Consider the following 123,204-nt stretch of genomic DNA (forward strand, 5'->3'; position numbering starts at 1 on the left):
TTTATTTCCAAGGGGTTTGCACAGAATTACTCACATTTATGCATTTCATATCTCATAAGCCTGGGTATGAATAATAATGGCAGACACCTGAGCAGCCTAATGTCAGGCAAATAAACTCTCCAATTGAAACCAACAGTTAGCTGTGGTTTTTGGCAAGGGGGCTTTTTGATGTGGAAGCAATGCTGTTCAGGTTAGATGTTTTAAAATGTTGATGGTGGTGTCTTTTGCTTGGCAACAGGCATAGTTGGCATGGCAGTTACAATACTGGGCATTACCAGACCTAGGACTCTAACCTCTCTTGGCACAGGCAAATAGAGGAGTATTAGTCCCTTGCTCTGTGCAAGGTATTTGGCAATTCTGGCGATGCCCAGAGAAGCTGTGGGTGCCGAACGCCATCCCTGGCAGTGCTCAAGGCCAGGTTGGACACAGGGGCTTGGAGCAAGCTGCTCCAGTGGAACGGGTCCCTGCCTGTGGCACGGGGTTGGGACTGGATGAAGTTGGTGGTGCCCTGGGCTTCTGGGCTGGGCACAAGCAATGCAAGGTACCTGGCTTGTTTTGGGGGCAGCTCTGGGACCCCAGGGGGGACGAAGGCTGCACAGTCATAGAATCGTTTAGGTTGGAAAAGCCCTTTAAGATCATTGAGTCTAATGATGCCCCCTTCGGGAGCCTTTGCCCCAGATTCACTTGCTTTCCTCTGAATGCCAGGGTTAGGAGGTGCCCAAGAGATGCTATCTTACGTTCCTACCAAGTGGTTTTATGGAAGATGTCTATCCGTAGATCTAAACCTAACCAGACGCTGCTCTATTATGACCCAGCTGCTGTTTCCTGCCAGATGATTTGTCCTGCGACAGCTACACGAGAGGCTAATGAAAAATGAGAAGAATGTGCTGGCCATCTCAGCAGCCATATTTCACAGTGTGGGTTTGAAACCGTTTGTTTTCTTAACTTCCTGAGGTCAACAGTTACGGGAGATGGATGTCACCACATGGGATCAGTGGGGAAACTAGCGATGGCCAGGCTTGAGGTTAGTGAGCAGTGTTAGGGGAAGGCAAAGAAATGGATATGAATAAGGCAATGGGTTTGCCTGGGACATGCTCAGGATCGCAGAAATCTCAGTTCAGGATGTTGATTGGGCGAATCCAGCAGGTCCTTCCGTTAACGTGTTACTTGTTCCAGAATTGAACAAACAATGCATGAATATTCAGAACTACCTTAGGCCTTGTTTTAATTGATCTGAAGGCTTTCTTGAGCACAGACAGACTCCCATCTCTGCCAGAGAGCTTTGGATCTCAACTTAGTGTGAAACCTTCTTATTGTTCCTCAGGTACTGGGAATGCACCCACTTAGGGTGCCAGCCGAGCTCTTGAGGACACGAATTATTAGGGAAGGTAGTCTGCAGAAGACAACAGGAGGAGGGAGGGGATTTAGTAAAATACTTCCATTTAAAATGCTTCAGCTAAAACATTTAAAATGCTTTATTTAAATAAAACACTTCCATTTAAAATGTTAGACTAATTCAAGCAGCAAAAGTGCTATATAAATGGTTTTAGCATTTATGCAATAGCCCCACACCCAGCTCTAAAATGCTTCCCAAAGAGCGATACACATCCTCATTTTACAGAGGAGGGAGCCTGCTGTAGTTTAGTTCTGCTTAAGAGCAGAGCTGAAGACCTGGAGCCAGCTGTTAGTGGGGCCGAAAGGGAGCGCTGGTCTGTGCTTCCTAGCTGGTGCCAAGCTCAGGGAGCAGTACATTACCCAGCGTGGGGCTTTGGAACCCCTGGGAATATAGAATCATTGAATGGTTTGGGTTGGAAGGGACCTAAAGCTCATCCAGTCCCAACCCCTGCCACGGGCAGGGACGCCTCACACTAGAGCAGCTTGCTCCAAGCCCCTGTGTCCAACCTGGCCTTGAGCACTGCGAGGGATGGGGCAGCCACAGCTTCCCTGGGCACCCTGTGCCAGCGCCTCAGCACCCTCACAGGGAAGAGCTTCTGCCTTAGATCTAACCTGAACTTGCCCTCTTTCAGTCAGAACCCATCACCCCTTGTCCTGTCGCTGCAGTCCCTCTCCAGCACCCTTCAGATACTGTAAGGCTGCTCTGAGGTCTCCGCACAGCTTCTCTTCTCCAGCTTTATAGAGCAGCTTTAGAGCCCGAATTGGCTTTGACATTATGGCTGCTGGATGGAAGTACCATCCAGCTGAATGTGCTGCTTCCCTGTGGTGCAGGACATCTGGACACAACGGGAGCGTGAGGATCTGTGCTGAGTTCGCAACAGCAGTGCCTTACCTGTATTAGATTCAGTGCCTGTGCAGTATTCCTGTTGCATGGGCCTGCTATCCTGTGGGATTTGTTACTCAGTACCCGCTGGCTCTCTTGGAAACGATGCAGGCTTGTCCCCGTAGGTAGGGAGTTGAGAATATACGGCCTGTGGCAATAACACAGAGCAAGGCGATGCTCCCTCCACTACTTCAGTTTCCTGGCTGTGTCATGCAGTGCGTTTGTGTGCTTCTTGGTGCTGCCTAGTGACGAAAAAGCAATGAACTGGAAGGAAAGGGTATGACAAAAATGAGTGGTATGGTATAACAGAGACTGGCTGCAGCGCGCGAGACGCCCGTACGGAGCAGTTATGCTTAAAAATGCTGACCAGATGGCATAGGACAATGCAAAGACTGTTTAGCCTTACCCTGAGGTATAGTGAAATATTGTCAGGTGTGGGAATGTAGTGGAGGTTTTCCAAAGAGGTCTTCTGGGACTGCTCCCACACCCCAGCGTGTTGGCAAGCGTTGGGAGACAAATTGGAACTAATGGCTGAGCAGGTGAGACCAACAGGGTCTGCACCCCTGTTGTTAAAATGAGCCTAATAATGCGGACTGGGACAGTGCTGTATATTCGATAGCTATTTTTGTTGCGCTTACAAGTGATTTATTTTATGTAGACGTTGGAGAAGATAAATTACGAGTAGCAGAGGCGATTAATGTGTTAGGCAGAAACACTGCAGCTCTTCTTTCAAATGGCAGTGTCCATGCAGAGGAAAATTTACAAGGAGCCGTGGAGCTCTGGCAGCCGCTTTAGAGTGCTTGAAATGAGGGCGTTTACTGGATTTCAACCGAACTTGAACAAAATACACTTAAATTAAGGGGAAAAAAAGCTAACCAGTCGACTGAGCTTTCAAAAACCTTTAGTATTGCAGCTGCTGAGTTGCACAAGTGTTAGAAAATTACCCTTATTTTTAATGTTAATTCCTATATCACATGAAAATGATTGAAGCACTACTTCTTTCTTGACTTCTGTCTGAAAGTCTGAGACAAAAGCTGTCAAAACGTTTGCATGTGGTTTCTGGGGAAAGAGCCCAAGAGTGTTTTCAGTTAAAAGAAAGCAAGCTCTGACTTCTCGCAACTGATATTTGGCTTGGGATGTGATGCTCTTGGAGAAGGATTCTCTGTTTTGCTTGTAAAAAGAAAGATTTTTGGAGCTTTTCTGTTAAACTTGAGGGTTCTCCTCTTCTCCACAAAAGCAGCGGGTGGCACTTGCAAGCAAACTGTATCTTCTAATTTGGCAGAGAATTCCCAATAAGAAAATCTATGGGAGAGCTGCTGTTTGTAGGGTGAAACTTGGCGAGAAAAGCTTTTGCCTGCAGAAATCAAGGCTTGCTTATTCCATTAGGGCCCTTTTCAGTCTGCAGTCAGGACATGAGATGTCTCCTGGATGCTCCCTAGAGATGGACAAAGTTCTCCCTTGAATTCCCTCTCATGAGAAATGCGTGCACGTGATTGATTGTGCAGGTTTCCATGCAATCAGCACTGAAAGCTGAGAGTGGGGTTCTTCTGGTGGTGGGGTTTTTCTGTTGTTCTCGCCCCAAACAACACCCCAAATAAATGATTTTTTGACCAAACCCCAGGAGAATCAAAGGCTGTTGTTTACTCATTTCACTTCGGCTGGAAGTTTTCAGGAGCTGTTTTGTTTCTGCCTGTCAGCATCCTGAAGCCTCTCCCTCTCTTCAGGAAGCATCCCAGGTCTCTTTTCTCTTTTTCAGGCTTGCTTCATGAGCCTGTGTTACTGTTTAGAGATACTAACATCCTCCACGGGAACATACGATTCCGATGACTTCTTCCTGTATTGTGTTTTTAAAGCCAGCATTTGCAAAGTCAGGCACTTTGGTTGTTAAGAGTTTTGATTCTACAGTTCTGGCCAAGAAAAACCCTTCCCTATGAATATTAGACGTTAAGACACCGGGACCAAGCTCAGTGACTGTTATCTGAAATTCCTTGGGTTTATGATCCTCCAGGAGAGCATCACTGGGGAGTGGGCTCTCGTGAAAGGCTTGCAGGAGCCGAGTCAAAGCACTGTAACCCCATTGTGTGCCCTTCTGGCATCTTCTTTCAGCCCGCAGCTCCCCTCTGGAGCTCAAGGAGGCTCCTCCAACCCAGGGTCCAGTACTCATAGGCCATAAAATATTCCTTCTTGATGTTCCTGAGGATAACTGTTGCTGCTTTGTTTCTAGCCTTTGAAACCTGCGTTTCCTGGTGCCTCTCCTCATGCGCACGCAAGGTGAGAACAGGCTGCCCAGGGAAGTGGTGGAATTGCCATCCCTGGAAGTGTTCACAAACCGTGTAGACTAGACCCTCAGTGCCATGGGTTAGTGGTGGCCTTGGCAATGCTGGGGAACACTTGGGTCTTAAAGGTCTTTTCCAGCCCAGCTGATTCTGTGACTGTAAGAGTCCAAACAGCCCTTAGGATTAGGGCAATCCGTTTCTTACCTTGTGGTCCCCTCCAAGAGCTGCCTCCCTCCAACATGATTTATTGCTGCTTCTCCTCCCGTTGTTCCAGCAGGTCAGGGCCACGCTGAGGCAGTGACAGTCTCCCTGCTGGAGGTGGCCCCGTTGAACACCGCTCTCCTCGGGGAGGTGGGTGGCCAGCGCCAGGGCTGCTGCGTGACAGGCAGATGAAGTCAGTGGGATGTCACTTTGCATCCTTCTTTGGTTTGGGGGTTTTCTTTCCTCCTTCCCCGGAGTTGCAGGCTTTCTGCTCGCAGTGTTTCTAAGCCAGGCTTCCGACAGCTTTTTGAGGGGGAAAAACTGCTGATGTTCTTCTTGGAGGGTAAAATAGTCGTTGGAGTTCTTTTCTTTCTGGAGGGCAGAAGTCCAGTGAAGTGGATAATGAGAATAAGCAGCCAAGCAATGTCAAAATGCAACATGAACGTTTAAGCGGAGCTTTGTCACTAAAGTACTTTGGAATAGTTTAAGAAATAATTCCCAGAAAGCCAAACCCGATTTACTTTGTTTTTCATGCAAGCAACAATAAAATAAGCAAAGCGCAGCGCATCCGGCAGAAGATGCGCCTGGGAAGAAACTCTGCAGTAAGGCTTCATCATTAACTCTTGGTTTCTCTGTGGCTACACACAGTGGCTCTTTGTATTCATACAGCCGAATCAAGCTTCGAATTAGAGATGATGAAATGCCTCTATATCTGATTCTTCCCTGTCTTACACCAGGGCGTGCAAATAGCCTGGCTGATGTTAGCAGGGCTACAGTCCAACCTTCAGGAATGAATTCTTCCTTGTGCTGTGCTTGTGCAGTTGCTGTGTTGCACAGCTGTCAATGGTTTTTTAAATTAAATCAGCAAATTAAGATAGCAATTGTTTCTCATAAAACAAACTATACTGTGTGCCCCAGACAGCACATATGCGGGAATTAATCTCAACCAGGCAGAGGCTTATTTAATTGATTAACTTTTAGATATGGTAAGTAACCACGCTGGAGTCAATGCAATAAATAAAGCCAAACATATGCTTCGTCTTTGCAGGGCTGGAGTCTTAAAGCTGAAAAGGTATAAAAGTGCTGCTTAGCTGGAAGCAATCAAATTTGTAACCTCTCGCTCTTTTACCACGTACGAGAGAAAAGACCTTGCATTATCAACAGCTTCATTGATCGTGGATTTAAATGGGGTTCCCAGAAAATAGGTCCCATTAGGGTAGACACTAGGGAAGACACTGCCACTTTTTCCAGCCTGTGTTACTCTGCTCCTTGTGAAGTCTGTGGGAGTTAAGGGTAGGGAGCGCGTTTTATCCTGAACTGATGCAGCATTCAGCCTCGGACTGCATTGTAAAAACTGTCCCTGACGCTTCAGCCTCAGGTCCTTGTAAATGCTTGTTTCACATTCACAATTTCTACCCGAAGCATTTGGCATAGACAGAGCTGAAAGTGAAGAAGTCATTTTGCAGTGGCTTGGATGTGGCTGGTGCCTGTGAGATGCCAGAGACAAGCAGAGGTGAGGCGGTAAGGCCAGTGCTTCTGTGAAACCCTTTCCAGCCAGATGGGGTGAGAGGCTGGCAATGTGTCATTACCTGGGTTGTAATCAGCTCTGGGACTCCTGCACGGCCTCTTTGTCACAGAGTGCTTGCATCATGATGTGGGGTTTCAAGGTCTTCCCCTTTGCCATGGTTTTCACTTGTGCACTGAAAATGGGAGGCTTCCCAGAGGGATGGCTCTGAAGCGCAGCAGGAGATGCCTACTGCCTTGTTTAGGTCAGTGTTTCAGAGCCACGCTGCTAAAGGTAATTTCAGTCCCATTTTAGACTACATCCATAGAAAAGGAGAAGTAAGTGAAAGCCCTGATTTTGCTATTTGTGGATTTACAGTGTGCTGCTTGTTTTGGATCGTCTCTGTTGACAGCTCGGACTTTCTCGTTGCATACCATGCTGCAGTCATGGTGACATCTTGTAGCGCAGCGCAAAACGCATTTATCTGGGGGGCAAAAGACAGACCTAGTGGTTTCTAAACCCTGTGCTGTTTCTTGTTTAGATTACATTGAACCTATGTCAGGAGTAACATTTCCCTGGTGCTTGTGGTGCTGGCAGCAGGGTGGTGAGGCTGCCGTGCCTCTGCTGTGCTTGGGGTACATGAGGGTTTTTGAGGAGCCCGTTGCATTCCTCCCAGTCCTCTCACTGGTGATGTCTGAGCTGGGGCTCTTGGGAGAACTAGATCTGGCTACCTCTACACTCCACGCTCAAGCGCATGCAATGCTTATTCCAGTACGTAAAGGAAAATCCAACTAATCCAGGCTTCTCTATTGCAAAATTTGTCACAGAGTCCGATTATTTACTTGTGCAGAACACGTGTCTGAAATCTGCTAAGCAAGAGCCGTCCAGCGTGTGCTTTCCTGTTTGAATGCTGAGCTTGTGCTCTGCTTTGAACAGCAGAGTTTGAAAAACTCAGAAAATGACCAGATGTATCAAATACTTTATTTATGCCTAAAATATGCTTGTGTGTGTGTACATATATATGTATATTTGTGTACATAGAATGGTTTTGATTGAAAAGGACCTTAAGCTCACCCAGCTCCAACCCCTTGCCACGGGCAGGGACACCTTCCACTGGAGCAGCTTGCTCCAAGCCCCATCCAACCTGGCCTTGAACACTGCCAAGGATGGGGCATTCACATTATACATATATACGTTTAGACAGGTTATATGTGATTGATGTGGGCCATGTTCCAAACTGGTGCAGTACTGGTCCTGTTTCAGTGAATGCTGTGCAATATATACCAAGGATCTGGCTTTTTTAATATTAAACTACCAAAATATACGTTTGACTTCACACCTTCAGCAGCCCCACTGCTGCTCACAGGACATGAAATAAAGTGCGTGCAGTGTTAGGCCTTAACTCCTAAAGTCAAAAGCTGGGAGCTTTCCCAGTTTTCATTAAAGATGATGTTCTGTTCTATAATGCAACTGCTCCAAAAGCAGAGAAAAAAAATGAAAGGAAATATTCCTCAAAATTAAAACCAAGATGATGTTCTTCTGCAGGCTTGAGTGTTTTGGGCTGATACATGTGCGTGTGCATATATATATATACATACACACACACGTCTAAAAACACACAGGCATCTAAATGCTAGTCCAAAGCACACATAGTGAAATGTCTGCCAGAAAGGGGTTCTGCTAATGTGTGAATTTGTGAACTGTTGTACAATTAGACTTTTTTAGCTGGTTTTGTATAAATATGTGGGTAGTTTACTCGGGGTACTGGAGGCTGTGGGAAAATCTCTCCCCGTATCATCACTGCCTTTATTCTGACTCGGTGATTAAGAGTTTCATATGGTCACATTTGGAGAATGGCTGGAAAGACGTAAGGAGCTGGTAGTGCAGAGAAAGCCCCTGGGGTGTCATTCTGTGCCTGCAGTGCTTTGGTGCTGTAGTAAGTAGCACAAGTTTGCTCTCTGACAGGCTGCAGCATAACCTGTCAAGCAGGGGGGGTTCCCAACCATATCCATATTTACATCTGAATCCTTCTAAGAAGATGATCTGTGCATGGGGAGAAGAAAGTGGTTAAGGGGAAGGCGGGAGAGCTTGTGACAAAGGAGCACTATCAGCCCCTGGGCAGACACTGCCGCTTTTGAGCGCAGGAATGTCAGGGAGCGGGATGGAGAGCTGCAGGCCACTGGAGAGGACCCAGTGTGGGCAGTAATCCTTCCAGTCACCTACAGCTGTGCTTCCCTTGGACCACAGGCTTTCCCTGTGATCAGGACAGGCACAAAATCAATTAAGCTGGAAGCACTTGAAACCACTGATAAAAATCAGCACTTGGGAAGGGTGGAATGAGGCAGCTGAGATGGTTCGTGACCTGTTTCGGGGGGTTTGTGGGGTACAGAATGAAACCTCCCTTGGGTTTTTCTTACTGGTAAAACTTGATTTGGAGACTGCGATCAGTGTGTCACACATCTGCCAAGGATTCTGATGCTCTTTGTAAGCTGCTTCCCTTACAATGATGAATCGCTGAGCTGTCACTCCAGGGAGGTTGGCCCCGCGCTCTTATGCAGCGCGGACAGACGAGGCATGGAATTTCATTCCTGCTTGCTTTGCCCTGCTGGCAAAAGCCCTCTGGTGCCAGGTCTCACGTTCCAGCTGTTGTGCATTTATCTTGCTATTGGACAAATGCTTTATCATCCCATAACTTTTTTTGGGGGGGGGAATGGGGCTTCACGGCAGACAATATTTGTGGGAAAATCAGCAGAGTCTGGCTGTGCCTTCTGATAGCCTATGGGATGAAGTGGTTTGTCTCCTTTCTGCTTACAAAAACTCACATGCAGACAGGCGTTTGCCTAAAGAGCACCAAACCCACTTTTCTCTGCGTCCCCATTAGACACAGCAACATTGCACACTCAGGGATACGAATGCTCCTCACCTGAGGATGCTTTTCTTTTTGCCATATGAATATGCTCCCCGCGCCGCTGCTGCTCACAACCCCACGTCTTCCCCTGTAATTGCCTTCTGACAGCTACCTGCGTTTCCTCATCCCTTTCCTCCTTTTCCAATGAAACCTAAAACCAGGTGAAACTCGCTCAGTGTCAGATTTCGCTTCCAAATTGAAATTCAAAGCTGAAAGAAGTCCCGGGTCTTCCGAGGTTCACCAGCCCAGGACTCAGACACATACCAATGTAAGCCAAGCTAAGGCTGAACGTGGAAATAACGTGAGCCGAAGTCTCCTCTCATTGCTTTTGTCCGCGCTTGCCTTTTAAAGCTGTAATTTACTTCGTACCTTTCTCCCTCCTGTTTGAGCGTCCTCTGTCCAACAGAACGCATGGATGATGTTATTGCATTAGGGACCTGGCATGTCTTAGATACAGGAAAAAAGCCCATTTTTTAATGGGTGGCGTAACGATACAGGCAAAAATATGTGACAGAAATTCACATGATTCATAACCGTGTCCAAGGCAAACCTCTTACTGAACCGAGAAGCTTTGCTCGGGTGAAAACAGACGGACCTGTCCACTTAGGCACAAAGCTTGCACACGGGGGTTATTTTTGGTCATTTTGAAGAATATATTATTTATTTCCCTCTGAAGGAATAGCAGTGGTAGCTTACTTTGGAGAATTCTGCTGAGCAGCTGGGCTGCGAGGAGATGAGATAAGCTGATCTAATTGCCAGACTTCTGATGCTTGTTCCTTGCTAGCCATTGCTTCATTCTATACTAAAGGCTCTGGCTTTCACCCCTAGTTCCACATGATCTATACTTTGTGTAGGGTCAGAGATGGTGAGTAAACAGTAACTATGGTAATCCTGACACTCCCCTGTTCCTATGCCAGCCTTTGGACCCGTCCACTTCCTAGGTGCACATTAGAGTTGCCTTAAGGCTGCTCTGACTTAGGCCTGCTGGAGTCCCATAGGAATACTGGCACAGGTGGGAAGAACTTGACTGTCGTTACTGCGCAGGTCCGATTTGTTGTTTCAGGGTAGTATTTATGCTGGCCGTATTCCACGTTTCTGTTGAAATCAAAGGTTTTCAAAAGCGGTAGTTTCAGAAAGAAGCCAAACGGCTAAAAACGGGAGCTACAGAACTTGCTAGAGCCCGGTCTATCGGAGGTATCCGATTCTGTACGTGAGCTGCATTAATTACGGCAATGGGAAAAGGGGGGAAAGCACACGTGTGATAAGGCACCGGCTGTGAACAATTCAGTGGGCTACAAAAATGCTCCTCCTGTTGCAACTGCTGGCAGAGTGACCTGGGGGTGAGGGAAGGTCCTGGCAGGGACTCCGACCAGGAATGCAAACACAGCCCGGCCACGGGTGCCTGTTTGATCACTAGGACTGTGACGTCTCCCCGTATGTCCTGTCACTGACAGCATGACTTTTCCAGCCAAAATGACTGTCCCACACTGCTCCAGCGAGAGCCGTTGTGAATGTTCAACGTTTGATCAGCCCCAGAAGGTCTCTTGTGGTGCCTGTGATGGAAGTATGCTAGCAGAGTTACTGCATCGAACCTGGGGAGGGTTTCTGATAGAGAGAAATGAGCTGTATTCTTGATTCCCATCACTGTTCATAGAGAAACTGAGGTTTCAGTCACAGCTGGAGCTCAGCTTCTTCCTTTCCCTGCCCTTTGGGAGGGTCATGGGCAAGCCCTGAGGAAATGTGCTGGCTTCTATGGCGCAGTTTAGCTGGATGAACCAAGAGGATGGGCACGGCGGGGGCAGAATGATAGGCTGTGTTTGTGGTTCTTGCTCCCCTCTGTGATGCTCCACTAGCCTCTTGACCAGTAACCAATTATAGCAGGTAACATAGGTAATAAATCCCCTAGAAAACAGTCCCCTTGAATTCAAGCTACTTCTGTGTCAGCAGACCGGTGTATTTGTGTACCGGTGATCTAAAGGTCTCCTTTTCAGACCTGGACCCAGATATGTCAGTGAGGTGTCCCTGCTGCACGTTTTTGTGCGTGGTGGGTTTTTCTTTTCCCGCACCTGCTATGACTGGTTAGGTTTCACTGATAAGCAAAAGCACAGCTTTTCTCTTCTGAACAGTTACTGAATTACATTTATTTTCTTGTGCTTTTTACTTGTCTCTCTGGAAAAGAACTCGGGTTCATAGGCTTAATGCCTGAGTGATCCACGGAGCCCCATTTCCTGCACTTTTCAGTGCTCCAGGTAACAAAAGTCGTTTCTCCCTGGTCTCTGAAGTGGAAAAGCTAACTGTTCCCTTCAGAAAGAAAGAAACCCCCTTTTGTTCCTACTTTATTACTTACGTCTAACAGCATTAGGAAGGGTTTGCCGTTGTATCTCTGTTCTTGCTGCTGCTACACTGGCTTCTTGCTACGCCCCTGAGCAGCATCGCTTTGGGCTGCCTGGCACATGGCAGGTTTCAGGCGGAATGCTCATTACTTCACTAAGACCGTGTGTCCTCAGCACCCCAGGTGACTCTCCCAGCTCAGGGAGGGTTACCCTGCCAACCTCAGCGGTGGGATTTACAAAGCAAAGGGCGGCGCAGCATCGTCTCTGCCTGTGCCCAGGGCGAGCGTTACCTCCAATTCACCGCTGTCTGGGGTTGCTTGTTATGGATTCCTGTGAATTGTCTTATTTGTCTGAGGGCTGCCCAGATGAACAGCAGACGCTTGAGAGCTCTAAATAGGAGGCAGCTAGAGAGTTCAGAGATTAATCTGTCCCTTCGGGGTGCTGAGCAGCCAGCAATCCAAACAGCTTGTTGTAAGAGGCTTAACAATGCAGAACAGCTGATTTCAGATTCATCCATTGAAAACATACATTCATGTTGCTGGATGTTGGAATAATGCTAAATCACTTTAATCTAAACCACATTTGAATACGACTCCCACAGTTTAAAGGGCACTGAATTAATCTTGTGAGGAACGGAGCTGCCTTGTAAAATGCATTTGTGTGATGTTGTAAGAAACTTATAAGCAACTTGACTGGGAAAGGGGGCAGCTCTTTGAACTTGTAAACCCGCACTGGTTAGCAGTGCATCGCTGTTTGAGCACGAGTCTAAACGCAGCAGAATCTGAACAAACTCTGCCTCTGCTTTCCCATGTTTTCAAGCGCTCATCGGTGGATATTTATGCTCCAAGCCTGCAGTGAGTGCGCTCGTCATTTTTCAGCTGTCTCCAATTGGCAGATCCATGAAAAATTTGGTGTGCTCCCACTCAATTCCAAAATGTAACTAACAGGCTGCTGGGTCGTTTTCTCTCAACATTAATCCATCATTATCACCTGAAGTGCATTACTTTGAAGACTGAAGAAGGTCCATATTTCAATTTAAATGATGCCTAACAGGTATAAGCTTGACGTTTTCAGTTCCCACTAAGGCTTAAAGAGCTGACAACATTTGATTTTGCTGAGAATATATCTTTTCCTCCTCAAGGATTTCTATACAAAGACCCAACAGTAGGCATGCCTTTATGCTAACCAGAGACAAGTCTCGTTAGTTATTCAGAAATGCCTCCATTGAGGAGGGCTTTAAATTATCGTTGTGTTAGAAAGAAGGTTTTTTTTCTCCTTTTTCCCGTTTTCTGTTAATTCATCGTGCTGTTTGTCGCGTTGTGGGTCTTTTCTTTCTGCTTGTAGTCAAAACCTTCGTGATCTTGGAAAAGAAGGATGATTTTGGTAGGTACCAGCTTTGTTTGGGAAGGAAATGCAGGAATCTGGTTTTGCAGCAGCCTCGGCCTGGGTCTGTCATCTAGCAGAGGTAAAGGGAGGCAGAAACCCCTTTTGGGTGAAAAGGCAGAAATGACCTCTGTGGAAATCCTTTTGGAGGTGTAACATGGGCTCTTCAGACTTGCAGTGGACCAAGTCCTATTCTGTATGGAGAGCAGGACTGCGCACAAGCAGAAGGATAGGGGTGTCGCTGGTACCCCATACCTAGAAGGAGTTTGGACGGGGATGCCACCGTACCAGAACACACTCAGTCCTCCCTTGCCTTTCCCCTAAGGCTCACGTGCACACAAACGCATGCCAGGCGTAATACAGTTGCCAAAGGTTGGGAATGTCAGGTTCAGTCAGGTCTCAAGAACCCACAGATGTTTCAAATCAAAATGTTACCTCAGTAGGAATAATGAGGTGTTTGAGAGAATATTTTGGTCTGTGCCATTTGAATGGGGAAAAATTATCTTTCCTCTGCTTCGGGCATCCTCTTCATCCGAGCACCTTCAGCTCAAGCCCCTGTCCGTAAGTTATCTGGAGGAGAAAGCTGGTGGTTTCTCTCATGGGCAACGATGGGTATAATTTACTACCTTAACCATGTCCAGATACACAGCAAGGTATTCTGAGTGGTCTGCTTCCAGTGCTTCAGGGTCATGGTACGTGCTCCACAGCACCAGGCAGCAAGTGCAGAGCTGCCCGCGGTAGGAGGAAATGTGAGGAAATGAACTCTCAGATGCACTTCATTTCACTTTGGGCCCAGCAAAAGCATGTCCGGCAGCAACCAGATGGACCCCAGTCTGGATCTGTCACGTAGGGAACGTGGTAGCTGCTTTCAGAGAGAGGAAGGAGCTGCTGCTGCTGTTAGAGCCCTGCTGCCTAAAAGGTCATGGGAGAAGATGGAAAGCATTCTGACACAGCTTCCTGGGAGAGCCCTTGGAGCCTGGGCCACAGCTCTTGCTGGATGTAATTCACTCTCTTTAGCTCTGAGGTTTGTCCTCCTCAGCCCACCATTCCTTAGAGAATCCATCTCATGCTGAGCACTTTTGCATAATGAATTATTAACCACACAGCGCTCACAAAAGTGCTTTGAAAGAATTTCCTTTTGTTTATTTTATGGGGGAAACACACAGCCCCCACCCTCCCCCTTTCCCCCTCAATTATAGTGTTTCCTTTACTAAAATATTTTGCATGAGATTGTTGTTTTATGGGAAATTACACAGCTCATTAACTTCTGGAATAATTGGTATCCAGCGGTGTAAGCAAATCGCAAGCTATAAATAAAAGGAATCTTAGGGTACAAAATCCTCCCTGAACCTGCCTCCCAAAACATTCAGGTTTCGGATGCATCTTGCCAGCTCAGCAAAACCTAATTTGCCTCCTTTGCTTGAAGTGGTTACCCATCAGAATGACCTATTCCTATGGGTAGCAGAATATGAAATGGTTTTAAGCAGACTGTGTTAATATGCTGTGGACATACTGACCTTTTAGAGATTATTCTCAAAAGGGACTAAGAAACACGCACACGACAGCATCATTTTTAAATACAAAGGCTGAGAAGAAACAGGTAATTGAGCAAGAACCTGGAGCTTTGTACAACCCTTTTGGAAGCTTAAAGAGATGCTTCTATGGATATTTTGATGTCTTCCACAAGCTGTAAAACATCACTAGGTTTTTTTCAGCCCATCTAGGTTTATACGGCATTCCTCAGTGTGGTACCTTACCCTTACTATCTCAAAATACCGCATCTGTTCAGGTATATCATCATTAGGTGATAGGTGGCCTATAGACATTAAAATCAGTGAGATGAACTTGTAGCTACATACAAAACAGTCTGATCACTGTGAGGTATCGTGGATTTATTTCCATTGCCTGTGCTGGGGGTGCACGTGAGTGAGAAAGCTGACAATAAATACTTAAGACCATTTAAATAGAAACGGAGGCAGGTAAATTTATATACATAGGGGGAGACACAAGTCTGGACACAGTTAGATGATGTCCTTCAAAACCCACACGCCAGGCTCTTGCGCATTGCCCGTTTCTGTCCATCATTCACAGCGGAGCAAAACGAAGGACTGTGAGTTATGGTGATGTCTAAACCAGCAGGCAGATGCAATCTACAGCAGTGCTGGGCGGGGAGCAGCATCTCTGACGGGGCTTGCATTGTGCTTGTATGCTCTGATACAAATAATATGGGAAAGTCTCTACTCCTTGGCCATATGATAAACATCATGCTCAGTTATGGAGCTTCAAGATTTGGATCTGTCGTTGAAACCTCTGAAACAACACATACGTGACCAGATCTGAACCATCTGAGCTGTTAGAAATACAGCTGTCCTGTAAAGGCCACTAACAGAGCCGGTGAGAGCAGCGTTTGCAGGCTCTCCAGAGGAAAAAGGTCGCGCTGAGCCAGAGTGGTTTTCAGTACTCCGTTCCCTTTGGTGGCATTGTTAGACATGGAGAATATTTAAACAGGGTTTATGGCAACTGGCACATCAGCTGCCTTGAAATGATACGTATAACAAGGGAACTGAGGAAAGCCTAAAAATCTAATCCCTAATCTAAAGCATCTGACATGTTTTCTGGACGGTAGTTTGCTATTTCCCAGATGTACGCTCACAGAGCTGGCTATGCAAACCAGAGCCACCCATCACACTGAAATGAGTTTAATTAGGAAAGTTTGGCTTTTCGAGTCAAGCTTTGCTTTCAGTTATTCCTGATTTCACATGCCTCAGCCTCTCCTTTTAAATGACCTTCTGCTGCACACCCATCATGCTAAAGCTTTTGGGACTGGGAATGCTGAAGAATACGAATGCGATTCCTAAAGATGGAGATGAAAACCTTCACCCCCACTATGTTTCTAAAGGAATGCATTCCTTAATTGTTGAAAAGCTTTGAATTTGCGTGTCTATTAAAACAGCTAGCATTAGTGAGTATGAACGTGGAGGTGTCTGAGTTGTCAGGTCCCAGGGACACCTCACAGCTACCACCACCCCAGTCCAGAGTGCAGCTTAGGCTGTTTCTGTAAGCCTTAGTATCTCCACGAAGCCATGCCTGTGCTGCTAAGAGGTTTGGGGTCACACTCCTGCCCCATGGGAACATGGTGCTACCAACTCGGGTCCCCATGGCTCCATGGTGGGGCTGATGGGGGGGACACCAGCCAGAGCCCCCCCAAGCAGCCAGAGGAAAGCCAACAGCGCAGGGCTTGGTCCATAGCCCCTTTCTCCACACAAAACAGGCACCCTCAGGCATGTCCTTACCAAGCAAGACACAGAGCAGGGCTCGTGCCTTGCTCCAATGTGGGAAAACATCTGTGTGTGTTAGGAAGCTTTGCTGCAGCCCAAAGGCTATCCATGGTTTTAACATTGGAAGCGGCATCTTGCTGGCTCACTAAATGCGTGGGTAGAAAAACCAGATAGTTCCAGGCTGATCACTTTAAGCTTGCCAGTTGCACAGTTTCTATTGATACAACACAGATTTAGCTGCAGCCATGCTCATCTGAGACCTTGAAAGGATTTGATTCATCCCCATAAAACCTTGAAGGCTGTTGTGTGCGGCTGAAACCTGTATTCCTGTGACAGAAAAGTGCCTTAATGGTACCTTCCTCCTGTAAAGAAATGATAAATGCATTAACAAATCCTTTAAACAAATGATAGATCACCAATACTCGCTTTTAAAACAGCTGTATCACTTCCACATCCACTCGTTTTGAATTGAAGGTGCTGCCATGGCAGGGCCACCCAGAGCAGGGCACACAGGAACGTGTCCAGGTGGGTTTGGGATGGCTCCAGAGAGGGAGACTCCACAACCCCCCCCCCCAGGCAGCCTGTGCCAGTGCTCTGCCCCCCTCACATAAAGAAGTTCTTCCTTGTGTTGAGCTGACACTTGTTGTGGTTCAGTTTATGGCCATTGCTCCTCGTCCTGTCACTGGGCACTGCTGGAAAGGGTCTGGCACCATCCTCTGGGCACCACCTTTGATATATTAGTATGCATTAATACATACATTATACATATATATATATATAATATATACATGCACACACACCAGCCAATATTATTATTAGGAAAAAAAATAGGCAAGTTCCCAGATTCTCTTCAAAGTGATGTTGTGAGTGAGCTTGTCTACATTTGTTTCAGGTGTGACCTGTCAGGAGCACACCTCTTCTCAGGTGACCCTCATCATCGCTCTCTGCCAGTAGCTTACTATCTTTAGTGCTGCAAAGGAAATAGGAAGCAGCTGGAATTAACAGGTCTGAATTTATACACCCACTGCAGAGACCTCCAGAAGCTGGGATTTATTAGAGCTCAAAGGTGGGTGGCCATGCTCTGGTTAGTTGCGGTAAGTGTTCGCAGCAATGCCTTACTTCTCCCTTTTCCTGACCTTGGGGAATTGAGCTGTTGAGAGTAAGACTTTATGTAGATTCCTTTTTGTCTTCTCAAGTTTCATAATGAAGGGTCTTCGTTATAACTAGCACCTTAGGAAAGCAGAGCCTTACACAAACTGGACGATGCTTTTGAACCTCTGTAGCTACCTTTGACCCTATGGTGGCCCTCACCAGTGGGGGGGAGGAGAACTAAGGAAGGAAATGATGTGAAGTTCTCTCAATAACTGATGTTCTTGCGGTTCAGTGTATGGCATTTCTTACACTGTAAGGGTAAGATGGCACATACAGAGTGCTGCAGGACACCACAGACTCCTGTAAATATACACAAACTTATTTCTGAGTGCCTGGGGGGATGTATTCACTGGTTGCTGATACAGGATGTGCAGGGTAGTGCACAACACCGTTGTAATGTTTCTGTGCTAAATTCCAGTTAGACCTCAGCATTCACATTTACTTCATTATTTCCGAGTCTTGCTCTGGCAGTAACCATTCTGCCTGCGATGTTTCACATTTGCTAAGGTATCTCTTCCTTTTCTTCTTTTTCTCCTGTTATTTGATAGCCAATTAAGCTTATTTTAACAGTGTGGTTTAGTTTTCATTTGGGGAAACTCTAACTGAAGTAGGATGGATGCAGGTTCCTGCTCTTCAAAGCAACCTAGGGCATCTTTTTCACACAGCACAGCTGTTTGAGGCAAAGTCATTGTTTCTGTAGTGAAAATATGGGGTTAATGGTGCAGCTGTCCCGCTAGGCTTCCAGGTAAGCGTATTTTTAACATTCACTCCAATAAATTCCTATGAATAGCTAAACAGCTCAAGGTGGCTTTAAAGCAGTGTGAAGAGTCATTTTTGCTGTGAAACTGCCTTCTGAATATGAATGTTTCCTTCGGGACTTCAAGTGGAAGCCTTCAGCCTGTTTTCCCCTCTGACTCCCTATGTACAAAGGCTGTTTTAATTCAACTTTAATGCTGTTTTCTGCCTTTGTTTAGTGCTAACTGCTGTAGTTTTACATGGTATGGTTTTACTGCTACTGTTGAGCTTCCTCTGAACGATTGAACACTGGACCAGTGCTTAGGCACCACTTTATGGGCAGTTGAACCATGTAGCACATCTCCACTAGCTGTGCATTACCACCAACCCTGGGATTCATTACATGGTTCAGCAGTACAGAAACCTATTGCACTGTGCCCCAGCAGAGTTCACCTCGGGCTGAATTCTGCCTCGTCCTTTACTCTTGGTATGGATGCAAAACACCCACCGTCTTGCAGGAGGCATGGTTACACAGGGCAGCTCATCCTTGTATGCTTGCAATAAACCCAGTTAGTCAAAAGTGCTGAACTGACACCAAACCACAGTCCTCCATCCACCCCGTGAAGGTGAAGATACACCCAAAGGTGTTTGATGGGCTGGTGTCGTTCCCATCCCAGACTGGTTTAGGACAGGAGGGGGAAAAAATAAAGGGGTGAAAAAATAAGGGAAAGAAAGAAAAAATAAGAAAAAAATCATGTTCTCTTGATCACTTGCCCCCACACGCGCTCCAGCGGAGCTTCCAGCAGTGACTGCTGACCTGGGAGATGGCATTTGTCATGTAGATAGCCATTAGAAACACAAGAACCGTCTGGTTCCTTTCTCCTTGCAGAGCAAACAGCTATCTGCCAAGGTGGGCTGAAGTTAGATGGAGTATTTCAAGATAAAAGGCTTGTTTTCTTTCTGCACCCAAAATAACTGCATCTGTGTATTTTCTTTCCCTGCTGTTGCTAAGTATAGCTTTAGGAGGGGTCCCCCTTTTAGTCCTCTTTTCCATCAGTTTGTCCTTTGTGCCTTCTCCTTCACATTTCCATTTAATTCCAGCTCAGTTCACTGTGCGCCTCTGAGTAAAACAATGAGATGGCTGTGTAGTCAAATCTACAAGATTAAGCTTGGTCTGCGGAGTGCATTTTAGAGGGCATTTAATGTATTTCTTGAAGAACGGCTGGGATTTGCAGAGCGAGCTGCCTCTAAAAGGAGGAGGGGGGGAGAAGAGGTGTAATTCTGAATGACAGCGATTTTACCCTGAATAAAGAGGAGTTTTCTCAACTGAGACAACTTTTCAGTCCAGGTCTTAAAGGTGGCTTTATGGATCCCCACCTGTGAAAACGCGGTCTAACACATCAGATTGAGTTAGTTTCTTCCAATGGGACACTTTGAAACGTGCAGAATCCCCTTTGGGTTGTTGAGGCTGAACCTGCTCGCCCTGAGGCTCCGTTGTACCCTGCTGTTGAGCACCTCTTCCCCTGCTAGGAAGTGCTCAACCGAGAGGGCTGTGAGACAGCAGCAACATCCCCAACCAACCCCGCTCCTTGGGGTGACTGCAAGCTGCGTGATGCCAGATTCCCAAGAAACTTGCAGAGAAGAGAATTCTTTCTGCAAGCAGAGGAACTCCAGTTTACGACTTGGAAATGCATGTATTGATGTCTGATTTCTCGCTGCTCAAACATACTTCAGGGCTTCGTTTAGCCTGGGCTCAACTGCAGGGTGTTTATATAGGCTACTGGCTGTTTACATTAGGTCAATACACAGGATGGGCTGTTTATACCAGACCAGCAACAAATTCCACAGCGCAGCCTGTGTCTACCACTGCTCCGTTTTGCTACTTGCAGAGCTGGAAAGGAATAAGGATTTGGCTCTGGAAATAAACAAGCAACAAACCCTCCTATGTTATGGAATATTCCTTCTTGCCTGAGAAGTGACCAGCACCGTGAGTTTTAATGGGCTGTTCAAACACCTACAGCATGGAGAATTAGCCCAACACACCATAAATGGCACACGATGGGGAAGAGCTGAGAAGACAGCCAACAGCCCGAGCTGATGTTTGTCTCCATCTGCAGGGGACACAGAAGACCCATTTGTAGGCACTTGTTTCCCTGCACACACAGGTTTGCAGCGTGCTTCGCTCACCCTATCACCGGTTCCAGCTCCACAAATGCCAAGACTCGACTCCTATGTTTAATCCAAGCGTTGCTCATGGAAGACTTCACGGGTTACTCTGACAGAGCCTCCTGCCCTGGATGGACAATGCTATTTGTGTCCTTCCCAGCACTGATAAACACTTGCAGCGCTACTGAAACGGTTCTTGGCCTCAGACCAGTGCGTTCCTTGTAGGGCTGCGGGAGATGCTGGGTTTCTGCCTGCTGCTTTCAGCAACCCCCCGCTGATCTGACCTGCCAGGGTCCATCCCTGTGGGATTCATCCCAAAACAAAGGATGCCTTGGGACCAGGCCCCTCCCTGACCACCATGCTGTTCCTCCCTTGTTCTGCGCTTTCCCAGGAGGAGTGCTGCCAGTTGGAGGGAGAATAAGAGAGAAAGCCTTATCCTGCTGGTCCCAGCAAGCCCATCAAGAAAGGTGCTACCTGTCCTGATGCTGCTGGGGACCTTAGCCTTGTGCTGGATGAGCATGGAGCCCAGGAGGTCGGAAATAGCTCGTTGTTTCTGGAAAATGCAAGTTTGATGCCCAACCCTTCCGATCCCTGCTTTTTTTTGCACACCTCAGCAGTTTTGTTTGCATCTGACGCTTAGCTCCCAATGCATTTTGACTTTCTCTCCATTCTGGGCCCGCAGCTGCCTGTGTGCTTTCCCTGGGGAGTGGTGCAGTGAGAAAGGACATAAGGTTGAGCAATACAAGTCCAAAAGGGGATTATTTCACCTACCGCTAGTCAGCTAAGCGAGCTGAAGCCAGTCAGCTCCGCACCCTTAACAAGTGTTGAAGAGAAGAGGCATCTCTTGAAGGTGGTTCTTTCACCTAGGCACAGAAATGGGGCAAAAAGCATCTGAGCAGTGTCTCATCCCATCTACAGACCACTGATTACAGAGGAGGCCTGGATGAGCAGCTTGCCTTAGATACCTGACTTGCCAGTGACTGAGGCAGAGGCAGAGGAATCCCCTGTTCCAGTCCTTTGTGAGTGCCTACGTGCACCGGTCTCACTGGGGCTACGAAGTAAGTCAGCAGCAAATCAGTTCTGTGAGGATCCGTGCAGTTTGCCTGTCTTCCTTACTCATAAACACCACCAACTACTTCACGTGCCGAATCCTGCCACCACGGGACTGTCACCTGGAGCATCCCCGGCCCAGCTCCCACGTCTGATAGATCTAATTCCCCTCTGTCTCCTGTCTGGTTGGTTTTTACTTTCAGCTGTGCTTTTCTATAGCTGTGTCGTGCAGGATCAAGCGTGAGTTATAATGTTAATAGTAGATTTTATTAATAAGTAAATCATTTCGGGAGGATGCGACCGGTTAGCAGAGCTTACTGCTTCCATCAGGAACAGTACGATATATAGTACGGATAGCTATATATATACACACTTTCCCTCAAGCCAAGAGGTGATTTAGTGAGCTGCCTCCTCGAAGGGTTGGCTTACACTAAATTCCAAACGGGGAATTATTGCCATCAGGGTGAATTTAATGCAATATCAAGGTTTTGACCAGGTTTTACGGCTCAAGTGCAACCTTTCTCCAACACCCTGTCGTTACAGCGCTGGGTCACAAGGCACTTCATTTGGCAGGGCTCTCAAGTGCAGTATTCCTTTCTTCTACCTGCTTTTCTCCCTAGCAGCCTGAAAAGTCACCCTCTTGTGTTGTTGTAAACCTTCCCATTAAATGGGAAAAGCAAATCGCTCATGGCATGGGCAATGCTGGATGCATTCCTGACAGCTGCACAAGAAGGAGCTGAAGCTCGCGAAGAAACAGAAGCTCTTGTGTGTCGGCAGCATTCACTAAACTGCCTCCCTTTAACAGCTAACTGACATGATTTCCCCACTTTCTGTTCCTTTGCAGATGCCTCTCCCTCGGCAGCCGGCCTCGTCCCAGCCCAGTCAGGAATACAAACCTCCGGATGCTCCCAGCTGGCTGGAGGGTCGGGAGGCTGAGGCTGGATAGCCAGAGGATGCAGCACCCTGCCGGGAGCAGCGGCCGCTCAGAGAAGCCTCTGTGAGTACAAAGATGCGGTGTGGTCTTCTTTAAAAAGCTTTTCTCTGCCTTTGGATCGTGGGCATGGATGCACTCCACGGGAGTCTGCTCCCGGCGCTGCTCCGCAGGCTCCCTTTGCTCCTGTTTCATGCTAAGGAGAACAAGCTGCAGGGTACGTGGCAGCTGTGTGGGTCAGCTCTGGGGAGGTGAAGAGCGTGCATCCAGGCACATCAGCACGTGCCGGAGGGATGAAGGTGGCTGTACCTCTCTTTCCCTCTCTGCTAAACCAGCCCTGCTCAGCCCAGGTATAGGCAGGCTTATACGTTGGGAAGGGAAAGGAGCCTCTGAGGATGATGAGGACAGACTTTTCAGCAGGGCCTGTCGCGATAGGACGAGGGGTGATGGCTTTGAATGAAAGGAAGAGAGGTTCAGGCCGGAAGAGTGGGAAAAATCCTTTGCCATGAGGGTTGTGAAACACTGGCACAGGCTGCCCAGAGAGGTGCTGGATGCCCCATCCCTGGAGGCGTTGCAGGCCAGGCTGGACGTGGCTCTGGGCAACCTGATCTAGGTGAAGATGTCCCTGCTCGTTGCAGGGGGTTGGCACTGGATGAGCTTTGAAGGTCCCTTCCAACCCAAAGCAGTCTGTGATTCTGTTCTGTGAGTCTGTGGTGTTGCTGTGCAGTTGCCAGCACTGCATTTGCCCCAGGGCTGCATCCTTTTCTGAGCCCCCCCCCGATCCCAGGAGGGAAGAAACGTGCCCTTTGCAACTTACCATACCTATAGCTGGTGTGGAGCAGCAGAGGCACGCCTGAAACCAGAAGAATAAAGATCCCACTCCAGTATTTAAGCCTCAAGTTGCAGCCCTGGTGCCTTTTGTTCATGGTATTTCAGGGGCTCTCTCCTGTGCTGGGCAGGATTGGGCCTGCCGCTCACACGCTGCCCTGCCAGATGGGTGTAAATCTGTAGTAACTCAGGGTTTGGAGCGCTGTCAGCTGAAGCAGAAGTTTGCCCTTAGTAAAAACACTGCTGTTTGACAGGGCTCTGTGCTTGTTTAACGTAACAACTGCGCCGGTTTTCTAACAACAACTTTAAATGCCATTCATCAATAAATCCATTGGGCTGCTTGGCTTGTATTACATGCCACTGATTAACTACCATTAAATTAGCAGTTAGTGTAATCAGATATAAACATGCCGTTGTGGCTAAGCTGTTAAGCATTTTTTTCCCCTTTTACAATTGAGTGTAACACATGTCGGCACGAGACGGGCTCAGTAATTTCACATTACTGCAGCTAAATTATGTTTGTGGGCTCCAGGAACGCTTCTGGTGCTACCAGGCTCGTAAACACCTACCTGGCAAGGAAAAGCTACAACTTCTGCCCCAGAGCGTTCGGGGTTTAACAGCATTCAGTGCAGTGGAGTTACTCCATAAATATGTGCGTGGGCTGCGGACAAGAGGTTGATAGGAGGAGCTGAGAATGGGATTTGCTATTTGCCACTGATTTTCACCCTGCCTCCCGTTATTGATTGGTGTAAATCAGCATCCAAGTCCGACAGGAAAGGTACCTACCTAGGTGTTGGCACTTCAGAAGGAGAGGGATGTGACTCTGTGTGGGTTTCAGCTTTGGGAACCCCGGGCTGTCGTAGTCGGAAGCGGATTTCGATTTCTCAAAAGGAGACATTTTGTAGCTACTGATCTATAGAGCAGAATCAACTGCGTTTATTTCATAGGCAGCTCTGCATCTTCTCCATTGCTAGGCATTTTTGTAACTCAGGAAGGCAGAATGGAAATACACAGCTGCAGGAGTACTCCTGAACCGCTTCCTTAGACAATACAGAACACAGTGAAATTGCTATCAGTGCCAATATTAAGTCACAAAAAGCTATCAACCAGCAGAACTCTTCCCATCATAGCCTTGTGTGCCTTCGCCTTGCAAGAAAACAGCAGGAGCTGGCAGCACACCCAGAAGATCAATCAATCAGAAACACAAGATGGGGGAAGAAATGAATAAGAATGCGAAAGCTTTGCGGATATAGAAGCTTCTTTGTTTAACAAGTGGTTTAGGAACTGGGGGAAGAGCTTTCTCTTTGGTCAAAACGTAGCTTTTTACTCAAAAGGTTCTTAATATACAGATTGTTTTTGAGCCTGTTTTATTCTTACGCTGTTTCTCTATTCGAAGTACACTAAAATGGCACTTAAGGATGTGGTTTAGTGGTGAACTTGACAGTGGTAGGTTTACAGTTGGACTCGATGATTTTAAAGGTCTTTTCCAACCTAAATGGTTCTATGATTGTAAGACGGATGAACTTCTCTTCAGACAAAATAAAAGCAAGCTGTGGAACAGAGCTTTTTCAGTGTTTAGGTGGTGGGGTTTGTTTGGGGGGTGGTTTTTTTGGTCTGTGTTAAAATAGATGGTGCTTTATCATTTAGACATCACTGTCTTGGCTTTTAGATGCTGATATGCTTTAGAGTATACTTGCACACGGTTAGAGGTGAACGTTTGCACCAATGCATACAGGTCTAAAGAGCTTGTGAGCTGGAAATTTCACTTCTAGATGTGCTGCTTGAAAAAGTCCGCCTCGTCTCTTTAAAGGAGCACTGAATTCAGGTTGCTGGGAGTGTTTTAATGGTAAGTTATTCTTCATTTTAGCTGTGCTGTGTGGACGTTGCGCTCCGCTAAGGCGCTGTCACTGGCCCTCGTGGAAGCCTGCGGTTTCTCCGGCTACGTTCAGGTGGCTTTCCCGAGTTGTCAGCCTTGAAAGGGGCAAGCGCGAGGGTTCGGTGTTGCCTTACGTTACAGCTGACAGCTTGGGAAACTTACAATACAAATTACTTGGGTTTCCAAAGCCTCGCATTAGGCCACCCTTCAAACGGGTTCTCCCTCGCTCTGCCTATGAGAAAGAGGAATTCCTATGGCTGCTCTCGATATTTTCTTCGGGGGTGTAAACCTGCAGAAACTGGATTAGTTTGTTGACTCCCTCAATTAACTTTAATCTAATATCCTGCCTGTTTAAATCAGTGTAAACATTGGTGTATAGGGTTAAGGGAAAGAGCTGAACTGAAAAAGATTTATTTAAGGATTAGTGTAGTAGCTAAATTAGAATTAAATCCAGGAAGTAAACATCCCAGCAATGCGAGTTGTGGGAAACAAGAGACCACAGCAAAGATCGGCGGTTTGAAACAATAATGTGCCACCATGGGAAGAGAAAGGAAGAAGGGGCGAAACAAGTAAATCAAGCATTACTGTACAAATAAGGCTCTAAGCCTATTACTGCCACACAGGTTGTGGGGAAACTCCTAATTAAATGCAATAGAGAGAGACTTTTATCCTTTTCATCTTACTGCTCTGTTTGCTCGGTTGCATTGTATTGCGGACTGGAATACCCACAGCAATTAGAATAAAAGGATAGATTTGTGGAAGAATCCCTGAAGGTACACAAATTAACAGATTTGCTGGCACCAGATGTGCTGCAGCATCTAGTTAGAGCCTTCAGATGGGAAAACAAGCAACAGAACCCAGCTTCACACTCCGTTAGGCAGCGCTGGGGACCAGATTTGCCCAGGACGTAAATGCATGAGCGGTTTCTCAGCCTTAGCAGCGGTTTTCCCTCTGTTCCCTGCAGCAGTTGATAGGGGCTGTGTCTGGGATCCTGCCCTCAGTGCCCCCTGCAAGACAGCGTGCGGCAGCCCAGCACTAGGTCAGTGATTCTGACCTGGCATTGGACTTCCAGTGCAGAGCCCTGCATTCCCTGACAGCTTTAGGGCAACGGCAGGCTCCCTGCCCTGGCCTGAGGACCAGCCAGAGGTTTGTCCACTTGCGTCCGTCTGCTGTATCAACGTTAAGGGTTAGAACCTCAGCACACTCCTAAACGCAGCATCTTGGAGTCCAGGAGCCCTTTGAGTGCCGAAGGCTGAAGGCAGATAACTGTGCTCTCAGGCTACGGCAAGCTGCCTTCCAGATTTCGAGTAACAGTACTAAGCCTGGCTCTTGGTATTCATTTAGTAACGCCTTGGGTAGAAACACGCCATTTACTGAATTATCACCCCCAGACCTGATTTTTTGATGGCAGTTTCCTTCCAGGTATCAATTGGATCGACTCCTCGTGAGTCGGTGACAAAAACCCGGACAAAAGTCTAGCCTGGGCTAATACGGCTCCAGGCCACTCTGGCTGATGAAGCTATAAATTAGATAAGGGCTTGTTCATACAGTAAATACGTTTTCAGCTGGTTTGCTTCCTGTACACCCTACAGCCTTAGCAAATGTCTGCTGATGTTTTACCATCAGTGCTTACTGGCAGAAAACTTTGCCCATCGCCACAGGAGCTGGGGCCTGGAGTTAAATGAGGCTTTTCCCATCAGGAGCCAATGCAGCAGCACTTTGCTGTGAGCACGTAAGAAGCCCTGTGAGGGCTTGGAGCCACAGGCACCCATCTGGGCAGAGCTGAGCGCCCACACAGGGTCATCTCCTCCAGCAGAACAAACACGTTGCTTCCCAGCCACGTTTGTACCCCTAAAAAGCTGAAATGATCCCGCCAGCTTGCTCCAAAGGAAAATGTCTGAATTCCAGCTCCCGTGAGCTGTTGTCTTGCAAAATCAGGCAGCTTAGTATTTGGTCTTTCTGACTAAAGCAGCAGTTAACAAGCTGGGCCTTGGCAGAAGGTTTTGGACTTAACCGTGATTGAAATACATCATGTGTGTGAATAGTATGGTTTGCATGAGCTGCCACCCTGCTTGGCAGAAGATGGAAAGAAATACTGGTCCAGGGGTCACTTGAACCCCTGCAGTGTGTCTTCTTCCCCTGCAGGGAGCAGGGAAGAGGGCAGCATCACTCTTCATGCATCATCTCCTTGCTGGACAGGGAGGATAGAATCATAGAACAGTTTGGGTTGGGAAGGGACCTTAAAGCTCATCCAGTTCCAGCCCCCCAGTCTGTGTAGGAAGGGCAAAATCTGTCCAGAGAGCAACTTAGTGAAGTGCCACAGCATATGAGTAATTTAACTCTGTTTAATTCGGTTACCTTGGAGTCCTAAAGAGTTACAAGAGGCCCCTTAGTTCCAAACGGGTTATAAAGAGTGCTGTTTCAAGGCTAAGTCCCACATACCTTTCTCTGAATATCAGATCTGAAGAGTTCCCAGCTGGAGTACTAACCCCGAGGTGTTCACCGGGCACGCTGGGCCACTCTGGCCTCAGTTGTTGGCATCCTGAGAGACCCCTCAAGCACATACATATGGGGAGTTTACGTTCTTTAAGCTAACAGAGCTTGCTGCCTCTACCAGTCAGTGTCTGCCATCTCACCACCTTTGCAGGAGCCTGGCAAGGGGCGGCTTTTGCTCTGCAGAAACACAGGAGCTTTAAGCTAAGCTGGCAACAGCAGCTGCGGTTTGTGTTTGCCTTGATGCAGGACCCGTGCAGCTCAGCGGGGCTGTTTCCATCGACATAAACTTTGATGTCACTTGGTTTGGTGCCGGTTGATTTTCAGAGCAGGTCTTTGGGCAGGGTCGGTAGGGAAAAAGCTGATTTACTTGTGCTGTCTTACTGCCCATGGCATTAAGCCTGCATGTATTAAAGAATCAAACCTGAGTAGCTGTTTCCTCCCCCTATTTAAATAAATTCAGCTGCTCAGCTTCTGATCCCCCCACCACCACCACCACCGAGCTCCACACTGGCCAGCCCTGTGTGTGGAAAAGTCAGCAAGCACGTTTCAGCCACTGTGGGGTATTAGCGGAGAAAGCCAAAGCTGGGTCGGTTCCCCTTGTTCCTCTTACCGGCTATAGGGTTTCACAGGCTGGGATATTAGTAAATATTTATGTTTAATTACTTTCACTTAAGAAAAGCAACCACAGCCAAGAAAACTACAGAGCACTTTAATGGGTTTTAACTTGCCACACTAAACCGCCCTCTTAAAAATAATGAATTATATGAAGTCATCCGGTCTCAGACTCTCTTAAAAGAGGTAATTTAATTCAAATACGGTTGCATATTACCAGCTTCGGTGTCTGAAAACATTGGTAGTGCCAGGGACTGCTCCATTGCCCCGAGTTATTCTGCAGCCTGACAGACAATAGCAAGCTAAGCTTAGAAAAGTGTGCTGTGATTCGGTGCCGCTGATAGATGAAGTTGCTGGGTCCGTTGCTTCAGGCAAGAAGCGCTGCGTGAGTGTGTTGGAGTCTCCTCTTCTGCAAGGGAGCCTGGGTTAAAACAAAGCCAGGACAGTAAACACAGCATTAGCTGCTCAGCAGCATTGGGTTCGGATCTCTTCCTCAAGAAAACGGCCTGCGAAAGAGCTGCTTCCCTCTGGGTCACAGCTACAGTGCTGCCCTTCTTACGCGCAGTGATTAGGTTCAGTTCTGTGTCCTTCGGTCCGTTGTTGCAGTGTAATATAAAGAGGCTTCTGTTCTCTGGCACTTCTCTTCTATGTAGAGCTCATATTCACGGGGAAAAGAAGGGGAACATTGGGTTATGTATGCAACTCTTTGACAGGTAAGTAACGGAAGGAACTGAAAAACAAATACCTGTGCTCTTCAGTTTAGGGATGCCCAACAGCTGAACTATGTGCAGGATTAGGAGCATCCATCAGGGTCATTTTTCCCTCGTGAGACGAATTGTGATCACGGGTTTGAGTTTGGCAGTTAAGACCCAGAAGGCCTTGCCACAAAGGCTGTAAAACTTTGTGAGGCTTTCGGTATCCTTTAAATGGTTGTCCCTTAAAGTAATTGCATACTCTAAAGCTCCTTATGGGGCTTAAGGGCTTTATTTGCCTAGGGCGATTGCACACCTTGTGGAAAGAGCTGTAATCCAAATCCCAAGCTCGGTTCTGCCAACTTTCCAGATGTTGATTGCTAAGTACATAGCCTGCATGTCTGTCTATCAACACGTTAGACAGAAGATGCATGGGGAGAGTTGCTATATTCTTGGTGGTTCTTCAAAGATACGCAAGTCACCTTTTGTGGCTTTGCTCACCTATGAAGAGCACGTCTGATGAATGCAGAACTGAGGAAGGATTTTTATATTAGGAAGTGCAGCAAGTGTAATAAAGAGTCCATGCATAAACACAACTCTGTCGTACTTCAGCTAGCTTTGAAGATACTACTTTGTCAGCTTTCGAATAGGACTGAGCCCAGTGGAACTGCCTTTGATTTCTAGAGCTGGTGGAGTCCCAGTGAAATCGCGGTATGAGGTTTCGTGGCTCTGTTTTCCAGTTGTCTCCTAGTTCAGGTAGAATGAAGTGCTTACCTGAGAACACATTCATTCCCCTTGATTCGTACTTCAGGCTTGAAGGCATCCCATGCATTTCAAGTCGACTGATCGAAAAGTAAACCTCTGATCCGTGCTTGTGTGGGTAACAGTATCAGCTTTTGGATCGTTCAGAATCCTGGCAGCTCACTTCACAGAATGGCAAAGGGTTTCTTCTCAGTAACAGACAATAACAGGGATAGGGACAGTCTGCTTCAAGGGGTCACACTGCGTCCGGCTGGATGGAACTGTAAGCTGGCAGGCTCTGCGACTACATGGCTGTACTCATTTGGCCTGACTGCAAGCTCTTCGCTTCCATTCACATCCAGCTAGCTCTGACTGCTAATTAATTATGTGCTTCAAGTTTTACTCTTACGATACAAAAGTCACCCCTGGGAGAGCACTGCTGAACGTGCTCGGTGCATGTACAACCCCTTCTTTAAAGCAAGCCACGTATAAAGTTGCTTAGGTGCTCTTCCAGAAGACTTCTGATAGGATTAAAAATGAACATGGAGCAATGGAAAAAAAATATTCATTAGAAGGGATTACATTTAAACCTTTCAAGATGACTGATATGTTTTCCCTTTTAACTCAGACTTGAGTGAGCTGTTGAATGGAGTTCAGAGATTATTTCTTGTCAGGACCCATAAAAAACTAAACTAAGGGATTTGAGCATGCTGAGCATGAAATTTTCATTGCTTTCTATGCCGCATTTTAACTACGCCTGAAAAGCGGCATTCATTTCCCAGAGTACTTAGCCATCTTCTCGGAGAGCCGGTTTCATTTCAGCTCACGGTCAGTAATCAGTCTGGAAATGAAACCATTAATTTTAATGCAGTAAGTGCATGTATACATTAAATTTTATGGCTCTGTTTGAATTTAAAAGGGCCATTTCAAGGCAGTGTAAAGTTGCAGGTGCCTGCGCTTTACTGTTCACCTCTTCAGAAGGGAGAACGCAGCGTTTCAAACTTCTAGTCCTGCCTATCACTGAAGTAAGTGTCAGTGCTGCGTGGCACTGAAATAAGCTCGAAAGCTTTCAGGAGGCTTTAGATCAAGCTTTTGGACCATACCATTTATGTGAGGATCCTCTCACCTAAAGAGGCATCACCTGTAAAGCACACAACAGAGTTGACAGGGTCTTGCCATTACAGTCGGTAACGGCACGGATTTCATGAGTCCTGAAACCTGCTGCCCAGGCTTGATAAATGCAAAGCTCTATTGAGCCAACTACAGATGCATTTAAAAAAAGCCCAATAATAAGAGCACAACTGAAGCCAAGAATATTTCCATTTGTTCAAAGGCTTCCAAACATTTTATATTCCATAAGATCGCAGGCAGAGTCAAGGCATTACATTTCAAGTCAAGGTCAGAATATTCAGCTGTGACTTTGACTGTATGGGTTGGAATCCAACACAGTATTTTCACATTACTTGAGTTTAGACTTTCTTTGTGTCTTTATGTTCCTCTTCAAAAGAAAGGAAATCCCTGATACCAAGACAAGTAAGCTGTGTTCTGAGCCAATAAATCCTCGGGGAATCTGAAGCAGGTAGATTGTAAGAGGCCCTTTCAGGAGTCTGAAAAGCAGTGGGTGACATTAGAAGGATCTTAACGAGAGTTGCAGGTGCTCAGCTTTTAGGACGAGGTCATTTCCCGTGTGCTGGCATGATGACAAAGATGGAAGATTGAACGGTTCTTCTAATTCACAGCTCAGTAATACGTGCTGCTTAACCGGAGACGGCTGAAAAGATGCCTTTGGAATGCGCTGGGTGCCCCAACGCATCCTAAACACTGCAGCCAAGTCTCAGCATCATTAAAATAGAAGATGCAAACAAGGATCGCACCGGTGGAGTGCCGAGATGTCGCTCAGCCTTCCAGGAAAGCACAATTTTGGCAACATGAGGCCTAAAACAACCTCTAAAATCACCTAAACGTCCCTGTTTCTCTCTTGATCACTGTTTGCCGTCACAGCTAGACGATTCGACATAAATTCCTTTCAATAAACACGCAAATGAGAGCAAGTATTTACATTTCAAATGGATCGCCGTTAAGGTTTCAAGCTGTCAATAGGACCGGCACAGGAAAATGTTATTATTAGACCTAAAAGTCTGCGAGGAAATGGGTGAGAAGAAAGGCTAGTATCAGGGGACCTGTCATCTGTTCCTAGCCAGCTTCTCATTCTGCTTAGCAAACGTGAGTGATTTTGAGTGTTGAATGAAGAACCTGCACCACGCATTTAAGCTACAGCTGGCTGGAACGCTAGATGCCTGAAGGCAACATTTTGGAGTTCAAAGGTAAACGTTTGGCTTTTTATAGGGAAAATTAGTTGTACAGTGCATTTGATTTAGTATACTGCTCCCCAGCCCAGCTTCTGATTGAAATGTATTAGAAAATAACCCCATTCCCACCGACAGCGTGCAGTTTCCTAGAGAGGCACACGCTTGCTAGTAAACATCAGTCCTCTGGGCCAGGTCCAGAAGACAGGGGTCAGAACGTCCGTAACTCCATATGTTTCAGGGCACCCTAAAGACTTCCTCTTACCTCCCCATGCGGATCGCTTACAGCCTGCTCCAACGAGGAGCTTCCCGTTAGGACTTTGACCGTGGCTCTAAACTGATAAACCTCTCCCTGGAAACTTCCCCTGGTGAACCTCGGCGTAATATTTTATTGTCTTCCAGCCTAAAGTGTATGCACAGGGGTCCTTTCTGGGAAATACAGGCAGTAAATAACACCGAGCAAGGAGGGATCGCTACACTGAGCCTGACTGGGGCGCGATGGTGGCATTCTGTACTTCTTGCTGCTGGATTGGAGGGGCACAGGGAGCTTTCTAAGGCCGCTGACCTGCAAAGCTGTCACGCAGCATTTGCACGTGATTTCAGGCGTTTCAGGATGGCCCGCTTAGGTTTTTATTTCTTGTCACTGTGGGGCTTTTTTTGTTGCTTGAGCAAGCTCTTTAAAAGCAAGGAAACCCCATGCTGCACACTGGGGTACTGGGAACCATGTGTTCCACGGTACAGAAAGATATGTTATGATTCTTATCTTCGTGAGACTGTGAGAAAATAGTCCTTTGTCCTCAAGCTCATTAAAAAGTTATTTAATAAAGAACTTGAAACCATTATCAATATTTACAAAAGGAATGCTTGAGAGCTGAGTTATGTGTTTGGAAATTCACCGAAGGCTCAGTGCATTGAAGCAGCAACAGACGTGATAGGAAGTCGAGCTGACATTTCCCAAATATAAAAACCAGATGATGGAAGGTTTAATTTCTATGACTCGGAGCAGTAGCTCGGAGCCTACTAACCTCTCGGGAATACTTTCAGCCCATCAGGGTGCTCAAAGAATATAAAATTCCCAGCATTTCTGGAAAGCCCATGGCACGGGGCTGGAACTGAATGGTCCAGCCTTATTCACAGCAAAGATAAGCAGGCAGTGCTGAAGCAGGTTAGGATCAGGACCAAAAGCACGAAGCATCATATTAGGCAGGGGTAACGGCATGAGCCCTGCCGAAGCGCAGCGATGCCCTATTGCCCGTGTAGTTAGTGCAGGTACATTTACATCTGGAGGGGCTGGAACTGGATGATCTTAAGGTCCTTTCCAACTCAAACCGTCCTGTGCGTCTATGAAACGTTCTTGTCTGGGGTCCAACTACACACCCAAGTATTCCATTAGCAAAAGCAGTTACGATGCGGATGTTCATCCACACGATGTGTGAAAATCCTGAGCCCTTTCTGACTGCAGATCCCAAAGTGCTTTTAAACACCTGTGGGTTTGGTTTTGTTTCTGCGCGGTGCAGTTGTTATTCTGTACGTGATGCAGTGTTGATGCTGTGCTTTTTCCCCACGAGCGTACTTCAGTGCTGTCAGAGCTTTATATTTCCTACACTATAGCAGCAGCTGATTTAAAGATATTCAGGCAAAAGACAAAAAAAAAGTGTCACCGTTTATTTTTCATTTTTAATCACACTCGAAGGACTTTGTATCTGTACTTTAGAGCCTTGGAAGTGGTGCAAGAGGAATGAAGAGATGGCAACAGGGTCACTGCATTCACCAGTACCGTGGCCGGAGGTGGGAGCCTAACCGCCAAGTACGTTAGTGTTCCCAGAATTTTCCAACTCGGTGAGCATTCAGTCAATATGCTGAGGCTGAGCTTTAAGCAGTAGTTGGATGAGGTCTAATCCATACATCTGGAAACAGCCTGTGTATCGCCGGGAATACATGCAGAGGGGGCCGCTCATGTGTCCCATGTGTTTGCTTTTATTTGATTTTGTATTTGGGTGGGAAAGGGAAAGAGGAAATTCCCTGACATTTTCACATGCCTTTTATTTTAAAGTGACTCTGAGAAACAAGTCAAACACTTTGTCTGTTCAAACATCTTTCCTGGGCACGGTCTTGGGCTCTCTCGTAGAAAGCACTGCATTCCCACTGCTGCAGTCAGCCTGCCAGCATCCTTGGGGGCAGATACCAAGGGCGCAGGAATAAGTTGCAGATCCAGGTCTTCCTCTCTGCCATGTCTTTGTGAACCGGTAGACAGCAAGAAACCGTCTTCTGAGTACAAAATACTCTGCTCCTGTCCCTTCCCATTGCTCTATGTTGCTGGAACAACTAAGATTGAGACAACCTCCTCCTCTGCCTCTCCACTCTGGCCCCTGTGTTTCTGTCCGGGTTTTAATGCAAAACTGTTTAAGCCCTCTAAAAAACCCTACTACTGCTGCGAAGGATTTTATGGCCTGGCAAAACATTCGCATCAGTATCTCCTGCAGTTGTATATATAAACCTCACAGCTCCTAAAGGCTTCAAGCCGATGGAAGCCCAGCAATGAACATAAAAACGCTGGCGGTGATTAATTGGGCCGGGATTAACAAAGTGCCAGCCTGTGCTAATTGCCCTGGGAGTCAGGAGGAAAGGAATCAGCGTTTCCTCTCAGGAGGAAGGGAGCAGCTCCTCCCAGGGAAACACCGGCGCTCTGCCTCGGCAGTTTGAAGTCAAACACATGACTTTTAGTCCTTCTTGATTCAATCCTGCAGCTGCCCAAAGCCACGTGCTGTCCCAGGCTCCGGCTTTCCCCAGCTCCTCAGGACAAGCTCCAAACCCTTTGCTTCGTGTGCCATTCATGGAGAAAAGGGGTGGTGCTCATGGTAAAACGCACCAGATGTCAAGCATCGATCCCAAGGCATTCAGTGACCCTCGCTGTGTATGACTGCATACTGTGCTCGTGCAGCATCATGCTTCTTGCAAATGTTACTGTGATGGTGCCTGAGCGTTTTTCTCCCCGTAATGACTCCATGAAGAGAGAATCATGCTCCTGATCCTTGCCCGAACGCCTTGTTACTCGTGCCGGGCGGTTAGACCAGCACTGCTGAAGCTGTTCCTTCCCTTCTGAGCAGGCCCTCGTTTGGTGTCAATTCATAAAGCTTCACAAATGAAGCCCACTCACCCCCCTGCGTTAGAGTATTAGGTGGTTGTTTATGAGGCTGGAGGGATGTTGTGTGCATTGAAGTACAAACTCGAGGACAAGGCAAGGTGGTGGGATTCTAGGACAAGAGGAAACGGCCTCCAGCTGCCCCGGGGCAGGCTTAGATGGAGCTGAGGAGCAATTCCTTGCCCAGAGGGTGCTCAGGCATTGGAAGAGGCTGCCCAGGGCAGGCCTGCAGTCACCGTCCCTGCAAGAGTTCACACAGCTTGGAGACGAGGCCTCAGTGCCATGGGGCAGTGGTGGCCTTGGCAGTGCTGGGGAACGGTTGGACTGGATGAGCTTAAAGGGCTTTTCCAGCCCGGTTGATTCCATGGTTCACTGAGAGTGGGAAGCCCTGGGCTGTCTCCTGGGTGCCGCAGGGCTGGAGACAGGTCCCTTCCCATGTGCATGTGGACTTCCCAGCTGGGGTGCGACTCCTTCCAGTTCCCTGTGGGGACAGAGCCCTCTGTGAGCAGTACCAGCATCCCACCTTCTACTCTGGGGTGCTGGCAATGGGCACACGGGGCTTTTCTAATGCAATATTAATCGTCAGATGAAAGAGGGGATTTAAAAACCATTTCTTTTGTAGCCGGTACTTCAAATGACTTTACAAGTCGTATCAAGAGGATTTTAAAAGATCTTTCCTTATGAGCTGCTTTCTTTTCCAGAATAGTATCCTTGGAAATGACCCACTGGGTAAAAAGGGAGCCAGTAACAAATCCCTGTGAAAAAAACAGCCGGTGTAATTGCCACGAATGGCCTTACCTCGAAAAGCCATCGCAGCCTGCCCTGTGTCGGGGTGGCACCACGGAGAAAGCAGAACAGTTGGAACAGAGGACCGGCAGCAGTGAGATGGCACAAAGATCCCATCCAGACTGCTGCTGAGTACATTTGTCCGTGTACCGGGCTCACGTGAAGAGCTTGCAGTGTGAATGCAGGCCTGCGCCAGGTCATGATGCTACAGTTCACATCAGCGTGGTCCAGCACGACACAGCCACCCTGCAAGAGTGAAATCGGTGGGAAGGAAAAGCCACAGAGTAAACAGCTCACTCAAATAACCCACCCAGAAGCTCAGTGCTAAGTTCAGGCGGCTGCCTGCTCCGCACTAGGTACGTGACTGCTGCTTTCCTATGGACACTTGCAGCCCAGCTGTGTTGGCAGGTTCTGGTTTAGTAGGTGGCAGGCAGCACCCAGGAGCTTACACTCTTAGACCAAGCGGGCTTGAGGCTTGTTGGCTGCCGCGTCACCCTCATCAGACCAAACCCCTCATTTCTGAACAGCCTGCGAGAGGCGATGTGGATGGAGCCTTTGGCGCGTCCCCAGGGAAGGGTCAGCCAGGGGAGCGCACGCTGCCTGCTCTAAGCAGCTACCGGAGGAGCTCCCGGGGTGACTGCTCGCAGGCTGGTCCAGCGCAGTCGCTCCTCCAGGCATAATGAACCAGGGGAGCCGGGCAGCAACTGGGAAGAGTGGAAAATCACTTGAGATGCTTGGAAGCGTCTGCCCCGTCCTCCGCTTACCTCTGTCCTCACCTCTGTCGAGACGTGGGGCAGGCCCACGTGCAGCGAGCGCTGCCGTAGGCTCGGAAGGCTCTTCCCAAGCTGCCCTCATCCTCCTGCGCATGGTCCTGCCGTTTTAGTGAGTTCTCCTGAAGTTGCTCCTGACCCAGGCTAAGTACTTTTCTATTGACATCAACTTTTGCCGCGTCACTATTCACCCCCAGGGTATTAAGACAGCATTAAACAGTATCGGTCTGAGTCCTGCTCTCTCGGGCACCTCATTATTAATCTCTTTCCCTACTAGAATTGCCCATTTATTCTGTACCCATTTACAACCAGATTTTAATCCATGACAGGACTTTGCCTCGCACTTTGTGGTTACCAAGTTTCCTTAATAGTCTCTTGTATGGGTGTTTATCAAAAGGCTTCTGAATGTCCAAATGAATTACCTCCTCTGGTTGTTCTTTGCCCGCTATTTTATTAACTCTTAAAAGCGTAAAAGGTCTGGCTGGTTAAGATTTATTCTTCCAGCGGCTACATTACTTTTTTTCCCCCTTTGCTTGAGACTTGGTATTTCCCTGCAGATTGTAAAATATTGAGAGCAGTGACCCTCTGAATCTTGGGGCTTGAAGCAGCACCAGATGTGTTGTCAATGTTTAATTAAAAAGAGAAGGGAATGGGATATATGGCTTTCTCAGGCGTTCCTGGTAATGAAGTTAGGCTAATCATGTAAAACATCCATGAGCTCCGCTGTCTGTGTTAATGTTTACAGGGTCTTTATCGCTGCAACACCAGATTGCCACATGCATTAGTGGAGTTACCCTCCTAACACCTCTCTGGTACAGGGAAGCTTTAATCGCAACTGCCTGAAGAGCCAGGGCCACGCTGACATCTGGCACGTGAAACCCGAACTGCTGCGCTTTGAGGATCCAGGTTAGGAGATAAAACACCTTCCCCTGCTTACAGATGCCGGACTCACGCAAAACACTGCAAGAATCATCACAGCTCACAAACGGAACCCCAAAGGCGCAGCGCCCCGGTGTCTCTTCCCAAGCTCGCTAAAACCCACAGTGCATTTTCCCCTTTGGCAAAGCACAGAGCACCTCAGGTAGAGGCCAGGCTTTTCCTTCCTCTGTGGAGCGCCTGTGCTCGCAGGTTTTTGCTGGCTCTGCTAGTGACCCTTTATTTTGGACTCTCACCACACATCCAGGGTTTCACAATGTACTTTTTTGCTCCAGCCAGGACTAATACAATTGGCTGCATCTCAGCTTTGCTTCCAAAAATACAAGGGAGTGGATTTCCGGAGAGAGAGGAAGAAACAACCTCAAATGAAGAGATTTTTGTTTAAAGTAGAAAGCACTACAAAGGTTTTGCCACCTAAGAAAACTTACAAAAGGATCCAGAATGGAAGGGCCCACATCCCTGAGGAAGGAGCAGCTTTCCACCCTGCCCTGAAAGCGGACAAGCCCTTGGCAAAGCAGGGAATGACGGGGAGGCTGGACGTGGAAGAAACCCTCAGTGAAAAGGCATGCAGGACGTGGACTTGCATTTTCAAGGGCCTTCTGGCCTCCCAGCTGAGGCTGGTTTTTCCAACTAAAGCTCTCCTTCCACACAAGCAGCCAGAAGTGGTGGCCAGGAATTCAACACGTTATGAAGTCCTCGCAAGAAAGAATTAACTCCTGAGTGTCAACGGGGAGCGATGTGAGTGCACAATGCTGCTTTGCCAGCAGAAGCTCTAAAGGATTCCAGCTCCCACAAACGTGATTCCGGTTTCGGTTTTCAAGCGAGATCTTGAAGATACCCACGCTTAAAAATGTGGGGTGGCTTTTTTTTTTTGGGGGGGGGGCGGGGCTGGAGTCAAAATGCCTTGAGACCAAGGGTGGGATTTGCTTGAAGATGCCTGTTTGTGGGTGTCAAACCAGGGATGGCTGAGCTTAGCTTGGGGAATGTCGACTCCATAGACCAGCAATGCCCGTGCTGCCGAGCTGAAGAGCAGAGAGGAACAGGGGCACGGGCCCTTGCGATTGCCTCTAGCTGGATCTGGGTGTAACTGCCAAAGCTCTCCTCCCCAGTGCCCGTTCCTGAACCGCAAACCTCCAGGACGGCCGTGTCTCCTGCAGCAACAAAACGATTTCCCTGAGGAGCAGTCAATACATTGCCACGATCTTAATCTTATTTAGCGCTGTAGCATGGTTTTAATTTTTCCCGTGTTTGATCCCTCAGCTTTAGGAATATTGATAGAAATAGGGACTGCGAAGATCAAATAAAGAGCAGCCCTGCTGCAGATGAGAAAAATACCCTTCAGGCCTCGCTCCCTGCGCCGTGATTCAGCTTTTCCAAGCGCTCAGCCGAGATAAAAGGCTCGCATGTGAGCACAAGCGTTAGCAAGGGCTGCGATGCTTCCAGCGCAGCGTTCTGCTGCGGGGCCAGATGCCGTCTCCTCCTCAACCTCCTTTACCGGTGCGGGGAGCGTGCTCACAAAAGGCTTTTTAAGCCCGTTTCCACGCCGGCACGGGCTGTTTGCTGTCGGCCGCAGCTCGCTGTTGACTTTAACCGGTAGCTCTGTTTGTGCACCCGTGTCGGTTTTGCTGGCAGCGCTGCTCGAGGAGGCTGGAGTACCCCCTCCCCTCCTTCTATCCCCGACCGTGCCCGGCCGAGCCGAGCCGAGCCGGGCCGGGCCGGGCCGGGCCGCCCCAATCAGGGGCAGACCCCGGGCACGGGGTAATTAGAAACATGGAAGGGGCTTTTCTGTCTCTTGCAATCTGTCTCTCGACATCAAAGCGCTCCGCGCAAGTCGTCCTGCAGAGGTCGGCTCCCATATCTAAATGAGTGATGTATTTCATGGTATCTGTCGGGAGGGATATAATGAAGGGAACCGGCTTTGCGATGGGGCATGATGTGAAAAGCAGGTGGCCCGCTTTAACGGCTTGCGGGAGCATCTGTTCTGCAGTCCGGTTGCGTTCCCGTAACCTGCGCAAACACGGCGGGCGGGCGCGCAGCTTCCGCAGCCCGAAGAGCCGGGTTTGGGGGAAGAGGCAGAGGGGGCTGCCCGCCTGCAATCACTGCCTCCTCACGGTGACAAGCAGCGCCCGACACCCCCATTTCGCTGCAGACCCTCTCCTGCCCGTCCTGCAAGAAGAGCTGGCGCTGCCTCCGCCCGGGGGAGATGTACCCCCACCTCCCCAACACAGCACCCCCGTCCATAGCGCCCATGGGTGCGGGTGCCATGCGAGGTGCCTGGCAGCGCAAGCTTCGCGCTCCCTCCGCGCTCTCTGCCGTGATTTCACCTGCGAGTTAAGGGGACGGGTGGCGTTAATACCGCAGGGTGTCTCCTGGGCAGCTTTGCCGGGGGGGACGGGACGGGACGGGACACGAGGGGCTCAGCCCCGGCGGAGGGCTGGTGCATTCACATCTGCCTGCCTCACCGCGGGAAGGCAGTGCGAGCCTCCCGCCGCCCGCGCAGATATATGGGGGGGGGGCTCCAAACAGGCAGGGCTGCAGGTACCCCAGTATCTTTGTAAACACATGTCATACCGTTATGATCCCACTCATTTGGGAAAACTATATATATAATAAAATCTATATTATATATAATAGGTAATAGATGATATATAATAGATAATAACCTGGCCTCGAACCCATCCTCCTCTACACCCGTGAAATCCTAGGGGTCGGTTCGAGAAGTCTGCGTCGGAGCTGCCCTGGCACAGCTGAAAAGCGGAACGTTCCTCCGCGAAGGACGGACAGAAACGTTGGGGGGGACGGGGGGGGACCACGGACACACACGACACCACCCCGAAGCCCCCCAAACCCCGCCGTCCCAACACACACGCACACACACAAAAGGGTGCAGCAGGTACAAAAGCCGCTCCCCGTCACCCGCAGCGTGCCCCGTCAGTTTGATGCGGTGCTCGGTGCCGCTCCGCCGTGCTGCTGCCCCCCCCCCCGTGTGCGGGGCCGTGCCGTGGGCCCTCGGGAGGCGGCGGCAGGAAGCGGAGGCTGCTGGCACACACGGTCCATGTCCACGTCCCCTCCAGGGGCCGCTCCGCTCCATGTCCCCTCGGCCGGGCCCTCCCTCCGAGCTCCGCAGTCTGTCGGGGCTCCGGGAAACGCGGGCGATCGCAGCACGAGGGGGGCCGAAAACGATTGATTTTTCCCTTTTTTATCCCTATACTTCCTCTCTTCAAAAAAAAAAAAAAAAAAAAGTCCTCTTTATTTTTCTCTCCCCCCATTTTTTTTTCTTCTCTTACCCTTCCCGCCCCCCCTTTGTCTGTCCGATGTGTATTCCCTCAGTGGCTCGTCCCTTCCCCTCATTGGAAACGCTTTCCCGCTCCATTGTGGTGATTGTTGCCTCGCCCGACTCTTCTCTTGCCGATGGCCCTTTCTCACTGGCAGTTCCGCGGGCTGATTGTGTTTGTTAATTAGTTGCTAACAGCATCGTAATGCGGCCTTGATGGATAACCATGTCATTAGCACTCACCCCTGCAATTCACATTTCCAACCGGGCAGGGGCTACCCCATGCCGAGGCCGTGATTTGTGGCTTCAGCCTCGTGTGGGTGACACGCACCCCGAGCCCCCCCCTTCCGCACAGCTCCGCATCCCGGCTCTCCTCCGCGCCCGCGTTGTGCCGCGGTTATTTTGGAGATGAGGGAGGAGGTGGGGAAAAAGGCAGCGCCCCCCCCCCCCCTTCCTTTGTGTGGCTCTGTGGGTACCGGTGTGTTTGTGTTCCCTAGGGCCAAAAGCACCCGGCGCGGACACGCGTGCGGACCGCACCCGCGCATCTCCCGCTCCGCTCGGCGGCAGCGCCGGGGGCCGACCCTCCGCTCCGCCCCGCCGGGGGGCTCGGCTGCGCCTGGGAGATGTAGTCCCGGCTCCAGGGCTCGCCGGCGGCCGGCGGCGGGGGACTACGTTTCCCAGGCCCCCCTGCTGCTCGCCCGGGCTGTCAATCAGTGCGCGTCGGCGGGGGCAGCGAGCCGGGGATCCCCCCCGCCCTCCTCCGCGTCCCGCTAATAATAAGTGCTTCAGAGGCTTAAAAGCAGCGAGGCAAGTGTCATGCGGAGCTGCGCTGCGGCTGAGCGCCCGGCTCCGCTCTGCCGCCGGGAGGAGGAGGAGAGCTAAAGGAGGAAGATAAAACCCCCTCGGAGCTGGTTCCCGGGGCAGGGGCGAGAGGAGAGGAGCCCGAAAGGCTGGAGAAGCCCGCGGCGATGAGGCGCAGGAAGACGGCGGTGGCGGCCGGCTGCTGCCTCGCCTTCCTCCTGGGCACCCTGCTCAACGTCCTCTTCGTCCCGGGCTCCGAGCACCCGCCGCCGCCCCGCGAAGGGGCACCCCCGTCCCCGCCCGGCGGCCCCCTCTACCCACCGGAGGAGGACGGCGGCGGTCGGGCCGCCCTGGAGCGGCAGATCCGGGAGCGCTACGAGGAGGTGCTGCGCTACCGGCAGCACCGGCCGCTGCGACCGCGGGAGCGGCGCCTGATGGACCTGGCTCCGCCGCGCACCTCGGCGGAGCAGCCGGGGCCGCGGGGCCGAGCGGCGGCGGCGGCGGGGCCCAGGGCGGGCGCCTCGGCCGAGCTGTCGCTGGAGCCGCCGCTGCTGGGCTGCCGCGACATCCGCAATGTCAGCGGCGTGCAGTACCTGGGCTCCGGGTACACCAAGGCGGTCTACAGGGCGGTGCTCAACCGCACGCTGGCCGTGGCGCTGAAGGCGGTGGATTTCGGCGGGCACGACATCGCCCGCTGCGTGCGGCAGTTCTCCGCCCTGGGGGACTGCTACCGCCTGGCCGCCTACAAGATCGTCAAGGAGATGATCCTGCTGCAGCGGCTGCGCCACGCCAACGTCCTGCAGGTACGCGGGGCTTGCGCCGGGCGGGTTGCGCCGGCTTTGCGCCGTGGTCCTCGCCCCGCCGCTGGAAACCTGCCGGAGGAGAGCGCGGAGACGGATGGGGGCTCCTCTGCGGGCCTCGCCTTTCCCCGGCGTGGGGCAGGCTGGAGGCGCGCCGATGGGCGCTTTCCGCCCCAAGCGGTGGGGCTCCCCCCCCCCCCCCCCCCCCCCCCCCCCCCCCCCGCCGCCCTGGAGGGGTGCGGGCTGCGGCTCTTCCCTCACCGGCATCGCCCGACCTCGCGGGTCGCCTTGCCTCGTAAACAGAATTAACACCGAGGTGGGGAGAAGGGGGCGAAGGAAGGGGGCCGAGGGAGGGACTCGGAGGCCCAGCAGCACCCCGCAGATGCGGGGGACTGGATGTGGCCGGTTTGGACGCGGGCTCCCCCGGAAGGAGGGAGGCGAGGGCTCCCGGCGGCTCCGCGCGGGGTGCCCGGAGCCCTGGCGCACGGATCGGGCCGTGGGGCAGCCGGGTGGTGGTGGCCGGGTTAGCCAGCGCAGCGCGGCACTTGCCGGCGAGGCTGCGTGGTGGGACCGTGACACATCAGCGGGAACCTCAGCGGGTCCATTTGGATGTAAATGCCGCTATGGAAATTCCCCTTGCGTTTCGCATAGCGTGAGCGTTGCAGTGGGATAAAAAATGAACGCTGGAGCAGACGGTCTCACAGTAGGTGCTTTTTGAACTGAACCGAGTGAAGGAGTTTTGTGTTTCTTAAGCAGCTGCAGCAGGAGCGAGTACCAGCTCCCCCACGAGAGCTTCAGATCCCACCGATCAAAGCTCTCGAGTTTCATATCGTGTTCAAAGAAGGTGTAGTTGTGATTTATCCGCGACGAGAAAATAGATGTTAACCTTCCTCCCTCCTTCCTTTCCTTCCCCTTCCTCCTGTCCGCCAGGTCCAGCTGTAACGCATACACCTAGGATAGCACACAATGCTCCCAGGAACTGTATTAGTTACTCCTGTGTTGCTGCCCTAGTCTGGTTTTGGGAGAGCCGGGCCGATGTCCACCCCGTTGAAAAAGAGATTACATTTAAATCAGAAACATGTTTTCAGCCTCGTCCCGCTTCCTTCTTTCGCCTGTCCGCGGTCAGCCCCGGGCATCACCCGCCTCATTCCTTAATGCGCTTCACTCCAGAGGCGAGGTCGCCGCTCCGTGGGTGAGGGCTGGAGCATCGGTAGGGCATTACCTTGAAAGGAGGCTGTGAAAACGGACCTGCCAGGCTTTATTCAAGCACGGTCGGGCGGCGGTGCCGGCAGGAATGGGGCTCTGGTGTCGTGCTGGAGGCGAGGCGTAAAACCGGTGCAGAAAATGGGCACCAGCGAGCAGCTTGGCTTTTATTATGTCTCCGTTAAAGCAGCAAAGGGGACAGGGTCTGTCGGCATCACGACTGCTTTTTAGCTTGTTTTCTAGGCTGGCCGGGGGCGTAGAAATCACTGTCCAGAGCTTGCTGCCGAGGCAATCGGAAAGCCAACATCTCCTCCCCTCTTCGGGCTTTTGACGGGCATTTTTGCAGGACCCATACTGCCAAGGGCACGACACAGCGAAGGCAGGGACCTCTTCTGCCTTTGCTTCTGACCTCTTTTTAGCTCCTTACCCCGCTCCCGGCATACCCAAATGCGAGTCGGCTGCTATAAATAGCTGGAGGGACACGGCACCCTCGTGCCACCGTGCTCGGGGCCGGGACGGGGAGAGCGGCCCGGGTACCCGCGGGCTGCCCTGTCCCCCTCCTGCCCATCCGTCCTGGGGCATCCCCGGCCACGGGCAGGGGCTATTCGGGGTGAGCGCCTCCATGAGATTCTGTTGCTGGAAATAAGAGTTCCGAGTAGGTTGAGCCCTGTGAACGGGGGTTTTCCTGTAAATCTCTGGCAGCTGACAGCCTGAAGTGTAGTTTGTAAGATAACAGGCTTGTGCTTTACTGTCTCAGCAGTTCCCATTCTGGCCTGTCTCTTGTCAAAATCAGCTTTTCTTTTTCCTTTTTTTTTTTTTTTTGTTAGTCATCCTTTTTAAAGACTCGATTATTGTACAATATAGGATGGGGGGGGGGGGGGGCGGGCTCTTTCCAGAAAGAACCACTGCCTTCAGACAACATGTTGACATATCCACCGTGCCCTCCGCCTGGGGAAGGAGCCAGATGTGTCGGCTCCGGCAGATGTGGCGAATCAAGGCAAAAGAAACATGGAAAGCCAGCAAGAGGGAGAATGGTTTTGCATCAGCCGATGCTGAGGCGAAGGCAGCTTGCATTTCCTAATTGCTTTCCTGTGCTCTGCCCGTCATTCTTACGGCCACCAAAGTGCCAGCGCTGGGCCACTGTGCCTTGTCCCCATGGTCTGGGGCAGGCCCAGGCCTGCTGCAGCTCACTGGGGGCTCTAAAGAGGCTCCCTGGTGTGACAGCGAAGGGCAGGTGCAGCCTGCAGTGGCGATGGATTTGCTTTGGAGTGGGGAAGAGAAGGGTAGTTCATTAAAGTTGATTTTATAATGAAGGGCACTAAGGAAGAGGGGAAACTGGGTCACTGATTCATTGTAAAAGAGGGTTTAGCAGCCTGCTAATTGCTTTGCAGTCGCTCTGTGCCAAATGAGGTGCTTGATCTCTTCCCTGGTCTCCGTGCTGAGGTTTCTTTTCTTGCAAGGTTCAAATGCTGCTGTCTGAATCCTGTCTCTCTGTGCGTTTGGGTGGGGAAGATGGTTTAGTGCGTACTTTAATTCCTCCCTGCCCGTGTTTGAGGAAGAGAAGGAAATCAACCCATTTGCAGTTAATTCCAAACCATGAGCACGATTGTAAAGACACAAAAGCGATGTTTGATTCACTCTAATAATGTAATTATAGCCCTGGAGTATCAGAACGAAGGGCGCTGCCTTTCCTTCTTCCTTTGCATTGCTGAAGAGAAGGCAGGGGAGGTCTGAAACTGCAGACGCTGGGAGAAGTGCAGGCTTCTTTCTGTGGCAGCCTCCTTCTTTATCAGCCCTTCTGTGAGCTCGCAGTGATTCATTTAAGAGGGAGCTTGCTCAAAAGCAAACAGCAGCTCAAGGGGAAGGGTTGGCTTTGTCTGAGGCTCATGGAAGAAGACACTAGCTGCTAACAGTACCCGTGCTTTGCAGACTGCCCAGGCCGTGTCCTTCCAGGCTCATTTAGCTTTAGCGTTGAGCTGAAGCACACAAATGAAACACTGAGGTGACATCTACATTTAAACAAGTCACCAAGTTACGATGCCAAAGCAGTTTCTAGACGAATTGGTTCGGTTTTAGTGTATTTGTTACCGATTTGTTTTAAATGGTCGTGATTACAGTGAGGATATTTATCGCTTGGAGAATTTACTGATTAGTGCATACATCATTTGCTGTTGGCCTGGGGTGTGCCAGCTGGTCTTGATACTTCCAAACGCGTTTTTCTTTTCTTTACATGTGATAATGAACGGGTTTTTACCCTGATGGTTTCCCTATACATATGCACAGCCAGCAGGGTAGGGCAGTTTCAGTTTTAATGTGAGGATTACAATAATAAAGCTTCGTGTAGGGTTTGCTTATTCCAGGTGGAAGGAGACAGGCTTTCCACGTCTGAAGAGAGTCAATATACAATCAAGTTCTAGCGCAAACGCACTTGCATAGGGAGTGTGTGAACTCTGGAAGGTCTGGTCCTTCACCATCCTTCTTGCATGAATCCACTGTCGCTGTCACAGAAAGCAGGGGGGCACAGGGAAGATCAAGCTGCAGCGGAAATAGCTACTCGGGGACCTCTTCCTTGTTGCCAGCAGATGGGCACTGAATCCCCTTTGTGGCGGCAGCGGTGCAGGATTCCCAGCACCAATCCTTGCTCTGCAGTTGGCTGGAGTTTAGCCATGACCACGCTGGGAATTTGCGGCCTGAGAAGTGATTGCTGGTACCAGCTGGTGTGTGACTACGTGGAGGGTTTGTCATTCTGTGTTTTGGATGGGGCAGCAGAGGTTCGCAGCTCTTGGGAGCAAACCTTTCAAAACCAAGTGAAGGCTGGGGTTGGCTGGGGGTCTGACCAAATGCAGCCATCAGTAGGGGACTGCTGCAAGTAGGAGGGTCGTTTTAGAGCCAGATTGTTTCCTCGGGTAGCTCAGTTGAGCTGGTTTTGGAACAGGTTGGCTGAAGATGAATGAGGCCACCGCACGGTTCAAGACCAGGCTAACACCGTCTCTTTAACTGGTGTTAGGATGAGAGGAGCGTCAAGAGGAGCCTGCCAAATCCTGCTGAGGTGACAGGAGAGGTTTGCGCCGCTTGCTGGCCACCTCCTTCCTCTGGAAAAGGCACGGAGTGATGGAGCTGCTTCTTTGTCCCAGCTTGACATTGCCGTAGGTGCACCTCGCAGGAGGTGAGGTGTCCGAGTCACCGGTCACCCTTCAGAATAGTTAGTGGTGGGTGATGTGGGGTGTCAGCCCTGGCCATTGGTGTGGATGGGGAGAAAGAAGCAGGCAGTGCCACCTACTGATGGCTCGGTGGAGACAGCTCGCTCTGCTAACAGATGTCCCCGTAGCCCCAAGGAGCTCGGGTGGAGTGGAGAAGGGCAGAGGGAGCAGACAGATGCGGTTTGGCGAGGAAAGAAGGATTACACAAAGTGCTTCTTTATTGCGAGACTGCTTCCCAAAAGGCCCAGATGTTATCCTGCACTTTTAAGAGTGAAGAAAGGATCTGTTAACAAGAGCTCCAGAGCTGCTGGAAGCACAGAGCTGATACAATTGCAAACCCGCTCTAACCGTTCATGTCACTGGAAGGCGAGCTCCGTGTCTTGATGCTGAAGTTGCCAAATAGCGTTTATTCCCATCCAATTGCATGGGATGGCAGAGGGTGTTCAGCTTGTTGGCAGGAACAGCTTTCCATAAGGCACGTGCCATCACGGAAGTTAAAAGGGCCACGTTGTCCCTCCTTTTGAAAGCGGCATTCATTAAACTAATCCCAGTCATTTGTTGAACGATTTCTGTGATTGCTTCTCAGTTTTACGTGCCATGTAAATCATTCCAGAAGACTCTGGTCTGAATTTCTGCCTCCTTTATGGGAGCTGATGACTTGCAACCTCATCCGGTTTCCTTCAGGGGAGCCCAGCGCTGCTCCTTCTGTGCAGCGGCCTGGGGAGATCACTGGTCACCACAGGATGCTGCAGGTATGGTCAGGTTCTTCCTGGCCGCTTGCCTTTTTGTTGCAGGAGTGGTAATGAGTGAACAAGGCTAATTCACCCTGGCTGTTCTGGCCTGGGTACTAGTTGTGACCAGGGCAGAACTGCAAGGGTTTAGAAGAACAAGAACCGCACATGGGTTTTAGAGCTCTTCCCTTCTCCACTCCCCCCTCAGCAAGCAAGGGGTAGCTATGTAACCTACTTCTCCCTGGTATTCAGCGAAAGGGTGTGTAGGAATGGTTCAGAGCTGCACCAGGGGAGGTTCAAACTGGACATTAGGAAGCGTTTCTTTACCATGAGGGTGGTCAAACGCTGGCACAAGCTTGCCAGAGAGGTGATTGGTGCCCCAAGCCCGTCAGTGTTTAAGAGGCATTTGGACAATGCCCTTAATAACAGGCTTTAACTTCTGGGCAGATCTGAAGTGGTCAGGCAGCTGGACCGGATAATTATTGTAGGCTACTTCCAATTGAAATGTCCTCTGTCCTGTCCTGCCCATGGCAGGAGGCTGGAACTGCACGATCTCAAGTTCCTTTCCAGTCCAAGCTGTTCTCTGAGCCTATCCCTGCAGCCAGCATGGTTCAGGTAGGTGCCTCCTGGCATCTGACTCCCACTGCAATCTTTCATTTCTATGGTGGCCATGAAAAGCTTGACAAGAACAAGTTCTCACAGGCGCTGTGCTAACACTAATATTGACTCTAGGCTCATTTTAAAGGAGGTGTTCTTTTTCGTCACACTCCGCTGAAGCACTCGGTTTAGGTAGTAGACGCCAAACATGGGTATTTATATTGTTTTAAGCCAAATTTGGAACAACACAGCTTGAAGAGAGGCCTTTTTTTTTCTTGGACCGTGTAACTGCAGATAGACTCCAAGCTTATTTTAAAGCTCCCTATGAGAACGTACAAAGTACAGATGCCCAAGCAAGAAGGATTGTACAAATGGCTCTAATGAATCCAAGTCGGGCTTTTCCAAACATGCAGTGCACAGAGGTTATTCGATAGTTGTGTAGTGCAAAATCATCTCCTAACGAAGGGTTAAGCTTGCGGTGCAGTGGAATTGAATGCAGTCGCTGTGGATGGAGGTCAGGGGAGCTGCTGCTCTGGCCATTGACAAGATAATGGACTGCTCTGCAGTGACATCGGCCGGTTTCCACCGAAATCAGGGTCGTATGAGTGATCTATTTGCCTTCACTGGAAGGCTTTACAAGAGTAGGCTGCTTGTGTGACTAAATATTTGCAGAGTCGGGCCTTGAGCTTGTGCAGCGCAGTGCAAATTCAAAGTGCTGTAAATGTTTTTAGGGGAAGAATTTTCCACTTCAGAGCGTGAGGAAAGCAGGGAGAGTAAGAAGGGGAGATAACGTTATTAAATCATGAGACTATAGCCCGCGTAATCCGTGTCAGGACGGCAGATATATATGGGTATGCATGCGCACGCCTATGTGTGTGATATATGGAGATACCCGTGGGGCTCTGTGGGTATGCTGGCAGATACGGTTGGATATACATTCGTGTGTGTTTCGAAATAATACATGCCCATTTTTCTATTAATGAGCTTCAGTGTTCAGTGACGGTGCCAGGGGTGAGATTCCTGCTCCGTCTGGGGTTTACTGCTAGTCGTAATAAGACGTTTATAAACACAAGCCTAAGCAGAGCTGTGGGTTTGGAGTTTAATATTTGAATTCCTTGCTGCTGGCTCTCGGTTCCAGCGTCCCACAGCAGAGGAAATCCTGCCCCACAGCTGTCAGCACAGGCAGTTTTGGTCCTGCTCTTCCAAGGTTCGGTGGGGTGCTGGGGGGGGTGCCCTGTACCAAAGTCTTCTTCCAGTGGAGTTTTGCATTTGGCAGGGTTTGGCTGCCATATTTCAGTGAGGAAAATCAATTCACTTCTCAGGCACTGTCTCTTTATATGCTGTAGCAGGAAGGTTGACATTGGATTGAGCTTTTAAGTTTGGGACTTCCAAGAAACTCGTCCTTATTCCATGTTAAAGGCTTGTAGATGCTTTTGGACCGAGTAGCTGTGGCAGTATGTAATAATACTGTAGTATGTATCTTAAAATATATATGTATGATGTATTCAAATATAGATGCAAACGTCATGCGTATATATTATATGTAGAAGCGCACACGTGCATACATATGTCGCATAGACAAATGTATATATGTATGTGCTTGTGGCTATATGTGTGTACATGTATATACCACGAGTAATGAAAGGAACTATTTAAAACCTGAGGGATGAATAGATTGTAGAGTAACATAAATGCCTTGAACCATATTGGATGGGGCTTGGGGCAACCTGCTCCGGTGGAAGTTGTCCGTGCTCGTGGCATGGGGTTGGAACTGGGTGAGCTTTAAGGTCCCTTCCGACCCAAACCAGTCTGGGATTCTGTGTACTGGTAAATCATAGCAGTATCACACAGTGCGGGGGGGGGGGGGTCCCAGCTCTTGCAGAGGCTGTCCCAGTGCTCCATGAATGAAAGGTGGATCCAAGGGTTGATTGCATAAAGAATACTATATTCACTTTGATAGCAGTAAAGTAGCCAGAGCTTCTAAAACGTGTGCTGTTCTGGTTTTGACATGTAGCAGCTCAAACAAATGGCTCATTAAAAGGCTACCAATGTCAGTGGGAGCTTTTTATTTCCCCTGATTGTAATGTAGTTAAGCCTGTCACTTGTTACAGCTGGAAGCAGTGTTCTCAAGGTTCCTATTCCTGGACTCATGGAAATCTCATGTCCATTAAAGAGAAAAAGGGGGAAATTTCCGGATTGTATGGTTGTGGAGAAAAATGTAAAGATTGGGAGCATTAAGGGCTGAAATCTAGCACAAAAGAGGAAAAGATTCTGAATGTATTGTAAGTCTTAGGGAGGTGGCACGATCCGTACCGGGGCAGCTGGTTTTACCCTTGCCAACTGAGCAACCTCTGTCAGTGACACCTAACACTCCGGTGGAGGTTCTGGCTTGCCGTTTGTTTTCCTGAGCATCCAGCTAGGGTGCCTGTGCTAATGCAGGAGCGCTCGTTGTTTGCACAGCTTTACCCCCGTTGATAGCGGCTTCATAAGCTCCTTTATTTTGTGCTTTTATTCAGTAAGCTTGTCAGCTTTTGTGTCAGGGCTGACCTCTGCTTTCGCCTTCCCTGGCTCCTCTGAAAGGGTCACCTCTGTCCCCATCATTTGTAGTAAAAGGGGATTGTGAAGAGAGGTGAACTGACCGGCCGTAGGGCCGTGGGCTCCTACAATGCAGTATAACTTTGCAGGGGCTGACCCTGTATGCCTGGCGTGCCCCAAAAATCATTGGAGTCAGTGTGAGTTTTGGCTGCATAAAGATTGATTCAGGACTGAGCCTCTGTGACTGAGAAAATCCAAACAGGGCGAGAAATGATTCAGTCACCAGGGTTTCCTCAAACCGAGTTGCGGCGCGCGATGCGAGAACAGGTCAGCATTTCCTATCTGGCATCTGGTCTTCTAAACAGACAGAGAAGTATCCGAGTGGTGAGAGTGTTTGCCTTCAGATTCTGTGCACAAATATATTGGGGTGGTGTTTAAATGCAGTGACTCGAGATAGCAAAAAGATGTGGGATTGTGTTTCTTTCCACTCATTTAATTGAAACCATGCTGAAAAGGCGGATGAAAACCATCGCTCTTGCATGTATCTAAAGCGCAGCTTTGTGACACTGAGAATGATGTCCAGCCTAATAGCATTTCAGATAGAGGAGGTATTTTGGCTCATCTCCTGCTTCCAGCTACATTCAGTTTCCCCGTGTGGTTATTTTTCTTGTTATTGTATGCATCCAGCTATCTGTTTCTTACTTCACCGTCTGGGAATACAAACCGTTTTGTCTCATTTCAGACCTTAAAATGGATTGGACAAAAAGCAAAAGGGGGGGGGGGAGGAGAAAGAAATATTTTGGCCAGAACCTCTGTACTTGTTTCTGTGTCTTAATAAGCCACTTCTTAAACGAAAGGCTGAAGAATTACTGCCTCGGAGTATTTTGTGTCTATATATATATATATTCTGTACTTTGAAACATCTGCATGCTGGGTGGTGGTTCATCAGGAGGGGATGAATGTAACCATTTTAGATGCTTAACTGGCTGTTGGGACTTGCCCAGTTTGTAATCATGGTAATTGCACATACAAATACGGCCATGTAATTACATGGGCATTTTTGCCTTTAGCTTCAGGAGTTTGTTTGGAAACGTATAAACGGGGCCCAATAAATCCTTTATGTCTCAGACTTCTGTGCTTTTATAACTCTATATAATTATGTAATAACGTTGCATCTGGAGAGGTTTCACTTCAGCAAAAGCAATAAAGAGCTCAGGTTAGATGATGTGTTTCTGAGCCAGCCCCACGCTAACTCGCTCAGCGCTGTGAGGCTGAGCTCCTGCAAGAACATCTTCTGCTGAGAAGAAAGAGCGATTTCATACAAAACCAAAACTGGATCAGGTCATTTAAGCCTCCACGAGGACTGAAGTGATTACATGGGCACTAACGTAGTATAATACACACCGAATACTCAGGTACTCGGGCACTGAAGGCTTTTGCTGAGGTACAAATTGGACACTCAAATGAAAGAATTACTTAAGAGCAAAGCTCCAGCTCTCTGAGAGCAAGCCTAACACATTATTGTTATTGGCATTCATGGACTGAGATAAAGTAGACCCAAACAGATACTGCAGTTCATTTCTGCCTATGTGTTTGTATGTGTAATTGTTTGTCTTAGGTTTTTCTGTTTGTGGAATGGTTTCCATGAGCGCTGGGAATGCCTAATGAAGACTGACACCTTTTTTGCACCCAGCGTTACTGTAAGCCAACAGTTAGGGTGATACTGCCATTTCCCAGTTTGGGTGCTTGCTAGTTTCCCTCATGGCATTTTTCCCAAGGGATAGCATTACTGAGCTAAAGAGAAGAGCTGAACTCTGCGGATGCTGCAGAAACAGATTTTGACACTCTAAAGGGGTGGCTTTCAATCTGCGGACCTTCAGCCTGCCTTCTTCATCTGCCCTCACGCAGGGGAAGACCTGAAATGCCTAGGAGGAACTGCAGAATCCAGCTTGTCTCTGAGGAAAGAGAAATGTTGTATTCAGCAGTGCCCTTTAATTCCGTGGTGGTGTTAGCTCAGAAGGCTCAGACAGACTCGTGATGATGTGATCCTCTCGGGTAGTTCTCAGCACACCAAGGCTTAACTCCTGCCAATAAGCAGCATAAAAATGGTGTCACAGATGATAAGGAGCAAAGCCAGGTCCGGTCTGAATGGCTCTAGTTTAAGAGGTAATTGCTGTTGCAATCTTTGTTGTGGTCGTGGCAGTAAAGAGAAAAGTCCCTTTTCCTATTTCCAATGTTCTTATCGGCACTTGTGCATCGATGCCAAGATCTTTTCAGCATGTTTTAAAAGAAGATCTTCTAGCTCTTGTTTCCGTTCGGGTTAACATCCGTGGTAAGCAGCTGCTTGGAAATACAGTGCTGGTTTTACACCAAAAAGGAAAACTGTTTACTTCTGTGACATTTTTTGGCACCCTTTTCCCCTTTGCGCGTAGACAGCGGCAGGCAGAGCTAGCGGGACTGTTCCTCATAAATCCCTGGATTTGCTGAGTTTAGCCTGGTCTTTGCTCTTCTGCCTGGCAGGGTCACAGGCAGTAAGAATGTGCTTGGTAATTGAATCTGCTCACAGTGCTTGTGCTCAGCCTCAGCCCGCTCTCGCAGCAATGGCACTCGGTACTGTGGCTCTCTGAACTGGGCTCAGTCCCTGTTCTGGTCTGCATGAGCCCGGCTTCTTCTGCTTCGTGTCCAAGCCCCCTCAGCCTGCAGGTGACCCCACCATCACCTTCCCCAAGCTTTTTAGAGCTAAGAGAGGTTTAAAAAGTCACATAACTCGGGGCACAGCAGCAGAGGAATAGCAGCAGGGCATTTGTCAATGCTGCCTTTTCATGCAGGCTCCTTTGCCGCATGGTTTATTCGACTGCGGGCAGAAATTACGCTTAATTTTACTTCATGTGCATGCTGTTCTGGCTGGAAAGTTGCAATCGGATCCTTACTGGGCTCATTTAACTGCCTCTCTGGCGGGGAGGCTGTAAAAGCCTGTCCCCAGCCCTGTCAGACCCTGTCGCGCTCCATATAAAGCAAGACATCTCTGCTCCACAGGCCTGAAATGTTCTTCTTGTGCAATTACTTGTGCAAGTCAAAATTAATCATTCAAATGTCCTTGGAAAGCAAACACAGGAAGGAGCTGGCACGTAGCTGAAATTGTCATTTCAATGCTTTTAGGTTGAAGAAGTTACTGGCAGATAATAGTTTGGGGCATTTGCCCATCTTTAATGATACTGCGCACAGAAGTCCATCAGATCTAGTGAGAAGCAATTTCTGGCTGGGAAAGGAAAAGTTTTGGCATTTCGGTTGTTTTTCGAGATACACACTGCTTACTTTGCACTTCATCCATGCAGAAACATGAAAGCATGGCAAGATATGTTACACTGATAGTGAATGGCTGTGGGTTTTTTTTTTTCAGCTCTATGGCTATTGCTACCAGGACAGCAATGACATCCCAGACACGCTGACGACCATCACTGAGCTGGGCTCGCCCTTAGAGATGATCCAGCTTTTACAGACATCCTGGGAAGACAGATTTCGAGTGAGTAACAACTGTTTTAGAAGGACTTTTAAGAGAGCGATGAATACAAAAGAACGTGGAGCATGAAGCAGGGGTTGTGTACTGTGCAGTGCAGCTCGCATTAGTGTTTGCTTTGCATACGATCACATGTCGGGTTAGAAACAGTGTTTAGCACTCCCTTTCTGCAGTGTTTAAGATACTCTGCTATTTTGTCTGTTGATGTTATCTAATTGTAGCCGGTTTTATGCTTTTTATGTGGTACTTACAAACATTTCTTACTTGTTAAAGCTCAGGGCTCAGGATTTCTGGCACTGAGCACCGTGCTCTGCAACTGGGATTGGGACAATAGAAGGATGTTATGTTTTCCCCCTGATCCTTATCATAGGCTGGTTGTATAATTGTTTTCTACTGCTTCCTGCTCCGTTCGTCTTTTACTGGGGAAGGGTGAAATATGCGGACACAGGTCTCAAACCCAGGCTGTCCACCGTGTTGGAGCATGAGGATCACACCTAATTTGTCCAAAATGAAGGCAGACTGCTGCAGTGCTTTGATCAAGACGGTGCTGTCTTGCTCAGTGTATATGGGGATGTGTTGTCAGCTGAGGTTAACTCCCTGAGACCTGAGATGCTGCAGGGCAGCAGCAGCCTTCGTCTAAACCACTTTGGATTACATGGCTACATCTGTACCAGAGAATTGAAAGCGTGCCTGACTGATCTCGGAGAGGAACTGGCAACGTGCAGCCCGTTCTGTACTATTCAGTTCTTGCACCCTTTGAATGCCCACTGGAAACAGCCCCTGGATGGTGTCTGGGGATGGTGCAGAGCAGCCTTGGTCCTGGTGCTAGCAAATGTGCATGTGGGATTAAGTTTCTCTGCTCAGGCATGTTCCATCCGTCTGTCTAATACAGGTGGAGCAAGTGTGTTCCCTGTGCTAAGCTTCTTCTCCTTTTCCCCAAAAGAAGTGTGGTCTTAATGAGCAGTAGAGGTACTTGTCACAGCTCCCGAAATACAGGACCTGCCTTTGGCTTGTCCAGGGAATGCGCACGGTGGACTGTGGCAGTGATTACACATGAAGTAAATGACCAAAAGAAATGTTAAATTACGGGTTGTAAGCGGGGGAGTTTCCTTTTAGCATGGATATTTCCGAGTGAGCCATTGCAGAGGGAGATGAAGGAGAATTTGGTGAAGGTGCTGAGCTGATTCACAGAGGTGGAGTTAAAATGAACTGCTGTAATGAAGTCTTAGATAATGGCATGCTCATTAGCTTGTCTAGGATGCAGCTAGTGCGGAGAAGGAAGAAGTAAAAGCCTGTTTTCTTGACACATGAGACCATGATCCAGAGCAAGGCCCTCATCTGTGTGCTTTAAAGCTTGCTCTAGAGGAGCATTTGCCATCCCAGCCTGGCAGCAGGTACACAGGGCAGCAGACCGCACACAGGTTGTCTCTGAGGGATAACTTCAGATGTGCTCAGCCTCTTATGAAGGACGCATTTCGGTGCTGCCCTTAGCCTGCCATTTATGCCCTGAGGTTGAATTTGGATTTGACTAACTCGGTGCCAGTGGCTTTAACAGTGTTTTCAAAGGGAAAACAAAGATTATATGTGAACAATAAAAAGCTTGCTAGGCTGAATAAGACCTGTTATTAATTTAGCACATCGAATAAAAATTCCAGTATTTAACCGTGTTCGTATTAGTGCTGCGTTTGCATTAATACGTTACGTAGTGGACTCTAAAGGAATGCACGAATTGAAACCAGCGCTGGGGAAAGAGGGCCGAGCTCAGTGTTCGTCCAGTTGGCTGTAAGAGTTATTCACATTTCTAACCTGCATTTAAAAAGCACAGCATCAGCGCAGAGCTCCCAGCCCAGCCTCAAAGAGGCACATGAGGGCCCGCCAAAGGGATGGGCACACCTGCTGTGGAGCTCCTCTTCTGGGGATCTGATTTCCCCTTCCATGGGAAAAGGCAAACCAGAGGGAACCAGTGGGGGAAAAAGGATAGGAGCCAGTGGGAGAAATGATAAAGCAGTCAAAAGGCAGGATCAGCACAGAGGCAATAGGGGCACCCGCTGGAGCTTCAGACATGGGTGCAGGGCAGTGCAGCCAAAACTTCCAGACCTGGAGCTTGTAAAGGAGCAGCATGAGGCTGTGCGGTGAAGGCCTGTGCGCAATGTGTTATTAAAAGTTAATGCTTTTATTTCTGTTAGAAGCAAGAATAGCAACAATGAGCCCTGCTTCAAGAAGAGTGTGGGAAAGCACTGCTAAAGAAGCTTATTTTCCTTTCAAGTCTCTAAGGGTTTTACAATCAACTGTGTTAATCCTGTGAAAAATACCTTAGTTGCAACATTCGGTTTGGAGGATAAGTTATAATGCCTATGTTAAGTCATGTATTCAGCCTAAGTGGTTTCAGTTATACACTTTGCACTGAGAAAACAACACGAGGTACCCGCATCTCTTGCGTTTCAGATCTGTCTCAGCTTAGTTCGGCTGCTGCATTATTTGGCTCACTCTCCCCTTGGCTCTGTGACGTTGCTGGATTTTCGGCCCCGGCAGTTTGTGATCGTGGATGGGGAGCTGAAGGTCACAGATCTGGACGATGCCAGCATCGAGGAGAGCTCTTGCACCAGTAACAGCGACTGCTTCATGGAATTCCCTGCAAGAAACTTCACCCTGCCCTGTTCAGTTGAGGGACGCTGCCAGAATATGAATGAAAAGAGGAATCTCTACAACGCCTACAGGTACGTGATCAGATAAGGTAGAGAATTAGGAGCAAGCCAGAAGTCCCCAGCGTCTTTTCCAGTTACTGGCACCAGTGAGCACATACGGTGTCAGAGCCGTGACCCAGGAGTAAGTGAAGCCATGAATAATTGTTTCATTTGTGAAAATACATTGCATTTATAACTTTGGGAATGCTTTGCATGCTTTGGGTGTGATTCACCGCTCGGTCTAAATTTGCCTTGGTTGAAACCCGTTGAATTCTTCCCACAAGTAGAGATTTTCATAGGAGTGATACAGAGGTGCCTGTGGAGATGGGGGCCCACTAGCCCTGTGCTGGGACGATTGGGGCATTTCTTAGGTGTGATTTAAGAAGGATCATCCCATGGTTTCTACCACCAGCTGAGCAAAGGGCTCAGTTAGAGCTCAGCTCTCATCCTGCGCTCCAGCTTGACCCGTGTGCCAGACCCTGCCGTGGTTTGGTGATAACAGGCCCTGACGTCAGTCGCTGATGATCTGGGGTGGAATCCCAAAGCTTTCAAAGCAAGGGGTTCTCCGTTTCACCCCACTCCCCTGCTCTCTGCATGGGCAGGCACTGGGGGGACTCGCTCCTGGTGCTGCTGTGTGTAAGTGATGGGACGCACGGGTGATGGCTCACACCGGGCCGTACTGAAGGTGTTCAGTTGACACATCCACCTTCTGCATTTGGCTTTAAAGGTTTCTGTGGGTTTCCCATGGAGTCCTTCTGGGTGATGGCTTTGTGCTTGTGGTCTCGGCTCTCCCCCACTGGCCATCGCTCCCCTTGGAGGGCTGTGTGGGATGCTGGGGGAGCAGTGTTTCCTGTTTCTGGGGAGCTGAGAGCTGATGCTCAGTGACATGCTCCTCCTGCTGGGGCAGGCGGCTGCCTTGTCCGATCCAGATAGGAGGATGAAGGATCTCAAAGCAATGCCATAATGGTGTGCTCATTTCTTAGACTTCCCTTTCAAGTATCACGCCATTCACTGCCTGCCAGACCACAGCGAGGAGAGGCTGCTGCAAAGAAGAGTCTTCTGCTTTGGTCCCAGGGCACTCACCAGCATGTGTGATGCATTAGCTGACCACACTGAAATGGGCCACACCACATGACAGCCATCTGCAGTTTGCAGCGCGGAGTTTAGCGTGTCCTGCAAAGTTTTCCGTTCCCATTTGCTTGGCTTAAAGACCTTGCTTGGCTTGCTAGCTTTTGGTTAAGACCAGTAAAACACACCAAATAAGAAACCTTTAATAGGCACCCGTCCATCCTTGTCTGAAGTGGGGATGCGCCTGCGATGCGGTGGGCTTGCAGCAGGTTGCTGGTCTCGCTGGATGTCTCTAGGTGGATGCGCTCTGGTGTTGCAGAGCTGGAGGTTGCCCTCAGTAAAGGGTTGCTAGTGCTGTTAGGTAGAAATCAAAAGCAGCAGTATGTCAAACAGTGCATAAAACCCCTGGTGATTTTAGAATACAGCGTGCCCTAGCCTTGAGAGCATAATGAAAGCTATCTAGCTGGGTTCTTTATGAGGTAAATGATTAAAGGAGAGAAACCATTTAGGAAGATAACTCTTATTATGCAAGAACTGGCTCTTCTTGACTCTCGAATGGTTACCCTCTGTCACAAACGTGTCTCCATGGGTTTTCCTGCAGATGTTTGGAGGAGCAGTTTTCAAAGCACTGGACAGCTTCAAAAGTAAGGGTAATTGATGTTTTGAACCGTCGGCTAATGGCTGAGGTGAATTCTCCAGCATTGACAATTCTTGACTAGAGATCAGCTAATTCTCAGAAAGACATAAAGAAAGGAGGGAAGAAGGCTGTAGGGACAAATGTAAAAGGGTCTGGGAAGCTGTGTTATGGAGATCACAAAAGATGCCACTGGCCCTGGAATCAATGGGTAACAAACGTTCCTGCAACTAGGTTGTGCAGGCACCAGTGTCTGTACATGCCAGAATTTCACATGTGGGTGTTTGCACCCCACTTGCAGCACCGTGTGCAGTGCTGATGTTCCCAGCATAAGGACATGGAGCTGCTGGAGCAAGTCCAGAGGAGGCCACGGGGATGATCAGGGGCTGCAGCACCTCCCGTATGAAGACAGGCTGAGAACACTGCGGCTGTTCAGCCTGGAGAAGAGAAGCTGCGTGGAGACCTCAGAGCAGCCTCCAGTGTCTGAAGGGGGGGGGCTGCAAGGATGCTGGAGAGGGTCTCTTCATCAGGGACTGCAGCGACAGGACAAGGGGTGATGGGTTCAAACTGAAACAGGGGGAGTTCAGGTTAGATCTAAGGCAGAAGCTCTTCCCTGTGAGGGTGCTGAGGCGCTGGCACAAGGTGCCCAGAGAAGCTGTGGCTGCCCCATTCCTGGCAGTGCTCAAGGCCAGGTTGGACACAGGGGCTTGGAGCAAGCTGCTCCAGTGGAAGGGGTCCCTGCCTGTGGCAGGGGGCTGGAACTGGGTAAGTTTTAAGGTCCCTTCCAACCCAAACCAGTCTGGGATTCTGTGATTCTATGTTATATTGCTCTTTAGATTTCTAGATGTATTTTTATTGGCTGTTTCATACTCTTTGTTAAGAAAACCTATCTAGGGATTAATCTCATATGGGAAAATGGTCAATATTGGTTTTGTAAGGGATGAGGAAGGCAGTTACAATCTTGAGGAAATATTCACTGTGTAAATAAAACATGTCAGCTCAGTAATACCTGTGTCTGTGAGCAGTTCTTGCTATCAGTTACTTAGTTTTTAATGTGTGCTTATGGAAGATGTCCTCTCATCTCCCTCCTGAGCATCAGTCCCTGGAGGTTTCTTTTTGACAGTGTGGCTTCTGTGTATGAAAACCCATTTACTTTACTTTGCCAAAGTAAAACCCCCACAAGGCTTCTTCTGGGTTTGAGAGCATCCTTTTAGTTTGTAAAAGTACAGATGGCTTTACAAATAGTCACAGTCCAATGGGCTTCACAGCAGTCTTCTGCGTTAATGGCACGGTTGCATGTAGTTATTAGGCAGCATGGTCTAGGTCTGTCAGGCAGCTGGGTGAATGCTCTCAGCTATGTATTTATTTGAGTATAGGATGTGATCGTATTCCTTGAACAGGCTTGTAAGCAATAGGAATTTTACCCCTTACGTTGTGCAGTAGTTACCAGACATTTATAATCTCTCGTTTTGGCTTTCTCAATATGAGTTACTTTTCCATTGCAGGTTCTTTTTCACCTATCTTCTTCCACACAGTGCTCCATCCTCACTGAAACCGTTACTGGATAAGATAGTCAATGCGACAGGTAATCACAGGTCATGGGGAGCATTTCCTTTTTCCGTGTGACTGTCATGTTTGCAGTGGGAAAGATGCTGCTGTTATTTTCACTGCAATAGAACCACATTGGTTTTCTACCCAGGAGAATATTTCCCCCATACAGAAAAGTGAGGAATGGCCCCATATACCAGAGGGATCCCGCTGGGAACTTTATCTCAGCTTTACAGAGGAATTTGCTTCCTGCTGGCACCGGGGTATGAGCTGCATCAGAACGCAGTTCCTTGTGGGATCTAAAGGAGCCCCTGTCTCCGCTAAGTGGAATTTCAGTGACAAAAGCAGGTTGCTTCCCCATTGCCAGTGGTGCCAGTGGTGCTTTTATATCTGAAAAGACAGAGGCAAGTGATATTACCATAGATCTTTACTAGGGTAATGCCTAAAGGACGAGAGTAGTTGCATGTGCCTGTAAATCTGATTTGAGGGTTTTCAATGCATTGTTTTATACCTTATGCTGTGTGTCTGGCTCATGCCAGGTTTGAAACCCTATTTGAGCTAAGACAGGGATTTCATGTCCGCATCACAACGCTGCCAAAGAGCAGGGGCACTGCTGGGCTCTGCTTCTGATGAGGGCTTTATTCGAATGCAGCCTTCTTGTGTCCTGTGCAGGCTCTTCTTGGTCTAACTCGTTTGTTTTCTGTGCTTTTTAAAGGAGAACTTCACTGGGGCATAGATGAGACGGCTGCTCAGCTAGAGAGAGTCTTGGAGCTGTACAAGAGTGGAGAGTACCTACAGAACACGACCCGCACACCGAAAGCTGGTAAAGTGGGCTTTCTCAGAACTTAAAGCCAGAGACTGTCTGTGTTTGAGGTTGGGAAGGGCAAATGTGCAGGAAATGGGGCTTGGTGGCCCTGGAAACCATGACCATGGTGATCTGCTGTCTGGTTTTTGCTTCCTGGGTGTCTTCTGAAGCTGCAAATGTCGGAGCTGCAGTCACCGTCCCTGCAAGTGTTCGCACACCTTGGCGATGAGCCTCAGTGCCGTGGGTTAGTGGTGGCCTTGGCAGTGCTGGGGCATGGTTGCACTTGATGATCTTGGAGGTCTTTTCAGACCTAAATGATTCCATGATTGCCTCCACATCGGGTTTGTGGAGAGCACTTTTGTCACATCCCTGTACTTCTCTGCTCCTGCGGATCAGAACCTGCCCAAACATGAGTTGGGGGGAATCTAACCAAGGTGCCATAACCCTCTGTGGATTTCCTGGGACTGACAGCAATGTCTTGCAAAGTAAGCAGCTGTAGATTGGAAAACTGGAATTTGTGCTCGCTAGCAATAGAATGAAAAAGAGAAACAAAGACGGGATGAAAACAAAGCTGCAGAGCAGTATCTTTCCCATAAAATCTCCCCAGCACCACAGGTATGTAAAATGCTCTTCAAGCCGCTGTGATGCGAAGGGATGCGTATTCTTCCCGGAAGGATAGCTTGGGGAATTACACACATCAAAGGCGATTATGTATGATGGAAACGACTCTTAAGTCTTAACAACTGAAAGCTGGTTTGCAAATGATTTTTGTGTATGCACAATATTCATGTCAAACTGTCAACGTAATTGACTGCGAGTTGATAGGAAAATTATGGCTCTGCTGGAAAAGCTCCGTCAGGAGGGAAAGATGGGTTCCAAATGAAGATGAATGTTGGCACAGGGGGTTTGAAAAGTTCAGTGAAGCATTTGCTCTGCGAAAGAGACACAGCAGCCAAATTCATTCCTGTCGTAGCGCTGTTAACCTCCAAGGGGCCGTGACACCAGGGATGAATTTGACCCACTTATCAGAATAATTCCGTATTTATTTTGTTGTAAAATTGGCAGGAAAATCGTTGCAGGTGTTCATTTAACTTTCTAATTTTCAGCTTTTCATCACAGTCTGTGCTGAGTGATGCCTGTCAACGCAGCAGAATGATTTTCAGCAGTACAATCAATAGTACAAACACTTCCTTTGTTGAAGAAGTGCCAGGAGGGCTGAAGTTTTTCTGTGGTGCCGGTTGATTCCAGATTGAGCTGCCCTATCAGGACAAGATGAACTTTTGAGTTTGAGAGGCTTGTTGTGTTTATAAAGAGTCACAGGGAGAGAAGCTCAGGACAGTGGTAGGAAATGGAACAGTGCAGGTTTCGATTAATACAAAGCAGGGCTCCATGTGTATTCGGCCACTGTAATAATTACACAGTTTTGTGATTGATAGCTTAATTCTGTAGAGCCCTGGATAATATAGCACAGAACCTGCTACCTGTGTTCATGGCTAGGAACACCCTTCTGTGCAAGGAGCCCTTTGTATCTGTAGGACACTGCTCAGGGTTTTAGGCACTCCACAGCGTGAGCAAAGACGTTGAGAGTCCATCCGTGGTTTGTGTAACGTATTTGGCCAGTCTGCATTAAAGACCACGAGCGTGGTATTAAATTCCTTGATAGGAAAATGTTCTCGACTAATGGCAAGCCTGAGGAATCAGATATCTTGGTGGAAATCACACTCAGATTGAGATGTTTGCAGACTTAGCTGCTGTGCCTTTAAGGTATGCAGGCCTGTTTCTCGTTTGTTCTAAGGAGACTTTAACCAAACAGAAAAGGGGTTGTAATTTATTTCTATTTTAAGGCTCCCCTTCCATGCCATCAAAGTATGAAGAAGTCATTTTGTGAGGGTGAAAATAGGCCTACCTACCCATTCGTATCCCTTTTATTCCAAACGTATTCCTTCCTAAACTGGTATTTGACTGGTAATACCACGCTAGAATTCGTTTTTAATGTTCTCAGTCCAGAGATGATGGGGTTATAAATTCTGAATTATAAATTATCCTGAGATAATTTATTCTGGAAAAAGAACTTCTGGAATAAGAAGTTCTCCTGTGGTACAGTGAAGTTGCGGGGACGGACGGACGGACGACAGTGCTGCTGGAAGGGACTGGTGCGCAAGTGATCAGTGTCTTCTGCTGCCAGGATGTTCCCAGCTGAGCTGGCATCCTGAGCACCAAACCCAGGGCTGAAACGGGTCCAGTGTTCTGTAGAACTCTTGGTAGGCAGTAGAGGAGAAGATGGGTGAAAAGGGACAACTGTGCTACTTTCCTCAGCTATCAGCTGGGATCCTGCTTTGGCCCTGTTAGAGGTCTAAGAGGACACTGTTCCTCTGAAAGCAAAGAAAAAGTGGTTTTAAAGTCGTGGGATTTTTTTTTTTTTTAACCTTTTCTGCCTTGTTCTACGTCAAAATGAAAGTTCAGGGAGGCTTTTCCAACCCTAGGGTGCTAGGCTAAGGTAAAACCAAAGAGGCCGGTTTGGTTTTTAAGCCACACTGGAGTTAATCAGAGCTTTGCATTCGTATGCTGGTGTGCCAAGGTCAGGCTGGCACAAGGTCAACTTGATTTTGCTCCAGATAGTGGAAATCTCACAAAGTGTCTGGCTCCCAGGATTTTTCAGTCTCTCAAACAGTAGAAATGACAAGAATGAACAGTGCCAGTCTCCTCCGGCATCTAAAGGGTTTTGACAGAATAAAGCCTTTCTGTTGTATAACCTCTTTTGAAATCCTAAAAGCGGAACTAAAGGAGAATTCAGATCCAAGATCTGCAAGGTTTTGTTTTGGTTTAGATTTTTGGGCGAAAACCCCACTGAAGGTTCATGTAGTGGTGCTTCAGAGCTTGGCTTAGGTCTGAATCTGTTGGTTTGGATAGAGCATCGTAAATTTGTGCTAGGAAAGAAGAGATCATGATCTTGGGCATGCGATCTAAGGCCGTAATGAAAACATTAACTGAGGAAACAAGTCTGTTATCTATGTGAACCTGTGTTTTTGAAAGGGAGACCTCGTCCTATGAGCACCATGAAGTGAGAAAGGTGATACTGATAATCGTGAAGGAAGTGACATGACGAATGTTCTTGTCAACCCTAGTGTTCCCGTAAAGAAAGTTTAACAAGATGACATAGTCATATTACAAAAGGTCTTGGATATTAAGCTTTCACTGTGCTTCAGTTGTAAAAGATTTTATAGTGCTGTAAATTATGTTATGCTCTGGACTTTGCTTTAGTATCTTAGAAACAGAGTAGAGGCGCGGGAAACATTCGATAGCTATGTATGTGTTCTGTAATCATAAATCATACTACTGTTAATGTTGAGATAGGAACATTACGGTGTTTAAAACAACACCATGAACAAATACTTTTATATTCCATTGACTGTTGGTCTCTCCTGCTGGAATCCAGAAGAATGTGGATTAAACCCATGTATTTCTTGTGACACGTGTTATCTTAAAAAGATTAAATCATTCCATTAATTCTTCAGATTAAGAAGACTATAAAAAAAGATCTGTTCATCTGTAAAGTCCTGCCCCAGTATCAACATTTTTATTACTTCAATTAAGTGACACTGATTTGTACCAACTGGCTGTCTGGCCCCTGAGCTAAGCCCCAGCCTTTCAGTTACCTCAGAATTTACTCAGAAATGCGTGAAATCAGCTAACACTAGTAAGTCGGATAGCTTTGTTATTCATTAAAGCTAATAGATGACCCATTATTAGGCCTGAGGGCGTGCAGGCCCAGAGAAAGGCATCATTAGCTGCTGCTGTTAGTTGAGAGTTTGTTCTCGATGCTAGACTAGCTGGAAGGCTGGACATAAAGCAAAGACCCGTTGTATTTTCCTTTGTCTTAAAACAATTTGGCAGGATTATGCTGTACGTAAATATTTACAGTACAACAGTGTTTTGAAGAAAATACTCTGCAAGGTCACTATAGCAACCTGCTTAGGAAATCCTAAATCATAGAATCATTTAGCTTGGAAAAGACTTCCAAGATCATCAAGTCCAACCGTTTCCCCCCCGGAATCTTCTGAATCTGAAGCAGTGGAGGCTTATGGAGCTGGTTTTCTTCCCTCTGGTGCTTTCCTTTCCAAGTATTCCATCTTCTAAAGGCAGGGAGCCCGAGCAGCTTTGTGAGTGTTATCACATTTACAGCGGGAAGAGCCATCCTGTGGGCCCTGTGGCTCACTTCAGGCTGCCTCATAGCAATCCACCCAAGAGTGATTGAAATGGGGATGAGGAGCGGTGGTGTTTGTGCTCGTGTGTGTGTGCAGGGTTGCTGCAATATTGTTTGAGGCAGTTGGTATATCCTGCTGCAGGCCACAGTGTGAAGGCTGAAAGTACGTGGCTGAAGGCTCAGCTGGGAACATAGTGCAGCCCGGTCCTTGCAAGCCCAGATTCCTGCTTTATCTGGCACTTGTGCATTTGGTGTTTCTTCTGCAGAGACATCACGGCCGCTTTGTGGCCAGCGGCGGGGGAAAGGTTGCAAGGACGGGCAGAAAGTCTCCCTCCATGCCCTGCCTCGTGCAGACATTCCTTTGCATCAGCAGGAACACAGGACCTTTGCACTCGTGCAGCGCTGGGAATATGGTGGGGCTGTGCAGTGACCCATGGTTGTTGCTCACACGTATCTCCACTGTCGTGCAAACCATTGCCCTGTTCGCTGGGCAACCTGTTCTGCTGTTGCTAAGCTTCTCCAGGTCCCGCTTTTGGCAGCGTGCAGCAAAACGCCTTCTGCTGATGGCATAGGTCCTCAGCTGCTTTGGAGAGCACTGAAGAAGTCACGAGTGTCTCTTACAAATCTCGTAGGCATGTCTCTAAGCTTAAATTCCCTGCGCAGGTGACTCTACACACCTTTTGGCTCGTCCATCACCACAGTATCGTTGTTTTGATGAGCAAGCGGGCCAGGTGCAGCTCACAGACACCCGTGGCACTGGTTTGAGCTGGTTGCCTTCAGGAGCTTGGTGTATGCTGCGGAGGTAGCTGGGGATGCAGAGCAGCCCTGCAGCCCAGGGAGCAGACCCGAGATGCGGCAGGGAAAACGCTCCAGCTGTGTCATGTTAACAGGAATAAAAGGCAAGGGAACATGTCGTTCTTGTCCTTATTTATTTGTGTTTCGGTGACAGCCTGCATACCGATTTAAATATGGCTCTACTGTAAGCACAATGGAAGCATATAAAAAGAGGCGAGCCTTCCTTCGCTTCCATCCTGCGTGCGGGAAACAGCCAGAGGATGGAAATCCTCACCAGAGGAGCAGGGCTATCTCCCAGTCTGACGGCAAACCCGCGTCCTGCCAGGCCTCCCCTGCCCTTCCAAGCGGTTGGGATTCGTCAGAAATGATTGAAAGCAGAGACACGTGGGATAGGCCTAGCATGTCCTTGTCTCAGCCATCCCAAGAAATAGCTTTCCGTCACACAACTGTGCTCATGGCTCTTTGAGGCTCGCTGTCTTTAAGTGTGAGGTATTGGAGCATGAGGGACGTTTCAGTCTAAAAAATGAAGCGTGCTGAAACCAGAAGTGTCTTATTGGCCATTTAGGCTCCCATTCTGTTTTCCGTAAGCTCCCTGGGAATCGGTGGGGACTGTAAAGCAAAACGCTGCTCCATACCGCTTCTTGCTGAGATTGGCAAGATCAGGCTCTTTCGACTTACTTGTAAGCAAAGCAATTAAAAGCAATTCCAGAGGCAGCTGCCAGTGTTCCTCTCGAGAGTGGAGGAAAGGAGGAGGGGGGAAAAGGAGCAATGTGATTTCTCTCTCAAGGATGAGCATTACTGCGCCTGTGTCATTGACCCGTGATGTATTGGCAGGTGATAACTAGAAAAAAAGACCTGGGCACATCTCCAATGAGTAGCTGTAGTCAGTAGTAAAACTGCAATCTGGCTGCTGTGGCTGGAATAAACGGTCATTAGGCCTGATTAAAGTCAGATTTAGGGGGATCCAAGCAAGCTAAAAGGGGGAAACCACAGGCAGTTTCACATAGTTTATTATATACTTGTGGAGTTATTTGTATGGCTCAGTCTAGCACAGTGAAAATGAGTGTGCAGAGGGATTGTAGTCAGCTTTGAGACAATGCAGGTGATTTTCGATGGAAGGCTTAGGCCAGGATAAAACAGCGTTTTCATTGACCAAAGCAAAACGTGTAAAATATACCAGAAGTCTGCAAAAAATATCCCAAACCCAAGCTTTGAGGATTGCCCGGATTCAGCACGATGTTTTAAAGCTTCGCGATGTTTACGGGGCAGGAGGAATGCTTCCTAGCAGGATTTATTTGTATCACCGTGAGCAGGGAATTGGCTCTTGTGTGTTATTCTGGAGTAAATGTGTGGTGACATCCAGATCAGGCTTAGCTGTATTGCTTTGATTTGCTCCAACCCTCCCAAAAGCAGCAGATGGAGAAAAGGATTCTTCTTCTGTTGCGTTGCCAGGAGCGGTGTCGGGCATTTCTCTGATCTATTCCTTGCCATTACCTGGACAGACTTTATGCACTCTGTGTCAGGTTACGTGTATGTACGCAAAAGTGTAAATTTACAGCTGCATTTATAGTATTAGGCAAGTATTTATTGGTTTTAAACACCATTAGTCTGGAAATCGACCAGAACTTTGACCTTTTTATGATGTGATTTACTGCCGTGAGCCTTCAAATTCCATGGACTCCATTTAAGCAACGTTTCAGGTCTTGGCAGGACAAAAACCTGAGCCGGAGCTGTCTTTAAACCAGTGGAGTATTGCTTAATTGAACGAGTAACTGCACTGTCGTGACCGAGAGGATCGTTTAAGGGTGCAGGGGAAGCCTGGCTCTCCTGCAGGCTGGGGCTAATGTCATTGCCAGGGCACTTGTCAATGGAGGAGCCCTCAGGTGTCCTTACAGTTCGTGTGAGGGGAGTGCATTTCTTCACAGCTCATACAAATAAGGGCTAAGAGGTCAGCTCCCAAATTTGTCGCTGTGTAAACAAGAGATTCCAGGGGCTCTGCTCCTTGCTCTGCTCGAGATAAAGCGAGCTGTGGAGAGAGATGTGGTTTCCTCAGACCGGTGCTTGCTTGGTGTTGCAGTCAGTTTCTGCTCAGTTCTGTTATTATACAATCATAGAATGGGCTTCAGCTCATCCACCTCCAACCCCTGCCACGGGCAGGGGCACCTTCCCCTAGAGCAGCTTGCTCCAAGTCCCTGTGTCCAACCTGGCCTTGAGCACTGCCAGGGATGGGGCAGCCACAGCTTCTCTGGGCACCCTGTGCCAGCGCCTCAGCACCCTCGCAGGGAAGAGCTTCTGCCTTAGATCTAACCTGAACTTGCTCTGTTTCAGTCTGAACCCATCACCCCTTGTCCTGTCGCTGCAGTCCCTGATGAAGAGCCCCTCTGCAGCATCCTTGTAGCCCCCTTCAGACACTGGAAGCTGCTCTGAGGAGATCCTGTGTTGCCTTCCCAGGGCGGCACGAGCGCCTGGCAGGTTTGAGAGCATCAGACAGGGTGCGGGGCCGCTGTGTGTCCCATTCTGTGGTCTAGCATTCTGTGCTGCCAGAAGCTGCCTGTGTAAATCTCTGCTTTGTCTTAGACTCCAAGGGCTTTGTTTTCACCTGTGCAGCACTTGCTGATCTCCCAGCCAGGGCAAATGCTCTTTGCATGTGGGTTGTGCTGCTGTGTGCCAGTTACACTGCCCTGTTCCCAGGAATCATTGCAGTTGGTGATGGTTTCTCCCATGTAGATACTGGCAGGGAGTGGGCAAGGACAGCCACAGGGCTCTGCTGTGTGTGAGGCCGCCCTAAGGAGCAGCGTGGAGGTTTCCATCCTCCCTTGCACCAGCAAGCCAGGAGCTTGCCATCACCATTGCAGTTATTCACGATCCAACCCTGTCAATTAATGTGTCCCAAGCTGCCCAAATGATTTACCAGGCTCGGTTACCTTGAAGAAGTCAATGGAGAGGGAGAACTTTAACTCCTACGTCTGACAGGGCCTTGTGTCCCATAAATCACTGCTGCTCTCTTTAGATCTGTTTACGTCAGCGAGAACCTAACCCCTGACAGCTGTACTGGAAGCAGTGCTGAGGAGCATATTGAGAGGCATATCCAGGTGTATTGAGAGGCATATCTGTGAGCAGAACGTTTTAAATGTTGAATAATGATTCAAAATAAGGCTCTTCTAGATGGGGTTCTGCCTTGCATGGAGAAAAAGACATGACATGACATGAGGATGCTCTGATGGTGTGCTGAGGGATGCTGCAGCTCCCTCCCAGCCCTGGCACAGAGCCTGGCATGCTCCAAGAGTATTCTTGGAAAGGGCTAGGACATGCTCCCTGCTCATGCAGAGAACCAGGCGGGTGCTTCATCTTCTGCTGATGTACAAGGGCCATCCTTCTGTGAGCATCCTCTGTGGCGTGGGGTTTGGCACAGTAAAGTGTTAGGGGGAGCTCCCGCAGCCATGGAAAGTTGTGGGTAGTCCTGTTTTGCATCCAGTCAGCGTGGCTTGTACACTGATACAAACACGTGGTGCCACTATTAACGTATCAATATGAGTAATTTGTGCTCATTATTTTAGTGACGTTGGCTCGAGGTGCAAATCAGTACTCAGCAATTACCCTCGAGAGAGAATATAATTCAGTTCCATTGGATTACTGTTACACTGTACAGATGATATGGTATCTATCCAGCCAGTAGCAGTTTGATTTAGGCTCCAGCTTTTCTTCAGAAGAATCATAAAATCAGCCATGTTGGAAAAGCCCTTTAAGCTCCTCCAGTCCAACCATTCCTCAGCATTGCCAAAGGCACCACTGACCCACGGCACTGAGGGCCACACGGTGTGTGAACACTTGCAGGGGCGGTGACTCCAGCAGTGCCCTGGGAAGGGATGCGTATACATTCTTTGATGGAGAAATGACCATTAGTAATGGGGAACTACGTGGGTTTTTTCCTTCATGTGCATAAATCTGACATTTCTGAATTAATGGAAACTCTTTTGCCTTTGATTTAAGTGGGACATGAGCAGCTCTGATTTTGCTGCTTCGGAATGTTTCTCATGATACTTTTAATGAGCCAGGCTTAAAATAGAACGTATTTGCTGCATTTGTTTCCCACTGTTTGAGACTGTGTGGTGTGAATGAGCACTTCTGGATGTGTGCTTCTTTTCCCACTTGAAATACTGGCAGTTCAGAGTAGAAGACACACTCGCCTTTGACTCGGTGATGTTGGTACAATGTGCTGTATGAAGTGCTAGCAGGCTGAATCCGCAACGTCAGGCAGAGAGTGCCTCAACTGAAGCGATTTAAGAATAGGCTGTGAGTCAGGGCAGGCAGCTCTGGTTTCCATAATAGATACAATTAGACAAAATAAAGGGCCTATTAAGTTTTTTGAATAGGGTTGGGGGATGAAAGGGGAGAGGCGAGAGGGAGCCGTCAGTCTGCACATCTGGGTGATAAACAGAAATGTTTATAAGTGATGAGTTGGGTTTGCTGATGCATTCATTAGAGAAACCCCTGTCAGCGGCTGGGAAAGTGAGAGGAGCTGCGAACAGGGAACAAGAGGCAGCTCATAAAGGCAAATGAGACTGAACGGCAGCCAAGGGAGAGGAGGAACGGGCAGGGCAGCGCGGAGGCGCGGGGCAAGGACCATGCTGACATGCTCCCACTGCTTGTTTTCCTCCCCCTTCTCTTCGGAGGCCCATCGAGCGACTCCCCCCTTTGTGCTGATCTGAGCAAGCAAAAAGCGTTTGCTTAATTAAAAGCCTGTCTTTTCTTCCATCTGAAGGAGCCTGAGGAAAATAGCGCGCTCTTCTGAAGGAGCGGGCGGGCTGGGAACGCCTGGTGGGGTCTCCCCCCGACAATCCTGCTCACTGTGAAGAAGTAGGACAGTGAGTCGGTTCATTCAGGTGGATGCTGTTTATTCAATGGGACGTTCTTCCTGTAAAACTCCTAATAAAACCAAAGCCTCACCTACGCCGCGGGGAAGGGGAAGGGGTTTTGTGCACAGGCTGTTTATTTGCAGACGCTTTCTGGAGGAAAAGGTGAGAAGAAAAAAGCAGGGAAGGAAAAGGAAAGTAAGGGGCAGAGCTATAAACACATCTGGGAGTAAACCAGGGCTGGAAGCCTAGCCCGTCACCTTTCCCATCGTATAGCCTGCTTCTAAGCTGTTCTAATAAGCCTTGCCTTTTAAAAACAAGCAGTTTGGTGGAGCTCTCAAACCGATTGCTTTGCTCTGGTTGTTTGCAGAGTACAGACGGGTGCCTGAAGCTTTTATTCCCGATGAGAACTACAGATGCTGGCCATCATACCATCATAAGGGCTGTCTCCTCTCTGTGTTCGATGTCAATGAAGCCATTGAGATCTGTGATAGCTACTCCCAGTGCAAAGCTTTTGTCCTTACCAACCAGACGACTTGGACAGGTAGGTCATGGCTTTAAATTAACCTTTCCCATTCATGTGGCTGGTGCAGTTTGACAGAACACCAGACAGGTTCTCCTGTGCATCTAGCTGGGTGGCTGGTGGCAGAGATTCCCTGCCTCTGGTGGGAACGCCGTGCTTCTAAGCGGTAGGGCTTTGGCTAAAGGACGGTGGGAAGGGAAGGTTTTAAGCCAGGTAGAAACAGAGCTTCCAGAGGAAAATGCTGTTTGCTACCACAGCTCGTTTTCTTGTCTGACAGAACGCACTTGCTGACAAGAGCAGTGTTGCCTCCGCACACGGGGCTGTGTCCCTGCTGTTTTCTGCTGGGGCCGGGTCAGCTCCCCTGCTCCTGGCTTTGGGAGGAAGGGTGGCTGATGCCTTGGGAAAGACGATTGAAGTCCTTGCTCGGCCATAGACTGTAGTGTGGCAGGTTGCTTAGACTCGGCTTTCTGTCTGTACATCTGCAGTCACTACATGTCTTAACCTTAAAGTCAAACTCTGCCCTGTGTGCAGTTGGCTGCCTTAGTTGTGCTTAGCTAAGCAGCATAAACACACGTCACAGCCTACATGTGCCTGGTAGGTCCCCAGCTCTGAAAGCACCATAAATAAGTAGAAACTTCAGTCAGTTCGTACATTTCAGAGTGGTTTAGGTGCTGCCATGGCTTTCTGCATTACTTTGTCATTCTGGGAGGTGTGACCAGAGACTTTCATGGAACCTAAAAAAGACTGATGTACCCGTGGCTAACCAGTGGCTACTAGATCAGCATGTCAGACTATCTATAGCCAGACTACTAAAGTTAATTGATATGCTAAAATAAATATTATTATGGCACAGGGAAACCCATAGGAAGTTTAGAGCAGCTCCTGCCTAATATCAAGAGCAAATGAGGCATAGCAGTCTTGGTCTTGTTTACCGTTCCCTTCACCGTGTTGTTCCTGATGCATGAGCACTTGGGTCTCTGAAACGCAGCGTGGGAGTTTGCTCAGGTGAGGCATCCCATCTGATGCAACAGCAGTGTGAAGCATCTGGAGAAGGCAGTGTTATGGGAGCCCTCTAGAGAGGGCGTTTGGTTTTCCTGCAGTTAGAGAGAGGAAAGGCAGGGGTTGAACTGCTGTGGAAAGTATCTCTGATACAAGATACAAGGACCGTGCTGTGGTTCCCACACGTACCGGTGGGTGAAACCTCACCGCATTCAGCCCCCATTGGCCGCTGGTGTATATATGGCAGGTGCCTTGCACCACCCAGGCTGTTACCACTTGCTGGTGTTTGTGTTCCAGGAGCAGAACCCTTGTTCTAGCTGATTTAAAACCCAGAGTTAGTTGCAAAGTGATCAGTACTTTGGAGCAAGTTGTGTTCAGCGTGCGTTGCACTGAGCAGTTTTGCCAGGATTCAGGTACACAGAGGTGGTTCTGCTCCTGTACAATGACATTAAATCCTTCCTGAAGCCTGAACTCAAGCCTGGTTTTGTCAGTGAGGGAGTCTTTAAATAATGTTTTAAGATCGTGTGACATGTGTGTTAAAATCTTCATTTACTGTTAGCTGCGCACAGCCGCATATTGAGCATAATAAATGTAGTGAAACCCGGGGAGATCTGCTGTCCTTTTAGATGAAAGCACTTCAGGTTTATACCATTTGAAGTTGAGGGACAGTTCAGTCGTGGGCTGCCTGAGGAATGCAGAGGTTGAAGAAGAATGTGAAATTACCGTATTTTGAGGTAGGCAGCATTTTGCTCATCCCTTCTAAATTACTTCTTTTCCTTTCTCCCCCTTTCCTCCTGGGTGCAGGTCGGCAGCTTGTCTTCTTCAAGATGGCCTCAAATCATATCATGCCTGATCCTGACAAGATAACGTATGTGAAGGTGACAGACTGACACCTAAAGTGGCTCCGTCTGCCCTGTGAGTGATAAGAGCTGTTTGTGTATAAATATAGGCAGCTGTTAGGTAGAAGGTGGCTGTGGCCAGAGGAATAATTGCACTATTACTCATTCTAATCTATAGAGTGCTAAAGAGAACTTTAAAGAAATCACCTGCATGACCAGGATGAATGTGCAATAGAACAACGTTTTGAAAATGTGATTTTTATTTCTATTTCTATTTTTTTTAAAACAAGGCAGAATACAAAATATGATACACTGTTAGGGAATCGTTTGGGTAGTGAACTGGCTGGCAGCTCTGCCTGCTCTGACCAAGGGTAGCATGACATTTCTGACCTCTGCGTGTGTGTACAGGGACCAGAGGTGTTCGTTTCTATGGGAAGTCTGTATCCTGCACGCTGATGCTTATTTGGGCACATAAAATCACAATGGAGTAACTGAAACGTATCAGTTTATAAGCTGAACGGCAAACGTTACTGAAGACAATCAGCATTTGTGTTGCAGCTATCAAATACGGGGTGCCTGCCTGTTGGTCAAAAGGAAGGAATTGGTTCTGTTTAGAGTTGCAAGACTGTAGCTAGTTTTCATCTTTGCTTCCAGTGTTATCATAAAGTTTCATTTCTGATTTAAAAGAGCCATTTTGTGGGTCTAGCAAATCACGTCAGCATATGAATAGTCCCACTGAAAAGGCAGGGACTCACCCAAGTGCCTAGTGCTTTGCTGAATAGGGCTAGGCCTAAGCATATGCTTACAATTAAGCCTGTGCTTAAGACTTTTGTTGAAGGGAGTTTGAGTTGGTCAGGAAGCCACATCTGGGACAGCCTGGCAGAGCCGTCCAGCTGGTGGAACAGGACTGGCTGAATGACTACCTTGCAGTTACTCATATTTTTTTATCATCAAATCCTTGGTTTTCTAAGGCACCGCTTGCTAATTCTTAGAATGAAGGAAGGAAAATGACCTTAATAATGTCGAATGAATGCTAGCCTTAACTCTCTATAAATGCATTTTACAGGCATGGTGTGTCTAGAGAATTTGCTTTCAGTGAAAGCAATAAATGCTGAAGTGACCAATGTCATACTGTTTTGTAGATTGTACAGTCAGGAGGAAAAAAAGAAAAAGGTGCTTTTGTTTCTCAAAATGTTTATTTTTGTAAAAAAAAAAATAAAAGATAAATACAATTTCTCTCATACTTGATTGCTTTCTTTTTTGTGTTGTTATGTCTAAGCCTTCACTGGATTTAGGTATTTATTTAGGTGTTGTACATAAACATAATGCTGGAGGCATGCTAGAGAGGGACCCTTTATCAGGGACTGCAGCCATAGGACGAGGGGTGATGGGTTCAGACTGAAACAGGGCAAGTTCAGGTTAGATCTAAGGCAGAAGCTCTTCCCTGTGAGGGTGCTGAGGCGCTGGCACAGGGTGCCCAGAGAAGCTGTGGCTGCCCCATCCCTGGCAGTGTTCAAGGCCAGGTTGGACACAGGGGCTTGGAGCAAGCTGCTCCAGTGGAAGGGGTCCCTGCCTGTGGCAGGGGTTGGAGCTGGATAAGCTTTAAGGTCCCTTCCAACCCAAACCAGGCTGGGATTCTGTGACTGTATAAGCCTAGGGTCTTTTTTCCAGGAAGGAGCTGAGGTTGTTCCAGGGGCTCCCAGGGAAGGATGTGTTTCTGGGGTACCTGGTGCCTTTGTCTACTCAGTTGCCTGTCACAAAGCTGCTGACTGTTGGAAGACAATGCTTGAGTAGCCTTTCCTGCTCTGTGGTTTGAGTCATGCTGGTAGCCATCTTTTAACATTTGGAAGGGGCGAGGATGAGAACAAAACAAGGAATTGCTCTTTGGCTTGAATAGTGTGTGTTCTTTACCAAGGAGGCTCGGAGAATCATAGAATCCACCAGGTTGGAAAAGCCCTTTAAGACCATCAAGTCCTGCCTTTACCCCAGCGCTGCCCAGTCCAAGGTGGGTGGCAGTGTGACCATGCGGGAGAGATGGTCCAAAAGTGACCCTGTCAGCAGCGGGTTTTGTCTCACTGTGGTTTCCCTCGGGTCACGACTACCCTGAGGACTTCTGCAGTTCACTGGACTGACGTGCTGTAATGGCTGTGACTCCCGGCTTATCAACCCTGCAGGCGTCGCAGCTCAGCTGATTGTGTGGCCCTGCACTTAGGAGCCCATCAGTCATGCTGTGGTGATAAACAAGCACCAGAGATTCTTTTGGATTGCCACATAAATCATGCCAATGCATGCTGCACAGGTCATGGCAGCGGTACCCGTTGTTGGCACGGAGGCGCTGGGATGCATTCTGAAAGGTTTTAACCTCCTGTGACTGCCTTCCCCTTCTGCACTGTGCGCCGTTCCAAAAAGTAGTCAAGGTTTTAAGCCAGTGGGAATGGTGAAATTCTTTAATGGCATTCCTAGGTAAAAAAATATCAGTACTTAAAAGGGAGAAAAAAGATACCTGGAGTAAGTTTAATTTTTTAGTGTAGTAATCGGGTAAATTTGGATAATTTCATCCCATCACTTTCCGCACATGCCTCTTCAGTCAGGAATTGTTTATCCCTGGAATTAAACAGCCTTGCCGAACCAATTTACATCAGCTTTTGCAAGCAGAGGGGTCAGGTAAGCAAGAAGGAAACGTAGCCGGGAGCCAAGAAGCCGGATGCTAACTTTCAGCGGTGATCAACTTTATAGAGGCAGGCTTATAACTCTTGAAGAGTAAGGCTTTCCAGTGGAAGCACTGATTGAAATCGTAATGGCAGGCGTGATACTACAATAAGGGAATTCAATAGCTATAGTAAGCACTGCTAGAAGTCTGAACTTATGGGAGAAACTGCCTTTGGCAGCAGTGGTCTCATTCATGCAAGTGCCTGGCTGGTGCTTGTGGCATGGAAAGCCCTAAGAAGCCACGGAGGAGGAGGAGGAGGAGGAAGCAAGGACAAAGTGAGCTGGCGGGGCTGGGCCAGTCAGCCTGGGAGCTGCTCCCCCTTTGCTGTGGAAAAGGCATTTCTATCCGGTTTTCCCCCTAACGTTTTGACTGCTTTTTACATTTCCTGGCTTCCTTAAGCCACACGGTAGAAGCGTGAAAGAAGACACCCAGAGGGCTTTAAAGGACTGATGTGTGCGTATGTGTATGCGTATTTATGTGCGTGTCACGCCGAACAGGCAGAGCTTATTTCCTCCGTGGGAAACCGATTGGCTGTGCTCAAAATGAGGTGCTAAACAGGATGCTGAGTTCATCTGGAGAGGTGAGAGCTGTGTGCAGCAGTGGGTGCTGCAGCTCTGCGAGGGGCTGTGCTGAGCACTCAGTCTATAGCCCAGGAGCTGCCTGTCTCCGTGGTGGGTTGGTGAGCGGGTGACACCAACCCCAGCACTGGGAGCTGACTCCGGGCAGTCACCTCTGGCCTGACATCCTGAGGGTTGTAGCGGGGATGTGCCAAGAGCTTCGCTCTGTGCTTAGACCAGAGTTAAACTGTGATGTTCTGTTTGTCAGTATCTTCTCCGAGCCTACTCTGTTTTCCCTCTGGTTGTTTTGCAAAGCTTTCTCCCCAGCTTCAGTGTGTCTTTTTGAGTGGAACGCTGAGGTTCTTACGTATTCAGCTCCAGAAACAGGCTGTAACAAATGGCATCTAAGAGAAATCTCTGCTGAAAATGGTGATACCACCACAAGCATTCATCAACCAGAGAGAAAGCCTGGAAACCTGTGGGCCCCTTTGCCAGCTGAGTTGTTCAGGTAAGTTAGCATAGAGAGTGAAGGGGGTTGATGGGCACTGGTTAATAGTCTCGGAGAGGTTCTTCCAACATGAGATAAAGGAGTTTAGGGTAAGTGGTATTCCTAACATGCTTTGCCCTGCCTCTCCCTGCTTCACTGAGCCATTTTGCTTGATACTTCTGCCGGCTGTGACCACCGAGTTTCCTATAAGGTCTGTGAGAAGGACAGAAGAATGAGGTGGAGGGAGGACAGCAGCTCTCCCTATTGCTGGTTTATGTGGTTGTAACTACTGGGGACCGCTGTCCTGGAGCAAGACGTGGTAGGTGCACAGTGAAGATGCGCCTGCTAAATCTGTGTGTGTTTTCAATGGATTCTTGTGGAAAATTCACCAAAGTCAGTGGAAGAGGCCAGTGAACGGGCCAGGCTTTTGACTGATTGCTGCATCCTCTATGTGCATTGCTTATTCTTCTGAATTATTTTCTTGAGCTTTTGTGGCAGGGAGAGTTAAATTCCAGAAGACATCAAAGATAAGAAGGTTATTATTTATTTATCAGGGACTGCAGCCATAGGACAAGGGGTGATGGGTTCAGACTGAAACAGGGCAAGTTCAGGTCAGATCTAAGGCAGAAGCTCTTCCCTGTGAGGGTGCTGAGGCGCTGGCACAGGGTGCCCAGAGAAGCTGTGGCTGCCCCATCCCTGGCAGTGCTCAAGGCCAGGTTGGACGGAGCCTTGGGCAGCGTGGTCTAGCGTGAGGTGTCCCTGCCTGTGGAAGGAGTTGGAGCTGGATGATCTTTAAGGTCCTTTCCAAGCTAAACCAGTCTGGGATTCAATGAATCAAAAAGTCAGTGCAGCCTTGTGTTCTTACCAGGTGAACAAAGGAGCAGACTTGGTGACTGAACAGTCAGTCACAGACAAGCATCCTGTGTTACAAGCCAAAATACATACTGTTTTTCTACTGTGCTGACCCCACTAACGTTTATAAGGCCCCACACCTTCATGCACTGTTGCTATTTAGAGCAAAGAAGACACTCCTGTTGATAATAATTTAGATAAAGCAAATGATTTAGAGGGCTTGTAATTCAAAGCATATGGATAGAGCAAGCAGCCAGAGCTCACATTGTGTTGCCTGCCAGAAAGGAATACACGAACACAGGGATGTTCAGATTTTAGGAGGGAGAGCCTTATCTTGGATTCCTTAGCACTAAATTCTGTGGAGACCGACTAAAACCTACTACCAGGAGGAAAAAAAAACCAGAAAATAGGAAAAATTGAGTGGCAGGACTGTTCACAAGTTTTTTCCAGGAAAACACATCCCTAAGATTTTGGTCACAATGTGAAACAGCGTTGAAAGAAGTCAAACAGTTGAGTTGAAAAGACTCCACTGAAGTTTTCATCAGCCAGCTGCAGAAAGAAGAAACGGGGGCTCAACCGAGAGGAGGAAAGTTGGTGTAAAGCGGGCAGTATATGAAGGCTTTACAATCAGATGCTGGTTCATGGTTTTTGAGATGGGATTATTTGATCCTTTATTTCCGTAAGAAAACATTGTTTCTTCCTATCCCTGAGGTTTTGAGACACATCAGGCTGGCTTGGGCTGCCTGCCTCCGAGTGCTCCCAGGGCCCTGGGGTCCATATCCTTCCTGCAGCACGGACACGGCTCTTGGCATTGCAACTAAGGAGTAAGTCACTTGCAAGTAAGCACAGGTTATTTTTTCAAGTTGACATGGATGCTTGTAAGAGCTCATTTAAAACTGTGAAGGGAACAAAACGAATCTATTCCCTTTGTAGTTGCCCACAGTCAACAATTGCCTTTGTGTAATAGGTGCTCCGCTTCCCCATGCCAACCGGGGAAGACTAATTCAGTGGGAGCCACCCTCCTTATGAAGCTGGCTTTGATGGCCAGCCAGAGGGCAAGCGACACGTTTATTAGAAATTGTGGCTTTTAAACAGAAAACTCCCTGCTAACCACGGTCTTTCAGCAAATGACTGGGAGGCTCAGAAGGAGGACTAAACTATCCAGTGGCTACTTGAAATGATAAAGGCAGAATCTGATCTGAGCTCGATTTTACCAGTGTAATTCGGTTAATCCTTGATTTATGTTCACATGAAACAGAATCAGACTGTTAGATTTTAAACTGTCCGTGGGCTAGACACTGAATAAAACTTGCCTCTGGGACCTAAGTGTTTGAAATGACAGGAAAAATACACAGATTTTCCCATATACACCTCCATGTGTGTGTGAGCATGTGTATAGGTTCCTGTGAGTTCATTAATGACAACATGAAGACTTACCTTACTTCCAGATGGAAGCTTTAGCAAGACACAGAAAATTAAAGGCATCCTATCAGGTAAGTAATCTCAGGAAAGGAATGGGAGTTCTACTCAGTGTTTAACAGGTATAATGCCGCTGTGATTTATCATCCTGCCGACTTCAAGTATGCCCTGAGAACAATTTCCAGTTTTCAATAGTAGAAGTATCTGGCACGTATAAAGATAATGGTACAAACTGGTAGTTATGAACTGCAGCTTTCTATAAATACACAAGAGGAATGCAGAGCAGCCTGTCAGACAGATCGATGACCGGGGCACAATGGCACTTTTGGAAGTGGGTTTTCATCTGTGTGTGGCTCTGGTTTCTGATTCATCATAGGATTTTGATAAAAGCTCTTGGGCAGAGAGAATATCACAGAGTCAAAAACCCAAATGCTCGGCTTGTTGCGTAGGCAATGAATTTACAAGCAAACTCTGCACAGTCTGCCTGGAGAACTGAAAAGTTTAGTGACTTAGATAGTGGGTAAATCACCATTTCACTGCCTTACATTGCAGCATATGGTCCATGACCTATAATTATTCTGATACACAGTCCATTTCTTAAAGTCCAAGCTCCCCAGTCAAGTGCTCATATGGGAGCAAGCTCCTCTTTGCTTCTTTTTACCATCGACTAAAGAGCGTATATAAAGAGAACTGTGTAATACTAATCTTGCAGTTCAGAAACCCCTGTAGCTGTGGTGCAACTGCTTTTTGCAGTAACAATCAACGGACAAGAGTAGGCGACAAATTGGCAGTAATTCCGCAGTGGATGTTGATGCTAACCAAAAATATCACAGAATGGAAGACGTATCTCATTTTAAAAGTAATAGGAAAGGGGTATGAGAACTGTGTAGTAAAAAAGGTGTAAGAAAAAACAGAGCTACCATTTATATAATAATATTTGTATAATCTGCTGGGCAGGGGAGGGAAACAAATATGCAGTACCAAAACCTCCCTGTTAACTCTCAGGAACAGATTAACTCCTGCCTCTCTGGAGTCACTGGCCCGTGTAATATCAGTTCTCAGTTTCCTCAGTCCACTTGGCAACTTATTTCTGCCTGAGTATCAGTCTTCCAGTTTGAGCTGAGAGACGGTTTGTGTGACAGAAGGAAACTGCAGCAATAGCGGTGGCTTCTCAGCCAGCCTTGGTTCATACTGCGTGTTGCAATTCCCACACCAAAGTTGCATGGGACATGCCTTCAGCTTGCTTGGAATGAATGCCTTAACTACTCGTGTTCCTAATAAAACTTACTGTGGGCTGCTGGCAAAAGCTCCCTTTTTAGTACGAGGAGATAGAGCACCCTCCAATGCCATCTAGTGATGCTGATAGGATCTTATTAAAAACCCTACATCCTGTGCATCCCAAGTAAACTTGATGCCTGTGTATACTGCAATGTATCCTTAGGCTTCCATAGAAACCCAGAAGAATATTTCTTCCAACTAATTTCAGCAGTTTTTACTAATTTACTCAGTTTATTTACTATACTGTTAGCATATTGCCTTTTCTTGCCTCCCAAATTGTTTGGCGATGGAAGAGGCTGCTGAATCTGCTCCAGCTGCCACCTGGGAAGGGGAGTTATTTGGTGCCTATGCCCTTAATTCAAACTCTCTCACAGGACCATGTGGAGCTGGCTGTTTGGTCCATCCGGGAGGCATGCAGCTCGCTTTCAAGCAGAGCTCCAAAGGCAGACTGCTACAAAAATACAATGCAAAACAGGAGAAAAATACAAATAATAATAATTAATAATAATAATAATAAAATATTGGCACATTATTTATTGTAGCAAACCAGATGCGAGCGGCATTGGATTTCTGTTGCCACGTCCTCTCGGAGCTGTTGAGGCTGATAAGATTTCATGCAGCCACAGAGAATGTGGGAAACGGAACACAGAGGGGATGAAGGAGGGAATGGCAAATTTGCTGTGTTTAATGTATTGGACACCATCTGTATTTTATTCAAATAGGGTTATATATTTTGTGCAAATAGAAACCAGCCTCATGAGTCAGTCTGTGCAAGGCAGTCACTCGAATATCTATAATGGGAAACATGTTTTCGGTTGGGAGTTGCAAAGGGAAATCAAATGTTTGAAGTGTCAAAGTTGGAAAAATATAAAATACGCCTGACACCGTAGCTATTGAAGCCAAAATGAATAAATCATCATCTCAGGAAAGAAAACCCCACCAAGCTCTTGGCTATAACCTTCATTTTCCTACGCTCAAATAAAATTACGTACAACCTGATAATTTAACCAGACTTGTCAATAAGAACTGATGGCTTCAACAGACACTATCTCTTCATGCTTCAAGTGTAGACTTCAGGAGCATCCAGTATGTTATCCAAGAAATAAATTTGATGTCAAACTCTCCTTTTTAAGTTGATAAATAGAAGAACCTCACCCAGTGGAGCTCATGTAAAATATGTCATCTTGCAGAACACTAGAGTAAAATGAAATTAATGCCAGCTCAGTAGTTCGTTCCCCATGTACAGCTTTTCCCGAGCAGGATTTCAGTATCTTTCTAAGTAGGGCGACCATGACTTCCAAGAAGGAATTTGAGAGGAACTTTGAGGTTACAATAACAGGAGTCTGTGCTCCCAATTTCTGTTACAGTCTTGCTATTGATTCTGGTCAAGTTTTAAGCCGTTTCCCCTTCATGTCAGGCTCAGTGTTAGGAATGTGATTTGCAAACATAACAGCACTTATCTGTGCATGTCTGGGGGAAGTTACTGGGACACAGTGGTTTTTGGCTTTGTCTGCATCAAGGATCTATTCATAACAAACAAAGTAGCCTGATGGAGAGATGGGAATGCTTTTTTAGCTGCAACTTGAAATGCAGTAATTTGGGCAAACTGAGGACTTCCATGTACTGTTTAAGATGCTTACATGCCTATTTATTTATTTATCTATCAGAAGGGGCGCCTTCTGCACCTGGAGATCGCAGATCAAAGCAACAACTCATTTTATCCCTCGTGTTCATTAGATGTTGAATGTGGCCCAGCTGGCCTGTTACTTGCTAAAATATGTTAGCTCGTCTACAGCCTCTGCTGTGTGCGGCCTCAGCTGAATGCACCAGGGAGGGAAATAGTGGTCAGGAGTGCATTGGGCATCCTAAATCTCTCTTTCACTCTGGCCCTACATTGTAAAGGGCATTCTCTACCTGTTTATAGACTCTCTACAGGTCTCAGAGACCATAGTCCCCCTGGGGAGCTGTCAGAGTGCTCCACCTATTCCACCCTCTTCAGCTGCTTTCCCAGCTCTTCCCCGGCTGTGATCCGTAGCGAGCAGCCCAGTTTTTCAGCCTTGGTTTATGCTGTGAGAATGCCCCAGCTTCACCGTGCAAGCGATGTTAAGAAGTTGGACTTCTCCTGACGGGTGCCAGGTAAGCAAACGGGGCAGATAGAGGACACAAACTGCACTCCGAGCAGCAGTCAGATGTCAGAAGAACAGTCAGAATTCAGAGGATCAGGTGAAATTAGGGGTCCAAGGTTGTGGTGTCACTGAGAGTCCTTTCATGTGCTCCAAAATGACCCGCATGGTTCTGACCAAAAAGCCAGTCCCCAGCCGTGATGGAAGCCTATGGCAAGCCACTAACCCCAAGGGAAAGAGTAAGTACAGCCCTGATCTTTCTCCTGACACTCTCCTCCTGGCTGTCAAGCAGCAGTTCAGGATTTCCATGAGGTTAAGTTATTAAACCAACTCCAGTTGTCTACAAGATGTCATATCGCTTGTCTTGGCAGCTGTGGCAGGACCAGTATCTCCTCAGCTTTGGCTTGGAGCATCTACAGCAGCAGGAAATGGTGGTTCTGTGACTGAGTGCTTTGCTATTGACACGATACCTTAATGAAATCTACAAACGGGACACATCTTTGGTGTTTTCAGTCATTTCTTTTTCCTCTGCAAATTACTTTCAATATTTGTTTGTTCGTCAGCCAGAAATGTGGGCCAAGGGGAGGTGGAAACAATGCTCAGCTTAGAATCTTGATATTAGCACATACAGTCCACGTAAGGCCATTAAAAACATAGATTTAGCAAAACCTCAGCCTCCACAAAGGAGGAAGGGCTCTTCACCAGCCTTGAAGGTTAATTTAAACCTCTAGCAGTGGATGATACTGCCACGTGTAGATTGGAGCTTTTTATTCCTCACCTCTTGAACAGTTCCTTAGGGAAGGCTAAAAGCACCTCTGCTGATGGAACTAAAGGAAGGGCAATACTGCAATCTTTTTGACACATATTGCTATTATATAGGTCTGGACTAAGCAGTAAGTTTCTGATTTTTCTGGACATAGCTTGTAAAACAATCCGATGCTGTAGTGCAGAACCTGCAATCTCCGCTGTTGAGTCCTTGTCCGCAGTTACCTTGTTTTATAGATGCATTATAGGTTGAACTGATTCAGGAATTATGGTGAGGTGAGTGAACACTGAATTTGGGCCGTTGACTTCAGATGATTGTGTGGAAACGAAATACCTAATGTGTGTGGTTTTTTGTACAGCGCTGCTGTTAAATTCACTGCTACTTCACCGCTTGGAATGCGAGTTCTAAAGCATGTCCAGAATCTCTGCTTTGAGGTCACCTGTTAATCAAAGAAGACATTTATATGCATGAAATCATTTTCCAATCTCCAGTTGCACTCGAAAAGCCCCGTGATCAGAGGTATTAATTACTCTGTTTCATACACCATATCCCTGTGCTGTAAATGAACATAAGGGAGCTGATCTTCTTTTCAATCCACATGAAGATTTTAGGAGTAATTCCTTAGGTCCAAAAGTCTAAGTATGTTTCACAAACGCAGTTATCCAGCTTTCTGGTAACTGTAGAAGACTGCTAAGAGCAAAATACGAATGGCTAAGGAATTGAACGAGCTGAGATTCACTTACTCTTGGGAACAAATTTTGGCGTGTCCTACCCCCAAAAACCACCAGAAAAGTGTTTGCAAAAACCTGCAGGAATGCAGAAGAGAGAGGAGGAGAGCTTGCCTGTTTTCCCTAAACTGTTATGGTCACTTATGGGACATACCTCAAAAAGCTTACTGCTGTTACGTGAGGTGCATGAAAGGCAAAGGAGGCTTTCAGCGTTCACGTGATAGGTACTTTAACTTGCTTTGCTTACTCCTTTTGGGGTCTTGCTCTCCATCAAATTAACACTATAATTTATATATAGCAGTTGTATGTGAATGGATGGCTTAAGTCGGTTTTGTCATGAAAAGGTCGAATTCCCACTGCCACCCCTTCCTTTCTGAACTGGGCTGCAAAATGAGGGCTCCTCATGCAGCCTTTGCTCTCAGGCGAGTCCTAGCCCAATACAAACACAACCATTGACTTCAGCGTGCCTGCTTGTATGAATAAGGTCTGTAAGATACAGCCTGTACATTCCAAATTGCCTCTTTTTTTTGTGCCATTCACACCAGGGATTAATATCTGTGGGAGGCTTTTGTGAAGCCTTCGCCCTCTTGCCCTCCCGCAGTCCAGCAGTAGCTATGACTTCAAGGATGCAGCTCGATTTTTTTGTCCTTTGTGAAGCAGCCCCTTCAGCTGAGATTGCAGAAACTGGACTTTTACTTCGAGTTTGTGATTTAAAGTCCCGAATTGCCTTTCTTGGAGTACAGTTGGAAGGGCCAAAAGCCAGTGCTTTGCCGTTCCCACTGCCCTTCACAAGCAGAGAATGGCAGCGGCCGCGGAATAGAAGCTTGTCCATTAGCTCACCTAAGAAATGATGCATTGAATATTCATTGTTCCCTGTTGCAAAATGTCATTTTTCCATGAGAGCCGCTTGAAGCAGTACAGAGAATACATTTGCATAAACCATTTGTCAGAAACAGAAGACCCTTTGTGAAGAACTATTAAGAAACCACATAATCTACTTTTCTGTTCTTATGCAAGTCCCAGGGAGAACACAGAGCTCTTTGTAAACAGGATCTAAACACAAGTGCTGGGTGTGTTTTTTCTGCAATCAAGATTCCATAAATAATAAAATTGGAGTTCAAAACCAGAAGTACCTGAAATTGTTAAGTGTAATGTTAATGATTTCCTGGCAGTATTTGAGATCCAGAAAGTTTAACGCTATTAATACCCATGCTGTTTTGGCCGAGCTGGACTCCCCTTCCCCACTTCTGCTAAATAAAGCTGTAATTAATCTGCAACACAAATTCGGGCATCTCCAGTTCCTGGGGAAAAGCAGTTTTATAATACATCAGGGGAAGCCGATTCGGTGAATTCGGCTGTGGGCTTTAATAGCCTCCATAATTCATTCATCCTGTCTCAATGATTTTCTGCTTTTATTACCTGTCTGAGCCCTTTTGTCTAGATAGGTGGCCTTGAAGCTTGCTTGTTTCTTTACGATACCACCTTTCCTCCTCAACGTTTCACCGCCCTTCTCCGGTAGCCGATCTCGTGCGCACTTACAGAGGCCCTCCACCACCTCCACGCTCACACAAGACCGGGGTAAGTAAGCCAGATAAGTCAAGGCAAACAAAGCCCAAGTGCGGCACACTGAGCAGCCAAAGAGATTACCGCTCATGCGATTAACATCTTTTCATGCCCCTTCTCCCGCCGCAAGACGGTCTTGTTTCCTTTTCACCGGACAACACGGTTCAAGTATTTACTTGTTGCATTTCCCGGCGGTGAATTACTGAGGCGTTCCTGCCATTCCCAGGAGCTGTTGGTGCCTGGCTGTGCCGCAGAGGGGAGGCGCAGGGGCAGGGCTGCTCAGCAGGGAAGCCCTGGCAAATAAAGCTCTGCACGTGTTTCGTGGGGCGGGCTTGGCAGAGAGCACGTTAATGCAATCGCTTTCTGCCTTATTAATGGATAACTCCGCGTCTGAAATGAAACCTGAGAGCTTTGAAGATAACGCATGCCCTCAACGCCCGGCGACGGTCGCTGGGATTAGCAGAGTGCAGCCGGTTACCTGCAATTATTATCAGCAAAAGTCATGTGGACTAATTATACATCACCTTTAATCCCAGTGTATCAGCCTCCCGCCAGCATCCATTTACATTGGCCAGTCATGCTAGGTGCTGAGTGCCTCCTGATACCAGGCGCAGTCAAGGTGCCCCAGTGTTTCCTGGGGCAGTGCTGGACCTGGCTGAGATCCCCACAGCCTGCCTGGTTTTCCAGCTGATTACATTCCAGAATTCAAATAGAAAAGAGGTAAACTGATAAAGGTTAGAAGAGAAAATAAGAAAGGAACGAAAGCACAGGGAGCACCGAGCGCAGGAGGCCCGCTTTAAATGACCCACATTTAAATGACATTTTATAATGTCACAGCTCCAGATTCAGCGCAGCACCTACAAGCAAAAGCCCTGTGAGACTACAGCTGCACAACAGGCTGAGCCCAAGCTTAAGGAGACAGAAGCAGTCCTCGCTGCTCACCCCTTACAATATATCCCAGATTTGGGGCTCAAATCCTTGTTCCATCAACTTAGCTGATTACACCAAGTAGCACGCATTCAGCCCGAGGAACTGAGGTCCCTTTTTCTCAGGAGCTGTATACAGGGGTACCAATTTTGCCGATGTCCTCCCTGGATTTTGAACTCATTTCTTTCATTCACAGCTGGCTGGTGTTTGCTTTCCATAACGTTTGTGTGATCAGTCTTACCGGCTCAAATATCTGCAGAAAGAGGATTACTGGAAACCTTGAGGAAACACATTTCAATGGAAATGGAATGATTCCTTCTGGATGCATTCGTCCACACGTTCAGTGAAGAAACAGAGCTGAGTCTGGTGGTTGATCTCCTCTAAGCAGCACAAACCCAGATGTCCTTATCAGTTACTCCAGCTGAAAATCAAGACTGTGTCTGATTAAGTGGGTGAGTTGTGATCACAGAATCAAGGATGGTCTGTGCTGGAGAGCACCTTAAGCTCATCCAGTTCCAAGGGACACCTTCCACTAGAGCAGCTTGCTCCAAGCCCCTGCGTCCAGCCTGGCCTTGAGCACTGCCATGGCAGTGCTGGGAAATGGTTGGACTTGCTCTTAAAGGTTTTTCCCAACCCAGCTGATTCCATGATCCTAACAGCAAGTGAGTTTCAGGCACATGCTTTTTCCTCATCAGCACACCTGTGTTTTGAACCACGGTGCATAACAGCGCATTCAGTATTAGTCAACAAAGTGGGTTTGATACCTGACGGAGATGAACTGATGGTGCATCAGTTATCAACCATCAGCTGATGCTTGCAGGCAGAGAGCTGGACAATTACCTCTGTAGTTAATAGGGAAAGTATACCCCATGCACCTAGTCTTCTAGCTATAGATCCAAGAGCTTGAAACCAGCTGTGTGCTTTAGGCAGATGGTTTACTTTTGGTTAGTAACAACACTTCCTACAGGCTTCCTATTGGAAAAGAGCATGCTGCTCAAAGATCTTGTTTGCATTCAGTGCTTATGAAATACCCTGGCTGGGTGTCAGAGCGCTCACTTTCCAAGGCTATAAAGTTTTGTTCTGCTTTTAAATGTTTCTCAACTGTGGTTTTCTGACTGCCTCTGCAAAGTCACAGCGAGAATAGAGTTTTCCTGCTAGATCCCTTGAACTGATAGCTGTCACATGGGCTTTTGGGGCTGAGATTTTTGAAGCGATTGCTGCAGCCAGACAATAACTGTCACCTATATTTAGCTGCAGTCGACCCCTAAACTCTTCTGAAAACTTCAGCCTTCCCAATAAAGTCAAGATTCGGGTTTCTGGCCCACCCAGATGAAGCTACGGGTAACTGTGCATAAGAAAGGGATGAAGAGCAAGCACATTTTGTGTACGGTTGCTCCTCTGGCTGCAGAAACATAGCATCGGTGGAAAGAATTTGGGCAGCCGGCTGGAAAAATTAATCCAGAACGTTTTACTAAAAATAAGGGATTGCTCTTTAAAGACAAAGAAGAAAACAAAACGTATGAAAATAATCCCTGTCTTCAAAGTATGACCCCACACACCCCTTTTCAGGGATTTTCCTCTGTTCTTTATGTTCCCCATATTCCATACTTGTACTGATTTTAAATGGTACCTGCCAATTCCTCCTCTCCTAAGTATGTTCATTAGACATGCATTTGTACTGACAAAATGAGTTACTAAAAAGCAAACGAATGGAAGGTTCTGCGGCGTGCTGCAGAGAGGGGGGATTAATACGTCCCCGAAAAGCAGATGTTTGGGCAAGTAATATTACAAGCTTTGCCCTTCAAACCCCTCACCGGGCACATGATGCTTGCTGCAGAATGGAGGCCTGCACGGGTTTTGGGGAGCTCTTGCATCCATTCTCCCTTTCTAGCCTGACTTGTGTCCAAACTAAGGTGCTGGCAGTCAGCAAGTTGCCGTGTATCTCGCAGAAGCACCGACTTGTTAGCTGAGTGATGACTCCAGACTCAGCATTCCCTCAACTCTCACTTGTGGCAGTGATTGCCAAAGCTAGCAGTGAACTCGATAAGGTGGGAGGAACGAGCCCAGAGCGCTCCTTTGGATTCCTTTTGGATTTCTGAGCAGTGACGCACCGCATGGCTTTGTGCTCTTTAGGCAGCCTAAGGCAGCGCATTCGCTGACGGAGAATGCAGCGTCATTATTTCCCAGTCCCTGGTTTCAGGCGTGAAATTAAAACCTCCCCTGCTGCGTCAGGATTTCAGAGTTCATTACTTTAGCAGCAGCTTTAGGATTACTAAAATCACCTTTTTATCGGGGCCTGCTTAGCAGAGTGGCCATAACTCTGGGGAGAGCCCGGGGAGCTCCTGGGCTTAAAAGGAAAAGGCAGGATGAGAGGGGCAGGGCAGCGGTTGTTCTGCTTCTCAGGAAAGGTTAAGGCAATGCCCTGGTGCCAAGGGGAGGCAAGGAGCGTGATCTGCTAGAGACACCTCTGTCCGAGCACTTAGTGGGGCAATTGCTTACGTGTTGCTTGAGCCTCACCATTTCTGGAGCTGTTAGCTCTGCCGGGTTAACGCTCATGCGGCAGAGAAGCCGTGGAGGATCCAAACCAGCCCGCTCAGCTGGTGTCGTGGATGAAGGCTTGGGAAAAAGCAGCCCACTCTAAACAAATTGCTCCATGACTGATCCAGGGTGGGTGTTTATTTGGCAAGAATTCATCCTAATAGTCCCAGGACACCCATGCTATTTGATATCTAAACAGAATAATAACTGCCACATGTAACAGCACCACCTTGATTTTGGGGCATCCCTCCTACTGGCTAAATTTACTACGCTTCCAGCCATTCCATCTGGGAAACCTTTCCAAATTCATGTGAGTTTTATTAAATGTTGGGCAATATGTGACCCCATCAAGTGAATGCAGTGTCCACTTGGGAGACTTTTGTTCCATTCAAACCTTTGTTGACAGTGCAGCAAGCTCTGCTATGGGCTGCCAGGGGCGGGCAGCTGGGGCTGAGCTGTGCTTTGATTGATTTGCACAATAGGAATGAAAATATTCCTGAAACTCTTGAGATCACTCAGCTCTTCCTGCCAGACTTCCATGAAATATAACATGCAATCAATTTAGCTTACAGCCACATTCTCCCCTTTCAGCCCCCTCTTTCCTTTGGTGTGTCAGCGAAGACAAATGAAAGAAGCAATAAGGAGTACAAACAGCAGTAGCAACGAAAGCAGCGATTGCTTGTGTACGGGGCGGGGGGGGGGGGGAAATGACGACGACTCATGGTGCCAGGCCAGAGCAGAACCCACAACAACTTGACCAAACACAGGAATGAGTGAAAGGTCCTTTTGAAAGGGCAAAAGAAAGACCGCGTTGACCTCTTTGTAGAAAGAGGAAGCTTCAAAGGGTTTACAAGAGTTAAAAGACCCAGTTACATGCAGCAAAAATGGCTTGCTTTGGATGCTAACACGGCGCAACTAAACAGCCTCACAGTAAGGGAGGTACAGCAGAAGGTGGAGTAGAGGAGGCGTATTTTCCGTCAGTCACTGGGAAAATGTCAAAAAGGCTCATTCTGTGCCTTTGGTGTCGGGCTCTGGGTTCTTTTCAAAGCTGTTCATGTGAGGCAAACAGAAATGTAGACAGAACTCCCAGCATGTGCCTTCGGAAAAGTCAGGCACACGTTTTCTGTTCGTTTTTCTCACCAAGAAATGTTCTCATCCTGTGCTGCTTCTGGAAGCATTTGGCAGTTCCTTAGGTAGGGCAGAAACTGCGTTTGAGGAAGTCAGCACTGCTGGAAATAGGGTATTTAAAAGAGAAAGCTTCTCTTGAGCCGAGTGGTGTACGTGATTTACGAAAACTATATTGAAAGGGGCAAAGAAAGTGCTAACTGCCGGAGATAGCTGCATTCTGCTGGTTTTCTTCACCCAAGGTTCAGTGCCTTTACTTGCTCGATACAGCTTGGAGGGCATTTGATCGCGCGTGTAATTTTAAGCCAGGGAGAGTGTTTGTGCTCTGGGATAAGCAAGTACACAAAACTCCTTGCTAGGCAGCGGCCTTGTAGGGCTCTGTCTCTGAATTCCAAGGATGTGAGAGCAAGTAAGTCACAGCACTTCAATGAACAAAGACTTTCCTCTTTAATCTGCTCGAGTTGGGAAAGATAAGACCTCAAATGGAATCTACTTCAAGACTAGATTGCGCATTAAGATAAGCATAATATGATAAGGACCAAGGCAGAGCTTCTGTAAGGGCAAATTGTGCTGCTCTGCCTTTCAAGAATTCCTTGGAAAAGCGCACAAGGTAAGAGATGAAATGTATCTTTTGAACATAATTTAAAAGGAATTTCAAAAGGCTTCTGACAGGCCCCTTTTTGTGAGAGGTTTGGAAATAAATAGCAAGTCATGTTGCCAGCCTATAAGATGCCTGGAATTCCCAGAAATAGCTAATTTTAAATTTAAAGAGCAACGAGGAGTCATGTGGGGCTGCTGCATATTATCTGAATTATTTGGGGAAAAACAAGAGATTTAACGCAATTGGCTAACAAATGATTCTGGATCAATAACAACCGAGGACGACCATTAGGCACTCCTAAAAATACTTGTATTTGCCCAAAGCATCCATCCTTCCATCCATCTATCAGCATTCTGGCAGTTCTAATGAAAAAAGTAGTATGTGTTAGAAAACACAGTAAGCTTCTCATTATTGTAATGGACTTTGATCTAACATGGCTCCCTGAGGAAACAGATATGAATCACTGTGAGTATTCCAGCTTAATGAATATGCCTTTCCAAAATAAACTAACAAAGAGAAGGATTAGAGAAATATTTTACAGAAGTAATTTCTCACTGTAATAATGATTTAACAGAAAACTGTGAACGATACATTCCCACTTGCAGCAGAGTTCTGCTCTGGATTACTCAATCTAAATTCATGACGGCCATTGGCACTGGGTTCTGCAGTTACCCTCCGCAGCCTGAGTAGCCCTTTATCTGCATCCCTTGAGCTGAAAACAACTGGTTTAAGTGGCACTAAAATGTGATTTCAAACACAAAATAACGCCTGTCGATGTGGAGAGTAGCCATCCATTTCTCTCTTGTTTGCCCCACCGTATAAACATAACAATGCATCTGAGTGAACTCAGATGCAGTACATTCAGGGCATTTAAATTAAAGCAAATCCTGTTAAATCTAGTATTAAGAGTAGTCAGTTTGTGACTCATTGGCACCTGCGACTTCCAGAACATGGACGTAACATTCGAAATTGAGTAAGGGTCCTCTCTGGTACCTGAGTAGAAAAAGGTTTGGATCGATTCAGCTTTTCAAATCTATGTAGGAACTTTTCAGTGTTAGGGCAATTCCTCATTTTTTCCTGACAAAATGATATAGACCTGTGGTCGGTAAGGATTCTATTATCCTTACCAATCTATTATCTATTATCCTCACTTATCTATTATCCTACACTATTTTCCTTTAGTGTTGGGGGGGTTTTTTTAATTCCCAGTAGAAAGGTGTCTTCTTTAAATCTATATACATGTAAAAATCCTATCTTTACATGAATTAACCAGTGATGGCAATCCCTTAATATACCATTTGGCAGAACTTTGTCTTGTAATTAGTAGTATAAATGCTCGGGGGGGTTAATACTCTGGTCTTTCCTGATACGAACTTTCATATGTTTGGAATCAGATATCAGTTTATAAATCACTGGTTTTTTTCCAGTATGCAGTTGATATCAAAGTTCAGAATGACTAAGACATGGATGTGGTCGATTTCCTTTGTCTCTAAATGTATCAAACCAATAAAGTGAGATCAATGTGTAGGGTGAAACTTTGTAAACGCCCTGTATTAAACTACTGTATTCATAGTAAGTGTGACATGAAAATAAGAAGCCACTGCCTTGGTGAGCTGTTATTTTGAAGCTTCTAAGTGGCTAGGAATAATGGTACATGCTTCAGCCTGTTGACTCGCAGTCACTGATTATTCTTCTGCGGATAGCTGCAGTAGCATGAAGATTGATTGCACTAGCTCTTAGGCAGCAGCTGCCAGTTACAGATGCCAGCTAGTGCCTCTCAGGGGGATTTGTGATAGAATACAGAAATGAGCCAGAATTACTTCTATTAGCTGAATGCATGCCTTTTATTTTCTTGTTTTGCAGCCACACTGTAATCTTTTTTACAACATTAGCTGATTTCAAGTAAATTTGACAGAGGCAGCTGAAGTTTAAAAGGCAATTCAGTTCTTACCAGTAGTGTCAAAATCCCAGGCAGCAGAGAGAAAGAGTTTTTTCAAGTGTCCTGTCTAAAGAAAAGGCTGCCATATATACTTATTATACATCAAGGAATCTATACAACCTAAACATCTAAATGCTTCCTTTGGTTGACCTGGTATATGTGTGTCAGTCCATGTCGTGTATCACCTTGTGATCACCCACTTGTGCTCTTTCTGTGCCAGCTTGGCATTTAAGAGGCAAGCCATAAACAAATTCCTTTCTTTCCATACAGATGCAGTTCAGTTGGTTTCAGGTTAACAGAGAAATCATCGCCTGGTGTGAAAAAACAGTGTGTACAAACATTTTACACAGTGTATATCCAATAATCAAGAACTTACACACATATATATATAAATATAGATAAATGGATAGAGAGATAGATAGATGATAGATAGATGATAGATAGATAGATAGATAGATAGATAGATAGATAGATAGATAGATAGATAGATAGATAGATAGATAGATAGATAGATAGATAGATAGATAGATAGATAGATGATAGATAGATAGATAGATAGATAGATGGATAGATAGATAAATAGATAGACAGAAAGATAGGTAGATAGATAGATAGATGATTGATAGATAGATAGATAGATAGATAGATAGATATAGATGATAGATAGATTACACACACCCCCCCCAAAAGCAGGTTAGGAGCTTTCTGCAGCACATTTTGTTTCAAACAGGACATATTTCTGCCAGCTTCGCTCACAGTGAAGACTATCTGCTGGTGACTTACTCCATTGGTTCATAGCAGATTACTCACGGAGTAAAGAGATAATCAGCAGGAGGCAAAAGTGCTGCCAAGGTTTTCACTTTCATCTCAAAAGTCTTGGGATATTTGGGTGGGTTTTTTGTGCCCTACCTGCTGGACTAAGGGAAGTTTGTGAGAATCTGAGCTTTCATTAACCAGAGTGACTTGCTGGCCTTCCAGGATGTGGATAACAGTTGAAAATATGAAGCGAATAACCTCAGAGGGTCAAGAAATGAGAAGTCAAATATAAACATTTGTCTTTCTTGAGACATTCTCATAATACCTCACAAGTGTCAGTGATGAATAAATAGCAGTGTCAGAATTTCTTCCTCAACCTTAAAATGCTATGGGGTGAGTTCAGCCAGAGATGAAATATAGACATTTGGCTTTCTGCACGAAGAGATGGATCAGCGTAAGCAATATGTGGGGCTGAAACAACAACAAAAAGGACTATTATGGATTGAGCAGAAATATGGCCCTTCATCTATGACAGCTGTCAGACCTATTAATCTCCTTTCTGGAATCAGATTGCTGAAACTACAGCAGTTTCCTTAGCAAGTGCAAGCACACGCGTCCCTGCTCACTCAAGACAAGTGCTGGTGTGTGAGTTTGCTGGTGATGGGTTTACAAACTTTGTGTTGCAGTGAAAGATGGACAGAAAGACTGAAAAGCCGGAAGGAGCTAGCAAACAAGGGCATGTCTTGTATGCAACCTGAGGAATAGTGAGATGGCAAAGCAGTGCTGGCAAAAGGGATGCAGAACTTTGACGAGGAGCACGTTCTGTTATTTGCTTTGGGGGAACGTCTGCCCACATTGTATAACAAATAGGATTGCATCAGACAGGCTCTAGTCCATTGAGTGGAGTGGAAACGGATAAAACCAAACCACGTCCCCCTGAATTTGGTTGTTTAAATGGTTAACGTAGCCTCACGTGCAAAGTGCCAGCGGCTTGATAAGCAAGTCACTACTCTAATGTTCTTGTTTGTGTGGACTCCAGTTCCTTATGAAGTTAGGAGGCCACACTATGCTTTAAGGGCCAGTGTAGTAAACTGCAGCAATCTAAGCAACCTCAGGACCGTGCCATAGGAAGTAATGGCCTAACAGGAGCAACACGCATTTTAAGAAGCACTATTAATCAAAGTCACAGACAGAAACCCAAGCTTAACGTACTCAGCTTTAACTTGCCAGAAGCAAGCTCTCCTCTGCTGTGAAGCGTACTGGGGACACCTAGAAAGAAGTTGCAGCCAAGCCTTTAAACAGAAGGCTGTCATTTCCCTCTCCCTTGTTGTTTTGTCTTTGGCTCGTCCCCAAAATAAGCCATGTTTCCTGGGATAGAGCTCTCCGTGGCTCCTCATGCTGCCTCTCTCCCCCATGGATACTCTCTCCGGTGAGAGTATCACATGGACACCCTCTTTTGCCTGTTTATAGCGTTCTCATATGTAGCTGTAAGAGATTAAATTAAAACGCGGTTTGACCTGCCTTTCGTGGCCAGTGCCACTCCAGCAAGCAATACATCACTGCAGGAATGTCAGCTTCATGGCCCATTACTCAAATGAGGCGCCAACAAGGAAGAGCGAGCTGAGAGATCCAGGAGTTTTAAATTTATTGTCATGATACGGCCAAAAATAAAATAGAACCTTACAGTGTGGGGAGGGGGAGGCAGACCAAAGAGAGTTTAGGAAGTCTCTAAGGTCAATCGAAAGCTTTAAATAATGTCCCTGGCAAGCAGGGTCTCCTTTCACACGAGACAGCTAATTCTGCTAAGTTAATTTTCATCCCGAAGGAGGCAGAATCATTTTATCCTCCCTCGGTGCAGGTGGTAGACGAGATTGTTGGCAGACTCACAGCATCAGTTTGGATTTGGATGCAGGGAGATACATCAATCACTCCACCTTTGTGTCATGAATCGTTATCCTGAAGTAAGAAAGACCAGCTTGTGACTCAGATGCTGACCTGCTGCAGTTTTTCAGGCCAGATTAGAATCATGGAATGCTTTGGGTTGGAAAGGACCTTGAGATCAGCCAGCTCCAACCCTGCCATGGGCAGGGACCCCTTACACTAAACCATGTCACCCAAGGCTCCGTCCAACCTGGCCTCGAACACTGCCAGGGATGGGGCAGCCACAGCTTCTCTGGGCACCCTGTGCCAGCGCCTCAGCACCCTCACAGGGAAGAGCTTCTGCCTAAGAGCTCACCTGAACTTCCCCTGTTTCAGTCTGAACCCATCACCCCTTGTCCTGTCGCTGCAGTCCCTGATGAAGAGTCCCTCCCCAGCATCCTTGCAGCCCCCTTCAGACCCTGGAAGCTGCACTGAGGTCTCCACGCAGCTTCTCTTCTCCAGGCTGAACAGCCCCAGTGTTCTCAGCCTGTCTCCATACGGGAGGTGCTGCAGCCCCTGAGCATCCCCGTGGCCTCCTCTGGACTTGCTCCAGCAGCTCCATGTCCTCCTTATGCTGATGACACCAGAACTGCACGCAGTGCTCTAAGATTAAACTGGCTCTCATTTCAGGGGAAAAATCTGGGGCAGTAATAACTCCAGAAGGTTACTCTGTGCTGTGCCTCCTACAGCATGGCCTTTCTTCCTGCTCCCATATGTTTTCCAACCTCAGGTTTCCCTCCTGACTTCCCTGCAACCTCACTCTCCCTGCTGTGTGGTCTCTCTGTTTATCTTTCCTCCTTATTTCCATTTTGCTTTTCCATAGAGATTTCCCTTCTTTCCCATTTTCAAATTACATATCCTACTGCCTCATCTCTTCTGGGCCTCCCCTCCAGGTACCCGTATCCTTGACACAAATCTGGGAAGGGAAGCAAAGTGAGCTCTTCGGTGTGAACCGTGTTCTGTCTGCTGCACACTTCAATCCTGTTGCCCCGCTCAGTCTGATACATCTGTTTAAACTCCAGACTCTTGCAGAATAGGGCTTTCAAAGGATTTAATTGTCCAGTAGTGAATTAAACGTGTATTGGCAGAGCCTTAAGCCTGACACACACTTCAGGATGCTACTAGAAGGCGCCTGGGGAAGAGCTACGATCCGTAAGCCAGGGCACTGTGTTTCAAGCTCTAATGTAAAACCTGAAGTACGTGGCTCTGATGAAGAGAGGCTCAAATGCAACATTTGATGTAGTCAGGGGCAGATCTGTTTGTGCCAGTGACAGTCCTCTTTTAAGGGGCCTGATGAAAAAAGTATGGCCACAGGGGACACTAAAGTAAGGCATGAAAAGGATGAGCCAAAGGACCTGGTTTCAGCCTAGTTTTGGGTGCATGATGTGCAATGCTTTGGAGTGACCCGGTATGGAAAGGAATTCCAGAGACCCTGCAGGAGCGGAGGAGTTTCTTAAGGGCATTAAAGAGCCCAGAGCTGCTCTGCGTTACAGGGTTTGCTTTCAAGTGTGTTGAGTTTCACAGCTTCTGCAGTGCCAAAGGGTTTTTTTATTTTCATTAACTTTGTATTAGATCTCCTGAAGCAATCACAATATATTATCTCACATCAATACCGGACAATATAACTATACAAGGCATTTATGAATTAGTTGACTAGGCTTTTGAGGGACCCACGTCCAATGGAATGGAGAAACACACTGTCCGTGCCAAATTCTGCCATGAATTGCACCCATACGACGCTGCTGCTGCAGTGCTTTTGCTAGGATTCTGAGTGTAAAAGAGGAGAGAACTGAATCCAGATTGTGCTTATAAATGTCTCCTTGTGGATGCGTAATGGTTCCCACCTTTCCTTCCCCATCAGTTCTCCTACGGTCATTACTCGGATCCCAGTCCTGCTGCAGCCAGTTCTGGGTCATTTCCCTGGGCTGCCAAGGACCCCTCCGTGTTCATTTGGGATTTGTCTGCATGGAGTTTCCTGCGTGTTGGGGCTTTGGCTGCCTGGAACAAACGACAGTCTGGTTCATTATGTCTGACCAGCACCCAGCAAAAATAAAGCCATCACTGTCAGACTATTATGCTACTACTACTGCTGATAATATTATTGCTACTGCACTTTCCTATTGCATTATTAAAATACATTATTATATTATTCTACTTAGTTTCCATGTAGTTCAACCAATTTTTTTCTGCATATATGTATACACAAAAACATACCTATGAAGAGGGAAACACTTTCTAAAAGCCCAGTTTCATAGCTGCTGGAAGTGGCTCATTTTCCAGGCTCTGGCTTTCTGCAGGGATAATCCCCAGCGCAGTAGTAAGCCAAGACAGCGTGGACTGGAAACAAAAGTATATGGCTCAAAAGAAAGACTCTCATTCATGGCAGTATTACTGCAGCAGCTCACACTGCTCTGCTGGGACAAAGCAACCTCCACAAGGGTGGGATCTTGGCTGGGAAGAAGCGGGTTTAAGTCCGGTCCTCCACCAGTTTTGGTTTATGGTGGCCCATGGGCTGACGGGGAAGTCAGTCCCTATGCAACAGCTCACCCCTCTCCTCCAGCACAGCCACGGAGGAGACAGGCTACCCACGCGCGGGCTCACTAATGCAGGGTCCCAAAGCAGCTGCCAGCACTCCCTGCTATTTTGGCATCTGAAATCCTTTCTTTTCTCCTAACAGTACCATGTAGCAGGTAGGAAGTGTACCTGAGCATTGCAATCCATAATGTCCCAGAAGGGAAAAAACCAACATCTCCCAAATGGCAACACGGCAGTGGAATACATAGCCTAAACCTTAGCAAAACAATTACCTTTGTGTGCTAGGCATCCTGTGATTTATGGTACGGCTTCACGAGGGACAGAATGAACCCTGGGGTGAATTTCACTCAAAAAGATCAAAAGCAAGATTAATGAACTGGAATTCTTTCCTTATATCATTTATAGTATTTCACCGGGCACAGAGGTCGCTTCCGATGCTCGAAGACCTGCCCATAGATTTATATTTTAATCCACTGCTTTTTACATTTTCTTTATAAGGCAATTTGCATATTTATCCACAATTATTATTAGACTATATTAATATATATAAATATATATTGTATATATTATTATATAATATAATACCATTATATATCTTATATAATACATAACATCTTATATCTTATACATATTATATTATATATAATGTATAACATACCTCCTATACTATAATACATTATATATGAATATATAAAAATATATATTTATATATAAATGTATTAATATTATATATTATATATATAGATAATTATTATAGAAATAAAAACATATAGTATATTATACTTCAAGATCATATATTAATAATATATAAGGTAATCTAATTATATATACTGTATAATACACAATATATTATATAGTATATATTATATATATTTTATATATTATATAACATGCAAGGCATTAGAATTTGAGAATCAGCTCTGGAGTTCTCAGTACAGGGAAGACCCGGACCTGTTGGAGGGGGTCCAGAGAAGAACCACAAAAATGAAGGCAGAATCGTAGAATCACAGAATAGTTTGGGTTGGAAAGGACCCTAAGATCATCACATTCCAACCCCCTGCCATGGGCAGGGACATCTCACATATAACATGAATTTATATATAACTAAATATATTCATATTATATAATATATATTTATATATATTTCTAGATATAATACATATAATATTACAGATAAATTTTATATAAGTATTATATACATAAATATATATGCTATACTACATAACAATATATTGTCATATAAAAATATATAATATGTAATTTATATAATATAATCATATAAATTACATATTTAATATATTAATATTTTATATATTTACATATACATATATATTTAAATGTATTTTAAAATATATAAATATATACATTATAAATATTATAATATAAATACTATACATATAAATATTAAAATATTATTTTGTCATATATATAATTTTATATATTTAAAAATATTATATATAGTATTTTATATATTTTATATATAATATGCATAAACATAAATTTATATTTTTATACTGAATTTTTTAATAAATTTTATATATATAAAAAAAATACACTATATATAATTTTTTATAAATGCTTATATCTACTTATAAATACAGATATATATTTATACATATACATATAAATACATATAAAAATAGAAAATAAATACATATTTCTAAATACATATATTTATACATAATATCTAAATATATAATATATATATATTAATATATGATATATATTTGTATATAACTTTTTTATAGATAAATATATATAATATTATCTACATTATATATAATATTATATATAATAATTATATATAAGGTAATGTTATTTATAATATAATTATATATATTACATAGGTAATATATATATTTGTACATCTTTTTATATATCATTATATATATTTATAAAGATATATTTTTAATATATTTATATCTTTATATAATTTCTATAAAATGTATTTTATATTAATATATATTATTCATATATATAACATAAATATATACATTACATATTATATATTTCATATTATATTACATAGATACTATGTGTATAATATACATATGTATTACATATATAAATTACATATGTATTATGAATAGTGTCTATAATATACACGTATATTACATTATATTTTACGTTCTATATTACATTGTATATTACATGATATTATACTCCGTATAATTTATTGCATATTTTGTACTGCATTATATCATTATTATACTACATACTATATTATATTATATTATATTATATTACATATATATATATATATACTATATAATTATAATTTATGTTATATTTTATATATTTATATAATTTATTATACATTAGACACATTATATATTACACTAAATATATTACATTATATATACATTATATGATACATTATTATATATATTACATATTTAATATATGTATCTTGATATCTATTTTTACATATATTTATGTATACTTTTATATAGATGAACTTATATTTATTTATAAATATATAATATATATTCAAAGATATCAATATAATTTAGATATAATACATCATATACAAATTTTTCATTGCATTATATATAAAATTTATATTTTTCATATATATAATATATATAATTCACATATTATGTTATGTTATGTTATGTTATGTTATGTTATGTTATGTTATGTTGTTTGTTATGTTATGTTATGTTATGTTATGTTATGTTATGTTATGTATATGTTATATTATGCTATGTTATGTTATATTACGTATCATAGAAACATAGGATAGTTAGGTTTGGAAAGGACCTTAAGATCATCCAGTTCCAACCCCCTGCCATGGGCGGGGACACCTCACACTAAACCATGGCACCCAAGGCCTCATCCAGCCTGGCCTTGAACGCTGCCAGGGATGGAGCATTCACAGCTTCCCTGGGCAACCCATTCCAGTGCCTCACAACCCTAATAGGAAAGAATTTCCTCCTTATATCCAATCTGAGTTTTCCCTCTTTAAGTTACATATTTGATATATATATTTCTATATATACATATATATTCAGACATATATTTATATATAGAATTATATATTTATAAATATATACTATTTATATATATTTAAATATATATTTACATATCTAAATTTAATATTATATATGTTTGTGTAATATATAATTTATATATGTATACATGCATACATATACACACATACAAATACATATACATATACATATACATTATATATAATTTATATCTATTATATATATTTATGTTATATAATATATAATATATATTTTTATATATGTATTATATAGCTATATAATACATATATTACAATATATATAAATATATATAATATATAAATATACATAGTATTATATATATAAACAATTATATATATCCATATGTACTACATATTTAATATATGTATTTGTATATATTTATAAAATAATAATATATATTTATGGTTTTATATTAATAGTCTATATTTTTATAAATATAAATAAAATATTATATTATATTATATTATATTATATTATATTATATTATATTATATTACATTATATAAATAAAAATAATTACATAATAGTAATAAATAAATATAAGATTGTATGTAAGATATATTTTAGATTATATATATTATAGATAATAAATATATAAAAATATATATTTATATAAATAATGATTTATAAGAATAAATACATAATACTTTTTATCAGAATAATTATATAATAATACAATTATATAATGTTTATATATAAACATATATAAAAATTTATTATTTCTATTTCAATATCATTCATATATAATACATAGAAAATAATATATGATATATATATCACATAGATATTATTTATATAGTGAGAGATATATAATATATATAATATATAAATTTCGTTAATAGCATATATATAATATTATATATAGATATATTTCGTATTATATATGTACTTTAATTACATATATTTCTATATTAATATATATTCAATAGATTTTTAATATATAATGCCTATCTTATATATAAAATATATATGTACATATATAATATTATGTATAATATACATTACATAATTATGTATAGATACATAATATTATATATAAATAGATATAAATATTATATTTCCATATATATTATATATAATATATGTATTTATATACTTTTATATAATATATAAAGATTAGTATGAATTTTTATCTTAATATATGTAAATATCTATAATAATGACATTAATTTTTATAGCACCGGGTGCTTTAAAGGCTGCTCCGCATGCACACAGCTCTCTGTTTCAAAGAGTCTAGCAGCTGCACATGTGAGCCTCAAAACGCCTACGCTCAAGTGTGGTTTTCCTCACGTCATGCGCAGAAACGTTTGCAGGGTTGGGCCCTGTACAAACAACTGCAGGATGGATATTGCAGACCTGAAACTCGTGGCACTCGGCCTTCGTTCAAGGCCCTTTTATTTTGCTGCCGTTTTGGAAGGAGAAATCAACAACAGGTTTAATACTTTTCAAAGCTCGCTTTGCTTGGACACTGCTCAGGGGTGTAAATTTGGGGAAGATGCTCTGCAAACACCTTAATGCTTCTCTCCAAGAGTGGTAGGAAGGGTACCCGAAAGCTCTTGAGAAAGGGCTGCCCACCCTTGCTGTTCCTTTCCATACGTTCCCTTTCCCCCGACACAAACCCAAATAAACAGAAGTGTCCGTAATGATGATGAATGCCCACCAAAGGCTGCAATAATGCGCAAGCCCCTAATTTGTTTTTAAATACAGCGATTTTATTTGTGCGGGGTTTTGGTGCGAGCCTCTCAAACACCATTAAACTCATACTCAAATATTTACAGCGTGTTTATACTTACCGTGCTCACCTCTGAACAAACTGTTTGACCTGATTTGCAAACGCGTTACAAGGGCTCCCAGTGACGGATGGTCTTTCAGAGGAAATCACAACATGGAAGTGAAATTGAAGCTGCACTGCTGCCCCACGCACTATATCAAAGCGCTCCGATGGCCCCAAAATGTAAATCTGCGGCAGAGCCACCCCGGCAGTGGGGATGGAGGAGGGCCCTCCGTTAACCTCTCGTGCACAGGCACGCACTTCAGAGGTCAGTTGACGCCGTGTGAGATGAGGGCATTTGACGTGCAAAACCTGATGCTACCCAGTCACTCAAGTCACATAATTAATGGGCTTCTGCGGTCCAATAATAAACAATCCTGATGTCTACTCGCTGCAGCCAAACCTCCCCAGCTAAGCAAACAGCTCGTTGCTTAAAAATGGCTCTTATCCAAAATGAGGTTTTTCAGCGATCAGCCAATCCTACCCTGAGTTTATATTTCCATGTTGGGCAGGGACACGCACACACACACACACGAGATGACATGACACCAACCGGTCTCGTTTCCCACTGATTACATTAAGAGTGAAAGAATTCATTAAGGAATTATTTATGTTTCCGTACCGATAAAATTTACGCTCACGATGTTTCCAGACACAGTAGTCACACTCAAACCATGTCCTTCAACGTAACGAAAGATTATTCTAATTATGCAACTAATAGAAGGCATGGAAACCAGGAAAGAAAAAGTGCAGGAAGAATAGGATAATTCAAAATCTGCCTTTTTATATCTAAATGGCTACAAAACAGCCATCAGAGTGCAAGAAGGGGCATAACCATCCTTACGCGTCTGACCACATCGAGGAACAGAAGGTTCATGAGCAGAGCTTTACCTATTTGCCAACAAAATGTTCTGGTCAAGCTTTTGTTTCACTGCTCCACAGCTTGTCAAGCTGAGCTCTTAACGGGAACATGTGCTGCTGGGAAAGCTCCTCCTTCCTCAGGTGACACCGTGTGCCACTAATTGGGTGAGGAAAAAGAAGAGCTTCCTCTACACAGTGACCGAGGATGGAGTCCTTCCATCCACAGGTTTCACGTTGAACTGTTTCCATGGGTATCGTTGAAGCTGCTGTAAATCATCAACCCTGCTTTACAGTATCTGTGTCTAATAAAAGAATCAGGCCAATTACAGTTCTTCAAACAGGAGCCTAAGCGATGCCTGTTCCCAGTTTAGATTGAGCGTCCACATCCATCTTCAGCCATCCCAAAGCCTTTCTGGAAAGACAATATTTCATAGTCATGTAATCACTGGCTCTTTGTTGACATGACCAATAAGAAAGTCAATTGGTGTCAGCTGTAGTGGTGATTTTGTGATGGGAACATCTGCCCTGTTTCTTCCTGATGAGACTTAGTCTTGGTCGCTGTTAATTGGTGTAGGATGAAAGCTCCAGATCCTGTTACAAGTCCTTTGAGTAAACCAGTTAATCTTCATTTTTTCACATAGTTTATCTCCTTTGATTTGTACAATTGCTTCCACTTGATGCTTTGGGCCCAGGTGCCTTGGAGTAATAATAAAACCTTTCAGCAAGCCCCTGACAATTCCTAGTGCTCCTTTCTGCCTGTCCAGATTGTTTGGGAGATGCTCTGCCTTCCACAGCCCTTCACGGTCCTTTAACTTTTCATGTCTGTTAATTAATCATCCTGACACACAGAGCTCTACCACACTGAAAAACGTTGTAAATACCCTATATATAGTTTCAGCTAGGACTCGCAACCAGGGATTTCTGCTTTGTTCTTTTATCACACATGTGTTTTACTTTGATGTAAACACTGTCTCGAAAACAGCAAAAAGAGCTTTTTCATGTTATGCATAGCTTATTCCATAAACATACGCATCCCGACAGACACAGTAATAATTAGAAATAGCTGTAGTTTCACTGCTGTTGTTTCAAACTGCTTAGATTTAAAAATAAGAGACAACAAAAAAATAAAACCAAAAATCAGACACACATCTTTGGGTAGGAAACATTCAATTTCAATCCATTTGCCTGCCACTAGGACTCATTTAATGCTTATAAATAGTACTTAAATAGTAAATGCATTAAGATTTACAACGGTAAAACTTGACATTCAGAATTCACTGGGTCAAGTGGTTGGAGTTGTGTAAATTTGAAAATGTCCCCTGTAAAAACGAAGGGTGAAATCCAGAAACATTCTTCCAACATTCCTGGGTTTGTTCTGCTGTTCCTAAAGACTTTTTGTTGCTCAGACAAGCTGCTGGCATACACAAAGCCTTGCTGCATCGTGGAATTGCAGCTCAAGAGAAGTTAACATCAGGAAAAGGACCAAAAATCATTCCGAGGGAGGATGCATTTAAACGAGTCTGAGGTCTCTGTGGATAATGAAGTTGGAGTGCTCTGATAAACACCGATGTTTATCTTTAGACTCCTCTGCGTGCAGGCAGTACTAGATGGTCTCTTGATTACAAAAGCAAAGTTTGAAGGGTTTATTTGCTCTTGCACTTGCTGGCGCAGCGAATGTACCTTGGTATTGAATCTCACAGTGCGCTTGCGACTTTGGTGTATTTGGGATAGTATCATCCTTGTCCATCAGTGCGAGCCCGGCAGAGATGCTTTCTCTCTAATTCACCTTTGGCAATCTCAGGATCTGATGTACTTCCTCTGCTCCCCAATCCTCCGAGGCCAAGGAAATTCTTTCTGTTTGCTCTGGTAGCATCCAAGGCAAAAAAGCGTGTCTGCTGTCAGGTGTGCGCTGGTGCTGCTCTGATTCAACAGGTTGTGCCATAAAAGCTTAATGCTGTGACAGTGACTAATGATCCCAGGATTCCCTCTGCTGCTTGGCTCTCCACTGCAGGCAGTGCCAAGCCTGAGAGGGTAAGCCAGGGTTTTCCCAGCTTACAAAGCTCTGAGACCTCCTGTCTTGGAGGCACTGGGATCCGGAGTAATCCAGCACGCCAAGCTCTTGTGGTTTTATGACCAGATGGAGCTGTGATTCAAATACAAACAGGCAGCAGGACCCCAAAATTTAGCTAAGTATCTTAATAGATAAGCCTTTAAATCACTGATTACCTGCTGCCCATTGTTCATTGTGTCAGAAATAAGTGCCCCCAGCAATCCTTCAGCCCTAATGGTATCAGCAATACTTATCAGAAGCAGACTGATGCCTTTTGTACGAAGGGCTCTGATAAAGACCTCGCAAAGTAGAGCAGAGCAGACAACAATTTAAACAAGTGGAATGAACAAAGAGGTGTTTGGCTTATCTTTTGTGGCATTTTCCATGGCTTCAGAGTATCTGGCAGTGGAGCCAATGGGAATATATACTTTCCACGATAACAGTTACACATGTGGCTCCCACTTTCGATGTCTCCACTGGAGCACGTTCAGTCTCCTGTCTGCTGACGCAGCACAGAGCAGCTCTGGCACACGGGATCAGCCACCACTTCAGCTATCCCGGCCTCAGAGTGCCAGGTGATTTAGGGCTCTCTCTGAGGATGGCTGCTTGCCACAGTTTTGCTCTCCAGATTAATCTCATTTTTTTCTCAATAGTTACCCAGTCCCAAAACAAAAGCCATAGCAGAAACCCGCAGGGTCACCATTTGTCACTATTCTGACTGCTAGAGCTCTGCTTTACTTTATCTGAACCATGCTGTGGGTTTCCCATGGGGAAATACCAGACATTATTTTAGTCCTCATTTTGATGTCATGACCCCCACATTATGCCCACCCATACCCCTCTCCCCAGCCTTCCAACAACGATGTGTAAAGACGGACTTGGGGCCAGAACCTGCATTGGTGGTACCTTGAAACAATCTTACTTCATTTTCTTCGTTTATAACAAAAAAGGTTGAGTTCGCTGGGCAGAACTCTCATTTGATTTATGCTATCTGAATCATAGAATGGTTTGGGTTGGAAAGGACCTTGAGATCATCCAGTTCCAACCCCCTGCCACGGGCAGGGACACCTCACACTGGACCATGTCACGTAAGGCTCTGTCTAACCTGGCCTCGAACACTGCCAGGGATGGGGCAGCCACAGCTTCTCTGGGCAACCTGTGCCAGCGCCTCAGCACCCTCCTCACAGGGAAGAGCTTCTGCCTTAGATCTAACCTGAACTTGCCCTGTTTCAGTCTGAACCCATCACCCCTTGTCCTATGGCTGCAGTCCCTGATGAAGAGTCCCTCTCCAGCATCCTAACTCCAGAATGATCTTTCTTGGTATCGTACTGCAGAAGAGCAGTTTCCTAAGAGCAAACAGAGAGTGCAGAGCCAAGAAGAATATTATAAGATAGGCTGGATTGACATTAAAATAACAATACTTTGCTCTTAGATCATTCTTTGCTTTATAACAACACACTGGAGAAAACGCTGCAGCACAACAACAGCCTTCTGATGTTGATTGGATGGCCACTTGTGAAAGACCTTGTCCGGTCCTAAGAGCAGAAGCAGAACTTCCATCTGAGCCGTAGCTGATATCCAGATTGCTGCCATTATTGCACTGTGGAATACACAAATACAGATATGGCACTACCCAGAGTGATTCCCTTCACACACACAGGTTAAGAAGTTCGGACAGGTTGACCCAATGCTTGCCAAAGATGGTGGGAAGACGCGGAACAGAGTGAGGCTGTCTCCATATATGAAAATGGAGAATCTCATTGCTGTCAGTGGCTATGTTAACTATGACTTTTGTCAACTTCTATCAACTATGATTTTCTAAAATATATTGTCAACAGAATGAGCTAAATTTTACGTTTGCATCATGAATTTGAAGTGCAGTTCATAGATATGGAGGTAAATATCCATAGACACAGAGGATACTTCTGCTCAGCCTTCCAGGTATGGTTCTCAGTTACTGCAAGGAATGAGCTGTGGAGGCTTCATCCCTTTTGCTGCTCCAGGCGGGGGCTAACTTTCCGGAGCAGCTGCCTGCAATATGTGTGGCCCCATATCTCAGGAGAGGTATTTTTGATACCCTCTGAGGTTAGGATTTCAAAAATGGCATTGAAAAAATGTCCTTCCTTAGAATATTCCAACTTCGGGTAGTTATAAAAGGGGAAACTCATGCCCCGAGTTTGAAATCCACATGTTACTCTCCATGTGGTTCACACATGTGTAACATAGGCATGTTTTTATGAATCGTTTGTATATTCCTTAGCCAGACTCCTGTGTTTAAACAAATGTGGAAACAACACAATACAGCTGTATAAGGAATTTTTTGTTCTTAAGTAGGATCTATAGGTTTTTAAAGCTACACTCTCAGCAATAAAGAAATCAATCGTCCATACTGCTGGAATGTACTTCATGCCTTGATAAAATCTTCCATTCTTTTGGTCTCGAAAGAAAAGACCTACAAACACTATAATGATGCCAGCTTAGTGTTACAAGAGTTAGTAACAGCCAAGGCTGAAGGTGCTGTTCATTACCAAGATACCAAAGCAGGCCCGTCTAGGCAAGAAGATTGGATCTGGTGCTGTTTCCAACATTATTAGCATGAATGAAACACTTCAGACCTTGGGACTGCTGAACACTAAAAACGACTGAAAAATGAAATACAAATTGTATGGTCTTGCTGGCAGTTCCCTCCAAGCATATTTCTACCCCTTCCCTTTTCTTTTAGACCATGAAAAGAACAGATTTGGATGGTTGCAATAGCATATGAGAAAATGGATTCATTTCTTGTACTGGATGATTAAAAATATTACTCCCTGAATTACTGTACTCTGAATTGTGCAAGAAGTAAAGACCTAAAAGCTGAAAGCATAACTGATTGCCAAAATAAAGTCCTGAACTTAGCCAACAGGAATTTTAGGTGTCAGGAGTAAGATGGCCTCTATGATAAATTGCCTAATGCCTATTCCACTACTAATTTGATGAAAAAAACGAGTCAAGTTCAAGTTCTATATTGCCAATACAAAGAAAATGAATTACTTTTTACTGGCATACTGCTTAGTTTTATTCCTGGATCTCATATACAGAATGATGGCCTGCTCCCAGCAGGTGTGCATGACTGCTTGGAAAAGAGTAATTTCTAACCCTCTCGAATGGGTACCACGTATTGCCTTCCCAGTGTCTGACTGTGCTGCAGACCCTTGGGTTTCTTCTCTGCTGAATTCACGTCCAAGGCAAGTGTTGCACAAACACTGGGCGTGTTCATCACCAGGTTTGGTATTTAGGAGAAAATTTCTTTTTCCTTTCTTATTTTCCCACTGGGAAGACAGTGCTGGGCTCACCCTCCTGTAGGGTCCGTCAAGAAACAAATCGCAGAATCGTAGGATCCCAGAACGATGTGGGTTGGAAAGGACCTTAAGATCATCCAGTTCCCACCACCTGCCATGGGCAGGGACATAAAGTTATTAAGTGCAGGGAGGAGGAGTTTCATTGCCTGACAGAATTATATTCTAACAGTTTCATTTTGCTTTGCTAACTTTTTAATGAGAACTTGCATTGCTGAGAAAAACCTCACTACAGGGAAAACAAATCACTCCATTATTCACTATTTCCCCCCCTTAATTTGTGCTAAGAAATGTGAAATGTGAAAACTTCAAGGGCTGGAAAGATTATTATGAAATATAGGCCTTCCTGTATCTTCACCTGCAGCAAATTCACCAACGAGACAAATAATAAGCTCAGTGAATGTAGTCATCGGGTCCAGCTTGTAGGTATCCTGTGTTGCTGAAGCAGTCAAAGCAGCCGGAGCTAATCACTTGCTCTGGCCTGAGGTCTATATAAACATCAGTGGAACAGCCTCATATAGATCTGAGGCTGGGACTGATTCAACAGAAAATCTAGTAAGAGACATCTTGTTGGACTGCTGGCAGGATGCACAAAGTCAATATTTGTAGTAGCAATTAGTTCCTGGAACTGAGACAAGTGACTTGATACACATGTTATGGCATTGTCCTTTAGGCCTTTCCTTTTGGAAGTAAATAGTTATGTTAATCTAATCTTGCACAAAGACTCTTCCTCTCGGCTCTAAGTGTGTTTTATAAGGAAATTGGTCTAATTTACCAGCTGCTCAGAGGACAGTTTCTTCCTCACAAGTGAAGTGTTCTGGCTGGAGACAATCAAAGCTGCTGAAGACTTGTTGCTAAAATTTAGTAGTAAGATTTAAAAGAGAAGTATGCTGCAGACTAACATGGAAGGATGCATTTTGTCAATCACAACCAAACACTTGTCAAATAAATGCTAACTAGACACCTCAGGAGGCCAGCTCCTTCCCTTTAGAAGCTTATGCTGAGACTTCTACTTGGAGGCTACAAAAACAGATGGAGGGAACATATATAATCATTTAGTTTCGCCTCCAGCAGAACTTAGACATAGGGCTTTTGCAAGCTATTACTCATTCAAAAAATAGCATCTGATACAGAAAACATCCTAGTCCCGATTTAAAATGGCCTCTGACGGGCATCCACTGCAACCTCATGAAGCTGTCCTAGTGGCCACCAGGTCACTGTAAGAGTCTGTCTAGCTCCAGTTCACACAGTCAAGCTTCTTACAATGTGATCTTCTGCAGCTCTGAAGAATGCCATCTGTGCTGCCAAGCAAGTCACCCTTTTGTGCTCTCCTTGACACAGGAGGCTGTTGAGATGGCAAAAATTTCAGTCCTTCCTCTCATTTTTTTCCCCTGCACTCTTCATGGCTCCTCAGTATTTAGTACAGATACCAGTTCCCAAAGTAAACGGATGGTGACTTTCCTTGCCCTGTTTATTGGTATCATGTTTCTTCATCTAACCCTCAGATAAATCAACTCCTTGAGCTGCAGCACAGCACGAGTGACACCTGCAGCGCCCGAGTATATCTAAGCCAGACGTAGTCTGCTCTCTTGGCAGTGTTCACTTTGCAAAGCTGCAAGGGTGTCCTGCTCTTGGCCGCACTGGAATTCACACTTACACACGTGCCTTTTCACACAGCAGTCCAGGTCACTCAGTCTCTGTGACCTGGCCTCCTAAGTATTTGCTTCCTGTCTCACCTTCAACTTTCTTATCGAGTAGGCAGTGGGGATCTCACTGCTCGAGTTTATTTCAGCTCTGTGGAACTACAAATTCATTTTCCTTTTCTTATTTCCCTTTGGAGACCTATTCGGTTGTCCAGCTTCAGGCTGTTTCATAAGGCTGCATATATTTAGTAGAGTGCTCATCTCTTATTCAAAATGTCACTTGTTATGTTATAAATCTTCTTATATTACACTGACACTACTTCTATCAGCCAAACTTGTTGCTTCTTGCCTCTGTGTTTCGAAGAGGATAGTAGACTTAGTGTCAAGTTTAACTAATTGACACTTACCATGTTTCTTGTTTACCTGTGCAAGGAAGATCACTTTGCTTTCATGCTATGATAACAAGCGTATCAAACCCAAAGGCAGCATGCTCCAAATATGACATTATTGAACATTTAGGTATGGGCCAGTAGTTTGCATGACTGAATTTATCTGTTCCTTTATTTCATTCAAAACTCCCCCATAGCTGAAGATTATACCTCAAAAAAAACCCCCGAACATTATGTTTCCGGATCAATTCCACCTTCCAAACTAAAACATGACATCCCCCTTTTTTTTTTTAGAAGGAATTAATGAAATGTTTAACTGGATTTTAAGTGCATAAGTTCAAAATGATTTTCCAGGGATGCATATTCTTTCTTTCTCAGCAAAAAAAAAAGTTAGGGCTCAAATGCTGCCATGAGCTGCATCCCAGGTCTTCCACTGGAATAGGCAGCACAAGTCTCATGCCCATTGATTTGGCCAGAATTTCATAGATCTTTGCTTTTAAATCTGTTCCCAAAGCCATTAAAAAGAGAAAAGCCCAGTAGAGGCATTCCTGATGGGGCAACCCAGCTGACATTTAGTGTCACAGGATTTCTCTTTGGATGCTTGAGAGCCTCCTTAGTAAGATGGGAGCCACACCGGTGCGTCAGCCTATGGTGTCTGTAGTAATGACCTGTGTGATGGGCACAGGGACCGTGGCAAACCTGGTGCTGTAGATATGGAAGAAATCCAGACATGTGGAATCCCCCAGGAGCAGTGCTCCCATTGTTTTAGGGCTGTGTAGTATTCTGCCCGAGGAGCAGAATTCCTCCTATTCTGCAATAAGCACAATTGTATAAACATACAGCAGGTCCTGAAGAGGTTATTCAAGAGGTAAATACTCTTTTATAACTTACACTCTTGTGCTTTCCCTTCGGGCTGATGATGATTTGGGTCAGAGTTCTGTGTGGTAACAACAAAAAGAAACTTGGACGGTGTTTTGGAAATGGGATAGCCCATCTATTTCTCTAGGTACCTTTACTTTCAGATGTTTAATAATAACAACTTTAGGCCTCAGCAGGCATTCAGATTGCTTATCAACCTGCAACGAAACCAAGAAAAATAGAAATAAGAAAAATGAGCAATTCAATAAGCTGTAGATAAAACTTACAACTAGACTTCTTTCCAAATGGATTCCATATGGTGAGCCAGATTCTGCTTTCCATTACATAAATATAAATCTGGAGTCACTCAGCTGATTTCGCTGGGGTAACTGCATTGAAAACAGGCAGCAGAATTCGGCCCGGTGAGTAGAGATACAACTTAGCCTATTGCTGTTGATGTTCTTGCAGCGCACCAATATACTTGCAAATACTCAGTTCTGTCGCCACATGTTAAATGTTCTAAAACCCTTATTTTGCACTTGGTGGGTTAGTGATATTTGGGCAGCTAGAACACAGAGTCAAGGTGCTCCTGGAACTCATTGTCTTCCATGCTAAATAGGAACAGCATCTGCAACAAGCTAGGAGGACAAATGCCTTTTGGAAGGCGAGTGTGGGAGCCATTTGATGGTAACCAGGAAAACAAGAGGAAACTCTGAACCTGGATTTTCCCCTATGCATGAGAAAAGGAACTTCGTCCTCTTCTCCCAAAGCCCAGCAGCCGTGCTCAAAACCCCAAATCGCATGCTTCCAATAGAAATCTCAGCATGGTTAAAGAAAATTACTGACTGTTCATTAGCTGAATGTGCTGGGTTCAGACAGACAGCTGAGTTATAGCAGCTTAATGAATTACTGCCTGGCAGCAGACCTGCAGTAGCTGTTGGGTACTGGCCATGCCTGTCTCAAGACTCTCCCACTAGCAAACCCACACAACGTAGATTAAAAATCAGTGACTTCTCATTTCGGTCTTTCTGCCTTCAACTCCATCACTTTGAGAGCACTGATGCTGTACAGCGGCTGATAGGTGCTAAGTACATAGACCCGTGTCCCTTCCAGTGACCAAAACAGAGTAGCTTTATGAATCTGATACTGCATCCGAACTAATTGCTGGTTGCTAAACTATGACAGTCTCTGCAGAGCTGGAATTAACTACCGAACCCCCTCGTGTACTCTGCATGAGTCAGGTTCTGTGGATTCCTATTCACATAATTCACATAGCCACTTTCACTGAAGACAGCACAGATGTCTGAGAGTGCAAGACCACGTCCTTGCACCAGCTATTGAACCTGTGCACTCTCTTTGCCAGTGAACCCTAACCCACGGAATTCTGTGTCTGTCAGGAGCAGCTCCACACCAGCGGTTGGAGGCTCTCCAAATGATTCCTGGGGGCTAGAAGATGCCAAGGGGAGGCTGTGGAATGGCTCTTCTGGAACACGTCAGAAGCTGTTGGTAAGCTTTTTACACCCTGACTGAAAAAACAATAGCAAGTGAGAAATCAAAACGCAATCCCTAAAGGCAGCAGGAAGGGTCCCACTCTGGGGCTGAATGGCAGCTGAGGGTCCCTTTCAACGAATGTTTTCTTTCCTCAGCTTTTCCTCCTAACCCTGCCTCTAAGCTGAGGTTCCTCTTTGTTGTCCAGACATCAAAGGGTGTACAGTATACAGACACTGATTTCAAGCAAAGGAGCTTTAGAGATGTCTTTCTTCTGGCTGTGTAAGTTTAACTAGCTCTAAAATGAAAAGTTTGTGTCTCTGCTGAAACAACTCATATTGAAATTCAAATGCAACTGAAGAAACCGAATTTGCAGTATCTGCTTAGACACAACTCCAGATGCCATTAAAAGATACCAGATGTCAAGTATTTTCTGTTATATTCTAAGACAAGGGGCAATAAAAGTTTCTATTTGACTTTACTCATTTTAACCTAATGGCGAATCGCTGCGCAGATATGCCCACATATTTTAGCGATATAATCATGACACAGGAGGGATGGATGCTCTACAGCATCATGATAATATCAGCATGTCCAAGACGGTGTAGAGGGGAATGATCTCCAGATTCTCTATCTTCATTGTTCTGGTCACAGATGAAGACTTGGCTTGACAGATCCACAGGACTGAATTTTCCCCCAGTTTCCACCAAAAGAGAATGGGAACCGTGTGAGGGGGCAGGATCACTCTTGTTGCTTATTCTGTGCCACGTGTTCGATTTTGACAGGGCTGAGAAGCTCATTTGTGTGCTCAATTTGATCCCTGAGAAAAGTACCAAAAAGGAAAGATCTGTGTGTGCACTTTATCAAGAGTGATCTTCAGGTTTACCTCTTGCTTAACGTAGCTCCAGCCTCTGTGAAGCAGTAAAGAAAGTTCTTCATTTAAAACCTATGAATCCTTGGACAAGATCACTGCCGTGCTTTAAGCTGAATACTTGCTTGAAGATTCCTCTGTTCCACAGCCCAAACGAGTTGACAGTGACACTGTCAGATGGTGCAAATCCGGTTCATCAGGGCGATGTTGGGATACACGTCTCGTTTTGCCTGTTTTCCAGACCTTCACGAGAATATTCCATTTCCATCAGAAAAACGCCTGTGAAGTGAAATCAAACAGCACCGCATTCGATAGCTTTCCGTGAATGGGCTGAAAACATGCATCTATCCTGTCACCCTACGGCGGAATTCTGCTTTCAATGGGATGGCTCCTTGAGGCGCAGCTGGCACGAGGTGTGTGCCGGGTAAACTTTAGGTGGGACATCACTAATACTGTGTGTTTCTGAAGCAGATTAAACAGAAATTAGAGAATCTGCCGTATCTGTAGGAAGAAAGAAGCATCTCCGGAAAACGACATTTTCCATCTGTTTAATTTTTTTGTGGTGTTTGGGCTTTTCTGTGGTTTTCTGGTGCTTTCTTCTCAGCCCTACCACGAAGGCTGATGTTTCAGGCTTCCTGGGTTTCATGAAAAGCTTTGTTTAGGGTTTGGTTTGAATGAGTTAATGCTCAGGAATTCTGCACTGAGGGTTAGGGTTCGAACCCCAAACCTCAAAGCAATCCTGTGTTAAAATGATTGAGCTTTAGGCTGTTTATTTGTTGGAACCAGAGAGCTTTCACCCAAACCATAGCCTCACTGAGGGCTCAAGTGAAACCTGACCCTAGGTTTGCTAAAAAGCATCTCGGTTTTCTAGCTAGGTGTATAAAAGAGCAGCACGGCTCTATACGAACACATTGCACTCACAGATTATTTTATCTCATAATGCACCACCAAGGTATGAGAATATTTTCCTTGACTCACACAGAGCTTGAAACATTTCTCTGAGAGTATGTTTCTACATGTGGGCACACGGACAGAAACTTGCCCACGCAGTTACCTGGCCAGCCAGTGATAGTCGAGATTATAGAATCATAGAATCACAGAATGCTTTGGGTTGGAAAGGACCTGAAGATCATCCAGTTCCAACCCCATGCCACGGGCAGGGGTGTCCCACACTAGAGCAGCTTGCTCCAAGCCCCTGTGTCCAACCTGGCCTTGAACACTGCCAGGGATGGGGCAGCCACAGCTTCTCTGGGCACCCTGTGCCAGCGCCTCAGCACCCTCACAGGGAAGAGTTTCTGCCTTAGATCTAACCTGAACTCCCCCTGTTCCAGTCTGAACCCATCACCCCTTGTCCCATGGCTGCAGTCCCTGATGGAGAGTCCCTCTCCAGCATCCCTGTAGCCCCCTTCAGACCCTGGAAGCTGCTCTGAGGTCTCCACGCAGCTTCTCTTCTCCAGGCTGAACAGCCCCAATGTTCTCAGCCTGTCTCTATACGGGAGGTGCTGCAGCCCCCTTATCTAGCTCCCTTTTGAAAGCAGTAAGGCTGTATTTTAATTGTGTCGGTGTTGTCCTAAGCAACAGGCAAGCGTTATTCAAATACAATGCTCCAGCAACGCAGCTGTGTAAATTTCCCCCAGGATCTGGCTCAGCACCTCAAAGGAGGAGTTTGCCCGCCTGCCCTCGTGCCGTGCCTCACGGAAAACAAACGGTTCATGTGGGAGTCACGCTGAGGTTTGCTGTCCCACTGCACCCACGCAGCACCCTGTCCACCTCCTCCTCTCCACCGCTCAGCTGCGGAAGCTTCAAGTTGGAAGCCTGAAGCTCCCGGGCCAGGCAGTTTTACCCAGCTCTGTTCCTTCACCACCCATCCATCCATCCACCCACCCACCCACCCACCCACCCATCCATCCATCCATCCACCCATCCATCCATGTGGGGAAGGAATGAGAGCTCGCAGGCTGCCTCCTGCTCTGAACATCTCAGACTTTCACTTCTCTTCACATGGAACAACGTGCCCGACCGGAGCGGAGCGGGAGTCCCGGCAGTCCTAATTTGTCCATTTGCCAGAACACTTTGTAAGCAGTCAGCCTCTTATCTTTTGTGTGTGTGAGGGGGGGAAATGACCTTATTGGGCTGGCAGGTCATGTCATAGGTCATCCTTTCATTCTCCTCACAATCGGCTACATTTGCAATCAAAGAGACAGCACATTTTCCACTAGCAAAACACTCCTTTCAAAAGCAATTGGAATGCTTAGTGTGCTCCACATTTGTCCTGAGCCCATGAATTTTTAGGGGGAGAATTGGGAAAAGCAAAAGATACAGTGGGGTTTCATCTTCCTGTTTCACAGAAGGATATAATTCTATACAGCACAATGCGGTGCTTTTTCCTATCAAACCTTCTGGAATTTCTTCTTTTTCCCTGTTTTTTTTTCTTTTCCTTTTCATTTCATCACTGTCAGAGCCATCACGAAGAGCGGGGGTCAAGTTTGTTTGCTTTTTTCCTTGTAATTTAAGCATTCCATCCTGTCAGGGTTCACTTTTCCAGTGACCTCTGAATTCATTTAAAATTGCCTAAAAGAACCCAAGTGCATACAAGTGTGGGAACTCATCCGTTTGCCTTCTCCACTCGGAGCAGACCTGCAGCACAGCTTGCCACTGAGTCCAAGTAAAAAGGGCGAGCCTGCTTGGTTGTAAGGCTTGATACGAACAATGAATCTGAAAGCAGCCCTTTTTATGACCCAGGGTTTCTTAAAAGGGAAGTACCTTTCGGTGCCTTCAGTTTTAGGTGTTTGAACGGAGACATCGTGCAGATGGTGGCTGTAAAGCCAAGGTGATCCCTATGCACACTTGCTTTTGGTTTAGGAAATACACCTGCGTTACCTTACACGGAGAATACAGCAAGGCCCAAACTAGCAAAAGATGTGTCGCTAATTATTTTCTTCTGGAATTTTCTTTAAGCTTTTTTTTAAAAAAAAACATGTGATTCCTTCATTTGGTTCCTGCTAGGTGAAGGCTTACATGGTCTGATTCCTGTGGTCTGCGAGATTGGAGGATATCAGTCTGTTTCTCTTGTATCTTTTCAGCTAGCTTGTACTTTTTCTATATTATCATTTATTAATGAACCGACAGTGTATTTAGAACACTTGGGTCTGGTTTGATCTGTTTGCAAGCCTGCGTATACGGTGAATTTATTAATGGAAAAATGGTAGAAGTAAACTAAGTAGTAAAATCCTCATATGTTAAACAGCTGGTTTAAATATGAATCTAGTGTGCATGTAGCATATAAAACCTTCAAAAAGAGCTCCATGGAATGCTGGAATTCGGTTTTACTCCATTTAGTTTACAGTGTTGGTCTGCAGAGATTATACAGAAGTTTCGAGGGAAATCAGGTAAGCACTGGACTTAGGGCAAATTACTTACAGCAAAATATTTATCTGATTAACTTGGTTCCTCTTCTACACATGAATTACTTGCAAACAAACTGCTATTTCATAAAATGACTTTGCTATTCGAGCACAGCCAGACGCATTGAAGTCTCCGAATGATGAGCATTCAGTCCAAGGGGCTTTGAACCAGGGAGCCATTTAAGCTCTCGCTGAAGGTAGCAGGAGATGGACTGGCTCCTCGGTGAGTATATCTCAACCTCTGTATGGTTTTGCAAACTATTTGATTGCTGTTTAACTGAGTGCAACTTCTGCAACCTCTAGCACTCCTCTAGGGAAGGTATGGCATTTCCCATTTAAGCCTGTGGACAATCTCTTCTTGCTTGCTTTGTCACAGACCTAGAGAGTAGAAATAGTACATGGACTCCCGTGGGTCTGCAGATCACAAGACAATAAAACCCCCAAACCCCAGTAATTTGGCAGTAATTTGCTCCTCCTGAGAAGCGAGCAGTCGCTCACTTACACAGACCTCACTTCCCAAAGCCGCCCAAAATATTTCTTGGGAAACACTCTTAGCCCAAACACGGGTGCAAGCGCACATCCACAACGCACCAAACCGAAGTGTTTTCCTTGTGGGACTTCATGACTTTCACATGGCTGCTCAGACACACCGATCAGCCTCATAAAGCTCTGCCATGTGCTGGCTGCTATTTCCTCATTTCCTTATTTTTTATGTATTGTTTTGTATGCTTGACAAACAAGCAATCCGACAAAAAACCCCAATAGCCTTTGACCCCCTTTTCAGACTGACAGCCGGTAGGTTTGTATTTATTTAGACAGATCCTGTAGGGAACAATCCTCCCTAGTGCTCCTTATTCAGTGGACTGACATTTGCACCCACTTTGGAAAGCTTTAAGATCACTGATCCATGCTAAAGCAGTACATTCCAGCAAACTCTGGTGCCAAGGGGCATTAGTTCTAACAGGTATCACCTTTCAGGACAAGGAAAGAAACGAAAGGTTATTATCTGACATCAGCACATCTTCTTTGCCTTTGGCTATTGTTACAACAAGCAGATTCAATTATCTTCTTCATTTCCCTGTCAACTCTTTAGATTTCTCAGAAAGGGGGCACACTAGGAACAAGTCCAATGAGGTTTTCATCTTCTTGCGACCCACTCAGCTCTTCAGCGTGTTTAGGTGAAACTGTAGCCACCAAACACCTAAAGGTGACAAGTGAAATAGAGAAAAGGGACTCCGCACCTCTTACTGCTATAAAACACCTCATTTATTGATTTGTTTGCCATTTGTCTCTTTTTTGGTTACCTAAGAGAATGAGAATAATCCAGCTTCGTCTGTGAGGGGTTTCCTGGAAAACTTATTTGGTCTCGGTTGCATTTCTTTTCCATTTCCCAGATCCTCGGACTGACAGGCTGAAATTCTGCGCAGGTATATTTTAGGGCATTTCTATGCTGCAAAAACCAAGCAGCATGAAAGTATTTAACAGGATAGCTACAATTAAATTCTCCCCATGGACCAGCCTACATCAGCTCATTTATTTATGTCTTTGGCTCCAGTGGCACAGGTAACCACTCAGCTCATTTCAGTCAGTGCCTAATAGAGAAAACCTGAAACAATAAGTGAAACCAAATAGCTGGAAACAGCATGGTCTGGATCCTCTTACCTTTTCTGGCCCAGTATGAACAAATACTGACAGACACTTGCTCCCTAACCTGTACCTCTGCATCACCTACATTTTTCACTCGTGACCTTTAATGGCTCTACAAGTAGCTTCCTGGTGTAGTTCCCACTTGATGCTACATGAACTTATTCATTTGATTGACTTCCAGCAGGAACGGCACACTGCACAATGAGATGATTTTATGTGATAGTTAAGGAAGTCATTTCTTCCCTTGGCTTGTCTCATCATCACTTTTATTGAGGTTGTTGATCTTTACTGGAAATCGTCCTACAGCTGGAGACTAACCCATATGTACACTGCTGTTACTTGGATTCATGTTTTGTTCCTGCCCTAATCATTGTGAGACTTTCTTCTGCTGCCTTGTGTAGGTACAGGGATGATTATAACCTCTCTTTACTTCTGTCTTTCTACGGGTTTACCTCTACCTTGAAATCCAGCGCCTAAAACTTGGAACAGAACTTCCCTTACAGTTTTGACAGCACTACTCAGAGGGATTGTCACCTGCTTCCAACAGAAGGGTTTATACAATGCAGTATGTTTTCCTCCTTGTTTTAAAGACAACTTCCAACTGCATGGTATCATACCTAGTGTGTAAACCACTCTTATTCCCAAAGCCTTTTCTGCAGAAGAACATCACCAGCTCCGAATTAATGCAAATGGTTATTCCTGACTGTTTAGAGCCTTGCCATTGTGCATATTAAATCACATCCTACTACTTTCTGTGTTGGTTGGGTTTTTTTTTTTAGGATTAAATCCTACTCCTATGTTTTCAGACCATTTGACCCCTTCCTCTGTCATTCTGAATCCTAGCCTTCTTCTTCACTGCACCTGAAGCCCCTCTAAGCTTTCCCATTGCTTGAAAATGTAAGAAGCAATTTTACTAATGGAAACATTAAACTGGCCCAGGAGGGATGCCTGAGAAACGCCACATTATACAGCCTTGCGGTCTGACAATGAGCCTTTGCTCATTTCTTTTTAAGTATGTTTTTTCAGCAGATTCTGTACAATGGTTTTGAATCTTAAAGGCATCTGTCTCGGATCAACTCTTATTTTGTCTCCCTGATTTGCTTATGGTAATGTCACCTGAGACAATATAAAAAACCTTCGGAGGCTGAGTTACAGCATCTGATGCTGCTCCTCTGCCCACAGAATTTCTTGCCTTACTAGAGAGGAAATGAGGATTGTTTGACTTGAATTGCTCTTGACTAATTCGTGTTGGCAGCCACAAGCAAGCTAAGCTCTATAGCAGTTTTATGGGAGAGAGATTTTGCACACAGAGGAACTATTATCTCCTGCAAGTGTTCCTGAAACTCTCATTAATTGCAATAACAATCGCACTGTCAATGTTGCCAGCTCTCGGGATTTTATTGTGAGTTTCACAAGTAGATCCTTAGCTCCTGTACTCAAATGATTATCCGGGAATCCCAGACTTCTCGTTTTGGAAGGCTGCATTTCTAGCCTTACAAGTGGACAAGTACTTGATAATGTGACCTCCAATGGATTTTAAAGGCAGGAGACAAAGCCTAAGAAGTCAATGATAACTAAGTGTTTTAAAACCTCATGATTTTCAGAGATCTGAGATGTTTCTAAGCACGACAGCAGGCACGGCTGCCGTGACATCAATTCAAAGGGCAACGCTACAGAAAACTATATCCTCCTTTCTTAGCATCCTGCATGAATGTTCTACGAACGGTTTTTAACTTTAAATGCATTTTTAAGGTTTTTAAAGCACGCTTGGTTTTGATGGGGACCTGGGTACCCATTAGGAGCCATTAGGTGTCCATTAGGAGCCATTAGGTGTCCATTAGGTGTCCATTAGGTGTCCATTAGGAGCCTGGCAAATAGGGTTGCTTGAGAAGATTGAATTTTCATGTAGGCAGGCTGAGACGGTGTGGTGGCACCAGAAACCGGGAGACCCGAGTCCTGACTAGGTTATGCTTTTTGTTCTGTTTCGTCTTTCCTATTTGGCGTTAAAGTGACCGACGTCCCTGTGCAGATGTGTGGGAAGGGTACTAAGTGCTCCTGTATTCAAGGAGACTTCACTCAGGTAATAGGTAAGGGTATTCTGAAGGAGCTCAGTCTGATTCTTCCACACCAGCATAGCCGGCTGGGTGTGCTGGAGGCCCCTGGGGCCAAAACAGCATGGTGCAGGCTGTGCATGTCACTGGAAATGGGGCGTAGAAAGGAGGGAGGGGAAAGGCTGGGCTTTAGCATTTCATCTGGGATCTAAAGAGAACCAGAGCTCCAAGGCTTTTATAGGATTTGGGGGGGTGGGGGGGAACAAATCTTAGTAGTCAAGAATGCACTAGAAGAGCATCCTCATCAGAGCGGCAATCCTGAACTACCCTAATGCCCAGGTCTCTTTCTCACAAGCATCAGCAAAGTAGAGACCATGAGATCTCTTCCCTGTAAACCTTTGATTCATCTGCATTACATTTATCCATGAAGTCTGGTTATAGTCCTAGGTAGCCTGTATTATTTTACATCAACAAAAAGAACTCTAAAATGGCCTTAGAGTGTGCCATAACGATGCATTTTATGTCTTTATTCATTGGTCCCTGCACGTGAAGTTTTGTTGTAGTGTGTTTAGTGATATGGGAGACATAAAGAGGCAAGAGACACTGCAGATCTCAGCGGTTCATTAGTGCTGCACTTTATCATGTTTTAAAACATCTCCTTCTCCAGACCACAGAATAGCTTCCCCCTCTATCGTGTGTATGAAGTGTGAATCCACAGAGGGAACGTTTAAATGCTGCTTCTCCAGAAATAACAATTCCTCTGTATCTCTTCTGGTATAATTTATTATTCCAGAGGAACTTCCCTGTGTAAATGCCTAGCCCTGAATACAATCACTTCTATCCAGAATCCAGTGCTTGTGTGTAAGTAATTTTGGCTCGGCACTAAGGGCATAGTAAACGAAATAGCTTCAAAAAGTCATGTGCTCTGTTTCCCATTGTAAAGGCACATCTCCCTCATTAGTAGGTAAAGCAGACTATTACCAGAAATAGCAGGGCATTTCCAGGAACCCTTAATGAACCGGTCTAGATGGGCATCTCCTCCTGGGAGATATACACGAAATACCATCAGAGAAAAAGGAATCATAATAAGAAATCCTTCAAAAGGTGCAAAAAAAGGCACTGAGGGCTTGGTGCCATTCCTCTCAGAGGGAGGCCTTCCCTCTCCTGGTGGAAAGAGGCCAGAGACTGAGTTGGGAAGAGAAGAATATGAAATAATATTTTTCCTAGCATGGTTCCAGTACCTGGATGATGATCTGATGGCTTGGATGGGAGCTCATCCAGGTTTTTAACTGGACTGACTTTTCTGATGGCTTGGATGGGAGCTCATCCAGGTTTTTAACTGGACTGACTTTTCTGATGGCTGGGATGGGAGCCCATCCAGGTTTTTAACCGGACTGATTTTTTTCTTAATAGAAAAAGTAGTTTTGCTTGCCAGCAGGGGACAAATTTTCATGCTGTCAAATTAAGCTGCTCCTCACACCTAGTTTTCATTTGAGTCTACACCATCAGTTTAGTCTCGATGAGATGGGCCCATAAATCTCAGCCAGAAGAATTATATGACTTACTCATTTTCCTTCTGCTGCAGCCACCGCCATCCTCTGCTATACTGTTCCAACGACAGAAACTTGTGATCCACTGCACTCACAGAGTATTCTGGTCATTCAAAACCTAAACCCAAGGGCTTAGGTACCAGAGCCCATGGAAGCGTGTGACTTCCGAGGCTCTTGCCCCTTCTGAGGCTCAAAAGGTGAGGCACTGACAGGCTGTGAACAGGCTTCTGATGCTGCTTGCCCTCCGGCGGTGTTGAAACGCTGGTCTGCTATGACACTTCCCAGGGGAGCACTGCTGCTGATGGGTGAGAACTGACCCAGCAACCTCACCCGCATCCTTCTGTGCCTCTTTAGCCTGTGGCATCTCTTCACGGACCTGCTTAGGGCCATGAAAGCATTCTCACCGGGTTGAGCACAGCTCATCAGTGGAGCAGATGTGTCCATGAAAGGAGCAA

The 123,204-nt window shown here is 46.1% G+C and overlaps 1 protein-coding gene and 1 long non-coding RNA gene across 2 annotated transcripts; both read left to right on the forward strand.

The window, feature by feature from the left end:
- Positions 1-17,199: 17,199 nt before the first annotated feature.
- On the forward strand, positions 17,200-28,704 carry LOC130593387 (uncharacterized). Its single transcript, XR_008970796.1, has 3 exons — positions 17,200-17,255; positions 22,109-22,261; positions 28,661-28,704. It is a non-coding gene; the product is annotated as an uncharacterized LOC130593387 (long non-coding RNA).
- A 12,836-nt stretch (positions 28,705-41,540) lies between these two features.
- On the forward strand, positions 41,541-73,338 carry PKDCC (protein kinase domain containing, cytoplasmic). Its single transcript, XM_057398525.1, has 7 exons — positions 41,541-42,258; positions 53,922-54,044; positions 56,484-56,755; positions 59,930-60,009; positions 60,688-60,795; positions 71,000-71,173; positions 72,956-73,338. Exons 1-7 carry the CDS (start codon positions 41,623-41,625, stop codon positions 73,039-73,041), a joined length of 1,479 nt encoding a protein of 492 aa, XP_057254508.1. The 5' UTR covers positions 41,541-41,622; the 3' UTR covers positions 73,042-73,338.
- Positions 73,339-123,204: the final 49,866 nt, after the last annotated feature.

Source organism: Pezoporus wallicus, unplaced genomic scaffold, assembly GCF_028554395.1.
Source record: "Pezoporus wallicus isolate ANWC-B61680 ecotype Strahan unplaced genomic scaffold, APGP_CSIRO_Pwel_v1 contig_11493, whole genome shotgun sequence".
NCBI classification, from domain to species: Eukaryota; Metazoa; Chordata; class Aves; order Psittaciformes; family Psittacidae; genus Pezoporus; species Pezoporus wallicus.

Coding starts and splice junctions, on each gene's coding strand:
- PKDCC (XM_057398525.1), top strand. CDS start 41,623: ATGAGGCGCAGGAAGACGGCGGTGGCGGCCGGCTGCTGCCTCGCCTTC. Junction 42,259..53,921: donor GCCACGCCAACGTCCTGCAG/GTACGCGGGGCT, acceptor TTTTTTTTTCAG/CTCTATGGCTATTGCTACCA. Junction 71,174..72,955: donor CAACCAGACGACTTGGACAG/GTAGGTCATGGC, acceptor TCCTGGGTGCAG/GTCGGCAGCTTGTCTTCTTC.